This window comes from Botryllus schlosseri, chromosome 4, assembly GCF_051294905.1.
Source record: "Botryllus schlosseri isolate E-star chromosome 4, Bs_hap1, whole genome shotgun sequence".
Lineage (NCBI taxonomy): Eukaryota > Metazoa > Chordata > Ascidiacea > Stolidobranchia > Styelidae > Botryllus > Botryllus schlosseri.
Window position 1 is genome coordinate 24205781 of NC_137239.1, and position 144179 is coordinate 24349959.

At 40.3% G+C, this 144179-nt stretch overlaps 3 protein-coding genes and 1 long non-coding RNA gene across 5 annotated transcripts in view; 2 read left to right on the forward strand and 2 right to left on the reverse strand.

Moving 5' to 3' along the window:
• Window positions 1-266: 266 nt before the first annotated feature.
• Window positions 267-66081, reverse strand: LOC145438296 (uncharacterized). Its single transcript, XM_080315689.1, has 9 exons — window positions 64663-66081; window positions 57439-57740; window positions 38414-38518; window positions 35468-35569; window positions 24890-25045; window positions 21291-21371; window positions 20939-21106; window positions 14425-14476; window positions 267-833 (listed from the first exon to the last, which is right to left on the reverse strand). The coding sequence occupies exons 1-9, from the start codon at window positions 66014-66016 to the stop codon at window positions 709-711; spliced, it is 2445 nt and encodes an 814-aa protein (XP_080171815.1). The 5' UTR covers window positions 66017-66081; the 3' UTR covers window positions 267-708.
• Window positions 66082-111021: 44940 nt separating this feature from the next.
• On the reverse strand, window positions 111022-114002 carry LOC145438339 (uncharacterized). 2 transcript variants are annotated; one of them, XR_013914916.1, is made up of 4 exons: window positions 113877-114002; window positions 112597-112757; window positions 112129-112535; window positions 111022-111842 (listed from the first exon to the last, which is right to left on the reverse strand). It is a non-coding gene; the product is annotated as an uncharacterized LOC145438339 (long non-coding RNA). The 2 variants fall into 2 exon arrangements; XR_013914915.1 differs by having other exon boundaries at window positions 112129-112757.
• Window positions 114003-127639: 13637 nt separating this feature from the next.
• LOC145438329 (lactadherin-like) lies at window positions 127640-131835 on the forward strand. Its single transcript, XM_080315728.1, has 3 exons — window positions 127640-128038; window positions 129674-129840; window positions 131618-131835. Exons 1-3 carry the CDS (start codon window positions 127903-127905, stop codon window positions 131783-131785), a joined length of 471 nt encoding a protein of 156 aa, XP_080171854.1. The 5' UTR covers window positions 127640-127902; the 3' UTR covers window positions 131786-131835.
• A 5206-nt stretch (window positions 131836-137041) lies between these two features.
• The window catches only part of LOC145438328 (lactadherin-like), a 7583-nt gene continuing 445 nt past the window's right edge, over window positions 137042-144179 (forward strand). Inside the window, exons 1-4 of the mRNA XM_080315727.1 lie at window positions 137042-137613; window positions 138857-139027; window positions 142355-142521; window positions 142623-144179. The exon at window positions 142623-144179 is cut by the window's right edge and continues 445 nt beyond it. Of these exons, the coding sequence (XP_080171853.1) occupies window positions 137532-137613; window positions 138857-139027; window positions 142355-142521; window positions 142623-142790 (588 nt within the window). The 5' untranslated portion in view covers window positions 137042-137531 and the 3' untranslated portion in view covers window positions 142791-144179. The remainder of the gene's footprint in view (window positions 137614-138856; window positions 139028-142354; window positions 142522-142622) is intronic.

Here is a 144179-nt window from a genome sequence, read left to right on the forward strand (position 1 = left end):
CTATGGTAAATACTTTCATCACCTCTGACGACGTTACAATGGTTATAGCTATGACGTAACAGCAGGAAATACGCCACAGAACAGGCTGTTTTCCGCACTGAAATGCAAAATTTTAAATATCAGATTGTAAAAAATTTTGACGTGATAGGAAAAAAGCGACTTCAGCGACTCAGTATAGTCATCATTTTGACAAAAACAATCAGGTCGACTAGTGTAGTTAACTAAAATCAGACAAACGATTGTTGATAAAACGATTTCAAGCAAAATCATGCTTCAACATTTTTTTATCGTAATTATTTGGAAACGAAACCAGGTGGCTACTTCGGAATATACAATACGACACGAATCACCATGCAAGACAATGCAATCAATTTTGAAATCCCTCTATTCAATTCTAACTTGCGAACAAATGGTTACATAAGAATGAAATCATGCATCATAACGGCTCCAACTCTATTGAAGCGAAACATCGGTTATTTTTGAATCGGTTAAATTAGTTTACGCAGTAAAATCTTCAACCTAGTTATCAAGTTTCCCGGAATGATAGTTAAACTTTGCGCAAAGATTTGTTACGTATTTCTAATATGCACAAAATTAATAGTATGGTAGGATGAATCACGTGTTCGTGTTCATTTCATCACAGGTGCGCAAAAGACTCAGCTCGAGCTCGGTAATACAACGTATTTCTTCTGTTCGTCGCATCTCAGTTTAGTTGACGGAAAATTGTATGTTCTTATGAGGCATAGGCATCGTCGGTGTGAACGTGAGCATCGTCGGTTTCGGATTCGTCAGTATCGCTGTCGTCGGTTTCGGGTTCCCATTTCTCTTCCCCTCTGAAAATATATCTTTAATAAATAATTTCGTCTGCAAACTATTTGGACGCTTGAGATGATCACGGCCAACTTGCCCCATGCACTCTTAGCGAAGAGCGTGAATTCACACCTAAATATCCAAAAAGAGTGGTACATGAAAAAATAACCTAACTCAGAATTATTCATAAATTCTAAGTGCCTACGTGCATAGGCGCCGACTTTTATTTTTGCATGGGGCGGCGGGTGTGTAGCCAGGGGGCGTCGAAACCCCCTCTTTTTGAAACGCAAAACCCCGTCCTTCTGAAAGGACCCTTCTGATGCTAATTTACAGTTGCAATTCAACAATTCGTATTATCAGTGTTACGCGCGGCCGCGACCAATACGCGAGATTCGTTTGTGCACGCGACGCGATCTCCGCTAAGATCATTACAAGCGCGTGCGGTCAATTAGTAATTATTACTTACCGTCAACACAACGGGTTTTTACTTGGTATTGAGTAGCTCGCATCGCGACAATTGTTTTCCAAATAAAACATCGATTTTTACTGCATTGCCGCATTTCCCGATTTACGTTCGCAAATCATAACTGGATTATTATTATGGGCACACCACTACCAGGCACACACAATAAAAAACTATTCAACTTTGCGCTCAGAGAATATTTATCACAAAAATGGTTCACAAAATATTTTAAACGCGGCTCGCGGCCCTCATCGATGCAAATGTTGCACTTTAAGTTGTAGAAGGTGAACGTATATTTGGTCGTCAAATCGCGATAGAAAATGGTGTTTCTCAGAGCGCGCGAAGAAATCTAAGTTTCTAGCGATGAGGTCGAATTTTTACATCTCATAACGGTCGTTAGTTTGCTGCAATCAGCATCAGTACGTTGTGCGAAATACATAGTAGTGATATATTTTATCGGACTGTACAATCCGCCGGCAAGGTTGCGCTGATACCGAAACTGCAGACTTGCCGCAAACTCGCAATAATTACAATAACAGGGTGCGCTATAGTCATACCTTAATACCCAAATTCGGCAATGGCAACAAGCACAATTTGTTTAGACGCGGGCATAAGTTTTATTCAAAAAGATACATAATCACAAACAATATTACACTCAGAGATTGTTACTGTTTGGCGAAAGTGTTTTCTGCGGACGGTTGCAGGCCTGCATGCAGCCGCGCTAAATCAGATCACCGACGATAGTGCACATGATATATCGATGACCCATTTCGCATGCAAACGATTCTCGCTAATTTGCAGTATACGCAGCATCGATAATACAAATTGGGAATTGACGTTTCAAAAGGACGGGATTTCTAGTTTTTAATATGAAACTCACTGACTAACGCACGTAGTGTTTTAATACTGACAACGCGCTGGTTAATATCAGCCCGGAGCCAGTGGTGGCCCTACGATTGGGGCAGCCTTGGGCGAGATTTCCGAGGGCGGAGGGGGCTATTAGTATGTAATCGCAGCTTCTGGGGGGCTCTGCCCCGCAGATCCTCCTTTAGCCTACCAAGTTAACAGGCATGCAGAGACTATTGTCGTTCCATCGGACTTTAGTAACAAATGCGAAGATTTGAAGATTGACTCATCGGAACGAAATCATCTTCTTGATTGGTACAGGGATTTCCACGGCTATTCGCTACAACCCTTGAATAAAGCGCTAAAACCAAAGAGTGGGGCCTGGACCAGGGGGAGCCCTGGGCGACCGCCCTCCTCGCCTACCCCAAAAGCCACCACTGATTGCAGCAGGAGCAATATGGGCGACTGCCGCAACCTTATTAATGCGAATACAAATCCCGATGGTTTGAAATTCGTTCCGCAACATGGTTGCCTCCGATAGAGTCCGTCAAGCAATGAAGTTTATTGGAACATAGAGGGTTCCCGCTCAGACTAATCGATTAAATTCATAATTTCCGCCGCAGAGAATCTCTTGTTGCATCAATATTTGACAACGTAATTCAACGCCATGCACTGCACAATGCGCAGTATTAATAACAAATTAAACACTGACAAGTGACATCGAGGGAATTCGTATGCATAAAGCATACAAGAATTAGTAGCCTACAGATGATAGCTAACGAGAAACGCAACGCGATCTCCCGCTGAGATTATCGCGAAATTGTCATTGATTGCCGCGCGCTCGGCAATCGTCGCTGGCCTGATTAATCGCGTCTCCAACAAACCTAATTCCGCAAGCTTGAAGAATCGCATCTGCAATAGGCCTGGTGCGAACCATACAATCGCTGGCCTTTACGATTGGGTCGGCAATAGGCCTGGTACGAAATATATCATCGCTGGCCTAACTATCCCGTCTCGGGCCTGCCACGCTTTCTCGGGGTTAATCGGGGTAAATCTACGTAAAAATGGTATAGAGCAAGGATCAGTTAATCAGTTAATTCCTCAACTTGCGTACAGCACAATGAGGTTCCGAGTCTGACATCGCAAAAATCGTCTGCTCATTGCAGCTGCATTGCTGCATTTCCCGATAAAAGTTAGCAAAGCCTTGTCAGAGTAATGAATATGCGCACTTTGCGCAGGAATGACTTTCTATATTCGCAGGCATACACAAACACACTTTCCTATTTCGCGCTCCAATTAAAAAGACTATCACGAAACTAACTCAAGAATTATTTTGTAAACGAATATGCGCGCAAATAGAATTTAATTGGGAGAAACGTGAATTCGTTCGTGTGGTCAAGAGAGGACATGCTGTTTCTTAGCGCAAGTGTGTTGAAATCGACGCGGTCTATACGAGGTCGCTTCGATTGTATGATTTGTGAGTACTTACGGCAAGCTTTTGCAACTTTTGCAACTTTTTTTACAGCTTCCAGCAGCTTCCTATAAATACTCGGAAGATATGTAGAATGCTGATTTAAGCTGTTAGAAGGAATCTTATAGTGTAACGTTTTGCAACTTTTGTCTATTTTTTTTCATGCCACTTTTTGCAACATTTTTCAACTTTTTCGATTTTTTATGAAAGTATTTTCGATTTTGGTGAAATACACGGCCGAATTCGACTGAAACAACGTAAATCAGCACTGAAGTAACTTTCTTACGAGTATTTCGAGAGCTGAGCCGGAAAGTTGACCATTTTTAGTCAATCAATAGAGAATGCGGATGGGAAGCTGTATTTCGGGAGTGACACTGGAAAGTTAACCTTTTTTCAGTCAACCGAGCAAAAGCTGGTCTTTTAGTGCAACTTTTTACTGCAACTTTTGTCAAAAATAAATGCAATTTTCCGCGGATTTAACAGCAAAAAAAGCTTGCCCTAGTGATTACTAATCACGGATTACACTATGCTTGGGCGTTTTAAGCACTAGTTCGTCGCCGCCGACGAGGCTGAGTATTCTATAATTCACACGCGTATTGGTTAATGGTAAATAGTGGGCATTTACGCGATATCACGGAATCGCTAATTGACAGCGCAGACGGCGGGCGTTTAAGCATTTTGCATGGGGTGACCGCCACCCCAAAACTGTGTCATGGGGTGACTGCGCCACCCCGCCACCCCGTAACTAGGCGCCTATGCTATGTGCATATCTTCCTACGTTCATATTTGCATGTATAATTTGGGTTAAGCTGCTGTAGTCGATTGATAGTGCGGTATCGTATAAGTCTGAGTTAGATTGATTTCGTCTACCATGGTGTATCTGCATATACACACACACATATCAAGGGTTGTGCAGTGTGCAATGTACAGTTGTACACGGCTGGAAATAAACACTCTTCTCGCTACGAGTGTGTATGCGATTGTACAGTTCAGATGGAAATTAATTTTCGCAGGGGATCTGCGCTCATACCAGTATCAATTGCTCTGACGTCATCTACAAGTATATTGGACCTTTCCTATGTGATACCAAACTAGATGTAATGTCCTTTTTGAATTGGTTAACGCAATTTTGCATCATAATCCCGTCAAATACCAGAATAGAAAACGATTGTGTCATTGAATACTACATTAGGTCAATTTTGATGTGGAGCCCTCTCCACGATTCACACTTACGCAGAACGGTTCTCAGCTATCTTCGGCACACCATCAATTGATTTGCCAAATGTTTATTCAGTAAAAGCATTTACCAACACATCGTACCTCTGGAAGCGACATTGGCAGGTGGACAGGGGGACTGGTTAGAGGATTTTGTGGACAGTTTACATTTCGTTAAGAGAAATTGCCGTGTAGTTGACAATATCGAGTACCAATGACATTTGGAAAAGTAGCTCAACACTTTCTTCCTTTGAAAGTGTCTTTTTAGTGCAAGAGCATCATCCGTATGAGTGGAATCGCCGTAAAAATAGGACGTGCATTTCATCATCCAGGTAACCATAACTTGGTGATGATAAGCATTCTAGTGTCAGACTTAAACAACTAGATACCGTGATTGTAGTAGTCTAATTTGAGCGAAATGCCGGTAGTGTAATTCTAATCAAATTTGTGAATTGTTTCTATGCTTCCAGTCTAGTTCTTATTTAATTTCTGGTTTCTTGTTAATGCTACTGAGTGAACTGTATAGAACAGAGGTCTCAAACACGTGGCCCGCGGCCCGCAAGAACATTTTGTGCGGCCCGCGACGGCATTTGGGAATTTCCAGTATTCGGCAATATATTCAAGCGCCATATATTTTTTAGATATAAGAGCTTAAAGTTCAATCTAAAACCACTACAAAAATCACTCGACTCTCAACAAACTTCACTATCACATCACTTTTAGAAGCTACCATGCGGTAGAAGATCAGCTATCCCGTTACATTTCTAGTTCATGACGATAGATCATGACCCGTTGATGATTCGTGACTTGAAATAGTGATTTGGTTTGGTGCGACCTCCTCGTCAAATTACTGCGTTTCGGATTGACTGGTGATTATTTAAAAATGACTCGAGTTGAGTCGGATCAAATGTTAAAATCAGACAAGGACTTGCGAATCGAAACGCTGTCTTGTTAATCCTGCAGGCGCAATAATCTATGAAACTGTCATGGAGAATACTAATATTATCAAAAGGTCGTAGCTTGCGCTGCTCAGGGTATATAACTATAATCAGGTCAGGGTATATAATCAAATCAGTATGGCAACCATTGGCATTCTATGACCCCTGTGACGTATAGTTGGTTACATGCTGGGTGATGTTTGTTCTCTTATTGTCCATGTTTTTATCGTAGGCGAGTAGGGTAGCACTGCGCTCTACAGCTGTAACACCAATGAATTATTCGCCGATTAGACATTTCTATTCCAGGGGTTCTTACCAGGGTCCGTAGACCTCATCGGGGATGCGAAGCACCACATCAGGGTCTGCGAGATGCATTGTGGAATTAGGCCTATATGCTGTGGAATATTTTCTTGGCCAATTTATTCAACTGGAAAATAGTCTGGTGTGAATGGGCTTTCTGATTTCAATATAGGTACCCCCAGAAATTGTGTTGAAAATGGACAGGCGCTATGAGAAATCTCACTGGAAGCACAAGGGGTACGATCGCTAAAAAGGCTAAGAAGCAATGCTATTACTGCGGCTCAATAATTAATATATTCAAGTTGTTATTGATATGTTCCAATAATAATCGATGGCAAAATCTAACGCTGATTTAATTTGACTTCGGCAATGACAATAACAATAGCCTATATTTATCACGACTATAACAAAACCATGGTTAGGTTACACCGCTCAAATGCTCTGATATCAGACCAATTTTCATTATATTTTAAAATATACTCAATAAAATTGTGGCACGTCAAAGGTCTACTAGCTTCACTAAAATAACCCGACAGTTTTACTATGTCATGATGCATCCTCTCGTATTATGTCTATAGCTTAACAATTAGAAAAATTATGCCCGAAACAAATAAATTATTTAAATATTTGAAAATGTGATTTTATTTCGTGTCAAGCGTGAATATTGCAATGCTAAATCACATTTCAACGATGCTTGTGAAATGCCTGTCTGCAAGGACCCGTCAAATAAGGCCTAGTTGCAACCTATACATTGAATATCCCGATTATTGATGCTGCGGCCCGCGGCGTCATCAAAAACTATCGGCCCGCGAGCACATTTGAGTTTGAGACCTCGAACGAAACGAGCCAAGATTGCTGTACATATATTTGCTATTCTCATGCTTATAAGACGGAATCAACATATGAACAGAAGTTCATTAAACGATCAATTTCTCGCGAATCCAGTAATTCTAATTCTGATCTACTTTTGAAATAGTTGTGCGGCTATAATATTAATTCCACTATAATTTGGAAAAGTTGATCATCCTATAGTTGCACAAGTCTGACTGATATTAATTGCGGAATTGCGGCAATGGGCAGCTCAATTCTTGACAACACGTTCTTCTATACGGTATTTACGGAACATTTGTCAGTTGTCACTTGCGATTACCTAATAAAAGAATGCGACAACACGTCTCAGTAATCATATTTTGAATTCACTGACTTCAGCAATTTTCAAACCTTTATTTACAATACCTGAACTTGTAACCCGATTAATAAATGGACTCCAACGTCTGTACGAGTCGAATCAATGACTATTTCGATAGATTCTACAAATCATGCAACTATATATTCCGACAGTCAACTCTATTTTTCATTTCCAGTAACTGACCAATGCCGACGGATTGTTTTTCGACTTTTGCCGTGTCAATAATGCGAGCCTCTCGTCAAACTTCAGTTTTTATTACCCGATATTTGTTGGATGCAGAAAGTAACCATGCACTGAAGGGACACATTACTGCCGAAGCTCAACTCTAGTGCTATACATTGACAGAGGTTGTCAGTAACCGAGTACTTCTACTTTTTTTCAATTATAAAAGTACTTTTGCCTAATTTTACTACTTACTGGGATGCATGACATCGCTAATATATTTTTGCAGAATAAACAATTGATGTATCGTGTGACATCGTTATGACGTCACTATCCGACACCACATCAACAATGAATCTAAATAAATTTATTTCATTTACAGCATGGGCCATTCCAAACTTGGACAACAAAAGTGGGAACTGTTATGTTCTTGATCTTGGCTGAACAATAACTCGTACGACGGGGTTGCAATATGAAATTAGTATTTTATCAGCACAATAACTTTAAGCAGCGTCACGATCCAGAGAACAGTTAAACGAAAGACCAGCAAATGACAGAACACAGGGTATAAATACAACGCAAACTCAACGAAATGATGATTGGCGCTAATTACTAGTCCTATACAAAATAGAGTGAAACGATACCAACGTAAATACACGAACATAACAGGAACCACCACATTCCCAAATCTTCTGAAATTTGGTACATGCATAGATGAGTTAATTTCGAACACAATAAACTTTATGTGAGGTACATTGAACTCTGGTGTTAAAAGATACGTCATTTTGAAAATTGACGATTTTCTGCTCATTTCACATCTGCGGGATTCAGGTTCTATCAATGTAATATTTGAAAAGACGTAAACAGATGTTAGATTACAGTTGAGATTTGGCACTCGGTTTTCTGGGTAGCTAGTCTAATGGTCTATATTCCCATGTGGTATTAAATGCCATGCGGTGTAGGGATGGAGGTTAAATTGAGGTGAAACTTGATCGATGGTCTGAAATCGGTCAAGCGGTACAAAAGTTAGAATGCGGCTTGTTCAAAACCCTACTAAAATATTCAAACGAGTAGGGTATCGTATGAAAGCTGGCTTCAAGGACAATTTTGCATAGCTGTTTCATTTTTTTACAGTGAATTGGTATAAATACAGTCTTAAGAGTACACTGAATTTGTACATGGAAATGCGTAGGTTTGGAATATGGTAGACGGCAGTGGCGGCTCGTCCTATAGGGCAACTGGGGCATTGCCCCACCTAAAATTCTGTTCAATAACAATTTAACCATTTATAGACGCACAGCAATCAGTATATACCGAGATCACGGCGAAACCCGCATTATTCTTGTGCTTTCGCTAACAAATGCCCATACATAGCGAAGTCTCTGCGAAAATCGAATTCTCTTCTGTGTTTTCGCTTTGTGAATGCCTAGCCGGGGCTTGCCCCGGTAGCGCTCATAACAAGCTTTCACTATCTATTCTCTCAAAGCCGCGCACAATAAAGAAACGGTGATTTACTCTCTCCTATTCGTAAAATGGCCGAGCAAGTGGGGCAACTATGCCTGTCGCCCTTAAGGTGTGATGTAACAATCGTATCTATATCTGAACTCGGTTACCGTGATATGCGTTGACTCGACCTTTGCTGGTATATGTCGATTTTGACGGTGTTTCGCACCCTGATAATTCTTGAAACTTGGTACGATATGTCGTGAAGGTAGTATTTAGCACTGCTCCAAGTTTCAGGCTTGCTACTCAAAGATAAGGGTGGTAATTTCGTTTCCGAAGTTCAGTGTGTGTTGATCTATCATGTACATTGTACAGCAAACAGATTTTACTCAAAAGCCGGTATTGGTCTCCATTGATTTTGACGATGTTCCATACCGAGATCGGTCATGATATTTGGCACAGTAAGTCTTAATGTTAGTATCGACCGCTGTAATAAGTTTTAAGTTTGTCACTGAACTATGTGGGTGGTAATTTCGTTTCCAAAGTCGAGTGAGAGCTGACTCTTCATTTATCGCTAACAGATTTACGCAAAAGCCGTTATTGGTCTCTATTGATTTTAACGATGTTCCATACCTAGATCTGTCATGAGCTTTTGCACGGTATGTCTTGATTTTAGTATCGAACGCGGTGCCAAGTCTTAAAGTTGACGCTCAATGATTGAGGCAGTTATTTCGTTTTCGAGGTCGAGTATGGTAGAGATGCGCGCTGATCTGATACTTAGCCTACCTACATCATTGCGGATCTCACGGAAAAGCCGGTGTCTGTCTGTGCTAATCTAGTCTGCGTTCCATAACGAGATCGGTGATGATATTTCCAATGGTATATCTCGATGATCGCATGAAACAGCTAACTAAGATTCTCGGTTTGCATTCAAATATTCACATAATTTTATGTTCGCCAATGTGCATTTCACTGTGAAATTGTGGCCTTCAAACCATTTGCTTACAATCCCCTGTCAAATGCGATAGCTATTTCATTTTCGATGTCGGCTAACAGCTGATCATTCGATCAGCCTATTCCTCGATCTATTTTACTCAAAGTTCGGTGTTCGTCTGTTTGTATTGATTTTGACAGTGTACCATGCCGGAATGGGTTATGAGATTGCGAATGCTACTTCTCGATGATTTCATGTAACAGTATGCTAAGTTTACGGCTTTCATACATGTATTTATTGATTAATATATTTTCCAACGGCGATTTGGCAGCAGACAGTAAGCCGTATGTGTTGCGTCACAATCTCCAGTTTCAAGGCCAAAATGTACTATGTTGTTCCGAGACCGAAGTTCCGAGGCTGCTGTCCTTAGTTCTTCAAAGACCATTCAAATTGATGTTCTGGATTCAATATGACAGGCCCAATCTATGAGATAACAATTGCGTATGTGTCCGAAGTCGTTGACCTTTGCAGTTAGGCTTACGCAATCTCTCGAGTTCTAGTCATTGGAATTAGTCTGGTCAAGTCAAGTGCGAACATGAATCGTATTGAATCTTTGCTCCGTACGTAGGCTAGTTTACGCAGTTGCCTTTAGAGCGAAAATTAAAGGTCTAGAAGACTACTCCTTGTCGCTTCGACATATTCCTGTCTTTTCATTGTATCGCATTTTTGTGGTGTATTGAACTGATAAAATTGCTAATAAACCAATGATGATGATGATAGAAATTGTCCAGTCCATTGATCCAATCGTACGCCGGGTACCTCCGCTTTGGTTGCCTATCACCTGGTCGTAACTCGTAACCACCAGCTCAGTGGTCGTAACACACCAGGATCGTGTACGAAACACTTTCGGACGGCCTATCGATTTGCGTAATCTCTAACTCTACCATGAAATCATAACGCATGCTACTAAGGATGACCTGATAATTGATTCGCGGCATAGGGACGATTCTTAGTTCACGTACATTATGTAAAATAATCCTTTGATTAAAAAAAAATGAATAAAACATTTGTTACCACACATCAAGTCACGGCTCACCGGCAAACCTCTCGCGGCACCTACGTCAAAATCACTGTTGTCGGGAAATTCATGTGACCATCATATCAAAGTTACTTTTTTACGTTGGAAAACGCCATCGTGACGTCATGTTGATAAAAGTCGCTCGCAGCCCTTGCCCCACCACCCGATATTGTCACGAGCCGCCACTGGTAGACGGATAGTTTCCATACTTTTTTGACTCGGCACACCGTATTAGGCTCAGCATATAGTCATCACTATCCCTGAAGACAGTATATCATGTTTCAATAACGTATTTGAAACCAAGAGCTCTTTCTTGGGTATTTATTAAAGAGAATAGCTAATCATTGCTCCTGCCGTTTATCCGTTGGTTGTTGAATTTCTCCGCTTTTACATCTAAAGTTATTTTTTTGATAGAGAGCAGACACTCTACCGATAGTGCTCTGAATGTCGAAGAAAAAATATTTCAAACATCGACGCGGGTAAACTGCGGGAGTGCGGGTAGCCTTTCTTATTAATCATCCTCATCATCATTGGTGTATTAGTAGGGCGTGTCACATGTCAAAATTTGTCAAAATTTTGTCAAAATTTTATCATCCGGTCAAAATTTGTTAAAATTGTTCATGAAGTCAAAATTTTTTTGACATCTTCATTTCGTTTTTATCGTAGATTTTGCACTGTCGGTGAACGAATCATTTGATATTTCACAGCTTGTAGCCTACTTTATAGGCCCACTGTTGTAAACGGCTAATTGTCTGCTCATTTTGAATCATAAACGGTCAACTAAAACAAATCGGTAGACATGGTATTATGGTCAACGTACCGCAATATCCTAACTGAAGAAAGACTTCTTGAGCATTGCATCATTCTTATATTGAGAAGCGCATGATGAAAAATTGTGATGTAGACAACATTGTCAGAATGAAGCAACATGGTGTCTCACCAGCAGTGTACGCACAACTTGACGGTTGTCAGCCAACAACTGCTGCAGTTGAAGGCCCTTGGCAAGTTTCTTAGTGAGTACATGCACTTTCTACAAAAGAATGTATGAAAGTATCTCTCGTTGTACTACAAATATTTTTGATTATTTCGACCATAATACGTATTGCAACCACTTGAATTCTTCATAGGGCCAGATTTCGTTAAAATATTGTTTATTTTTTTATGTATAAAATTGCCTGTTTCTATGCCAAACTACTTAGTTAGAACAGCCAGTTCCAACCAGAAATGTAGATAAGTGGTAAAATTTTGACATTATTTGGGAAAACACCTAATTTGCACACGTTAGGTCAAAATTTTGTTGAAATTCAGTTTGTTTAGGTCCAAAAAGTCAGAATTTTGATTTTTTAGGTCAAAATTTTCCTTTTTATAGATATTCAACCGCCAACATCTTTTTTAAATTTGAGAACTTAAAGTTCACTCTTAAGCTACTCCAAAACCTGAAATCTCACCAAACTTCATTATCAAAACACTTCCAATAGCTACCATGTGGTGGAAGATCAGCTATTATGCTACATTTCTAGTTCGTGATGATAAAACATGACCTGTTGATGATTTGTGACTCAAATTTGTGATTTGGACTTGGGTGCGACCGTTCATAAAATTACTAGAATTCGGACTGGCTGCTGGGTGATAAAATGATGATGAGTGACTCCAATTGAGTCGGGTTGAACGCTAAAATCAGAGAGGGACCCGGAATGCCGTGATCGTGTACGACCAACAAATTATCAATCTGTCATGGAGAATAGTAAGATATCGGAAGGTCGTAGCTTGCGTTGCCTAGCGTATATGGTTATCTAATCATGTAAGTATGGAAACATTGGCATTCTGTTGCTCCCATGATGTATAATTAATTACATCGCCGGTGGCGAGAAACGTAGTGATGGTACGCTCCACAGCTGTAATCCCAATGGATTCTCCAATATCGGACATTTCTATTCCAGGGGGTCTTAACCACGGGTCCATCGATGCCTTTGGTGTAGGCAGCAATACATCAGGGGGTACGTACGAGATGCAATGTGCGATTAGGCCTATATGCTATCTAGAGCTTAAAAGTATTTTGCAAACCGAAAAAAAGTGGAATATTTTCAGGGCTTTTTCTTTCAACTAAAATATATTCTTCGCGCTACACGCGGTTTAATGTGAATGGGATTTTTGGTTGGTACCATCATAATTGGTGTTGAAATTCGACAAGGATACGAGAAATCCTATGGAAAGCACAAGCTAAAATGGTTAACAAAAACTGCTATTATTATGAAACAATGAATAATATATTTAAATTGTTATTGATTAGTTCCGATCAAAGGCAAATCAAAGCTTATTTAATTTAGGGTTACCATATTTTGGAATCGGGAAAGGAGGACACTTCTTCAAAATTTTCAAACTTACGGCATCTCAGTTCATTTTGGCTGTAAATTTTACCAAAATTCTAGAAAAAGAGGACAAAATCTTAAAAAGGAGGACAGTCAGGCTAGGGTTGCAATTCGTCTTTTTTAAAAGGATTTGTCCTCTTTTTTGATTTTTTTTTAAAGTGTCCTCGGAGGACGCCCCTTTGTCCTCTTTTTGAGATTTTGCCCACCTTTTTTAAAAATTTAGGTCATATTTATTGCAAAATCCGACTGAGATGCCGTAAAGCAGCACCGAAGTGATGCTCCGGCGGGTTTTTCGGGAGCTGAGCGGGAAGTTGACCTTTTTTTAGTCAACCGACAACGAAGTGGGTAAAATTTACCATTTTTTGAGAATTCTCCTCAGGTTTTGCATGTCTGAAAATTCTGAAAAAGTGTCCTCTTTTTAGATTTCCAAAATCTGGTAACCCCAATTTAGGCGTCCTCGGAGGACATTTTCAAAAACCTAAAGAAGGGCGTGTGGTAACTCTAATTTAAACTGACTCTGGTAATGATAAAAACAATATCCTACAGTTTAGGATATACCATAAACCCAGATTAGGCTACAATGCTGAAATGCTCTGATATCAGAAAAATCTTTGGTAACTGACATTCCACCCATAATTGTGGCACGTCAAATGTCCGCTAGCTGCAATATAATAACGCGACAGCTTTTACGATGTCATGATGCATTTTTCATCTCGCATGGTGTATATAACTCATTATTTTAACAAAATATGCCAAGCACAAAAATAAATTTTATTCCCGTTGAGAACTACTGCTCTACCATATTCCAAACTAACGCATTTTCATGTACAAATGCAGTGTACTCTTGAGAATGCAATTGCACCACCTTAAAGTGAAAAATCCAAAATGAAACAGGTATAAAAAATTGTCTTTGAAGCCAGCTTTCACATGATAACATACTCGCTTGAATGTTTTGATCTGAAATGTGCAGACAATCATGAATTTTAAAAATGTTGTAACATTTGAGCCCTAAAATAAGTTTATTGTGTTCGTTATTAACTCATCTATGCATGTGCCAATTGTCAGAAGATTTGGGAATGTGGTGGTTCCAACGTTTGTTGTCCAGGTTTAGAATGACCCGCATATGAGAATGGATCGAGCACGGAATGGAATGTTAAATCTCAACTCTCGTTCTTGGAACGGTAAAAATTTGCGACATCTACTCACCTGGAATAAAATCCGATGTGGAGTAGCTGCCAGGCATCTGCTTCCCGAGCCACTGAAATGAGAAATAATTTGCAAATATACTAAATACTTGCTAGTAAAAGATGTACGCGCTGGGCTAAAATCCAAATCCCGTTACTAAATATAATTTCAAATCCAAATCGAGATCCATAACTAATTTTACTTCTACCTTGTCAGAGAAGTAAAGAAGTGTTGCCTACTTGCACTGATTAATCAAGTGGCTACAATGTTAGAATACTTCCATTTTCACTTGCTGTAACAGTTGTTAGACAAGACTTCTTACTTTATAATATTTCGATTTCAAAATGCTGCAAGTAGTTCCAGGATGATTTTTCGTAATTTTTGTTCAGTGAAAGTGTTATAGAAGCAGCGTGATATAGCCCATGTATCGCGGTAACTGAAAATATTTTACAATATTTCGCTCACTTGCTGTGTATGGTCATCTTGCATTAGTTGCGATGATATATGAGATCTTGCAATTTAGAAATAAATATTATCTGTTAACCACTAAAAGTAACCGGCCCTCAACTAAATCTACTTCAGACTCTACTCGCTTTAACGCAGTGGCGGCTCGTGACAATATCGGGTGGTGGGGCAAGGGCTGCAAGCGACTTTTTATAAACATGACGTCACAATGGCGTTTTCAAACGTAAACAAGTAACTTAATTATGGTACGGCAACATGAATTTCCCGACAACAGTGATTTTAACGTATGTGCCACGAGAGGTCTACCGGTGAGCTGTGACTTGAAGTGCGGTGACTGCGTAAACGGCGTACGGAACCAAGATTCAACACGGTTCATGTTCGCACTTGACCTGACTAATTATCTGCAGGAATGGAAATGACTGTAACGATAACTCGAGTCTATCTGGAAAGGTCAACGAGTTCGGACACATACGCAATTGTTATCTCATAGATTGGGCCTGTCATATTGAATCCAAAACATCATTCTGAAGAACTAAGAATAGCAGCCTCGGAAATTTTGTCTCGGTACAGCATAGGAGATTTTGGCATTGAAACTGGAGACTGTAACACGACACATACGGCTATATTACTGTCTATAGGTCTGCTGCGAAATCGTCTTTGGAAAATATATTACCGAATAAATACGTGGATGAAAGCCGTAAACTTAGTACACTGTTACATGACATCATTGAGAAGTAGCCTCATGGCTCATGGTATGCTACACTGCCAAAATTAATACGAACTGACCAACACCGAATTTTGCGTAAAATTTACCGAGGAATAGGCTGATCAAGTGATCAGCTGTTAGCCGCCATCGAAAACAAAATAGGTATCGGCCTGTCGCGCTTGACAGAGGGTTGTCAGCAAATGGCTTGTAGGCCACAATTTCACGGTGAAATTGACATTGGAGAATATAATATAAAAGTAAATATTTGAATGCAAACCGAGAATGTTAGTAAACTGTTTCATGATATCCATGATATCATCATCTCATTACCTATCTCAGTATGGAACACAGTTAACGTTAGCACAGATACACCGGCTCTGGCGTGAAATCCGTAATGCGTTGTAGGCTAGGGTTACCATATTTCAGAAACCCAAATTCCGGACACGCTTTAGCGCCCACTAGTGGATTTCAAAATGAGTCATGACGTCACACTAGCAAAGCTTTGCTCAGAGACCAGAGGTGCTGGTCATGATCCGGTTCAGGAATGTGTGTCTGTGTGTTGTGTCACCGGGACCGAAAGCACATGGTTACAGCCTCCTACCGCCCAAATATACAATGATTTTGAGCCCACACTATAGGGTAATCGATGCAGCTTCTGGGGGGGGGGGGGAGGGGTACTTGCTATATGAATCTGGTCGTTAAATTATTTGAATGAATTCTGTAAATAATATTGGTCGTTCCATATATTACTATATAGCTACTGCTCTCCGCCCACATCATCAGAGATAGCGCTAGAGCTGGTGGAGGATGATGAGTTCGAAAATACAGGGAGCGTAATTGCACATGCACATGGTTAAGTCATGTTCATGTCCTACCGATAAGATTGTTTATCAGCCTTACGCCGGTGCGCACCACGGAGCTTTATAAACACCCAACATCCAGTGGTTTCAAAGCTTTTATGGTCGCGACTCCATCTCCAATTTGAAAATGTTCCGTGGCCCTATCAAAATTTGACGAGCTGATTACTAAAAGAAGTCAGCACCTTTGCCCGGACTTACTCACGGGCTATTTTGGCAGCTGATTACATTCAACATATTCGCAAACCCCCGAATAAAGGCAGACGACCCCCCCCCCCCGGTTGGAACCACTATATTTGAATAAAGCATTTAAACGGTTTTAACGATCTCTATGAATATACCGTTCTCCTATAATTGCGATTACAATTAGGCTTATTCCAGTAAATAAAGATTGTTTTTATTTATATTTTATTGCAGTTTTTGCGAGGGTGGTAGTCTCCATATGAAAATCAACAAATGTGATAGTAAATCGCGCGCAGCGCGAAGAAAAATATCATGCATCAGCATAAATATTTCAAAAAAATATTGTTTTTATGGTGATTTACGAAAAAATTATGAGCCTACGACACAAGTCTTCAAAATTCCGGACATTTGGCATATTTTAGAAATTCCTCCCGGACGCTAGTTTGAACAGTGAAATTCCGGACATGTCCGGGAAATTCCGGACGTATGGCAACCCTATTGTAGGCTCAAGTGTCAGATCAGCGCACATCGCTACCATACTCAACCTTGATAACGAAATTACTGTCCTAATCATTGAGTGTCAACCTTCAGACTTGGCACAGCGTTCGATACTAAAATCAAGACATACCGTGCAAAAGCTTATGACGGATCTTGGTAAGGAGCATCGTTAAAATCAATAGAGACCAATACCGGCTTTGCGTAAAATCTGTTAGCGATAAATAACGAGTCAGCTCTCACTCGACTTAGGAAACGAAATTACCAATAACATAGTTCAAGGACAAACTTAAAACTTGGTACAGCGTTCGACACTAACATTAAGACTTACCGTGCTAAATGTCATGACTAGGGCAATTTTTTTTGACATGTCAAAAAAAGTCAAAATTAGGTCAAAATTGTAGCGTTAGTCAAAATTTGTCAAAATTGTTTACAAAGTCAAACATTTTTTGACCTCTGCATTTCGTTTTTATCGTAGATTTTGCGCTGTCGGTGAACTTATCATTTGATATTTTACAGCTTGTAGCCTACTTTATAGGCCTACCGTTGTAAACGGACCATCGTCTGCTCATTGTGAATCATAAATGGTCAAATGAAACAAATAGTGACATGGTTTTATGGTCAACGTACCGCAATATCCTAGCTGAAGCAAGACTGCTTGGACATTGCATGGTTCTTATATCAAGAAGCGCAAGCTGAAAAATTGTGATATAGACAACATTGTCAGAATGAAGCAACACGGTTTGTCACCAGCAGTGTGCACACAACTTGAGTGTTGTCAGCCAACAAATGCTGCTGTTGAACGTTCTTTCTCCGTTCTTGACAAGCTACGTAGTAAGGACAGACACTTTCTACCCGAGAATGTAGGAAAGGATCTTTCGTTGTACTACAACAAATTTTAATTATTTCCACCAGAATACGTAATGTAACTACTGGAATTCTTCATAGGGCCAGATTTCGTTAAAATACTAGTTTTTCATGTAAAAATCTGTCAGTTTTTGAGCCAAAAACGTTTTTTCAGCCCAAACTACTTTGTAAGGACAGACAGTTCCAACCAGAAATGAAGATAAGTAGTATAATTTTAACATTATTTGCGAAAACACCTAATTTGCATACGTGAGGTCAAAATTTGGTCAAATTTCAGTTTTTTTAGGTCAAAAAAGGTCAAAATTTAGATTTTTTAGGTCAAAATCTTCTGTTTTTTAGGTAAAAAAAAATTGCCCTAGTCATGACCGATCTCGGTATGGAACATCGTCAAAATCAATGGATACCAATACCGGCATTTGAGTAAAATCTGTTTGCGATACATGACGGATCAGCATACACTCAACTTCGGAAACGGAATTACTGAAACTTGGGGCAGTGTTAAATACCACCATCACGACATGACATACCAAGTTTCAAGAATTATCATGGTGTGAAACACCATCAAAATCGACCTATACCAGCAAAGGTAGACTAAACGCATATGACGGTGACCGAGTTGAGATATAGATACGATTGTTACACCACACCTTATGGGCACAGACCTATTTTGCCCCGGTTGCTCGGTAATTTTATGAATAGGAGAGAGTAAATCACCGTTTCTTTATTGTGCGCGGCTTTGAGAGAATAGGCAGTAAAAGCTTGTTATGAGCGCTACCGGGGCATGCCCCAGTTAGGCATTCGTAAAGCGAAAGCACAGAAGAGAATTCGATTTTCGCAGAGACTTCGCTATATACGGTATTTACAAGCGAAAGGACAAGAAGAATACGATTTTCGCTGTGATTTCGGTATATATAGATTGCTGTGCGTCTATAAATAGTAAGCAATTGTTATTGAACAGAATTTTAGGTGGGGCAATGCCCCAGTTGCCCTATAGGACGAGCCGTCACTGCTTTAACGCATCTCTGATCATTCAGGAACTCGTGTTAGCGACTTTCAGAACCAATGGGTGTCAGTATGCTCACCAGATGTCGCAAAAGATATAGATAAAGAACTGTATTTTATCCTATCCTATCCTCCAAATTTTTTCGACTCATCACCCCCTCATTAAGCTCTATGTATCTTTATAACAACCCTAAAATCTGGGGCATCATCAGCTGCGAAGTGCTTCTACTTTTCTCTAGTACTCAACTAGTTTATTGCGACTCGTTCACTTATTTGAGTACTTTGAGTTGATTACTACAGCTTTTAATGTTGAAATCATGATTTTGTTGTCAAGTGAAAAGTAGTTTTTGGACGCACTAAAACGACATTTTACTTCGAAAATGATAGAATTCCTAAACAACTTCACAATCAGCAACGCATGGGAAATCATGCGTAAAACAATGATTCGTGTAAAATATAGAATGTCGAACCACACTACTATTCACTATTACCGTTCGTTATCAGGTAACCATGGTAACGACACTATGTTACGCCATAACATGTTATAGCCTAAAGATTTCAAGTTGCGTTGATAACGCATTATTAGGCATGTCACGTGAAATGAGAATTTAACGTAAAATGATGACACATATTATACATACCTAATATAACACCTCTACCTAATGATATACCTAACCAAATGATGACTGACATGGTAAAACTTCCAACTCAGCATAGATATCACTTGCAATCTTCTGGGCTTTCTTCAATTCGTCTCCTTGCAACATATAAGGTTCATCCAAGTATATCAATGTTACTCTCTTCAAATTACAGTTCTTGACGAGAGACGAAACGTCATCGACAGAAGCACCACATCCAATGGAGAATATGCATCGGATATATTCGATCTGCGGCGGGAGAGTATTACTATTGATATTGTGTATTAGAATGATGCTTCCTGCTATTGCTAGCTTTTTCAACAGGAGCTATGATTTGTTACTTTGGATCATGGCTAGTTAACCTTTTTGCTATTCACGGTCACATTGCGATTACTCATGTCGCCTATATACGGCCGCATTCCCGGACATAGTTGTCATGAAGGAACTGGATGCCAAATATCCATGTTAAACCACCCATGTCCATTTCCCGTGAACTCCGGACTAATCGATTTATTCGCATCGGCATACTACACACACTGAAATTGCGAGTGATCATTGTGAGTAATTTCTGGGACCCGTTATGGTCGCGCGAGCCGCGAAAATCGTTTCGTATTCGGGAATGACTTTCGTCAATAATATTAGTAGTTTCACATATTACTATCAAACACTTATTTAGGCTTTCTCGGCCCATGCGATCAGATTCGCCGGTAGAGTTAATGGGTGCGAGTGTTTTAGAAAAACTCGGGAAGATCATAAATGATGATTGATCTTCGGGTGGGATAATTGTTATTAGTCACGTTGCTGCATCCTAGCTATGATTTCTCGACCCCCCATCAAGATTGTCAGTACATAATGGAACTATATTGAAATCGCCCAAACGTACCAGTAAAAAATTTCTTTTGTGAGGAGCACACGATTTCAAGTTGGTTTATCTATAAGAGGCGCATCAATTTCCTATGCTGTTCACTTCTGTACTGCGGTGTCAGATTGCAAAGGACGCTTCTATTTTTCCAAATTTCCATATTAATTCATATTGGAAGTCAATTTGTAAATTGAATATGCATGTCGGCGGCCGCCAACACATAATAATTGAATTACGTTTCGAAAGCCGCACAAATTCCATTCAACGGCCGCCGGTTGGCTAACCCTGCTTTAGATAAACTTGTTGATAAGAAGCAAGAGCGGTGGATAGCTAGGACAAGAAAAATAAGTTAATTCGTGCGAAGGGGATTCGAACTGCACGGCAGAATTCAATAATAAAAGTGCGTCGGTGGGGGAAGTACGTTTAATCTATGCAAATAATACCGGATCATAATTACTACCTTATTTTGCTTGCAAGCTTCAACGATATTTCTGAATTCATCTTTTTTCGCAATGTAGAACATCGCATGGATACTGCCAAAAACGGAAATTGCTCTGCCGCGGTTCAAAATTCTGTTGTAATCGTCGACGGAAATCTGACCATTCACAGCAATTTCCAAGACCTCCATCTCAAATGCGAAAGACGTAACTAGTTAAATCTTGAGATAAGACTCGGTAATTTGATTAAAGACAGTTATTCCCGGAAGTTAAGATAGACGCCTAAAGAATGATCCATTCCGATTTTCGAGATAATATGATAGGGAAATATAAATGCGTGCGAAAACATTATTAAAATCGAATGAGGAATCGTACTTGATACTTTTTCCGAGACGTTTCTATAACGGACCAATCGATATCTTCTTCCTCAGTGCAATCTAGCAATATCTTGCTTATCTGAACACAATATTGGCTTCATGAGGTAAGATGACATTATCGTGACGCGATCATGTATTGAAATCGATATTCATATATTTACAGTATAATAGTGGTTTGTTACAATTATTTCATTGTATACATTGCATACACTGCAATAGGTGTTAGTCGCATTCTTAAGCATGATCTTTCATTAGAGTCTACCCATGAATATCCTTCAGTATTGTATAGACATATGATATAAGTAGTGGTGGTCAAAGTAGTCGTCGTCGATACTTAGGTAGAAGTCGCGATAAGTAAGTAAAAGAGTAACTACTCCAGGCCAAATTTTGCCTAAAAACATGAAAACTGCATAGTAGAAGTAAAACTAGTCCTAATTCATAACGACTTGAGTAATTAGTGAAAGTGGGAAATATTTAATCAAAGTACTTCGACAATTAGAAGTACTTTGGTAATAACCACCATGTTTACGTGAAGGTTGAATCTTAACCGAACCGTAGAACATATTGGAAACTGCGTAAAACTGGGTACGGACACAAGGATATCTTATTTTAAATTTCAAAAAACCTGGTTTCCAAGCCCACGATATAGATCAGGCATTGTTTCCCATCGTGCCCAACTAGGCCAATGCTTGAGCGTACACTACGATATGGAGCGTAGACTTGGACAGCTAGATAATCTTCGGCTTTTCTGGATTATATTAGAATCAGAGTTACAGTTTTTCAAAATTAAATTAGAATTAAAATTAGAGTGCACCGTTTTTTCCAATTAGATTAGTTCTAGAATTAGAGGTACACATTTTTTCAAAAATAAGATTAGAATTAGAGATATGGAGTTTTTTTTCAAAATTAGTTTAGAACTAGAATTAGAGCTACACAGTTTTTCAGAATTGGATTAGAATTAGAATTAGAGTTGAATATTTAAAAAAAAAATAGATTAGGAATAGAATTAGAGCTACACAAATTTTTCAAATTAAATCAGAATGAGAATTATCGAATTTGCAAAAACTTGGAAATTGAATGAAACGGTGAATGAGAAATAATTAAAGCAAAACGTTCACTTCATATCGAATCACACTGCATTTCCATAGCCATGAGAATGGTTAATGTTTGTACACACAAGCTTGGCTCGTTTTGCACTGTACCAGGGGTCATCAACACGCAGCCCGCCAGGTCATTTTTTGCGGCCAGCATTCTGATTTGTGATTTTTAAAGAATGCGGAAGACAGCATTTTGAAATGCTGAAACCGATTTAAGTTTCAAATTATTGTTGTTGTTTCAAGTAAAGCTATTCGTCTGTACTATTCCTCACTAGCTGAAACGGGCTGGGCGATGGAAACAGCATTTCATCAATGGAGAGTCAGCTGCTCTGAATAAGTATAATGCCTTGACGTGCAATGGCTCAGACACTGACAAGACCGAGATGATTAGAAACAGGCCCAGGACGTCCTAAAGCGTTGTCAGGTATCGGACGCAGCTCATATAGTTTAAAATAAAATGAAGTCATGATATTTCTTGTTGTATTTGTACTACTTTGATAAAATATTACTTCTGATGTATAGTAAACATGCCCATCGCCCTTGCTAGTGAGCACAGCGTTGTACTAACATAAAGTTTGAAAACGTGGCTGCTCAACTGTACGGACTATTTTGTCTCGACACCGCATTCTTCCGGCCCGCGGCCTCCACGAATTTCGAAAAGTGGTCAGCGACCCGTTTTGAGTTGATGGCTTCTGCACTATACAGTTCTCCTGAATGACTGTACGGTACAAGCAATGCGATGGCGACTTGGCACAGGATTTCCCTGTACGGGTGACGTTGCTTCTTAACTCGCTACAAAAATGCCGCGGACAAATAGGCCTTTTCAGGAAAACAATAAACTAGACACGAATTAAAATTAGAGTATACGAGCATTTCACAAATTTGATTAGAATTAGAGCATAGAAGCATTACACAAATTAAATTGTAACTAGCATTTCGCTCTAAATTAGTGAAATTAGACAACCAGAATTATCTAATTATCCAAGTCTGATGGTGTGTAACGATGTAGCCTACTTCTACTTCTGAAAAGTACGAGTTTAATATCACAATTTCACACATAAATTCATGATTGAACCAACTTGTGACGTCAATAATCATTTTGCGTTACTCGCAGGGACGCATCTCGTAATTTAAAAGGTAGCCAGCACCGATGAACTGCCGAATATTTTCGAACCGTCGACTAGAAATACTTTGGAAAACTATTTATTTTGAGTACTTATAAGTTGGGCTGGGCACAATCTAAATGAAGTATTAATATTAATGATTCGAGTCGAGTAGTAAAACACGATTTTTTTTCCAGCACTGAAATTATACGCTCAACGCCACTGAAAGTTTATTTATCAACGAGAATTATAGTTTCGATACTAATTTTCACTGTTGAAGCCTTGAAACCGTGATTGGTCGTGTCGTAGCATACGAGACATACAAATCTACGAACCTTACCGGATATAGCACATTTCAGAAATCATCATCATCCCACAACATTGTCATCAAGTGCAATGAAATCGGTATGGTCGGAAAAATATCAAAGTATCTTTCATGTGATGGAGAAAAGACATTATATTCTTTGTGGTCGCCTAAAAGATACACATTTGAACTTTGACATGTTACATTCTGTTATGACGTCACAACGAGTGATGTTCGATTTCTCCACTCGAATCATATTACGTGATTCAGAATCGAATCACTCAGGTATTCGATTTTGCTCAACCCAACTTATAAGATCTTACATTTTCTACTTGGACTTGGAGTAGTTTTAACAAGTCTTAGCTAGTTCTACTTGCAATCGCGTATAAATTCAACTAGCTACTTCTATTTCAGTGGTTCATTGCTTATAAAGGCCTAGTGCAGTATACAGTGATGTGCTAATTCGGTCACAGGCCTCCTAACACACCATGCAAATGCCATTTAGTCCTAAGCATGCGTTATTTGCTTTGTTTCTGCAAAAGCATGGGTAAAGTTAACCCATAATTGGCGTCGGTGCATTCGGGCCTTCGTCGCCCTTTCGGGCAATTCATCGTCTAGATCGCGGTCTTCGAGCATTGCTACATGATTAGCAAGGCTGACTACCTTTACGCAAGAGACGCAAGTTAAGGAGATATTGACGACACAAGTTGTTAATTGAAACATCCGTCTTACTGACCTGCGCATCCTATATCAACAAAAATGTTTTTCATGTTAAATCGTCCAAACTTAAGATTGAAACTTGAAATTACGAAACACCATATCCACTCTACTTAAATTGCAACAAAAAGTCATGTCATGCAGCTCTGAAATGAAATATCGCATATGCATACGAAACAATCCGAATTATGTTTGATTCATGCACGCACAAGAAATCGTCATACTCCTGATATCTGTTATAATTGGACAGTGATTACTTGATTACCTACTTGTGGATAAAGTATGGATAAGAGTTGAAGAAAATAGAATAAAAGAATCGGTTAATCAAGATCCAACGTTCTGTATATTTATGAGAAGAAAAATATCAGTATGTGACCTTTTCCAATTTACGATCTGATAACTGCCGCAAATCGTCCTGTTTGGTCAACAGTTGACGTTGTTCATTCAATTTGATAAATTCTGCATCGAAAAGTATCCCGAGAAACCCCATGATGGCTGCGCTATCAACGCGGTCGAAAGACAGAGTAGATGTCTGTGAAAAGAATGTCAGTTAGATCACAACCAACGAACGATTCATTCTCAGAGATACGATCAATCATGAGAGAATATTGCCACTACATATAGCCAATGCGTGCAAGGCAGTGTGATCTCGTTATCAGAACATGGATTGCCAAAATAGTCGTCTGAAATTGCGCACATGAGCCATGCAACCACAACATTAATTATATAGGCCTATATTGAGACTCTAATAAAAATACATTAGCTTACTCCCTCTCTATCTTGCACGAATTATTACGAAATTCTCGACTCTCCGTGAAACAGTCACTGAATTTCTTCGTCATGACTCATGGTAACTCTCTTTCTTATTGGCAGTACATAATACTTCTGCTTGACAAACTTTAAAAAGCGACAAGTAAGGAAATGAGTCGCATAATATGACAAAGTACAAGTAGAAGTAGAGCGGCGGAAAAGTTGATTAACTTGAGTAGTTACTGCAAGTCAAGATACAATACTAGAGTACTTCGTAAAAGTGGAATTACTAACACTTCTGGATTTGAATTAATAGAATACTTCGATTCGCTTCAACTCCCGACCATCGTTTCATTGTATTGCGCAATTATTTGAATTGAGTAAAGTTGATTAAAGTTTGTTAAAAGGTAATTTGAATTGAATGAAATTAAATAGTCGATTCAAATCGCAACCCTGTATTGGGTATGATCTGATGATGATGATGTCAATTACCGCTTACGCCATAATAACGTCCATAATTACGTCATAAGCCAAAGCCTAGCTATACTACAGCGCAAAGTCATTAGTGTACATGCCTATGGTGTTGTTTTGCTGCTTTGCAGTGAAATCAATGAACTTTGCATTTTAATGGAGTTTGGCAAGTCACAGTAGTATGTTTAAGGGCAATATGGGCGCATTCAAGCTTTTTTTATTAAGAAGAACCTAACTTCTCTAATATAATAAAGAAACAAAGGATAACGGATGTGGTGATCCGCAATTAGGCAATAATGACTTTCATCTGATTAGGTACGTTGTAAAGTACAGTGTCGCCATATCGTTACCGTTACCGTGCTCTTCTGTTCTGCTGTCAGTTGTGTTCTATGTTGCTTAAAGCCACATTGGTTACCTTTGCTTTAATAAAGCTTCAGTCAGTTATTCAACGCAATAGTCAGTTTACGACAATTTAAGCAACATAGAAGTATGGCAGAAAGGATTCTGAAATCAGACAAGCTCGATATCAGTCCGGACTCCGCCTCTGCTGAAAAACAGTATAAGCATTGGAAGAAGACCTTCGATAATTTTCTTTCAACATTTGATCAAGATACACAAATCGACAAGCTGAAGATCTTAAGGAATTTCCAGTGTTGGCATCAAGTCACTACCTTCGAGTCACGATTCATCTCGAGTCATTGCAGATTTTGACTCGAGTCAAGTCAAGTCAATCGATTTTCAAAGGTGACTCGAGTCAAGTCAAGTCACTCGTTTTTTGGAAGTGACTCGAGTCAAGTCGAGTCAAGTCAAGTCAAGTCACGAGTCAAGTCACAATTCAAGTCAAATTGAATTTTCGAAGTATGAGTGATGATTCAAAGCCATAACATTTTGCTAGCTGTGTGAAAACTAGACTAACTGATCATTTATCTTAAATCAAGTAACAAATATCTAGGTAAATGTACATGTAAAAAGACGTTGTCTCCCTCGCGCACAATTAAAACTGCTAATAAAATACGCGAGTAACTGTTCAGCTACAGTCAGTTATTATCAGCCAAAATATAGGACCTAATGCGAAGCTTCGATAAGTTGAAACAAATTGATGTTATACAATAGCCTGCACTGCCCATCTACAGGTCCGTGAGAATATAAACGCACAAACCAAATTTGTTGATTTAAATCATACAAGAGGGTTGGTAAATGTGAGCACAGCGCAACGTAAGCATTGAGCCGTCTAAGAAACAGAGGCACATATTGCTATTTAGATTTATCTTCTACTACTACTTCGATAACGTAAGCTATGATCGTTTCGTTTCGGTCAGTTTATTTGTGATGTAACAATGGAGGATTAGTGTACCGTAGAATCATTGAATGACTGGTTGCTCTCACAAGTGACAACGGCGCATCTGGAACAATCCGAACATACACAAGATACAGCGATTTATTTGACACTGTTTACTTTATGACTTGAAATTGACTCGTAAATTTTACTCCGAGTCACGAGTCAATGCACATTTTCGAAGCTCTGAGTCAAGTCAAGTCAAGTCATTTTCCCAAAGTGACTCGAGTCAAGTCAAGTCATACGAAAAAGTTGACTCGAGTCAAGTCATGACTCGAGTCATCCCAACACTGCGAATTTCGTGTCGTCGTCTGTCTATTCCTATTTTGAAGAAAGTTCGACTGACGATACCGCAATAGAACTTCTCGACAAAATTTATATCAAGCAAAAGAACGAAATCTTCGTCCGCCACATGCTATAGTAATCCGTATTCAGAAGCCCATAGAGACGATCGAGGAATTTTTCCGTGCCTTGGCAGATCTAGCGAAAGATTGCACATTCAAGACTCTCTCGGCGGATGATCATCGCAAGGAGTCCATCCGCGACGCTTTCGTTACTGGTTTCCGATCAAACGTTTTCAATCAGAGATTATTAGAAAGTGACGGTGCTGTAACCCTCGAAATGGCGATCTCAAAAGCCCGCTCATTAGAATTCGCCCAGCGAAGCTCTAGTATCTATTGCAGCACTCCATGTTCATCTGTCGGCGTCGAACCGCTGGAAAAATCTTTGAATCCTGAAGTCGAACTATCATCCGCAGAAACTAACAGTCGACTCAACGCAATGAGCAAAACAATCAAACCTGATCGGAAGTGCTTTTTTTGCGGTCAGTCATTCCACTCCCGATATAAATGTCCAGCGAAACGGGGCGAGTGTGGCTATTGTGGAGTCCTAGGTCATTATGAAGGGGTTTGCATGAGAAAGGCCACTGACAGCAGGAAAACAGTAACTGCAATGATCTCATACTTCAGCGCAATCGGAGTACCCAAATGTCTCATAAAAGCAAGAATCGTGATTGGAGTCACCAACGGAGTTTCGGCATTTCAAAGAATAATAGACAACGTCATAAAAGACAACAAGCTCACGGGCACCTTCGCTTATCTGGATAATATTACTGTTTGCGGTATGGATAAGGACGACCACGATCGAAATCTCGAAGCGTTTCTCAATGCTGCTCAGCGATTCAGCCTCACATTCAATCATTCGAAGTCGATCATCCGTTCAACGGAAATAGACTTGCTCGGTTATCGCGTGTCGCATGGCGTGATCAAACCGGACCCAGAAAGACTAAAGCCGGTAATCGATTTATTGCCGCCACGCAACAACCCAGAACTAGAACGAGTGTGTGGCATGTTTGCCTACTATGCCAAATGGTTGCCCAACTTTTTCGACAAAATCCGTCCTTTGTATTCCGTCGAAAAATTTCCGCTTTCCGAAAATGCATCCATCGCCTTTAACGATTTAAAACGCGAGTTAGTTGACGCGTCTCTCGGTAGGATCGACGAGACAAGTCCGTTCACAATAGAGTGCGATGCTTCTAATGCAGCCATTGCAGCTATCCTTGGTCAAAACGGTCGACCGGTCGGGTTCATGTCTAAATCACTATCCCCAAGTGAAATGCGCTACTCCTCTGTTGAGAAAGAAGCGTCCTCAATTCACTGGCGTAGCAGCATGTGCTGCCGCCCCTGGCTTTCGCTTAAAATGCCGCCCCTTAAGTAGACCACAGCTAATATCAATATAGATTCATGTTCAAACAATCTTGTCAATAAAAATAATTACAAGTAATACGCCGCGTCTCAGCCTCACCGTCTCAACGTTAATAAGGCCAAAAATATTAAGGACAAGAAATAGCGAACGAATGTATTGTGCAATAGGGCTCTTCAAAAATGACTTTTTTTCTCAAATCGTACTGGCTATACTTGATAAAATTGTTAGGTTACCTAATTTAAGCCTACACACAAAATTTGGATCAATTCCACCCAGTAACCGCTTTGATACAGGAGAAGAAAGTTTCTATTTATTATATAAAAATAAATGATAAAAAATTTTAAAATTTTCTGCTCACCCATGAAAGTGTTAGGCTGTCTATAGAAACGATGCTCACCAAATTTAGTTCAATTCCAACCAGTGGAAGCGGAGTTATTGCCGTCGAAAAATTTGGATTTTAATAAAATAGTATTTACGGTGACCGATTCTTGGTTTATTTATTATAGTTGTGCTCACCGTAAATACTATTTTATTCAAATCCGATGAAAAATCAGCGATAATATCCTCAAATTCAAGATTTTGAATGTAGTCTCTTTCTATAGACCAGTGGTCCTCAACCGGGGATCCGCGGATCCCTGGTGGGCCACGAAGCATTTTCAGGGGTCTACAAAGCCTCTGGTCATTGCAAAGTCATTGGTAACCTAATTTACATTTTTTTTATTTAGGAAAAGCATGGGACAGTTTCCGCTTCGCTTCATAATTACTAAAACTTTAGGACTCACGTCATTAAAATGGTCGTCTGAGATGAGATATCCGACTGTGCAAACTCATTTTATTGTCAACTTACCAATGGCATGCCGATGCAAATATATATTGCTGTTTATAAATGTTTTGTTAAGGTTTCTGAAAACTTAAATGTTGAAGATAGCAATTTGGATTTGCAGTTGTCAGTCGCAGCAAATTTGTAAACATTCGTTTGAAATAGAAGTTCCTGAACTTTTTTCCTGATCTGTCCCAATGAGGGAATTGAAACCGCGCCGCCACGAAGTCCATTTTCTTCTGTGATATAACCACTAAATACCTTCAAGATGAGATATGCTAGATAGAAATAACTATATAGGCTGCGTGGACATGATATGTTCATTACAAACACACACCAAAAGCTATCGTCGGAAGCGTTACGCGTTAATATTACATTCGCCACCAATATCTTTGTGGAAATGGACTTTCGGCACTCGTTCATATCCAATCAAAGACGAGAATTTTCAAGACAATAAATACAGGTGAAGAATTCGTTTCGAAATATTAAAAGTCTACCCAATTTCGACATACAGTGTGATGTTATTTTGAATAAAATATATTTTCTGGCTGTTTATTATTACTAACCTAAAATCAATGTTTGCACGAGACAGTTGGCTGTTGCACGATAATTGAGCTAATTCTGAACGAAAACTTGAGGGTGTCCATGGGGGTCTGTGGCGGTCCAAAAGTGGTCCGCGAAGACAAAAAGGTTGAGAACCACTGCTATCGATAGAGCTGATAGCCGATCATCATTCCTGGAAGAACGTAAATAAGACTTAATCAGTTTGAGCTTTGAGAAGCTCCTCGCACAGCCCTTAATTGAAACACCAATGGTCAGATGAAGCTCCAGACACGAGTATAAATAAGGTGTCGAATGCAGTAGCTTTGCATTAACTAATCAACCATTGTTAGGAACACGCGCCCTTGATGGCTATTTCGGAATGGTTCCATTGTCATGTTTACATATTAATTCGTGTTTTCGGAATTAGCGTGACACTAGCTTTCGTTTAAGACCAGTTTGATTAAATTTTAGCTCACGGGACGCCAGCTATAGGACTACCAATTACGCTGCTTTAGCCAGCTGTGTGCACTGTGTTAGCCTCATTTTGCCGCCTCCTTGGAGCCTGCCGCCCCTGGCGCAGAGCCAGAACCGCCAAGTGGCTGCTACGCCACTGCGGCTCAATTATCGCGGCAGTTCGTACATGGGCTCATTTTTTACATGGCAGACATTTCACTCTTGTTACTGACCAGAGATCTGTCGCGTTCATGTTTGACGGCAAATCTAAAGGTAAATTAAAAATACCAAAATCCAGCTGTGGCGTGTCGAACTTGGTCAATTTTCGTATGATATCGTACACAAACCGGGGGCACTGAATGTTGCGGCTGATATGTTTTCGCGGACCACATCTTCGTATTGCGCATCGATTTCACCCTGTGAGTTGGGTTCTAATCTAAATCGCATACACGACACTCTGGGTCATCCAGGAGTCACAAGGCTGCATCATTTCGTTCGTTCGAAAAGTCTCTCGTTCTCCCTTAATGACGTCCGTGAGACCTGCGCTAGTTGCCGCATTTGTGCTCAAATCATCCCAATTTCTACAAATGCAATCCGCAAGTGCTTGTGAAAGCAACAAAACCCAGGGAAAGAATCAACGTAGACTTAAAACGGCCTTTAAAATCCAACAAATCCCCTTTCATGTTCGTTGTCATAGACGAATATAGTCGTTTTCTGTTCGCATTTCCATGTCGCAACACTTCCGCGCTAACCGTCGTTTCGTGTTTGTCGACACTATTCGCTGTTTTTGGACTTCCGCGATACGTTCACAATTACCGAGGCACCGCTTTCGTGTCCAAGGAAGTCAAGGATTATTTACATTCTCGCGGGGTTGCAACTAGCTTCACTACGCCTTACCACCCAACAGGAAATTCGCAGTGCGAACGCCTTAATCAAACATTATGGCGAACTGTCAAACTCATTTTGAAATCAACCGGAGTCTCAGAATCATGTTGGGCTGACGCTCTTTCTCATGCGCTATATTCAGTTCGATCGCTACTTTGCACGTCAACTAATTCAACACCGCATGACCGATTCTTTTCCTTTCCAAGAAAAAGTATGGTGGGGAATAGCGTGCCATCCTGGCTATTGACACCGGGACCAGTTTTCTTACGCAAATTCGTCAGACACAAGGGCGACGAACTATGTTCTGAGGTTGAACTTCTTGAAGCCAACCCGACTTACGCACGTGTTCGTCTTCCTAACGGCCGCGAGTCCAACGTCTCACTCAACGATTTGGCCCGCTTTCCTACTGGAGAAGAAACACCGTCGACTAAACCTGAAACGGAACATGCTGAACCTTGTCCTGTTGATATCGATGGCCACGAGCCAAGTCGCGAAGTTTCTAGCGTTGAATTGAAGTCATCTGATGAAGAGCCTCAAGAATCTAACCATTCAGAGGATGTACCATATGATTCGAGTAGAAATCTAGATGTCGAGCTTTGGCGTTCAACTAGAGCAGTGGTTCTTAACCTTTTTTCCTCCAGCGCCCCCTTTCAAAAATTATCGTGCTCCAGCGCCCCCCCAACTTCATAATGTAAGGAATGTAATAAATACAATGAGTAAGAGGGAGGGCCCTAACAGCACTTCGTCAACCCCCTAAAAACGATTGCCTTGCGCACCCATAACGTGATAAACCGAACTTCTGAGGGCTTCGCCCCCACAAACCCCCTATCGCAGTGGTTCCCAACCTTTTTGTCTTCATTCCCCACTTCAGGTTAATTCCGAGTCTTCATTCCCCACTACCAAAAACTATCGTCGTATTTCCTTTTAACTTTTGTCGTTACGGAGCAGCTATTTACTTGGTTGAGTACACAAGACACACAACACACACCAGTACGCAAGTCAATCGCCTATAATGGCAACATAAAACGTAATGTGAACCGATTACCGAACACCGGTAACCCTCAAAATTTAGCGAAAGCGATATTTCGCGTGGTACTGGTCGTGATGGCAGCGATTGGTTATCTACAGTTAAAAATGAGTTTTTGTGAAGAACACGCAATATAATTTTCGTTACATAAATTAGAGAGCAGTTAACTGGTAACGGTAATCGCGCATGTCTCTCCGTAAATATGTAGACTATTCTGTATAGTGTATATAATGCTTAACAAATGCGTCTATTCCCCACCATAAACCATTGAATTCCCCACCAGTGGGGAATTCCCCACCATTTGGGAACCACTGCCCTATCGTGATTTCGATGGTCAGCAAAGTTTGTGTGGTCTGGTCGCCCTAGGTACCAAAATTTTCTATAATGCATGAATGAATGAATAGGTGGTAATTCCATATATAAGTCGCGATAAACTGAGTGAGCTGTTGTATAGGAAGATAAAGGGCACGTAATTAATAGTTAAACATATTCGGGCGTGCCCGCAGGTACAATTATTCGTTACCAGGGCCGTAACAGCACTCCGTCAAGCCCCCCCAAACAAAAAACGTTGGTCCTGGGCCCCCATCGGGCGATAAACAAAGCTTCTGGGAGAGTTCACCCCCAGACCCCCATTAGCCTGTCCTCTATTTGCTGAAAGCCTGTTAGGTATCTACATTGGGTGTCCATTTACTGAGGCAGCTATTCTCGCCTAGTCGCGCGAAGCGCGAAAAATTTCACTAATTATTGATTGAATTGGTCAATATCATCGGGAATTGCATGTAAATTGAGATTAATTTTTATCCTCACACTGCTCACGTAAACACATTTACCGGTAGAGCTGAGTGAGGTGCAATGTTCCCTCTAAGCTGCGCACGTGCGCAGTGCTGACACGGTCTCTGCGCACAGAAAATCTACGTTGCGCACAACAAATCCGAAGTTATTACCTTTTTTTAGTCGATACGCACTGTTGTCCAGGGGTCAGTACAGTGAGTTGTTGTGTGTGCGCAGACTCATCAAAACTTAAAGCGAACATTGTGAGGTTTCTTGGAAATTGTAGGGCCCGTTACTAATAATTAAACATATTCGGGCGGGCGAACCCGTTGGTATGACTTCGTTGCATGATGTTATTTCGTGACCCCCTGTCTGTAATATCAAAAAATATAGAATCGCCCAACAGGAATATCCCTGTCGCCCAATCGTACTAAACTAAAAGACGCACACGATTTCAGATTGGTATTTCTTCACTGACATATAATTTTCCCCTGCCAGATGGAATTCGTCTTCTGGGGTTCAGATTGCCAAGACAGGAACATTCGGTGTCAGTCATTTAGGCGCCCATGGACAATTAAACCTATATGTATTTTGAAGGCTATATGTAACGAAGTTTTCGGTGTTAATTTGCTCTGAATACTCATTAAGGATGTGTCCTTCACCACATCATCTACTGCGAAGCCATTTTCCTCCAGCGCCCCCTATACCGCCACCCTGAGCCCAGCGCCCCCCATATCGCCCCCTGAGCGTTTCCGCCCCCCTTCAAAATCGCCAGCGCCCCCTGGGGGGCGCTGGGGGCAAGGTTAAGAACCACTGAACTAGAGTTAGGCGCCAGCCGGATCGGTATGGTTATTTTGTTAGTCATTGATGTTTTTGTGTCATTTTTATATGTGAATTTACAAAATGCTAGGGGGGTAGAATGTGGTGATCCGCAATTAGGCAATAATGACTTTCATCTGATTAGTTACGTTGTACAGTACAGTGTCGACTCATCGTTACCGTGTCATTCTATTCTCTTCTGTTCTGCTGTCAGTTGTGTTCTATTTTGCTTAAAGCCACATTGGTTACCTTTGCTTTAATAAAGCTTCAGTCAGTTATTCAACGCAATAGTCAGTTTACGACAACGGACTTACGCATTTTGCAGAAATGCCGAGGGTGCTCCCCCCATGACCGATTGCTGCAGATGCGATGTTCAATATGCAAATGTTCCCTAACCCAATCACATTCAAGAGAAATTGGGTTAACCAACCCACGATTACACGCCGAGTCACATCGGGGGAACTGTTTCCGTTTTGTAGGAGTACACACCATAGAGATCCAAAAAGATTCGATGATCATAAGTGGAAAATTACAGCAAATAATACAATAACCCTGAGAATATTCACCTGATAATAAAACTTTATTCACTGCAAACCAGTTTTGATTACACGCAGATAGCATCCGTACTCAATTGAACCGGAAATCGCGACACGATAGGTCAGTGGAGTTTTGAAATCAACAGACATAAATTGCTAGGAATACACTCATCGTCCAATAGCGAGTCACGCAATATAACAGCCTCGAAAATGACGCCAGAAATACAATTACACCAAACTCATTTAAATTGGATATCAGCCATAACAGTCAGAACATAATTTATCGATCAGACCGATTGCAGCAATCGGTCACGGGAAAAGCACCCTCGGCATTTCTGCAAAATGCGTAAGTCCGTTATCCTTTGTTTCTTTATTATATTAGAGAAGTTAGTTTCTTTATTAGGAAAAGCTTGAATGCGCCAATATCGCCCTAATACATACTACTTGTGACACATCAATGCTGTCTGGCCCTTGCTCCCGAGTTGTAGTTTCGTTTTCCCAGAGAGCATTGCTGCATCACAATGTTAAAGTCCATCCTTATGTAAAATACGAGGCTGATTTTTAAGGATTCTAGGGCCATGGGCAAAACAAAATTTATATTTTTGTAATCGGTTCAGCAGTAGCTTTCTATTGGTACCCGTTTTATCAAATTTTCCACTCGGCAAGCTGATCAAAATTGACCCTAAATTGTGTTTGGCCAATTGTAAAGTATGACGTAACATGTAACCCAAATGCAGTGAGCTGTTCACTCTCATTGTGTCCATCCGACCACACCATATAGGACGCTATGCTCAAATGAGCAAAGATCCGATCATCAGTAAAAATGTCATCATGTCAACCTTGATTTTGAAGCGACCTTCAACCACGTCGCCACTTATCTCGATGACATCGTCTCCGTTCTTCAATTCCAAAATCCAATCTTCTACAGTCAGATTGACAGCCTGAAAATTTTTCAGAAACTTTAATATTCTATCATCAAAATATTATCGTGACTTCATACCAGACAACCAGTGATGACCGCAGTATCAGTAAACGTTACCGACACGGTTGACGGATTTAGCGGAAGAAATCAGGTAACATTCTGCGCATTAAGCCAAAAGTAACACTGTTTAATATAGTTGACTTGCAACTAAACTGTAAGCACTGCAAACGGTATCCCTGCATTTACGCCAATTTACAAGATATTTATGAGGGATTTTCGTCTTTTTAATCGTCGCGCGAAATAGGACAGTTTTTTTGTTGTTGTTAGTATTGTGCATATGGTGTTCGGCTTCTATGGCCTTTTACACCAGGTCTCAAGAGTCTTACGAATCCTTAAGCGTCACAACTGTCTGCCGGTGAGTGCAACGAATTCAGCCACTTGCAGTAAAATCCGTAAATCTGATAACAGTTTTGTGGGCTGAAACGGTATGCCTATATTCGCCACTGTCGTCTTCAAGTGATCACGGTGGGTCGAATAGCGTTCGCAATCAATTAAAAAGTATTCGACAGTTTGTTATTGTGAGCATGAATTACTGAACTGGGGTTGTTCAATAACAACTTTCATGCCTGATCCCTGTGATTAACTGATTAAATTGTTAGGTTGCCTAAAACGCTACACGCTAAATGTGGCTCAATTCCTACTAGCAGAAGCCGTAAAAGTTTTAAAAACTATTATTTATTTTTTTGTGACAAATTCAAAATTTCAATTGGCAATGCGTCGGCTTATACTGGCTGGACTCGAGTGAAATTTGGTGTACAGAGTTACAACTCCGTATTGCTTTTAGCCTCAACTGCGGACCTTATAATACTGCGGAGGGCATAATTCCATGACATTATCTGAAATCTAGATCTGGGGTAAACAAAAGTTAAGAGCCGCTTTTCTGAAGCAAAAATATCATTTGCATCCCACGATAGGGTCTAATTCTTATGTGAAGAAACTTTGTACTGAGCAGCACGAATCAAGCTCTCCGTACCATCGGAAGGGCCCAGTTTCCGGCTTTTAACAGTCAACGACAGCGCAGTTACGACCGCTTTTCACAACTACATACTTAGTTGCGTACTTAAGTAGATTTTAGCGTCGCTACTCCTAATTCTACTTGACTTAGTTTTAGTATGAATAAAATAGGAATATTTCTACTCGTACTCAAGTAATTTTCAGGTTCTCTACTTCTACTCCTACTTGACTAAATTTCTTGACTACTTTGACCGCATCATGCTTGTTACTTGCTCAGTGCATTTCGCGGCGGCACCTATCGTTGGAACACGCAACTGCGACATAATTTGTAAAAAATATTGATGGCCAGATTCTGAATTCATTCGAGTTGCCAATAAACTTGATCGTCGACAAACTGACAGGTTTCGAGTAAGCCAATATCGAAGTCCAATCAATTGTGTATTTAATGGAAAACTGATTTCCGTGTTTAGGTCTCGATATACGCTAAGCGCTCGTATTGCTGCCGCTACTCTACATAACTCACCATTTCACTGAATTCGATTGCATAGCTCGATATTAATGAGACATGCTAATATAGGGTTGCCATACGTCCGGAATTTCCCGGACATGTCCGGAATTTCAGTGAAAAATTTGCGTCCGGGAGGAATTTCTAAAATATGCCTAAATGTCCGGAATTTTGAAGGCTTGAAGTAGGCTCAAAATTTTTTTGTAAATCAGCAGAAACAATAGCATTTTCAAGCAGATTTATGCTATTCGAAATTCTTCTTCTATACAAACGTATATTGACATTAGTATGGGCACCAGGCACCACCCTCGCCAAAAAATGCAACAAAAATAAATATATATAGCTAACATTTACTGAAATAAGTCCAATCGTAATCGAAATTATAAGCTGACGGTATATTCCTAGAGTTGGTTAAGGCCGACTGGATGATTCAGTCACAGACAGTGGTTCCAAATCTTGGGGTCGTTTGCCTTTATCTGGGGATCGCGACGGTGTTGGACGTAATCAGCTTCCTAGGCCGTGAGTAAGTTTGAGCAAGCTGAATTTTTTTAGTAATCAGCTTATTCATATTTTGAGCTGGGCCACGGAACATTTTTAAGTTGGAAATGAGGTCGCGACCATAACAGGTTGGAAATCATCGGATGTGCAACCTGCTGGTGCATTTTATAGTAGCCTAATATAAGGAAGAATCAATATTATTGACAGAATGCATTCATATAATTTAACAGCAAAATGCATATAGTAAGGGCCCATTACCCTATGGTCGGGCGGAAAGGGGCAGAAAAAATGGTGTTTCGGACCTAAAAAAAACACAATCAGATAGCCGAACCAACCTAACAGTATAGCAGGGCTGTCAAACACAATCCCGACAGGCCAGACACGGCCCGCCAGACGATTTCATCCGGCCCGTGGAGAAATCTATTGCAGGTACCCTAGCAAGTAGCAATGACAAAGGCTCACATTACAGATGGCCCAATTCATGACCTATGTTCCACTCCATTCCTGTATAGTGTATACCGTATACAGTCGATTGGCAATGCTTTCCTATTATGACGTCATATTGACATACAATGTCTTTTACCTCATTTTTAAATCCGCTAGTGGGCTCTAAAAAGTGTCCGGAATTTGCTTCACAAAAATATGGTAACCCTATGCTAATATAAACACTTTAAATCAATGGTAAATGTACGTCTTGTGGATGAATGCAGATGTACCAGAATGCCTTCTCAAGCGAATATGACGTCACGGATCATCAGTGATTGTAACGTCACAAGTCGTCACATACCCACATAACATTACGTCTACACTTGTTAGTACGCAATTAAATCTTAGAATCGAACTCACTTTCCAATCCAAATTTCCAGAGAAAGATTCAATCCGACGATGCCCAAGAAAAGAACGTAGTGCTGTTGCTGAGAAATCGTTGCCAATCAAATTCACTTCCTTCACCTGAAACGATAGAAATATTATAAGAAGTGTTGACCAAAGCTAAGTGTGAAAGCCAGTCTGAAATCAAATCATCGGTGCCGAAATACAAAGTAACTGAGCCGTTATCTTTTCGCTTTACCATATCTTCGATATGGCCGACAGTACAAATCGATATCTTGAATGTGCTGATATCAGCGATCGTGAGTGACTAAAATTTTCATTGCGACTAATTCGATGAAGCAATGTCATGCGAACTCATTACCTTTATATGCAGGGTTGCCATATCGTCCTTATTTCTAAGATTTGTCCTTATTTTGAAGGGCCACACCTTAGAAAACTCAACTGTCCTTATTTCTGAGAAATGTCCTTATTTTTGACTTGCGTCCTTATTTTGTCTTATTTTCAACAGAGAACTTCGATCATTTCCCTCTGGTATATGTTTTGCATAATATTCTAAAATTAAGCTTTTGCGTCGACATTTTATGACATCATGACTGAAAGGAACTCCCGCGGCGTACGCACGACTTGATTTGACTTCGAAGTGGTGCAATAGCTTAGGGCAGTGAGTGGTGTAGCAGTTTCGACTGTACCAACCTAACGCAGCGGACGTCAACTTAGCAGTAAAAAGCAGTGCCAGGTTTCTTCTGGTTAGTTTAAAGCAGAATAAGCTGTAGAGAAGGCAGCATTTATTGCGTACTGAAAAAAAGGCGTCGACACTTGGGTTAAAAAGTAAAGCTATAAATCATTGATAAATTCATCTAAATTATATTGTACATATAGTGTTAGCTACTAATGAGGCTAAATTTGGTAGTTGAAATGAGCATGCATAAAAACGTTTTTCGTGACGATTATGAGAGGAATTGAAAGGTATCAAACGAAGCTTGAAGGGCGAGTGCTTCGCACACTGCTATATCTGCAATTGCGACATTAACCTGAAGCTGGAGACCATATGAAAGACCGGTATTTCAACTCATATTGATACCCCCAAACACAAGAAGTGTGTCATATTGATTAATTCGAGCCAGTCGATGAATAATTTTTTCACAAGTCGATCAACACCAACGACTAGAGACTACAAGGCTGCTGCTGCTGAGAGTATCTGGGCCTTCCATACCAGTGGTGCCGCTCCTAGTGATTTAACACTAGATCTAGTGTTTTTTCGGTCGTCCTAGTGTTCTAGTGCTTTTTTTTTCGCAAAATGTTGCTAATCCAGTGTTTTTCTGCAATCGTGCGAACAAGGAATATTCTAACTTTAGACTACTAAATTATACGCTAAATTTATCGCTGATAAGGCGATTTAGTCTCTGGCTGTGTTTGTTTCCAATAATTATGTGTGGTGGTGCAGTAAGAAGCAATTAGTACGTCTACGAGGAAGCGCTGTGAATCCGTACTTATGAGCGAAAGTCTATGAAAAAATGAAGAGTGATTTCGCTCTGATGCTCTGTCGTATTGTTAAACTCAGTATGCAGATTCGGGCAAGATTTTCATTTGCCGAGGACATCATACTTGAGTGTATTGAATCCGTTAACAGCCTATCAACGCACAGAATAGTAAAATCAATCCTTCCTCTAGCTGTGCAATTTCCCTCTGCGATAATATTTGATGAACTTGATGATTTGTCGGAATGATGGGCTGCTTTGGCAAGATCGCAAAATGAGCTGCAGGTTCAGTCAATGCCCTCCACCAGAATTTTTGAAAAAATTGTAATCTGTGCGCAATGGATTCGGTGAATCAAAATTCCGTTTTCTGGGGAAGCTCATGACGAATCTCTTGGCATTGCCGTAGAAATTAAGTATGTTGCACATGGACACCTCCCTATTGTTTGGTTACAGATGTACGGTAGTGAGCAAGATGCAGCACAAAAGATACTAATGTTTGATGGATGGTGTACAATCGAAAGATAATTTTTATGACGCCGTACAATTCGAAAGCGACAATATTTGATTTGTTTTACGCTATTGAATTCTTTTCATTAATTTTCCTTGAATAATTACGCAGTATATCATTTTGTTTCATTCATTTTCGTTGAATAATCATGCAGTATATTATGCATATGTATCGAATTTATGTGTAGAACAACACTTTTTATCTATGGATTTGTACCTTGCTCATCATGATTACTTAGCAACGGCAAATTTTTCCTGCAATTTACTAATCTGGTGTTTTTTCGCTAATCTAGTGTTTTTTCATGACAAAATCTTGTGTTTTTCCGGGAACCTAGAGTGGCAACACTGTTCCATACTGCAAGCACCAGCAATCATTCCGCACCAACGATTGCGCATAGAAATTGTTCAAAGCAATATTCCCTCATTCCAGCATCGCAAAGAAGTTTGCTTCGGCCAGAACTTAGACTACAAGCATTGTTACTGGAGTTCTTGCTCCGCGATTAAAAAATGATTTTATCTAAACTTTATATACAGTCTTTTTCCATCTTGGTTGACGCCTCTAATCACAACGAGGTGAAGACGTTTGGTTTATCCCCCCATGGGGGCAAAACCAACGTGTTTTTAGGGGGGCTGACGAAGTGCTGTTCGGCCCTGAGTAAAGGTAAACCTAGACCTGAGCTGTCGTGAGGTCCATGAAGCATTTGATGCTAACAAGGAATTGCTGGAGCAGGTTGTTTCTGGAATGTGATATGCCACGACTCGTATAAATACAACGTATATGTACATAAACGCTTTTAATGCTAATCTAATCTTTCGACTGTCATTATTTTTGGGTCCATGTCGATGGCAACCCTGTTGATATGGAATAATTTTGAAATTCACATTCAATATATATTTGGATTTCAAGAATATGAGTTGATTCCAGATTTACATAATTGTGCGTGGAAGCCGCAGTCCACAATAGGGCCTATCTTACATATGGAACAATCCGAAAAATTGGTCTTGTTGGAAATAACTAGAGAAAATTTGACCAACATCCATGCGGAAATGATTCGACAAGAGTAATGTATGGTAACCTGGATATTTATTTTTATATATATAAGTAATATCGAGAATTACTTCGCAGGCCATATGTGCCCTGTGGGACAGGGGTCGGCCGTCCCTGCTATAGACGGACCAATAATTATCATCTAGGTAAATCGAGAGGAACAAAAAATATTTTCAGTCCATGTCAAAAATAATAATGTTCAATGGTTACACGTATAGCAGGTAGGCCTATACATTTTAGCGATTTTGGTGTCTAATACCTTCTATTTAACCGCTTGGGCTTGTTTCAAGCGCATACCTGACAATAAGCGAAAAAAAAACATGACGCCGCCACGTTTTAAGCCACTTTGATTTATATCCTAGTTTCTAAGATTCAAAGGGCATGTTAAAATCATGGAATAGGGCAGGAGCCTATAGGGAAATATTTTGTTTCTCCATATAGTTTTTTCTTAATACGCTCTCTGTACAGTGGGGTAAAGTAATTGACCAAATATAACTTTTTTCTTCCAGTTTCACTGGCTAGTTGATAAAATTGTTTGGTTGGCTAAAGTAGCTCTGCACACCAAATTTGGTTTCATTCCGACCAGTAGCCGCATTACTACAAGAGAAGCAAGATTTTAATTTATTACATTAAAATTAAATAAAAACATTTGGAAAATTTTCTGTTCACCCTATAAATTGTTAGATTGTGTACAGAAACGGTACTCACTCATGACTCCATTCCAACCAGAGGAAGCGGAGCTATTACAGTTCAAAAATTTGGATATGAATAAAATAATAATCTGGCAAACGTAACTCCGCTTCCACTGGGTGGAATTGAACCAGATTTGGTGAGCACCTTTTCTGTACACATCCTAACAATATAATGGGGTGAACAGAAAATTAAAAATATTTCTATATATATTTATATATTAAATAAAAAACTTTCTTCTTTTGTAGCAATGCGGCTACTGATTGTAATTGAACCAAATTTTGTGTGAAGCCCCTAATTAGGTAACATAAAATTTTTATCAAATAGCCAATACAATTAGAGAAAAAATCCATTTTTGAAGAGACTTATTGGGTTACAGAACTTTAATATACATTTTTTATTATTATATTAAATTATTATATTAAATTATATTATTAAAATTATATTATTAAAATGTATATTAAAGCCATTTTTGAACACCCATACTGTACAGATGCTTGACAGACAGACAGGCTATAAAAGCAATAGCTAACACCTATAACACACGCATTCACCAGTCACTCCTTACAGAAACATATGCTGATCGGTGGAAGGTCCGGTATCAGTCACAATCCAGCGCCGGTGTATGGGTGCTGTAACGCAACCAAGACATTTATAATCGTAGTATAATTCGGATTATTGACGTTACTTGCAAGTTGCAGCATATATTAAACTCATCCCGTGTTCAAGAAACTTCAAATGTCTCAGGCGGCTTCGCGACCCCAGTTTGAGAGCCAAACCAAAAAAATTGTAATAAAATAACTGTTGAAGTGACCGCCACCGAAGTATAGAAAGTAGGCTGTATCAATGGGGAAATATACGCCACGCCCACAAGATGTAACCTGTTGTGATTTTGACTTCGGTCTTTAAAGAGCTAGTTGAAGGCAGGGCATGGTATGGTATGGTATGGTATGGTATGGAAGTATGGTATGGTATGGATCGATATTTTGGTATGGAATATGAAACGATGCAAGTATGGTATGGAATGGAAGATTTTAATCTATGGTATGGAACGACATTTCCATACTTCCATACTTAGGTGTTTTATACATTTTATCATGATCTGTGAAAGCTTCATGAAGCGTACGTTGATCGCTGTTCACGGAATACGATCGCTTTTGTTATTAGTGAACTATTGAACGCTGTGTAGGAACAAATACACGCTTGTGCTTATGGAACGGTTTTTAGGAGCACCTGGAATGACATGATTTTGTGATGCAATAATGACAACAGTAATGTTGATCCGATATTCTACTGAGTCTACTAGACACTAGAGATGTACGGATCATGGTTTTTTAGGATCCTGATCCAATCCTGTTTCATGATATCATAATCCTGATCCAATCCTGATCCTGTTGCAATCGCATATTTCAGTATCCGAGTCCAAAAATAATCCTGTTTTCGAAAATTGCTTCATGATCCATGTTACTATGAGTAGCGGCAAATATTATATTACGATATGTGATTTCTGAAAAAGAAAACATCAACGCGAAGCTGAAGGCCGGATGAACTTACAAAATAATAGTAGTTTACATACTGCAAACAGACAATCTATAACTTAAATTTTATTCAAGAGCTGCTACATGGTAATCGACGAATCGTTAAGATACAGATTGAAAAAAAAAGAAATCATGACACAATCAGCCAGACCTCACTTGAAAACATCCTCACCAGCACTTTACAAAACAAATAAAGCATCTAAGCCGTCAGCTGAGAGGAAGGACAGTTTTTTGTCAATAGTATTCCCACACAAACTGAACATCCTTTCACTGGATGCACTTGATGCAGGAATACTGATTCTGATTACCCCAAAAGCAAGTCTATAAGTACTGAGTTATGTACTATACATGGCAATTGTACTGGGATTCGTCCAATACTTCAGTAAGGCGATGCCATCTCCAACCTCTGAGTCATTCAAAAGGAAAAGACTCTCAATATAGTATTCGAGCCAATCTCCTAATCAGTTTAACGTTGAGATGATATTGGCAGCACAAAACATACTCAGAATATTTCCCATCTTGCTTGCGTACCAAGTGTCGGAACTGTGTCCAAACATCACTTTTCGTCTTTGTGACGGTATTTTCGTCAGCGGTTACAACGTCATTTCGACCAATCAATTCTGAAATCTCTGACATTACGAATTAGGCAAGAACCCTAAATGATATCAAGATCTGACGAATGAGCAATTGAGCATTGAGCAACTCAAGACGATTCTGCCGTTGAACTTTCCCAAGCGGAAAATACATATTACCCAGTTTTACATGTAAAAAATTGATTTATTAACTCCGACAAGATAAGTTTTACGTTGTCTGAATCTAAACATGTTGGACATGATTCTGATCAGGTTTTCGTCAAAATAAAAATCCTGTCCTGATCCGGATCCGGCAAAACAGAGAAATTTGGAATCCAGATCCAATCCTGTTGCCGAAAAATCACCCGGATTCCTGACCTGTTAGAATCCAAAATCCTGATCCTGTACATCTCTACTAGACACGACGTCTCCAAGCGTAGTCTATCATGTGACGCAATAATTGGTAATGTAGGATACTCCAACTACCTCATTCCTTGAGTGACGACAGCTTACCAGCAATCATGCTGCAATGTACTAATAGCTCAATTTGATTGATAATTACATTTCTTCTGAAACATTGTCCGCAACATTTACACTATTTACATACCGAGATGTCTCATTGGTCCTATTTCGAACGCGCTTGCATTAGGATTATAGATCAGAGAGTGGGGTAGATAAAGTTTGAAATTCTCGCCACGTTAACCTCAACCAAATACGGTACTAATAATCACACAGACCGCTGCAGTATTGATCACCTGCAGCTGGGATATTTTGTGGGTGCGCCTATATTATAAATGATTGTGCGAATATTTACTTCAAACTTGCACGTGCCTCATGCCAATGTATCGGAAATGCGATGATATTCTTATGGAGGGTCCTAGATAACAATCCGCTGACTATCTCATTTTGCTCGCAGAAGCTGTAGACGTACACGGCACCTCACCACCGTGAACTAAACCTCACCAAAACAGACTCCGTAAAACTATTCCCAGAAATCAAATTCGCATCATGGCTGGTTTAAGCAATAACTACACCCGAAATATTAATAATACAGATGCTAGAAAAGATACTTTACCACGGTTGTAACTAAGTCACAAGGCTCCAAGTCACAAGTCAATCTCACTTTAACGTTTTGACCCGAGTCAAGTCGAGTCATTTTCAATTCACTACCGAGTCAAGTCCAAGTCAGCGAGCAGAGGGTCGAGTCCGAGTCATGGTATTATGACTCGATTCCGAGTCCAAGTCATTGTGTTGATTGCTTAAATTCCTGTTAAAGTATTTGTAAACCCGCCTTTTTATTTATTTTATTTATGATATCAAATGGTTCGCATTTATAGTATTCTAATTTTCCTCACCAATAGACGAAATATCAATAGTGTGGTTTTTCTTCGAAATTACAATGAAATGTCATTCTTGGCCGTCTGAGTCTCGAGTCATATGACTTGGTTCGATTCATGCGCAATGACTCGAGTCCAAGTCGAGTCAATGCACAAATTGACTCGAGTCGAGTCGAGTCATTTCGGTATTTTGAGAAAATGACTCGAGTCAAGTCGAGTCATCAGAAAATCGTGACTCCAGTCGGACTCGAGTCATTACAACCCTGTACTTTACTTATGATATTGAAGTATTTGAAAGTATGGAATATGTATCAAGTATGGTATGGAACAATGTTGGTATGGTATGGAAAATTGCAAGTATGGTATGGAGAGAGTAAGGCAAGTATGGAGTATGGAAAATCCTTGTTCCATACCATACCATACCATGCCCTGGTTGGAGGTACAGAACTTAATATGCGATTGAATCTTATTTTCATATTGAAATACACCCGATTATTTTTGACTGACACTCCTTAGAGGTAATTGTCAGCAAGTGGAAGAGAACTTAAATGGACATTTCATATAAACAGTCGTATTGCCAAATGAACCAAAGCGATATTTTCTCAGGATCGGCTACATGTCAAATTTTTCCCGCACATTCCATATCGCTTCTGCATTTGACGAAGGTCAAATCAAAATCCTTTATAATTGCAACGATAGAACCATAGTGTCCTATAATACAACATAATAGTTTTACAAGCCATAGACCAGTGGTGGGCAATTATTTTCCTTCGCGGGCCAAATGAGAAGTTGAGAATATGTTGGTGAGCCGAGTGAAAAATTTTGTCTTTATTCTTCAGCATATTTTAATTTTATTTGTCATGCTTCGAAATAATGTTAAACATGATAAATTTTAACTCTCTTTAAACCCCTATCAACGTTTTCCATTAAGAGACTAAAACAGTGGTTCTCATATTTTTTTAGGCATACCCCAATTTATGATAGTGAACAATTTCCCCCCTCCCTATCATGAAATCACGACATTTTCAAAAGAGCAACATGAACGCTAACAATCCCAGCGGATAGTTTGATGGCATTGATAGTTAGGGTTGTTGGTAAGAGAATTCTGTATTATCAAATTAGGACAATACACAGAGCAATAACTACACTTCGGGCTGAAAGCAAATCGCGTGAAGCGCAAATTTTTTCATTCAAGTTCGACTTTGCGCCCCCCTTCAGATGCTTTCACGCCCGCCAGTTCGAGAACAACTGCACTAAAATGTATATGGGATAGTACAAAGCTTGTCTTGGTTGCTGAATTCCGAGCAGTGATCAGCTCAAATAGCCTTGATGTTAAGGGAAGTTTGCAGTTTTTCTGAAATTTGCCCTCCCTTTACCGAGTGTTTCGTATTTATGTCATAATTAAAATCCTTAATATCGACGACATGCTCGGCAAAAAACTAAACGGATGAGTCTACCCCTAACTCCAGTATACTAATGTTTAGTGGTCTGAACCTTCTTTGAATTTCAGCTTTCGGCTTTCCCTTTTCGACACGCCCGTTCATCCTTTATGGGCGATAGATATGATGATTCATAAAGTAATCAGCACTGATTGACTTGTTTTATGAATTAGGGATTTGGTAACGCCTCACGCAACAAATTGAAATGCGTACCGTATAATGCAGGGCCGGCCAACCCGTGGCCCGCGAGAAGGTTTTGAGTGGCCCGCGAGGTCATTTCGGAAATTTCTAATATCATCAAAAAGGGATTGCACAGACTGTGAACTCGCAAATTTGATTAATCTGGCCGCAACACTTGAGATGTGATGACTAAAATATCAGTTCCGACGCATTGACAAATCCATCAGCCTTTCTCACATTGGTATATCTTCGTACACTACCATAAAGCAGAATAATTTGCGGTAGATTTATCGAAGGTGAAAATTTTCTACAAGCTTGGCGCAACATTTTGTCGCTCGATTTCTTGTTTTTAATATTGTTGCCCTTTTGTGAAAATGGAAGAACACCTAATGTATCAGATTGAGTCTAACTATATTCGCGATTACGAGACAAAGTGTCGTTCAACATATGCGACATTGCGTTTGCGCTCGCAGTAAGACCGTCGACTATGAAACCTAGGCACGAAATGATTGACGAATGTTGGTCGCATCTTTCGATATCGGTATGTCCAAGCGCCGAATAGCCCAGTCATCGCAAAATTAGCCCAGAGATATACAATATAGTCAAATGACAATATTATTGACCTATGAACTTCAAAAAATTTTCGCGCTTTGCGCGGCTAGTGGCCCGCGCAATCATTCGTCGATCGAATGTGGCCCGTTGGCTGAAAAGGTTGGCCAGCCCTGGTATAATGCGTAACGGGACAATGACAACAAAGAAGGTTTGACCTATACCATAATATTATTATTATTATCGTTCACACCAGTGGTGCTTATAGCCTGTTTTTGCTGCCGACTTATAGCTCGGCTCACTCGGACCGGGCTTTTCAAGGCACTGCGACTGCAGTGAGGTCGACGATGAGAAGCCCATAGAACCTCCGACACATAGTAATTAGTCCGAACCGGGATTCGAACCTCCACCATTGGTGTCGTGACGCTAACGCTTAACCAACCGCGCCACTCGCTTCCCTACCTATACCATATGGAAAGAGTGATTTCTTCTGAATTTAATTGTTACTCATACTTTGCCACATTGCCTTTATATTGAATCTGGATTACGCATTCAAACTACGTAGGCAGCGTAATTGTGGCATATTAATGAACAGGCTTCAAAGTAAACGAATTTTCTGTTTAGTTGATACCGCCTATGGTTTTAGTCCACGCATCAACTTCGAAAAAGCAGGTTTAATGTTATGAATTCCAAGCAACCTTTCGCGGGCCGCACAGAATGGCTTCGCGGGCCGCACTTTGCCCGGGTCTGCCATAGACGATAAACCTGGGTATGGTGAGTATGCTGCATCTATCAGACATGGGGTGATTACTTTATGAATGTAATCGATTGCGATTACGATTACTTGTAGATGCTGTAATCGTCGTAATCGATTACGATTACTAATCGCGATTACCCCATGTCTGGCATCTATCCTGTATTTTTAGTAGGCATATGCGGCATACCTACAATGGGGGTGTTCAAATATCACTTCTTTTAATAATTGTACTGTCTACTTGATAAAATTATTTGGTTACCTAATTTAAGGCTCCGCACCAAATATGGATGATTCCAACTACTAGCCGCATTACAAGAGGAGAAAGCTTGACCTAATGGTATAGGAAATAAATGAATGAAAAATTCAAAATTTCTGGTCACCGCACGAAATTGTTAGGTTGTCTAAAGCAGGTCTCTTCAGCCGGGTGTTGCGTACACCCTAGGCCCTAGGGCAGGGGCGGGAAACTTCTCCAGTCGGCGGGCCGGATATAGGAAAAATGAGTACTTGGCGGGCCGGATTGCTGAATCGATACATTATTTGCCCATTTACCCACATTAAAAAGGATTACCTCGTATTTAATGAATGTATTTTAACGACAGCAATGTAACTTCATAACCATTTCTTCCGAATGACGAAGACAATGTGGATTTAAGAACAGCATTGTCATACAGGCACTACCATGGCTGCTTCTCTCTGACCAATCAACCCCCGGCGCAATCCTTAATTAACAACACACGGTGCAATCCTTAATTAAAATTCAAGGCGTACGATAAGCCCAGTACCCCTAATTTAACGGGATATCAATTCATTAGGGTTTAGTACAGTGGTTCTGAACCTTTTTGTCTTCGCGAACCCCCTTTGGACCGCCACGTACCCCCGCAAGTTTTCGTTCAAAATTAAATCGATAATCGCGCAACCGTTATCAGTCTCCTGTCTTGTGTCTAGTGATAAACATCCACACAATGACTTTTCTTGAAAATAACATCACAGTGTACGTAGAAATTGGATGGACTTTTACTATTTTCAAACGAATTTTGGAGCTATATTTATTGTCTTGAATATCCGCGTCTTCGATTGGATATGAACAAGTGCCGAAAATCCATTTCCACAAATGTATATTGGCGGCGAATGTAATATTAACGCGTAACGCTTCCAACGACAGCTTGTTGTACATATCACGTCCAGCCTGGTCATTTCTATCTAGCATCTCATCTTGAAGTTATTTAGTGGTTATATCACAGGAGACAATGGTTTCGTGATGAGGTTTCAATTCCTTCATTAGGAAAAAAATTCAAGAATTCCTAATTCAAACGACTGTTCACTAATTTGCTGAGACTGACAACTCCAAATCCAAAATGCTATCCCCAACATTTCATTTTTCTACAAACCCCACCAAAACATCTCTAAAGAGCAATATGTTTGCATCGGCAGGCTATTGGTAATTTGACAATAAAATGAGTTATCACAGCTGGATATTTGATCCCAGACGAACATTTTAATGATGTGAGTCCAGGGGCGTAGCCAGCCGAAAAAACGGGGCATATTTATTAAAACGGGGGATATTTCTCTAAAAGGCTAACCGCTAACCGATATATTGCGTTAAAAATACACAGTCAGTGACTTGACAGGAATGGCGTGTGTTCTCATTGACGTGACGCGTATGTTCTAGCGCTGATGAAGCGCTGAGCACGGCTGTGAAACGGGGATCATTGATTAGTCAGGTGCCTTGCTGCATTGTTGTTGATGGACTGTGTTTACGATTGAGGTGCAGGACTTATCAGGCGGCGTTTTGACTCATGCTATTAGCGAGTTTAGCGCGTGATTAGTGAACATAGTATTATAGCAGTATACAACTATTTGATATAATAGACCTGATACTCTTTTCCTTTCTACTGGGATAGAAACAAAGCTTGCAAATGTCTATTCCAGTGACTGGGGAAAACCGCCAGTCGGTTGCTCTAAATTTTTTGTTATATCCCAAGATATCAATATATTGGTATGAGTTTTTCCAATTTATGAATAACTATCTTCGATAATCTATAACTGGATCTAATCTGGCTACTCCTGTGCAAGTTATGCAGTATGTGTTCGACCTAAAACTTTAAAAGAACTGAAATGTTCTCCACTATTCTTTGTTGCTTGACTGAGTTTATGTATATCTGTTTTTCTAGGATTAGCTGTAGTGCGAAATGTCTGAAAAAAAAAATCGTCATCTAGTGAAGCAGTACCGAAGAAAACTAGAAGAACACGATCGCAGACACAGCATTTCTTAGTTGGGCCATCTGAGGAAGCCATTACGGGATCGAAGTTGCCCACTCTGAGGCAAGTTATGCAATATGTGCTACACCTGAGAGAGCATTCATTTTTAAAAAATGAACCAGTCAGTCACACATCCAGATCGCAGTAGATGAAGTGATCGGTTTTTGGTTACTTGCTGGCATAAAGACTATCACAAAAGTCAATGCCACTAAAAGATTGGAAACAGTATGGAAACAATGGCTGTCACTAAAGAAAACTGCAGGCCGGCAATATGTATCAAAAAAACAAAGCGACTTTGAAGCCAAACTGAGTAAGCTATGGGATATAGAAGCCCCTGACGCGATAGCGACAATTGAAGCAAGTAGACTTCTTTCTGACGATAAAAAACGTGAAGATAGCATTTTATCAGGATCAAAGGGGTCCGAGATTAGCAACGATCGGTGGCAAAGATAAAGTGTTGAAAGCGAAAATCATGCAACAAAAGAGATGGACCATGAGTGCAAGAGAGTCTGCACCAGCATCAAGTAGCGACGGTGAATTTACAGAGAGCTCATCTATATGTTCACAGGTAGCTGACACTTCTCACAGCACTGATTTTGAACTTGCACAGTCGACATCTGGTCATTCCGCTAAATTTGTGACTCTAAAAGCTCCTGTAAACCTATTCAGCGACGAAGACCTATGCCAGGTTTTTGATCGCTTGAAAGTCAGTGATAATGCCACTACCGTGATAACTGCAGCACTGATTAAAGCTTGCGATGGCAACCCTAATGACTTCCATCTTTCAAGATCTGGGACCTATCGACGACGCATTGCAAATCGTTTGAAAATTTCCGAATCTATCTTTGAAAAAATATCCACCAATCCACCAGAGCACATTGCATTGCACTGGGATGGAAAGCTCACTAAGAATCGTCTAGGATATCAATTTGAGGCCTTGTCCGTGCTCGCATCGTCGGCGTATTCCGGCGCATTTAAGAAAGGGAAACTTTTTGGCATTCAAACTCTGGAAAGTGCTACAGGAAAAGCACAGGCTGATGCATCATTTCAACTGCTGGAACTTTGGAATTTAACAAAATCTGTTAGAGCTCTTGTGTTTGACACAACATCCTCAAACACTGGTAAAAACAAAGGTGCGGTTCCGTTACTTGAAGAATTGATTAACAGGAAAGTTTTCTACAATGCCTGTCGCCATCATATTTATGAACTGGTCATTCGAGAGGTTTGGAAGTGTTTGTTTGGATCGACAACCACAGGCCCTGAAAACACGGATTTTAATACCTTCAAGAAGAAGTGGAAACATATTGATAAATCAATAAGCTATAAAACGCTGAAGTTTATTGAAGGCAGCTGGTTGGCGATGAAAGCTGATGAAGCAAAGCAAGAAATAATTCCACTGATGAAACCCAATGATGGAAAGCAGAAAGAAGTCTTGATAAGAGATGACTACAGAGAATGTGCAACAGGCACCTTGGCGATTTTGGATGACAAATATGTTGATCATCGTTTTCGCAAGCCTGGTGCTACTCATAGCGCTAGATGGATGAGTCAAGTCCTGTACTGTCAAAAAATGTTCATGTGGAGTGAGCAAATGGACTATTCTGAAGAGTTCATTGAAAAGTTGGAACGAATCAATACATTCTGGTATTGCATGTGACGCACCTTGGAATTATCTCAAATTCCTTCATGACATGAAAAACTTTTCATTATGCGATCTCACTGTTGCTGATGTGGCATACAATAAATTGCGAAAACATCATTGGTATCTAACTGAGGAAATGGTGGTATTTACCATGTTCTCGGCTAATCCAAAGATTCCTGACAAACTGAAGGAAGCGATGGCTGCTAAATTGCTGAAAATGCCAATCCCTGAAAAATTTCGCAGAGGTATGCCTCTCAGTCTGATCTCTGACTCTGTCTCTGAGTCAATGAGTATGGTCGATTTGATTGGGCCAGAATCGTGGTTTCTATTTGATGCTATACATGTGGAACATGATTGGTTGAGTCTTCCAGTTTCGGAATGGCATACTGATCCGGATTTCGTGACTGCTCAAGAATTTGTGAATACTGTTGAAGTAGTTAATGATGCAGCAGAGCGTATGGTAAAATTGAATACCGACTATGCTGCGTTCATAACGGATGACGAAAAACAGCGAGCGAGCCTCCTACAAGCTGTGGAAGATCACCGGAACAGATATGCAGATTTCTCGAAAGCAACCATTTCGTCCACCTGATTTATATAATATTTTGCCAAGTTGATCTCTTTCTTTGCCTTATTTTTTCGTTTCCTGTGATGTTTATTATGTGGCTGTGAGTGGATGTGACATTTACAGTTGTATTCTTGCACATGGGGATCCAGGAAATTGATGAACAGTGCCTGGTAGGTTTGAGGGGTGTAGGATATGTGATCCAGCAAAATGACTATCAGTTTTAGGTAGTTTTGAGCAGTTCTAAGGCAGTGTGGGACATGGAAATGATATCCTGAACTAGGAATGCCTTATATAGTGGGGTTTTCTAGCACTCCAAACCGCAACAGCTGCATAAATCCATGTTATATGTCACTTTAACTAGGCTAGGTAAAATCGTGACACTCAGATTTTAGGGGAATCCCCCATTTTCAGCTGCTATTCTTCCAGCTCAATGTGCACACGGATGCAGGGGATGAATTACAAAAAAAAGTTGCCAGAATTTGTTTTTAAGGTATAAGGCATGGGAATCGGACTGAAAACCCCGACTTTTTGAAAGTCGGTCAATTCTGAACAACCCTAATGCGCATGGATCTTGATACAAAGCGCGCTCGAATCATGACTCAACACAGCAGGTGATCGATGATCACCTCGCAAATCAGAATGTATCAGATCAGATGGAAGAAGCAAACAAATTTCGATGACAGCGAGGTATCTTGACCTTAATTACCAAAGCGAGGATGTAATCACGAAAGTGCGCGCAGATCATATTACAGCACAGCGGAAGATCTATCCATTCTGCGCTCAAACACGAACAGTCGAACACTCGACCAGTGAAGACACGCAAATGAGTTATAGTCTGTTGCCGTTTGATACAAACAATCTGGATTAATTTTGTTTTAAATCAATATGATTTTTACTGTCTGCCAAGATGGTGTAGTATTTTTGCTGTGTGGAGATGGTAAAGACTAATTACCGCTCGAGCTTGTGTGATTGCATCACGTGAATAACAGAGGTCTGGCGCAGGCTTAGGCTCGCGATCAAAATGCATTCCTAAACGCGTTTGCGGTGCAGAAGTGACAATTGCGAATTGTCGAGGCCAAGACTATAACTTCTGATCATTACAATAGTACATCGAACATTGATGTAGCACTATCACGCGCAGCGAGTCACCGAGCGGCCTAATTTTCCTAGCCTCGAATGTTTTTACTACTGGTCAATGGTCAAGCGCGTTATAACAGGACAATCAGCAGATGCGCCAGAGGCCTGAGACACGAAACGGCTGGAGATCTGGAAACCCACACACAACAACCGAGCTAAATGATCGCAAATTGGATCAATACATAAAAGATTCAATACAGAACATTTGATTAGTACGATCTGTTTTGGTACTGTAGGGATCTGCTATCTCTAATGATACAAGCCTAGCGCGCACGTTCTAAACGTTTGTTGACACTAGACCAGGGGTTCTCAAAGGGTGGGCCATGGCCCACTGGTGGGCCACAGAGCATTTTGAGGTGGGCCACAGAGTCATTTAGAAAATTTTAGAATTAATGTAAGTTTAGTTATATTTCTTATGTATTCGCTAATATTGGTATTATCTTATTATACTTAGGCTACATAAAGCTTTTCATCCGACTCTGATTAGACGTAGTGGCACGCATGAAGTCAGCATGTACAAATCGAAAACGTTAGGGAGAAACGGTGGCTTTTTCTACTGGCTATGACAACCTACGGCTAACAGCAACTAAATTAATTTCAAGCGTATAATAACTGGAAGATAAAGCTGAAGTAACCAAGTATTCTGGCAGGGTCATATGTCGTATTCCGATGAAAGGGGTATGCAATGAACTCGCAATGAAGTGCAATTGATGTAGGCCTACAGATTTACTGTACTTCGGCAGGCCGTATTATTGCAAGCTAAACATACCCATAATTGCAAATTATTAGCAACTTCTGGCGGAGGTATACTGCACCACCGCCTCAACGAATCTTAATGGATTGAGGATTTATCGGAGCGCATTCATCTTTGAAGTCACTTTAAAATGTCCTGCCTGGAAATCATTCTAGGCTACATACTGAAAGAGTCACAGGAATTGATTGTATCATTGGATTGAATATTCTGACATCGCAACTTCAGTTGTTTTGGTACAAGACATGCAAAGGACATCATGCATATTAAAAAATATTTCTCCACTTCTCTGTAGTACCCCATTCACCAATGAATTGTTCGATGCTGGCCCAGAATGAATATAATATTCCCCACAATAGTATTAGTAAAGTCCCAATCACACAGTGCGGGGATCTGATTATTGTGTTTCGCGATGCGAATGGAGCAGCGGACGAAAATAATCTAGCCTACTTACGAGTTTTAGCTTATGATCTACCAGGGCCGTAACTGCCGCACCCACATCCCCAATTGGGGGAGCTCGAAGGGGCCCAAGATTATTTCGTTGATCGTTTGTTGAACGATATTTATTCAACTTGAATTTTTATTCGCGCTTCACGCGATTTCATATGCCGAGAGATCGAGATTTAAATATCATCAGTTAGAGAAAAATGCGCATATTTCAGAGAAATAAGCATATCGGCGCTGTCCGTGACCACGAATTAAACAGGATTAGGACTCCAAGATATCAGGTGGGCCACAGCACATTTTTAAATCGGAAAATGGGCCACGGCCAAGAAAGGGCTGAGACTGTCAAACACGAAAAACCAACTCGCGCGGTATCGAAATTTCAATGCGAGTGTTATTGTTACTGTGACTTCTGGTTCTGCAACTGGATAATATCGTTCAGATGAGACGGGAGAGCCATGTGAGATGCGTTTTTCGGGCTTCCGTAGACGAGAGAACAATATGAGAAAAAGGCATCACCACACTACATTGTTCGATCGATCGATGGCGCGATGATGCCGCGGCGATTAGGGGATTATCGAATTAGAACAAGAAATATTAGATCAATGAAAACATATTTAAAATGAGGGGATATTTTGAGCTTGGAAACGGGGGTATCGGACACCGATTACCCTCTGTCTACGCCCCTGTGTGAGTCCTAAAGTTTTAGCAATTTTGAACCGAAACTGTCTCATGCTTTTCCTAATTAAAAATAAATATCAGGTTTACAATCACTTTACAAATTTAGAGGTATCGCGGACGCCAGAGGTCCACGGACCCCCGGTTAAAAACCACCGTTCTAGTAGGTGACGAGATAGCGTGGTTGTTCAACTGTATGGCCTATTTTATCTCGATATTGAATTCATGCAAACCACGGTCTCTACAAAATTTGACAGTGGCTCTCGACCCGTTTTGAGTTGGCGACCCCTGGCATAAGCGGTGTCTTACAAAAGCAAAAAAGGGTTCCATGTTACAAGTCGGCGGTTACGGAATCAAAAATAAGAAATATATATCGGCCTGGTGTAAATGACCATTTCCATTCCGGGAGCTTAGCCGGAAAATTGACCTTTTTTTAAGTCAATTTGGGAAGTTGACCATTTTTTTTAGTCAACCGAGCAAAATGTGGTGAAAATGCAACTTCTGCAACTTTTTTTCAAAAATGAATGCAAATATCTACGGATTTAACTGCAACAAAAACTTGTCCTAGTAATAACAAATATTGTGGATCGTGAGATTTATATTTACTGTATCTTTATTTTCGGAAAATAGAGTCATTACTACACTTGCTTTTATGTTTCAACATATATGTTCTGCAGATAAAAGAACTGAAAGTAATTAGAAATCAAAGCATGATGCTCGGAATTGAAAGTGAAATACAAATATCACCTCTAAACAGCGGAAAATATATGTCATGTCTTTTGTCCATAAAGCTTCGAAAGTGACGTTAAAAATGCCAAGTGTAACGTTAAAAAAAAGCCATATTTTCCAGATTAGCAGGACACGTCATTGGCTACTAGAATACGATATGATAGGTAATTGCTAGATTGCGAAACGGTAGTTGCAGACATTATGGTGGGCCATATTTACTGTGATGAAATATTTGATGTGGACGACAATGCGGTGTGAGCAGAACCAAGCAATCCGGTACCTAAATTATGGTCACTGATACTTTAGTGAAAACATAGTCAGTTGTCACTCCATAACTACTGTGCGCGAAGCGCAACAAAATTTCTGGGCTTTACCTGACTTCTATGAATATTAAATGTTGGTAATCCGTGAAAACAGCCCAGAAAGTCTTCAGGCTATCTTTGGTATTGATGGATTAGACTACTTCTACTTGACAAACTGAAAATAGCGTAAAGTTAGTGAGTAGATCACAAAATATCACGAAGTAGAAGTGGAGACAATCAGATCTACTTGGGTAATTACCAGAAGTAGAGGTAAACTACTTGAGTACTTCCAAAAAGTAGAAGTACTTCGTTACTGACCACCTCTGGATTTCACATTGTCGAATACAAGGTTTCGGAAGGCATCAATTCGATTAATCAAGAATACCACTTTTCGTTGTTTTCCTACGAAAGCTATGATTTATTAAAGTGACTCACGTGAATTGTATCCTTGAGACACCTAGTTATGATGCCCAATAGCTCATCGTCGATACCGCTGGCAGATAACTCCAATGAACGAAATCTTTGACTTCTTGCTGCAAGCGATCCAACGATATGAGCTTCATCGCGACTCAATGTGATGCAAAATGCTTTGATGACGTCAAGTGTCATAAGACTGTCGTCGTCTGATTCATAGATCGTTGTGTAAAGTTCCATGCGAATGCGGGGGTCTGTGTTCATTGAGAGTTGAAGGCGAAGCGACCGAGTGAATACTTGTTGCTTCTCCGTTCCATCCGAGACTGTCACGCAACAAGCAATATCGTGGTGATCGTTGTCATTGCCTGCTTACGTAACAATTGGAAGATATGGCTACTGTGGCGACACCGGGTTAGAATGAAGCGATAGAACTCTCGGATCGAGTTCGCATGAGCGTTCCACGCGCAACCAAGGCGATGATCAACGATGAGCTTTATCATTAACGAAGGTCACATTTAACTATAAATAAGTAACCTACGACTAGATGTCTGCTCGGCTGAATAAGATTTACAATCTACAATCTTCCTAAACGTATATAGTCTAACTGGCCGACCGTGCGCAAACTTTAATCAAACCATCCCTGAAGCTACGGTAACACTCCATCCGATTGGAAACGTGCAACCGCATCGGAATCCGTCCAATATCGAATGACTTTTTCATTCATTTGCTTGCTATTGCTACGTCTAACCGTCTTTCAAGGCCGGTAAGCGGAAGTTGAATATCCAATTTTTTTGACGGCAATAACTCCGCTTCTACTGGTTGGAATTAAACCAAATTTGAAGAACATCGTTTTTATAGACAACCTAATACTTTCATGGGGTGAACAGAAAAAATTCACATTTTTCGGTTTTTATTTTTATATTATAAATAGAAACTTTCTTCTTCCGTAGGCAATGGCTGGAATTGAACCAAATTTGGTGTGTAGGCTTAAGCTAGGTAACCTAACAATTTTATCAAGTAGCCAGTGCGATTTGAGGAAAAAATTCATTATTAAAGACCCTAATGAACAGGGGTGTACGAGTTTTGAGCGAACGTTAAAAGGGTGTACCACGTCGAAAAAGGTTGAAGAGCACTGTGTTAGATGACAGAAAACTTCAGTTTAGCAACCAGTATTTCGAACAACAGGAATCTCTCTGATTAATATTGATGTTGAAGTCTAAGTGCGGAATGATTCAATAAATTAAACCGAATTCGATTCAGATTCAAAACAGCCAATAGACTTTAACACAACGTGTTTCAGAATAGATATGTATTCCGAATTGTAGAAGCTGTTTTAAAACTAAAATTTTATTACGACTTCCTAACCAGAAACCGATGTGGTCATTCCTGTGTTGCAGTAATCTCAAAACCAATTGTACTGATTCCCGGAACGATTATCGGGCCCATTAATGACAAGTATTTATGCTCAGATTACAATACGGTCGACATATCATTTCGAGACCATCTTATTGAACATAATTTCTCGCATTTCATTTACGCGCTTTTTAACGACATTAACAGTACTTACAAAAAGACTCATGATATTGTATGATTCAAACTGAGGCCATTGTTCCTTAGGCTGATCCAACCATTCTCCAGCAGACTGACATTCGGCGCACAAATGCCATGAATGAAGGCCCACTTAATCAGCCAAAGTGGTGATCACCGCTATAGTCCTCTCTGGTGATAAAACAGGTTACCCCCGCAGATAAGTTTGGAGTTTTTCATCTTCCACTAGGTGGCTGCTTGCAATACTTTTTCTGGTATGATAACTTTACTTTTCCATGGATAAAGCATACACCACAGTGTCTCCAACAATGTACCAATTATGCTTCTTCAACATAGACACACTTAAATAGCAAGAGGTGGGATTATGTATAGTGCTTAGCAACTATGACTTTTTGCACCCAACTTAAGTTTTGGAAGTCTATGCATTTTATAGATCTACATATAAATTTGCCTCTCGGCCAGAATACATATTAAATGAAGGGTAAAATTAGGGTTACCATACACCCTCTTTCAAGAGAATTATTATATTTTTCACTAAATTGAAAATGTCCTCGGAGGACGCCTAAATGTTCATTTTCGAATTCGTCCGCTTATTTTAGAAAACGTATCGACACGTCACAAAAAAGTTCACTCATAGGCATAATTGGTAAGCAACCATTTGCTGGACAACAACAAAAAATTCATTATGGTAGGTGAGAACGATTTTAGGATAGATCGGGGGCGCTGAGCTCGAAAATGGCATTGGTTTCTGAAGATTAGGTTTATTTTTCAAGATATCACTGAATTCGGATATTTTTTTATTTCTTTTTATTTTATTCAAACTAGGTTACATTTTATACTTATAGCCTATATTAAATGTTTTAGTAGGTCCGTATGTACTGAAGCCACTAGAATGTGAGAAATTAGATCGGCGAACGAAGCTGTGCTGCATAAATCTATTTTACCGCATATCGAACACAAAAATACCCAATTTATTCGTATTTTTATAGAATTCCCCTAATATATTGTAATTTGTGCCTGACAATACGATTCCTATGGCGATCAAAGTGAGTGAAGTGAACAAAGAATAGTAGAAATTCTGTAATAACAAACCAAGTATGCCTGAACCTACATAAGGACGACAATTTGTGAACACAGACGAAATAAACAAACAAGCAATATTTTTATTCACTAATGAGTATTCAAATCTTCTCGTAGAAGTAAAGCAATATCTGGATGTGCAATAGTGAAGTTCTTAGATGCAACTCCTGTTAATAATTTAAATTAGCTTTAAGTCATCAGCAGGAAAGTCCTCTTGTACGATTTTGATGGGGACAGATTGGCAATACGCAGCTGGCAGTAATCAGTCATAATGTATGCTTCCCAACTACCATGATATTTCTCTTCCATTTATTTGCTTTATAGGAGAAACCTTCCACCCTCACTCGTATTTCCAGTTTTTGAAGGGGAAGTGATGATACTGAACTTTAAGGCTCATTTTTATCCTCGATCCAAGAACGTTCGTGAACATCATCTCCACGTTATCCACATAGTGTCTTTTCGTCGTCTCAACACAAGTCAAGACCTTCGTTGTTTAGCTGATCTCGAGTAAAATGCGTTGGATCACTCTGTATTCGTAATAATTTTGAGGAGTCGGTGTTATTAGATTTTCTACAGCATATACTATTGCCGTCTACATCTTCCACTACATCCTCTGTCGTAGCATCATTCGAAATCAGATCTGACATGAACGTAAAGCTGCAACTAGAATTTCACGGGAGTGGGTAATTGGCTGTAAAGCAGAGTCAATGTTGAGGAAGTGCAATGACTTCTTGTTTTTGTTCAAACCTTATATCTCATTCATGTAAAAATATCAATCATCATGGTGACTCTTTGGCTCGCACAAAACTACCTGGATTACAAATTGCATCATTTAAACTTTACCTTGAGTCCACAAGCGCGAAGTTTCAACCTAATGCTGACGGACCGTTTGCGGTGGCAAGCGTTTATCTTGGTCTCTCAACGCCATACCAAAGTTCTCCTTGTAAGTGTACTTGATGACTTTTGACGTATTGAAACGCTTCATGTCCAACGTATTCTCGTAACATATGTAGCAAAACAAATCTAGGTCATTACGACACTTCCTCTGTCTAGCCACCACTCAATTTTTAATATACTCATTATAATACCCATTATTGAAATTTTGGAAAATGATAGCAAGGGACATTATCTAATAATAAAAAGCGTCGGAAAGCGTGTTGAATTTGAGCCCACTAATAATCGGTGATGAGATATGTGTCATTTGACTTTTTCCGTAGCTTAAATGAGAGGGGGTGTTATTTGACGTATATTCCGTCGGAAAAATAGTCTCTAAATGATAATATTCAGGACAAAACTAACTATTGCTTCATCAGTGAACTGCAACGCACATGTTAGTGCTCCATGGGAGATGATATAAACTAATCTAAGCACATATTCACCTCCTGAAGCGCGAGTTACCCTATACTACCGAAAAACATGCTACTTTTCATGGCATATGTGGGAAGAGGAAATATCTCAAAAATAGAGCCTAATCGGAAAAAGTTATGCCATTTCCGGACTGAACACCTCTGATACACCCCTAAATCGATCTCACATATCATGATTTTTGAAAAAAAAATTGTTGCTCGGTGTAATTGAAGATAAGTGTGTAGTGTGGATCGATCATAATGACGATCTTTCTTATTTCAAATCGCGTAATTGGTTTTTCTATGGAAGCAAAATGTGCTAAGCCGTCCTCGTCGGTTGCTGTTATACCTCGGGTCCCTTTGACGATGAAATGAATATGGTCTTTTCCTATAGCAATCCACAATTTAAATTATCTGTGGTGTTTCTGACACTAATAAAAAATATCCATATTTAAGCGGCTAGGTAACATATAGAAGAGAACGCCGCAATATTTGCGATCATCAAAAAGACCGAAATGGTATGCATCATATATGTTGTTTTAGTTATAGGAACCACAAAGCAAAATTTTGTAAATGTTGTTGACATACGGGACAGCAATGGCTCGCTTCAGTGTAAGGTAGCTGTATTCTGTTACGAAATAATGCAGGCCGGCAAGCAGCGATTCTGGTAGAGTAGGCCTGCCCATTACCGGTACATACACAGAGACTAACTAGTAAATGCGTGTAGCCTAGGTTTGCCATACGTCCGGAATTTCCCGGACATGTCCGGAATTTCACTGTTCAAACTAGCGTCCGGGAGGAATTTCTAAAATATGTAAAATGTCCGGAATTTTGAAAACTTGACGTAGGCTCATAATTTTTTCGTAAATCAACATAAAACATTATTTTTGGGAATATTTATGCTGATGCATGATATTTTTCTTCGCGCTACGCGCGATTTATTATCACATTTATTGGTTTTAATATGGGGACTACCACCCTCGCAAAAACTGCAACAAAATATAAATAAAAACACCGTTCATTTACTGGAATAAGCCTATAATTGTAATCGCAATTATAGGAGTACGGTATACTCCTAGAGATCGTTAAGGCCGTTTAAACGCTTTATTCAAAGATGGTGGTTTCAAACGTAGGGGTCGTTTGTCTTTATTCTGGGGTTCGCGAATATGTTGAACGTAATCAGCCCGTGAGTAAGTCTGGGCAAAGGTGCTGACTTCTTTTAGCAATCAGCTCGTCAAATTTTGATCTGGGCCACGAAACATTTTAAAATTGGAGATGGACTCGCGACCATAAAAGGTTGGAAACCTGGATGTGGGGTGTTTATAAAGCTCCGTGGTGCGCACCGGCATAAGGCTGATAAACATGAACATGACTTAACGATGTACAATTACGCTCCCTTTATTTTCGAACTCATCATCCTCCACCAGCTCTACGGCTAACTCTGATCATCTGGGCGGAGGGTAGTAACTATATAGCAACATATGGAACAACCAATACTCTTGACAGACTTCAGTAAAAAAATTGAACGACCAGATGCATATAGAAACCAGATTCATATAGCAAGCCCCCCCCCCCCCCCAGACGTTGCATCGATTACCCTGTGGTGGGCTCAAAATCATTGTTTATTTGGGCGGAAAGGGGCTGAAAAATGTGGTTTCGGTCCCGGTTACACAACACACAGCCACATACTCCTGAACCGGATCGTGACCACCTCTGGTCTATGATGAGCAAAGCTTTGCTACTGTGACGTCATAACTCATTTTGATATCCACTAGTGGACGCCAAAGAGTGTCCGGAATTTGGGTCACAGAAATATGGTAACCCTAGTGTAGCCGTGCCATTGGTTTTTGATCTAGCCTATGGTGCACGTGCACGTGATTATGTGTAACAAAATAATTTGATGGAAAGTTATCGCGCTCCGCACCACTTTCTACCAGCTCGAATTTATTGCTCATCTGTTCTTTCGCGTATCTGACGTCCCAGTAACGTTCTGACAAGTGCGAAACTGTACTGTGATAGTGCAATTCAACTTTCTACCCGAGAAGTCAGTGGACTATATTCGGTACTTAGCAACCGACAACCTCGCAGTTCATGTATTATTCGAATCCGCCATAGCCTATTACGGTTAGGGTTCTGGTAAAATTTATTTAGCCTCTGCGCAAAATCGCTTTTAATCGGAGCAATAATTGAAATCATGATTTTTACTCAAAATAAAAACATTAAAAGAACATGGGATTAATGAGGACCATGCCAATTAATGTTATGAAGCATATCGAATCAACTCAATAATCCGCATCTTGAAGTCGATATCCCCTAGTTCCAATAGTTCAACCTCATCGGCGATATTGGGTTACCAGAATCGCCATACCCTGTTCCTAGCTATATGTCGAGTAGGGCTGGTACAGGGTTACAGGTCAGAAGGTTCTGAGTCACAAGTCAATCTCAATTTCACAGTTTTGACTCGAGTCAGGTCGAGGCATATTGAAGTCACCACAGAGTCAAGTCCTAGTCGAAGTCTGGATATACAACTGGCATTATATTTTGTGGTTGCAAAAAGTGTACATCTTTCAATTTTATATATACATTTGTTATTCCAATAATGTGTTATACTACAGAGACGAGAAGTCAAACACTCGATTCAGAATCGAATCTCTCCGGTAATCCATTTCGATCCGCCCTAATTATGTGTCATATCAGAATTATCAATAACACTAGCATATTTATCATGGACATCTTTGACGGTATCTGGTTCGGTTTCTAGATGTGAAAAACTATGTCTGGTTTATGCACAATGTACATGCTTGTTAATAAACCACATTCACGTATCCCCCCAGAAAGTAAAACACCCGCAAAAAATAAACTCAACGAGAAGGAATTAAAATAAAATATCAAGGGTAAAAACCTGATAAAAATTACACAGATTTAAATCAGCCTTATAATCTTTATATCGGAGTGAACGTGGAAATATTGAATATTTTCCGAATCCCAAATATTTCTCATAGTGTAACACTCAGTAGATTTTTCGATGGCCATGTCAGTACATTGCAGATCAACGATATCACGATGAGCCATTGTTTACTATAGGGTGGAGTGAAAACAACTTTTTTTGAAAAGAATTAAGATGGTTTTTAAATCCCAAAAAATGACCTAAGTCTGCAATAAAAATGGACTTTGAGGATGACCTCCATTTTCCAGCCGGTGGACCCTCATTTTCCGCACGCAAGGGGGTAAAAGCTTATTAAATAAATAAATTGAATACAGTATATCTGACCTTCGTAAAGATCGTTATGTGATTTGGAGAAGACAACGCCTGCCAAGAATCGCCGCACAACGGACCATCGTTCTTCATGGAGATGTGCTTCATTGAAGCGAGAAAAGTCGTTGATCTCCATTTCTGCTATAAAGATCGCTGCCAGATATTCTTGAAGGCTTTGGTGGCAGAAGAAGAATGTGAAATTTCCTTGCATCAAATGTCGGCTCAGTAGGTTGTTCCCCGGAACTTTTGTCATTAAATCTTGGACTTCCTCTGCGCAAACTCCAAATTCCTTGAAGTCCGTCTCTTTGAACACGACCTTTCCTTCTTTCATGCCTCGAAATGCCAATGCCTTCAGTTTGTTGACGATCGATAAAATTTGTTCCCGATTTCGAATGTTTTCGACGCTTTGTAGAGCTGATATGATTCTGTTGTATAGTTTTGTCACTGTTGTTGGAGGAGGTTTAGTTGGATCCCTTCCCATCACAACTGCCGTTAGAATCAGAAAAACGGGTACTGAGACTAAATTGATCAATCTTGGTGACATAGTTTCAATTTTCTGCCAGAGTTCCTCACCATTCTTATTGAGTAGAAATGCAAATAACCTATGCGCGTCTTCAAAAGTAAAACCATTTAGGGTGATGATGGTTTCGGGTCGCGCCATTGCCGGTAACTCCGAAACCTTGAACTCGCGCGAAGCTATGTACACATTAACGTGACGGAGGATATTTCGGGACAAAATGTTGTACATGACTGACCAGCAGCTTGCTTTTTCGTGCTTTCTTATTTTGCGCAGATTTTTTGTGTCAAAATCCCACCTTGCTTGATCAAGGCCGTCGAATATGAGGACTGCCTGGGATTGATGTTCATCCAGCCATTTGAATGCCTGATACTCTTCGAATTCATTTTCGAACAGTCCCCCAAATAAAAATTTTGATGGTTTAATTTCGTCCTTCACGTCAACCTCCTTCAATTCCATATAGTGTACCATTTTTTTACCGTAAGAAGGCAGATCTTCTGCATACCTAATATTCGGGAATGTACGGAGAGCTTGTCTAGCTAATCGGCGAGTAAGTGTGGATTTCCCCGATCCAGCAGATGCCACAATAGCGGTTATACCAACTGAATTTGATGATGATAGTTTTTGCTTCCGCCATATGGAGGTCATTACGTCATCGATTCCAATATTTTCCGCTGTGATTCTGTTTTGCTGCAGAAATCCTATTTCTTTAGTCAGCTGATTTCTGTTATAGCGACCCTTGTAATAACCGTGCACGTCAATTTTTTGCATCTGCGGGTAAACTTCAAAGTCGGGTAGCTGAAGCTCTTCATCTTTGAAGTCATTCAGGATATCAACAGTCGTCATATCCATAGTATTTTCGTTGCAAATCTGTATTAACTTTTCGTTACTGATATCTGAAAAATAAGATATGGAAAATATAGATATGAAAGAAATGGAAAAGTTCAAATCCACAAATAGATGCGGTTAGACGAGCAATCGTTTTTATACGGTTATTTGACTTCGGATGAACGCATGCGATAAGACTTTTTTATAGCGAGGACTTACTATAGCTGAGAGTGAACCCCCACCCCACACCCTTCAGAAATGATATTGTATTCCAGCGCTAGGAAAACCAATTATTGTGGCAAACATCCATATTTTACTCCGCAAACGTGAATACTAGGTTGGGATAACTATTGTCGTATTCAGACATGTAGTCGTGATTAGCCTTCGTAATCGATTACGACGATTACAGCATTTTCAAGTAATGTTAAGCGCAATCGATTATATTCGAAAAATCGTAATTGTAATAGTAATCGATTATTTCACATATCTAATCGATTTCTTCGTCAGACAACGCTTACTTTGACTTAAAGAAAGAATATAACAGACACTGAACAGTGAACATTCATCAACAAGGTACAGTGCGATATTATATAGGGTTACCATATTTTGGAAACCTGTTAAGAGGACAACTCGGTCAACACCTGAAATACAGTTTTTCTTTCTCATTATCCATTGGTTGACTAAAAAGAGGTTAGCTCTACGGCTCACCTCTTGAAATAGCCGCCGGAGCGTTACTTCAGTGCTGATTTATGTATCTCACTCGAATTTCACGTCATATTTAAACAAAATTCCCAAAAAAGAGGACAAAATCTCATAAAAGAGCACATTTGGGCGTCCTCCGAGGCAACTCCCAAAAAATTCAAAAAAGATGACAATTCCTTATAAATTTGGGTTACCATACGACCTCCTTCAGGAAGATTTATTCTCTTTTTTCTGGTTTTTGAAAATGTCCTCCTTTTTGGCAATTCGTCCTACTTTATAGCTTTTAGAACTAAGACAGTGGGTAGATTCGAGAGAAAATGGGCATAAATGACGCTAAATAGCAATTTCGTGGTTCGGACGAAAGTGACGACCTTTTTTTAGTGTGAAAGAAAAACTGTATTTTTGGAGTTGAGCCTGAAAGTTGACCATATTTTTCAAACAACCAACCACAATGTCAAGGAAAATTTATCATTTTTCCGAATTTTATTCCAGTACTCAAAGTCTGAAAATTTTGAAACGTGTTCTGTCCCGATTCCAAAATATGGTAACCCTGTTTTTAAAGATGACGTATGGGAAACGTATATTATACCACGGTATTGATCGTAGAAACGTCGGATTTTCGGACGCACTGGTCAGTATATCGTCACGAGTGTTAGCCTTTCTTATAATCGTGTAACGAATCATCCACACAGTAAATATATATTCGATGTACAATGTGGGGCTGGGCAAAATCAAGTACCTGACTGATTCGATTCTGAATCACGTATTACGCTTCGAGTCTAGTCGAGTATTCGAGTATCACTCATTATGACGTGCCAGCAGAATATACAATGTAAAAGTTCAAATATGTAGCTTTTATGTCACCACCAAGAACACGTCTGTTATCCATCACATTAAAGATACCTTGGTATTTTTTTCGACAATGCCGATTTCATTGCACCTCTTAGCCATGTTGTGGGATGATCGTGACTTCGCAAATGTGTTATTTCCAGGTACGTTCGTAGATTTGTAGGCTACTATTTCTCATATGCTGTGACACGCCCAATCCAGGTTTCATGGCTGCATCAGTGAAAAATAGTATCAAAACCACAATTCCCGTTACTAAATTAGCTTTCAGTTGCGACGAGCGTATAATTTCAGTACTCGAAAAAATCGTCTTTTTGCTACTCGTCTCGAATCATTGAAATTAATACTCGATTCAGATTTCAATACTCGAATTATTGTCCCCGGACCTAGCACTATGTACATATAGTAGTGTGATTGTAAGATCCACCGGCATGTCGTATGAAAGGTTATATATGCACCCCTGACGCCACTACCTCGCCGCACTCTGCTCAGTTTCAAATATGAATATTTGTATTGATCTTTGGTTTTGCTTACTTAAACTCCGTTTGAACGTTGCTGCTTGGCGTGGAGTAGGCCGAGGTCCCGCGCACCGGACAAAGATTGGAAATTTTATGGTCAAATGAAACATGAATTTCACATCGAAGCATTACAATTCAACGGCTGCTGACATAAATTGAAACCGAGCTGCTCTTTGCCGTTACATGATGTCTGGTGGTGTTCTGACATCATGTATAGGGTGTGCTTAGAAAATCATGTCTGGGGTGTCTCCGGACTGCGTTGACACCCGGACATCGTGTCTGGGGCATGAGGTGCTCGGACATCATTTCCGTGGAGTTTTCGGACATCGTGTCTAGGGGGTGTTCGGACATCATGTCCGAGATGTGTTCGGACTGTGTTGCCAAGCAGAACTCGTGTTTGGGGCGTGTTCGGACATCATGTCCTGGGTGTGTTCGGACTGTGTTGCCAATCATAACTCGTGTTTGGGGCGTGTTCGGACATCATGTCTGGGAGTGTTCGGACTGCGTTGGCACTCGGACATCGTGTCTGAGGGTGTTCAGACATCATGTTTGGTGTGCGTTCGGTCCGTGATTCCAATCGGAAATAGTGTTTGAGGCGTGTTCGGACATCATGTCCGGGATGTGTTCGGACTGTGTTGCCAATCGGAAACCGTGTATGGGGCGTTTTCGGAAATCATTGTTGAGGTGCGTTCGTACTGCGTTGGCATTCGGACATGGTGTCTGGGGGTGTTCGGACATCATGTCGGTGGTCTGTTTGGACTATTTTGGCACTCGGACATCGTTTCTGAGGGATATGTTGGTGCTGCGATTGACGTTATTGTGAATATAACGACTGTTCTTATTGTGCACATATGACCGTTCTCAGTTTGAACAAAACTGTTCTTATTGTGAACATAATCGAACCAGCCCTCCTCCTAGACTTAACTCAGATGATTTCGGTATTATGTTATGCCTCCAAAAGCCTTCGAATCATATTGAGGTTACGTGAGGATTGGGTCAACGGTTACATTCGGGGTTAGTTTGGGGTTATAACTTCCCATGCCCAGGTTCCCAATGCTGAGTTTTTCTTACTAAACATTTCATTTTCATTGTACCGCATGCATAAGTGTCGGTCACATTTTTCAGAGTTCGTCCAGCCTACACAGGGGGTCTCATCACGCATAATTCATGTATCAACATATTGTACCCCCGATCACTAATAAAACTATCACGACTAGCAGGCCTTGAAGTATTTTAAAACACATTTTCCTCGTCATCGAAAACGTGCCTGGAAGTAGATCATTCTCCCCAATTGGGACACCGTATTAAATAATTAAAGAAAAAACAGCGCACTCACGTTGACTCGCGGGACTTGTTCCTCCTTTACTAATGGTCATGTTGTAGACGACCTTGTTGGTCTGATTTCCGGCCACGACGTTAAGGGAGCAATTTTCGAACTTCTGATGGACATTTTCACCTCCAGCCAAAGTTGCAGACCCTAAGACATACGTGATTATTGTACTGCGTGCCAGGTTCTACATCATATTTATGGAACGAGAGTGATGGACTGTATTTAAATAACTTTGTGACTATTTTATGTCGCTAATATTATTTTGAATTTCAAGTAGGCCTACTCTGCGCTCCAATACATCAGGCATCACTTACCGCTTGTTCCAGGTGATAATGATGTGGGCGTGACATCAGCGACATCAGAATTGTGATCTCGACCTCCTTCCGCCATTGGTATTGATCACGTGGTACTTATTAGATAGCGTGTACGAAAATACTGAAAATACATAAAATTACACTTTATGATGCATCTTTTCTCAACAACAGGCAGAGACTACCAGTTCTCAGTATTTAACTACGGTATATCTGGGATTCGAGCATATACCTGACAGCGGTCACATGTAGGCTTGCACAAAGACGTAATTCTCTATGTTATTAGCAAACGACGTGTAAAATAACAAATGGTATGAATTATACACCACGCACAAAGTTCGTACTTAATCATTATCTTGGAATAAAATTCAATATCCTTCTAATTCAGCTGCCCACAAGTCAAAACCTTCATAAATATACTGCAATTTATAAATCATACTACGAAGTCAGTCAACAAAAGATAAGCTTGCGTTAGTCACCGAAAGATATGGTTTGCTAAATGGTGTGATTGTTTACGTTGATATAGGAAGATTATACCTAGAAGATGGCGAGTTGTGAGTGTTCCACATTATCTATGCGGCAACTCCAAAGTTTGCAGCGTACAATGTTCAGTGATTCGGAAACTGTATTACGCAACAGCGAAGTTGAACCTGTGAATACGGTCTGAGAATGTGTCAAAGTATGTGAATACTTGACCAAGCATTATCTGGTTGTGCGGGGTGAGGCCACCTCCTAGTTTCTGGGAATAAGGAAGCATTCAGTGATAAAATCAAATCATCAACCCAATTGGTAATGAGTTTTTCTAGAATAAAATTGGATGTTTCGCAGTATTTGAAATGCTCATTGCTCAGTCCCTTTGCGCACATTTCGCATCCCACTAGAATGTATTAGCGACTCGTTTCAGATAACAAACACTCACCTAATATCACTAGAACTTGTAGGCCTATTTGTCAAGTAACGCGACTGATGTTTTGCAATCGGGATTTGTATGCAATGTAGGTAGTGTAGTATCAAGAGAATTACGTATTTCTCCCTGGAACTAATTGCCACCAATTATGCCCTACAGCGGTTTCGTCGTCGGGTACGATAGAAATATTTTGAGAAAGTTGCAATAATGAGCGATTACTTACGAGCATTGAATGTAATCAAACATTTCAGTATTTTTCTCATTTTATTAGCGACTGTTATTATTGAGTTGAATCATGAGGTACGAAAAGACAATGGCTCCATATCGTTAGTTTGAGTACCGGGTTTCTGTGGGATACGTGATACTGAATCACACACTCGACTGATGAGAACCTTCTACGAAAGCTAGCTAAACACCAAGACTCTTTGCCAAAACACGCGGAGCTAGTGATGACGCAGCCAATATTATTACATCCACTTCGCAACACGCGTTCACAGAGTAATTCACTTCTTTCAATTTGAAAATATAGCTGCACGCGGCCAAGTATAGTCTCAACTTTTGTCTGGATCCGCCAAATGTATTTTCGGCTGCACATTTGGCCCGCCGGTAAATATAATACTCGATCATGTGCTAAATTGTGGTAAGTACTATCAGCAAAGAAAGTGCCTTCGACATCATGGATAATGATGCAGCAAATATAGCTAGCTGGTCATCTTACCGGTCAGCAAATATTGCAATATGTTGTGAAATTATAGGGTTATCATTAGGGATGGTTCGAACCTCTAAAAGGGTCAGGTTCGTCGAACAGCGAAAATCTATTTATATGGAAAGGAGCATTTTGCAATAGTACGGTTGCACACATTGTTGCATGAATATGCATGATATTTGTTTAGATTTTCCTACGAGTTTTGAAGTGCCCGCTAATTATTTTTGAGTGTTCGCAAATCAAGCAAACATTAAAAATACGCGGTGAACTTTTGCGATACGATGACTCACGTACATATTTACCAGCAACTATATCAACTGCGATTTGAATTTATAACTTTGATGGTAACTTGCTTATATATCCATTGGAAATATATATTTATTATGATTATATAATCCTTTTACTTGGCTATCTTCACATATGATTCAATCAGAAGCAAGTTACACCTGATTAAACGATGCCACATACATTGATCTCAGTCAGCGAGATATATATGTTGGCACCAGTCACCGAGCGGTATCATTACTTTGTTTCCGTTGATTTCGCAACATTACGTGGACTTTGGCGGATTGACATTGCTACATATTTATGATGTGGCAACTTCAAATTTTGTAGCGTCGAGTTCATGGCGATTCAGAGTTCCTAACATAAAAAAGTTGCCATCACAGAATGAAAAGTTCTCAAATTATTTAAATGTCGAACTGATAATCACTGTTTGTGGTCGCAGGGTGGTTGCCTTCATAAATCCGCAAATTATTCCAATACTAGAACCGAATAACCCGCCGCCTTTGAGGTCTCTTCGATATCATTAGGGATTGAAAAACAATCACTGGAAATCAAATGGGGTATCATATTGGTAATACGTTTCTCTGTAAATCGTATATGATATTTCGCTGTATTAAAAATTCTCTGTGTATTCAAGCACATTTCTGATTCCAGCAGCGTTTGTTAACACGTTTCAGATAGCGGAATCCACTCGATATCACCGGTAGTTGCAATCTTGCTCACTATGCAGACAAAGCGTTGGAATATTATAGAAAGAGTTAGTTTGCCTACGGTAGCAAAGTATACAATTATAAGATATTGTCTGTAAATTAGTGGCTATTAACCTGGGTTTTACCGGACCTTGTACATTTAATTAATTTCAGTTCCTAAGATTTCATCTCATGGCATGCCAGTACAACATGATGGGTTCATTTCTTACTATATACAGCTTACCTGTAGCATTTGCAGGAAAACCAGAATGAGATTAGAATTAAAATATAGCATCGAAACAATATGCCAAACATAAATGAATACACCAATGACTTACTTTGTACGTGAATGTTTCACACGTAAGAAATCGTTAGGCTGGATTTATTTTGTGGATAGCGGTATTTTCCTAGAGCAATTGAGAATTATTATGCGTGTTTCGATATAAAATTGTAGCGATAAGCGTCTGCATCAACGCTACCAGTTTTTTATGACATGATTGGACTGGGCATGCAAATATACTGAAAAGTCTACATGCATCAGCACTCTAACCGCGATTAGAACTCTCGACCGTTTGTCAAGATATCAATCAATCAATCAATCAATCAATCAATCAATCAATCAATCAATCAGGTTTAGTAATATTTTCATCGTTTCAAAACATCACAAGACTGCGATAAATGAAAAGATAGAAAGGTGTTGAAACAACCTGGAGTAGCCTTTAAGATCAGATATCCACCTTGGCCGAGATAAAATTCTATTCCTGGTTATTAAACTCCGCAATAATGACAATTTAATGCGCAGACCCTGCACATTGTGCGCAATCATGGAAATCGACTTATCCTTCGTTCAATATTGTGCCGAAATGCTTTCTTAAAAGTTGACAACTGCCCATTTTCTTGCTGAGATAAATCTGATAACCGACTGGCCGTGAGGTATCTTCTCAATACTAGCAATCGTATTTGCTTCTATATACCGATACCTTGTAAAGGCGCAAGTATACATTACGGCTGTTCAAAAATAACTTTTTTTCCCGATTCAAGCCGGTCACCTCTTAAATCGTCAGGTTACCCTAAAAAACGCTGCACACCAAATTTGGTTCAATTCTAACAAGTTTAGGGCTCCGCAGATCCAATTGAATTTTTTAATTTAAACAGGCAAATTAAAAAAAAAATTTCCAAATTTTTCTGTGAACCCCATGAAATAGTTGAGCTGTCTTCAGAGACCATGCAAAACAAATTTGACTCAATTGCAACTAGTAGAAGCGGAGTTATTGGAGATTTTTGTTGATATTTCTCGGATTATCCTTGATTGGTGGATAATCCGCGATTTATCAACGAAAAACTCGCATAACTCCGCTTCTACTGGTCGGAATTGACTCAAATTTGTTTTGCAACGTCTTTGAAGACAACTCAACAATTTCATGGGGTTGGCAGAAAAATTTGGAAATTTTTTTTTCAAATTTTTCTGTTTAAATTAAAAAATTCAATTGGATCTTCGGAGCCCTATACCTGTTAGAATTGAACCAAATTTGGCGTGCAGCGTTTTTTTAGGGTAACCTGACGATTTAAGTGGTGACCGGCTTGAATCGCGAAAAAAAGTTATTTTTGAACAGCCCTAGTATACATACGCTCTGCAATAATAGGTTTTAACGCAATCAGAAATACCGTAATGTAATAGTCTAGTTCTAGTAATTCATCGGCTACCTTTCCTATCGCTAGCGGACTGTTGTTTATTTATAATTAGCAAACATTCCTAACTCTAATAAACCATAGGAGAGCGACCAAGCATTTTTTCGTATCAACTGCAATTTGATACATAATGCGGACCTCGTCATTGAGCTATCCAAGGCTTTGCAATTTAGCTCAATTTCTGTTGTTTTTGAAAATCTCATCAAGACGTTCATCATTCGAAATTCGAAATTCTACATTTGAGTATAAGCTCCGAACACTTTTTTCACTTTATTTGTAAAGCAATCTGTTTGTTCATTTGATGACAAATTAGCGATGAATAACCAAGAATGATGCTGTCACTTTAAGATCATAAAACTAGCTCATCCCTTAAAATAAATGATTGACATCGAGTGATACATGGTTTCTTTTTTTCAGTTAACATTCCAAGAAACCATGGACTTGCACTGTGCACTGATTGTCACAATGTACATTGCATCACAATAAATAACTTTTGCAACGTCTTAGGCCAAGTGATGTGGAACTACGAACGTACAGCATGGAATTCGCGCTTATGATTACGGTATTAAAAGGTTTCAGCTCACATCAGGGCTTTGGAGCAGTCGTAAATTTTGAACTCCTCCTATTCCAGCTCTGGAGCTCTCTTCTATCATGAATTAGCTCTGGCTCCGGCTTCGGAGCTCATTGATACCACTGCTCTGGCTCCAGCTCTAGCTCCAAAAACTATAGAATAGATCGGTTCTATAGTTGGGGTTGCATTTAAAACATGTTTTAAACAATGTTAAAGAAAAACTGTGAAAATGTACTTTTTAAGCTGTAAAATAATGCCATAATTGTGTCACTACTTTACAAAAAACATGTTGTTTGCGCCTAGGGGCAAATACCACCCGATGTAGCTGTCGTACATCGACATGGGACCGTTGAAACCCTAAAAATAGTCGGTTCAACAGCAATAGTACATATATTTCGCCAAAGGAGCCATTTCTACCCTATACTTTCAATTGTGTCAGTGTCAATCCACTATGACGTGACAATTGAATATTTGGGACGTCTTGGCTTTAAAAAAAAACCATAAAAAAAACAATAAAAAACATGTTTTAAATGCTTTGTTTTAAACATGTTTGTTTTAAATAGATTTTTGTTTTAAATGCAGCCCTAGTTCTGGCCGTCGCAAGGCACCGTCAATTTGGATATTCGAAGTCCTGTGACGTTTAAATTACTTCGTGTCGTCTGTCGATGACGTCATCGCCGCACGAGAATGCACTTTACTTCATGCCATTGCAATGTACGTAGGCTACACATTGTATAGCATTATAATAGTGAAGTCTCGTTTTCACACCTGCTCTGCGCTCGTTACTATCAAGCCATACAGTCTTATTCAATTTTAAAAGGGTGCGATTTTTCCAAGTGTAGCTGCAAAATTTGGAGCATGTCGCGACATTATGAGCAGAAATGGTTTGAGATTCGATATTGGTACGCTCGTCACCAACCCTTCCGTCGTTGATCAAGTTAGTGGAGTATAGAAGGATCCCCTTCAAACGAATCGAATAAACTCAGAATTGGTGCCACTGAGAATCAGGTGTTCAGTCAATATTTACCAACTTAATTCAACGTCGTGCACTGAACAAGTTAGCTCACAAATAACATTGCGCGAAAATTCAAGAATACGAGTGTATCTAGCAGACAAGAATGAACACGCAAAATTGATGATTACAATTCGAAAAGCGTGCATCCAATCACTAATTGCCCTCTTATATCAAAAACCCGGGATAGGGGGCACCAGCTCTCATGTGGCGTGATAGTGCAGTGGTATTAACCATGGCTGCAACACCAATGGGTTACGGGTTCGAGTGCGACCAAGGCCGACTTCAGAATTCCTAAACCCAAGTGTTGGAGGTTTATCTAGGCCATGGGTTCTCAACTTCCCTTGTATAACTGGCCGCATTTTAACTGCAAAAGACGCTGCGGGCCGCAGAAAATTATTACTATGTATTTGTGGTCCAATATTAAATTTAGGCTTCTGTAGCCTATTTGCCAGTCGTATACGGGCATTTAGTACATTTTTATGCTTTCTAAAACATTAATGGGCAACGTTCGTAAGTTTGCAGTGGCTGTTTGTTGTGAGAATATGCATATTTCAGCGGTGCAAGAAAATTCATTCATGGAGAGTGCATTGCATTCGTTGTCAAGTCGGTATATCAGAGAGAGAGAAATATTTATTGATTTGTCCAACCGTAAAGAAAATAATAGGGATGGTGTGAACCTCTGAAAGGTTCAGGTTCGTGTGAACGCGAACCTTTCTGAAAGGTTCTGTGTGAACACGAACGTGAACCTCGTGACGTCACGTGACGTCATATTGATAATTCCAACCCTATCTTCCAATAAAGTGATAGCCTATATTAATGTACACGATACCTAGCGAAGACTCGGTCCACATAATGCCAAAATGCTGAAGTACATATCGGCGTTTTAAACGTCGCTAAATGTATCAACAGCGGTAATCAAAGGATATAATAATTGTGTAAAATCAATACATTCCGTCGCTTTGCCAACAATTTCGACGGGGACTTACCAAGGAATATAAGCTTACGCCTTAACGGTCTTAGCCAGACCGGACAATGTGTTCGGAGTCTGAGTATTGCTACATTGATATTGAGCAGAGTGTACAACGGGTTTCAATACTCGCTACCGATACCACAAACAACAGCAAGTTATGCAGCAGTAGCAAGCACCTTAATCGCATGGATCTGGTTTTAATGATAAGATTGAACCCGTACGCCCGTTCGATTTTTTACATCAGAAGATGATACCAATGTCATTGATTGGTTGAATAAGCATCATTCGCCGACTACGTATATCGCTCGTGATGTTGTGTGATTGCGGGTCAAGCTCACAGCAGAGAGTCACTAAATATTCACAAACGGACAGCTGGTTATTCCGAGAAAATTTTTGCAACAAAGCAACTAAAACTTTTAAGGTTGTCGAGGTGCATGGTGCATGCTCGTCAAGCGTTGATTTCTTTATGCTGCCAGCACCATGCATGGAGTGGCCCGCAGTTGAAATGCAATAAATTTGAGCCAAAGATCTTAAACTGGAGTGAAAATTACAATTTACCAAAAGGTTCACAGTGCAGAACCTACCAAGGTTCTGTCGTGAACACGAACCTCTAAATTTCCGAGGTTCACACACAGAACGCGAACGTGAACCTCACGTTCACACCATCCCTAGAAAATAACATTACCGCATGAGATCATAACATGTATCTTAACCCTAGACTGCTCAGGTGGAATATCGTTACACGATGGCTCTGGTGGGGTCGATTAGATCAGTTAATATGCTTTTTGTCTTACCAATTTCGCTATACAGCTGTCTAATAACCTCTTGCATGACGTTATAACGATGCATTTTCCCTTTTTGAACCCTACTGTCTAGCCATTTAAAAGTTCCCGCTGAGGCGTAACACCAATACGCAAATGGCGATATGGGGTCAAACACCCCCCACCAATTAATTATAATAACAAAGAAATAACAACAAGACAATACAACAATGCAACAGAGTAACAACGACAACGACAAAGTAGATTCAATCCGAATCCTCCGGCTCCAAGCACGCTTGACATGTCACTATTTTCACAGAGTGTGCTTGGCAGACAAATTCCCCACATTTTCCACATTTCTCGGTTGTTTTCCGGTCTTGTGCTCTACCGCAAAGACAGCATCTGCCACGTGCAGCTTTGGAGAGCTTTGCTGGTGGCATTTTACTGCCTTCTCCCGGAAAAAAATCTTTTAGACGCGAGTCTTGCGCGGACGCGCAAGTGAGTATTTGATTGCCTGGACACTGCATTTTTCTTTGTTAGGGCCAGTGCAATTTCCATTACAAATCCTCTATGTGTTTGTTTCTTCGCGCGGTTACCTTTAGCCAACAAAGATAATATATAACCGTTGCATGCAGACAAGTTCATCAATCCAAAAAAGATCGTCAGAGGCCAGCGCTTACTATTGCGAGAACAGGAATAGTTTGCCACCATTCTGTCTGCCACGTCGACGTCACCTTTTGTCTGATTATAAAATGTTATTATATCTGATTTCCGAGCGTCACCAGAGCTTTCATCAATTTTATCATCGTGATGCTGGCTGCTCACCATGGTAAGAATTTTCTTTGAGCCTTTGCCCTTTGGAAGATACGACAGCAGTGTCATATCTTTTTGAAATCCAAAAATGCTTCTGTACACCTCCCTCCCCCGCAGAGAGATGAACGCAGGAGGTATCTCTCTCTCAGTGTTGGGATCAAGTCACTACCTTCGAGTCACGAGTAATCTCGAGTCATTGCACATTTTGACTCGAGTCAAGTCAAGTCAATCGATTTTCGAAGGTGACTCGAGTCAAGTCAATCACCCGTTTTTTGGAGGTGACTCGAGTCAAGTCGAGTCAGGTCAAGTCAAGTCACAAATCAAGTCACAATTCAAGTCAAATTGAATTTCGAAGTATGAGTGATGATTCAAAGTCATTTCATTTTGCTAGGTGTGTGAAAGACTGATTATTTGACCATTTATCTTGAGTCAAAAACGAATATAAAGTTGAATAAACATGCAAAAAGACGCTGCATCGCCCACGCAAACGTAGAACTGCTATTAGAATACGTGAGTAGCTGTACAGTTACATACTGCAGTCAGTTATTATCAGCCAAAATATAGGACCGAATACGAAGCCCCGAGAAGTTGAAACAAATGGATTTGGTACAATGGCCTACACTAACCATCTACACATCCGTAAGTATATAAACGCACACACTATACTTGTTCGATTTAAATCATACAAGAGGGTTGGCAAAACTGAGCAATGCGCAACGTAAGCAATGAGCCGTCTAAGAAACAGAGACACGTTGCTATTAGATTAATCTACTACTGGTACGACAACGTAAACTGTGATCGTTTCGTTTGCGGTCAATTTATTTGTGATGTAACAATGAAGGTTCAGTGTAACGTACAATCAGTGAATGACTGGTTGCTCTCCCAAGTTACACCGGCGTATCTTGAACAATCCTAACACTGTTTACTTAATGACTTGAAATCAGTGACGTGCGGTGAGGTTCATGGCTGGTGAGGCACGCCCCCCCCCACATACACACACACACACAAACACGCACGCACGTAACAAGACCAGCGGGTATAGAAAGCATGTTCTTTGCACACTGATAGCCGTTGCAATTCCATATTCTGCAATACATGTAGGACTGGTCGCTATTGTGTTTAGACGGATAATAATTACTATCTTTTCAAGTACCGGTATAAATTCTTCGAAGCGCATGAAAATAGCATCCTCAGTTATAAATTTCAGTAAAAAAACACCAGATTTGCCGAATTTCGAAAGAAAATACACTGGGACAAGTCAAAATACAATAGATCTAGTGTTAAAAACACTAGGAGTGGCACCACTGACCCCAAAAACGACAACGCAGGCATGTAAGTATAGCCATCCAGCACCGTAACTGCCGCACCCCAAACCCCCCAGGGGGGGGCCGAGCTCGAAGGGGGCCCAAAATTATTTCGTGAATTAGCATAAATCATAGAGTATTTTTTTGAAAATTTAGGCAATTTTTTTAAAAATTTTTCGCGAATTCAAGTAATCATTTGTCTTTATTATTGGGTATTGGGCCATTACCGCGCCACGACCTACCAAGACATACAATCCAGTTTTGGCCATATAACACGCTACTCCAAGAAGTGTGCCAGAACGATCGGCAGCGAGAAAAGCTTGGCCGAAAAGGTCTATGCCTTTATGCTGACCGAAGACTTCGTTATATATACAAAATACATATAGGCTTAATTGTCCATAGGCGCCTAAATGACTGGCGCCGAATGTTGCTGTCTTTGCAATTTGAACCTCACAAGACAAATACCATCCCGCTGGTAAACATTTTATGCCAGTGAAAAAATACCAATTTGAAATCGTGTGCGGCTCTTAGTTTAGAAGCTCACGTTATGGGCGATTCTATATTTTTTGTTATAGCAGACAGGAAGTCACGAAATAGCATGTAACGAAGTCCAACGGGTCCGCCCGCCGAAGATGTTTAATTATTATTTACGGGCCCTCCCGTTTTCAAGACACTTCACTCGGCTCTACCGGTGAATCTAATTACGTGAGTAGCGAGGACAATAAATTGATAGCATAATATATATGCAATCGCCGATCTGATTGACCGATTTTATCATAAATTATCGAAAATTTTCGCGCCTCGCGCTGCCTCACAATAAAGTACAGATGATTTCGTGACAAAAGCGAACAACGTGATGGGGGGGGGGTCGTTTTACACCCTATGGGAGCCCAAGACCCACGTTTTTTGGGGTCTGACGAGGTACTGTTTCGTTCCTGCCAATGGGTATACGCCCGAAGATGTTTAATTGTTATTGAGTCGTCCGACCTTTCAAACACACCTCACTCAGCTCTACCGGCAAATCTGATTACGTGAGTAGAGAGAAGATAAAAATTGATTACAATATATATGCAATTCCCGATCATACTGACCGATTCAATCATGAATTCTAGAAATTTTCCGCGCTTCGCGCGCTTAGGCGACAAAAGGTCATTGACTAAACAAACTCCCAACAATCTGATAAATAGCGGTAAACAGGGTATCGCGGGAGGGGGGTCTGGGGGGCGTCGCCCCCCAGAAGTTCGGCCTATAACCCTATGGGGGGCCCAAGACCAAGGTTTTTTTTTTTGGGGGGGGGGGCCTGACGAAGTGCTGTTACGGCCCTGTAGCCATCACATACCACAATTAGGGATTATAGGTATTGCAGTCGAACACAGCATAAAGGACACAAACAACGACAATAATGCAGCTATCACATACCACAATTTAACGTAGCGATATGGATGGAAAATACATAACAGCTACATAAGTAAGGGAATGTATTGGCTCTGCATTACGTATTGGCTACTACATAATTCCTACAAGATTGCTGGATTCCGAAATCGATAGCGCGTATCACGGCGCTTCCATTGTCCAATTGTTAGCGAATAGTGCATGACACAAATTCGTTTGTGCCTCACCTGGCCATTGTTTCTCTGCAATGGCATTGTCTGTAATAAAGCCGAATGTCACCTTCATTGGCGATTTTGGGGGTTTCTAGTGCTCTGACACGGTTAATATTTGAATTTTCGGAATCAGTATGACGATAGCATTTGATTGATAGCAGTTATTACGAATTCCGAGCTATTTATGATGAATTGCATTGCCGCAGGTGAGGCACGGGCTGGTCGTGCCTCACCTGTGCCTCACCTCTCCTTTCGCGCTGTATTTTTGAATAATAATTATGCAAATTGATTATGTTGGGTGAAAAAATGTTAAAATTTAGTTATTTATGTACATCGATGTAAAACATCAATAATAATCATCGACGTATCGAGAGTTTTCACGATTTTCACTTACTCACCCAGAAGACAGGTGAGGCACTGCCTCACCTGCCTCATTGGACCGCACGTCACTGCTTGAAATTGACTCGTAAATTTTGCTCCGAGTCACGAGTCAATGCAGATTTCTGAAGCTCCGAGTCAAGTCAAGTCATTTTTGCAAAGTGACTCGAGTCAAGTCAAGTCATACGAAAAAGTTGACTCGAGTCATCCCAACACTGCTCTCTCTTGTTTTTTCGAAGGGTGCCAACTGCTGTCAGTTTATGGTCGTGAAGCAATGACGTCACAAATGGTATACTAGTGTACCAGTTATCGAATGTGATGTTTCGGCCAGATCCTGATATATCAGACACCAGCCGTGTCACTACTTCTTTGGCCGAGTTGTCGTCATTGTACGGCCCGTCCAGTTGCGTCCCGCAATAAATTTCAAAATTGTGGGTGTAGTAAGTCTTTGCATCACACAAGGCATGTAGTTTGATGCCATATTTTGCCGGCTTGTTTCGAATATACTGTCGGAAAGAACAACGTCCTCTAAAAAAACCCAAAGCATTTCGTCAATTGTCACAAATTCAGACAACACGTAATTTTTCTTGATGGTGTTCAATATCATATCCGGTATTGTTCGACTTTTCGCCAATTTGTGATTTTTTCTAACTTCGCGTGTGGTAATGTCATCAAACCGAAGACATCGCAAAATGAATCGGAATCTTTCACATGACATTGTTACCTTGAAGGTATCGAGTCCTGTGCCGTCATCTGCCCAAAACTCATCAAGTGGCAATCTTGAGCTTTTATGAACCCCAGCCAGAAGAAGAAGACCAATGACAGCTTCCATCTCCACCGAATTAGTTGGCCCTACCCTGTACTTCTCTTTGTAGTTTTGGGCAGACAGAAACAATGCCAACTGACAGAAACAATGCCAAGCAACAACAAAAAGTCGAAATCCATCCGATCACAATAAGGAGATAATTACTTAGTCTGCCCACTATACCTGCAAAACCAGACCCATGCGCAATCAATAGCTCATTGCGACGAGGTATTAGCGATAATCAGCTAATGCTTTATTCCGAATAATAGTGTATAACACCATTTAGGATTACATGTCTGGCAAGAACAATCCGACCGCACATAAAAATATGGCTCACATTTTTGTTCGCCTGGGGTAACCTGAGCACTGAGCAGTCTATGGTTAACTGTGTAGGACAGGGTGTGTGTGATCGATATGACTCTGGGTAGGGTCGACTGGTCTGATCACACCTTCAAACCCTTCCAACAGAGAACCGTACTCTGTTTCATTGCGCGAGCGAGCAAGTATAATATTACGGTAAATTTTTTGTTAGGGGCCATTATCACTTGAAACTCTCAGTGATATGAGAAGAAGTCAGTCGATCATTTATGAGCAAACCAATCAACCCTTCTCCGTCCATGGCTGTAGCCCTGCACCAATAGTTACAGAAGTCAGCTTTGTCAAGTTGATGATTTACGCTGGCCCCTCTCCACGTCTGCCCTGCCAGCATTTCCTCTGCAAATATGTCCACTCTGAAGAAATGTACCCAGATAATTAGCTATGCAGTGTCTCTTGAGTCGGTGGATTTGTCCAATGCTAGGCGACTAAAGGGAGTCTATCTCTATACGCGGCAACATGTTTCAGAACATGCAGTAAAAGATTGACTGACATTGCTGTTACTCTTCTGGTCACGGTTGTAATCAGATGTAGCTTCGAAATTTGCCAGGTGATGTTGTCCTTGCTGCTAAGCTTCGGAATCAGCGCATATTCGCACATTATGTTAAAGTTTTATTGAAATAACACCTCCTTTAGCATATTTCTGGGTTTAGCCAGTGGCGGCTCGTGACAATATCGGGTGGTGGGGCAAGGGCTGCAAGCGACTTTTTATTAAGATGACGTCACAATGGCGTTTTCCAACGTAAACAATAGTAACTTAATGATGGTACGGTAACATGAATTTGCCGGCAACAGTGATTTTAACGTATGTGCCACTATAGATAACTAACCTACGGAGGTAGGTTAGCTTAGTTATATATATTGCCACGAGAGGTCCGCCGGTGAGCTGTGACTTGAAGCCACTGGCGTAGCCACTGGCGTAGCCAGGGGGGGCGAAAGGGGCGGTCGCCCCCCCCCCCCCCTAAATTTTTCTTCGCGCTTCGCGCGATTTAGTGTCTGTTCATGTCTCGATTTTGTTATCGGGATCACGAAAAAAATTTATTCCGCAAATACCCATTATTGAATTTAGCTGAATTCTCAATTATGAGAATACAACAGTACCAGTAGATACACTAGAGTAGCCCGAGGTCGTTGGGTTAATTGAGTCTGTAGGAGTGTCAGTTCAGTATGGGGGTTGGGGACTGTTAGCCCCGGCAACTTCCGTTCTGGGACACACGAAGATATATAAAGTATGCTACTCCGCAAAGTGCGCTCCCGAAATGATTGACCACCATAAAACCGACCCATGTATTCCGAAACCTTCGATATAGATTTTCGGGTGCTTAAATGACTGGCGCCGAATGATACTGTCCCTGCAATCAGACCCTTCCAACATAAACGCAACTGGGACAGGAAAATATCACCACCTCCCGTTAAAAATTTGAAATTGAACGAGTTGATCAAAGGAGTTTTTTTAATTGGTGTGGTATGTATCAGCGATTTCAATCTTTAAAGTAGCGTCAATCTCTACCAGAGGTTACGGACAAACCGTCCTTCAACGAAGTAATAAGAATGGACACCACTTGCTCATATAGACGTATCAATATTATTGATCAAATTCTTTCATTTATTCAAAAAGAATTTTCGCTCCGCACGACTTGGGCCGAAATTCGCATTGATTGTTCATCACTTTATGTCAGCGATTTGGGCTCATCCGTACAACGACCGCCTAATAAGCTATAGTCGGCAACTGGAAGCTTTCATAGGGTATGACTCAGTGTTGGGATGACTCGAGTCATGACTTGACTCGAGTCAGACTCGAGTCAACATTTTCGTATGACTTGACTTGACTCGAGTCACTTTGCAAAAATGACTTGACTTGACTTGACTCGGCGCTTCAAAAATGTCAATTGACTCGTGACTCGGAGCAAAATTTACGAGTCAATTTCAAGTCATCAACTTAACGGTGTCGAATAAATCATCCTTTTTTTATGTATGTTCGGATTGTTCGCGATACGCCGATGTCACTGGTGAGGGCAACCAGTCATTTACTGATTGCAAATTAACCGCAAACGAAACGATCACAACTTCCGTTGTCGTAGCAGTAGTATTTTAATCCAATAGCAACGTATCTTTGTTTCTCAGTGCTCAGTACGCAGTGCTCCCCTTTACCAACACTCTGGTATAATTTAAATCGAACGAACATCGTTTATGTGTTTATATTCTCGCAGGTGTGTAGATGGGTAGTGAAGGCTACTGTATCATATCAATTTGTTACGACTTCTCAAGGCTTCGTACCAGAGGTGGTCAGTAACGAAGTACTTCTACTTTTTCGAAGTACTCAAGTAGTTTTCCTCTACTTCTGGTACTTACTCAAGTAGATCTGATTTTCGCTACTTTTACTTCTACTTCGTAATATTTTGTGATCTACTTACTTACTTTTCGCTATTTTCAGTTTGTCAAGTAGAAGTAGTTCAATCCCCCAATCAGGAAGATGGCCTGAGGAATTTCGGGGCTGTTTTCACGGAGTATTAACATTTAATTTTCATAAAAGTTGAGTAAAGCCCTGAATTTTCGTCGCGCTTCGCGCGCAGTGGATACGTATTAACCAGTATGATTTCACGAAAGTATCGGTGAATATAATTTAGGTAACAGGTTGGCGTGGTTCCGTTCGCATCACATTGTCGCCCTTCGCCCAGATGAAATATTTCATCACCGTATATATGGCTCAATAAAACGTTTGAAATTGATGTTTTGTTATCTAGCATTTACTTATCATATCGCAATCTAGCATGTCCATTGTCCATGGCGTGCCCTAATCAGGAAAAGTGGTCTCTAACTTTTTTAGTTTTAGAGTTGTTTTAGCATACCACCTTTGAATTTGAAACTTTCTGGACCACAGACATCGAATACATTTTCATTTCGGGAAATAAAGCAACACAATATGGCATTTTTACGGTCCACCATATTTTTTATTACCATTTACTAATCGCGCAAAGTGTTTACACCGTATCCTATGCACTTTCTTCGTGTTGCTCTTCGACTAAACTACGGGCCTTATAATATAGGAGAGGGCACAATACCATGATACTCACTAAAACGTGCTGTTCGAGAAAACAGGATTAGTATCGCATTTCCATATCAATACTATCATTTTCCTCCCGTGGACGAATGCTTATGCTATCGAAAATTGGATACCTCATGGTATGCATCAATATGAATCGAGCTCGGCACCTTTCGCATAGCTCAATTTGCACCTTTTGACAATCGATGTGAACGAATTAGGATCGTTTTCAAAACTACTTACTTACTTGAGTAGATTTAAAGTCAGTCAATTCTACTTCTACTTCAAGTAGTTTTAGGTTGCTTATGGAAAAAGTACTTCTACTCGTACTTGAGTAGATTTTTTCGTCGCTACTTCTACTTCTACTTGAGTAGCTTTCTTGGCTACTTTGACCACCTCTGCTTCGTACTCGATTCTCTATTTTGGTTGTTAATAACAGACTGTAACATGTATCTATACGCAGCAGTTACTCAAGTATTTTATTAGCAGCTCCTAGTGTGCGTGAGCGATACAACGCCTTTTCGCATGTATATTGAACGTCAACGTCCAATTAATCTGTCTTTCACTCAGCTAGCAAAATTTAATGACTTTGCATCATCACTCATACTTCGAAAATCCAATTTGACTTGAATCGTGACTTGACTCGTGACTTGACTTGACTTGACTCGACTTGACTCGAGTCACCTTCGAAAATCGATTAACTTGACTTGACTCGAGTCAAAATGTGCAATGACTCGAGAAGACTCGTGACTCGAAGGTAGTGACTTGATCCCAACACTGGGGTATGTGTGTGTGTGCGTCTAAGAATCGTTTGTATAAAGGGTAGTGATGAAAATGCCTATGGCAGGATGTATGGTTCTGCGAGATGTTCCTACGGGAGAGCTTCCCTAAAGTCATAATTCCCCCTCCCCGAACAAAATAAAAATAAAAATAAATTGTTTTTCTGGCTACGACCTTGCGTGTGCTCGATCTCTTGAGTGGTGACAGCTTTCTACGCAAGTCATGAAGTAACAGCAATAAATGACAACTGTCCCGCCCGGCGTCCACCCTCTAGAACAGGGGCGGTCAACCCGTGGCCCGCGAGAAGGTTTAGAGATGCCCGCGGGTTAATTCTCGAAATTACTAGTATTATCAAAAAATAAATTACCAAAACCGAATAACTAAAATTTGATTAGCCTGACCGCGAAATTTGGGATTTTGCCGACTAAAATATCAGTTCTGAGTGCCGACGCATTGGCGTAGCCAGGGGCCAGCCACATTTTTCGCAGATCGTCGTATATAACTATATAATGTACAATATTTCGCGCGGCTAGGTTGGGGATCGACACCAAGTCTTCATGTCATAATTGTCATTGATTTTGATGCGTATTAATATAAGTATTGTTTTCAACGTTACCTATTATCCGGTACGCTCCTATCGGAAGACTAAAAAATGTCATCAACATTCAAGTGGCCCGCGCAATGGTTCGAGAGTCTCATGTGGCCCTTTGGCCACCCTGCTCTAGAAACTCTAAATAGTCTTGCTGTGTGGTATGAACATATAGCTCAAGATATATAATTAATTGCCCCCTGAATGTTTGATGAGACCACTTCTATCAGCTCTGCCGGCAAATCTGATATTGAAAACGTATTTACGATATGCAAAGACCAATATAATGAACGTAAGTGTTGTCGTCCTGGTTTTCCACAATCATCATTTGATCACATCCGTCTGTGAGTGGAATATATACAACGATCGCCCCAGATGTTGTGTTAATCATCCAATAAGCGCCCAAATCCATCGATTTTACCTATTTTTTTCCTCATCTTCTAAGGGGGGGGGGGGGGTTATTTACGTCATCGAATTTTTCACCCCCCCCCCCAAATATTTTTTTTGGCTACGCCCTTGCTTGAAGCGTGGTATCTGCGTAAACGGCGTACGGAACAAAGATTCAACACGGTTCATGTTCGCACTAGACCTGGAAATGACTAACTCGAGAGATAGCGTAAGCCTAACTGGAAGGGTCAACGAGTTCGAACAGATACGCAATTGTTATCTCATAGATTGGGCCTATCATATTGAATCCAAAACATCATTCTGAAGAGCTAAGAATAACAGCCTCTGAAATTCGGTCTCGGTACAGCATAGGCGATTTTGGCCTTGAAACTGGAGACTGTAACACGACACATACGGCTTTATTACTGTCTTTAGGTCTGCTGCGAAATCGGCTTTGGAAAATATATTACCGAATAAATACGTGGATGAAAGCTTTAAACTTAGTACACTGTTACATGACATCATCGACAAGTGGTCTCATGGCCCTTTTCGGTATGGTACACTGTCAAAATTAATGCGAACAGACCAACACCGAATTTTGTGCAAAATTTACTGAGGAATAGGTTGATCAAGTGATCAGCTGTTAGCCGCCATCGAAAACGAAATAGCTATCGCGCTTGACAGCAGGGGGTTGTGAGCAAATGGCTTGAAGGCCACAATTTCACGGTGAAATTGACATTGGAGAATATAATATCAAAGTAAATATTTGAATGCAAACTGAGAATGATATCATCATCTCAGTTAACGTTTCCGCAGATACACCGGCTTTTGCGTGAAATCCGCGATGCGTTGTATGCTAAAGTGTCAGATCGGAGCACATCTACTAAACGAGTATCAACCTTGATACTTGGCACAGCGTTCGATACTAAAACCAAGACATACCATGCAAAAGCTTATGACGGATCTAGGTAAGGAGCATCGTTAAAATCAATAGATACCAATACCGGCTTTGCGTATAATCTGTTAGCGATAAATGACGAGTCAGCTCTCACTCGAATTAGGAAACGAAATTACCACTAACGCAGTTCAGTGACAAACTTAAAACTTCGTACAGCGTTCGATATTAACATTAAGACTTACCGTGCCTAATTTCATAACCGATCTCAGTATTGAACATCGTCAAAATCAATGGATACCAATACCGGCTTTTGAGTAAAATCTGTTTGCGATACATGACGGATCAGCACACACTCAACTTTGGAAACGGAATTACTACCCTAAACTTTAAGTAGAAACCCTGAAACTTGGGGCAGTGTTAAATACCACCATCACGACATGACATACCAAGTTTCAAGAGTTTTCATGGTGTGAAACACCAACAAAATCGACCTATACCAGCAAAGGTCGACTAAACGCGTATTACGGTAATCGAGTTCAGATATAGATACGATTGTTACATCACACCTTAGGGGCGACCAGGCATATTTGCCCCGCTTGCTCGGCCATTTTACGAATAGGAGAGAGTAAATCACCGTTTCTTTATTGTGCGCGGCTTTGAGAGAATAGACAGTGAAAGCTTGTTATGAGCGCTACCGGGGCATGCCCCGGCTAGGCATTCGCAAAGCGAAAACACGAAGAGAATTCGATTTTCGCAGAGACTTCGCTATATATGGGCATTTACAAGCGAAAGGACAAGAAGAATACGATTTTCACTGTGATTTCGGTATATATAGATTGGTGTGTGTCTATAAATGGTAAAGAATTGTTATTGAACAGAATATTAGGTGGGGCAATGCCCCAGTTGCCCTATAGGACGTGCCGCCACTGGGTTTAGCTATATACCAAGCAATTTTACACGATGCCTCTGTAACGTCGTCTCGTCGGCATAATTTTGACAATGCCTCTAAATATGAAATTCCGGCTTGACACTGAGCTGGTAACGTTTTCTGAGATCAGGCGATGTGTATAACTACACAAAAGAAACTGTTGTGGCACAATTTTAAGCTTCTACGGTTCGTTACGACAACTTTTCTTCGACAAATGTGACACATCGGTTTTCAATATGTATCTGGATGAGAGAACAAATACATTTTTCCACGCACAGTTACAAACCCAGATTTCGCTGTTTAATTTCCCGTTCCTTGTTCTTGTTTCTGTGCAAACCATTAGCGCCGGGTGAAACACTCTTTAAAAGTGTAGCCTACTACACAGCGTTCCGATTCAGAACAATAACAATCAACTCAAGCATATATCAAGAAACTAGAACCCAATAATGAGTAGTCAATTACAATTACAAATACAATTAATATGTTACAATAATGTGCCAGTATAGTAATTGCGTTTATAATGAAAGCCGTCGCGGGCCGCATGCGGCCCGCGGGTTGAGAACCCTTGACTAGGCCCTTCTTCACCAGCTCATCCGCGTTAGCGGTGTCTTACAAACAGCCTACTATCACAGGATACGGATGCAGTTACGGAATAAAAATGAAGAATATTGGCCTGGTGATGTGAATTCAATGACCATTGTTGTCAACAAAAACCATGCATTGCACAAAACATAGAAACAAACCAGCTCGCATCGCGACGATATGCGGGCGATAATAGCGTTTTGGACTGCTTCGATGCATTTCTCTATTCACGTTCGCAAATCGTTACTGGAACAAACGATCATGCGTTGAAAGGAATTTCAAATTGTAGGCATACACGATAGCACATTTTGAATAAAATACCATCAACAAAGAACGTACATTTGATCATCCAATTCAGAAAAATGAAGTTGTTTCTCTGGCGTCGCTTATATATACTATTCGTCTTATAATTAGTTATGCTCAACTCGGAGAAGCACCAATCTTGTTTTGTGACATACATGGTGGTCATGGTGATTTATCGAGCCACGCAATGGGCCATCTGATTTGTGCCGACAATGAAATTGCAGGTAAGGCGAACAGTGAACACCCATAGTACACGGAGCAAGCGCGGCATATCTAGCATATTCAGGTTTGGCGTCTATGTATGAACATGACCATTGAACACCACATACTATTTGAGATTTACCTTTTGCATATGATTTTGTTTCATATATTATATACATATATACTGCTCATTTGGTCACCATGCTTTTTTAGTATTTTAGATTCCCGCTAATATCACACAACAGACGGTGACGATTACCTCATTGTCCAAAACCTGCACGCCGGGACGATTGATATTGTGGTGTCGAAGTTAGGTGCACAATTTTCCACGCAGCGAAACCCAATTTTCTGTTTAAGCACCATTTAGCTAAGCTGACTAACGTTAAGTTTCACCATACCCCACTTTTATTGAGAAGAGTCGACTAGAGTCTATGGAAAAAGACCCCTCTCCGCGTTTTAACTTAATAGCATTTCTACAAAAGGTTTCCCATCCGTGGTTGTTACACCCTGTCAAACTCTAGTTATCATGTACATTGTACGTGTACAATACCTGCTCAATCTAAGAATTATAGCCAATGGAGTTGTGCGTAAAAATACTGGAAAGGGATTGCGACATGTAGGCCTGTGTATATTTTGCATATCTTTCACGAAATCAACGACAACGGCAAGGTCATATTATACGATTGAAATCTTATAAGCAACGATACGTGACTTATCTTCTCAACGCGCCTTTACCATAAGCTACCGTGTTTGCTGATAAAATACTGTCCCCCTACAAACGCTTAACCTCAACGTATAGCAAACGTCTAAAAAACATTTCCTACTATATAATAAGGATACGGGAACGAATAAGCAATTCTTTTTGCCAGAAAGTCCGATAACAGAGAAATAACGCGCCCCTGAACCAATGTTCCCTCTAAGCTGCGCACGTGCGCAAATGCGCAGTGCTGAACCGGTCTCTGCGCACAGAAAATCATAGCTGCGCACAAAAAATCCGTAGGGTGACTTTTTTTATTTTTTTATTTAATGTTCTCCAAGGGACCGCGCAAGCGCGCAGACTCGTGAAAAATCAGAGGGAACATTGCCAGGGGCCAATAGTATTATCAGTGAAGTCTGAAACCAAGGTACAAGTGCGGCCAGTAAAGGTAAATATTGCGCTCTGTGAAGAAATGATAATTTGCAATGACGTGCGTCTCACGAAAGAGATTTTTCTATTAGTATGGTCTCGTACGCGTGAGCGATACTGATATAATTTCAGTAGCACAATCTTTTCTGGGAATGGCGAAATAACTAAATAAAAATGGGCTACCGCGAAGTTAATCTGCGAGAAACTAACTAATAGTCTTCTCCGTGTAGCATGAACATTGCGTAAGATTTACTGTACAATTACATGCCGTGAATTTTCGAAGTCATCACTTTCATCAGGCAAATCTGATCACGTATGGTGAGATAGGATAATATGCAGAATATGCAAGTACAAGCACCAACATTGTTGAAAAATCCACCCCCTCGCAAACGTTGATCGGGAAACGCTGCAACTGTGCACTGTAGGGCGTTGAATTACATCAGCTTCTCATGAGCAAATATTTTGGTATTATTCAATTCGTTTGAACGGGAGTTTTCTGTCGATAAGGTAATACCTAGGATACCACATTTTGAAAATCTGAAAAGAGGACACTTTTGCAATACCGGAGGAAAATACTGAAAAATGGTGAATTGTTCCCACTTCGTAGTCGCAGGGCCGTAACTGCCTCACCCCAAACCAAATACCAATCCAAAATCGTGTGATCTTTCAGTTTAGTACGTTTGGGCGATTCTATATTTTTGATAAAACAGACAGGAGGTCACGAAATAACATCATGTAACGAAGTCATATCAACGGGTCTGCCCGCCCGAATATGTCCAATTATTATTTACGGACTCTGCAGTTTCAAAAACACCTCACTCAGCTCTACCGGTAAATCTGATTATACGTGAACAGAGAGGACAAGGAATTGATAGCAAAAAATATGCATTTCCCGATCTTATTGACCGATTTTATCATGAATTATCGTAAATTTTCGCGCTTAGCGCTGGCTCACTAAACAGTACGACTATAATTTCGTGGCCAGAGCGAACAATGTAATGGGGGGGGGGGCAGTTTATCACCGTATGGGAGCCCAAGAATCAGGTTTTGTTAGGATGGGGGGAGCTAACGAAGTTCTGTTTCGTTCCTGCCAACGGGTATATACACCGGGAGATGTTAATTTATTATGGAGGGGTCCTACCTTTTCAAACACACCTCCCTCAGCTCTACTGGTAAATCAGATTACGTGAGCAGAAAGAGGATAAAAATTGAAAGCAATATATACGCAATTCCCAATCATATTGACCGATTCAGTCATGAATTATGAAAATTTCTCGCGCTTCGCGCGTTTAGGCGAGAAAAGGTGACTCAGTCAACACTGACCCAATGAAGCAGATAAGTAGCGGTAAACAGTGTTTAGCGTGAGGGAGTCTGGGGGGCGAAGCCCCCCAGAAGTTCGACTTATCACTATATGGGGGGCCTGGTTGCGCAGTGTTGTCCAAGTGCCTGCGCAGTGAGTTGGCATGTTTGCGCAGACTCACGAAAAATTAGAGGGAACATTGCCCCGAACAGATAGTTATTTTGCTTGGCTTTGGTATAATTTACAAAATCTCTTGAATTACACGAATATTTAAAAATATTGGACAATATTTCTCTCTTAGCTGTTGCTCCAATTGAAGCATTTGGTGTTGACAAACGTTTCGCTTCTTTTCGAGTGCCACGGTCGGTTTGCCATCATTTGTAATCAATGTCGACATAAAACTTTATAACACTAATAGTAAACGAATTTCTTTTCAGAGCCTATGCCAAGCTAGTTGTCAGTCAAATATCGGTAATTATTTAATATACATGCTCATATAATCGACCAAATTTTTTGCAGGAGACCTCAATCACGGCCGACAAACATAGCTCACGTTTTAGGGAAATTATCACTAACAGCCTGGTAGTGCGGTATGCCACGTAGCTTATTCATTTAAGCAACAAACTCATGTTTTCTAATGTTTCTGCTTGACACTGAGCAAAGGATCGTGGTGCGTTATTAAAAAATACTTAACAGTGCAGTACAGCGGTTGCGACAACAGGCAAGACAAAGACCGAGTTATCTTTATTATGTTAGACTGCAATTTAGTTGAATAAGCAGAAACAATGCATCAACACAATGTTCTGCGCTTGCCTTATAGTTATTCTTGTCATATTCCATACTTTGGCAACCTCTTCAACAGCTCGAATAACACAGACCTGCGTTGTGGTAGTCTTGGGACAATTTCCATTCAGATATAGAAAAATACTGTAGAACCAGATAGAGATAGTCGGTAACTAGGAGTGACAAATACACTCAGATGAATATCCTGACGAATAGTGACCAGAATATCAGACCAAATAGTGAGTGGACTTGAATCTTGTTCATAGCGGTACCAGCAAAACCCCTCTCCGCTTTGTTTCAGACATTTTTCTTCAATCAAATTGCAGTCTACCGTGAAATGAGATAACTCGGTCTTTTACAGATGATTTAAAGTTCAGAAAAGTATTACTGACATTACATACCTTTAAATAATATCGTCTGGCTGAAAACTAGGATGGATGAAACAGACATATCTGCATTTGTTCTCGACTTGCAACTCAACGGCTCTTCTTCAATGTACGAGCCAAAATAAGCCGATGTCAAACGTGCAACCAACACATTATTCCCATAAACATGATAAACACGCTGTGTTGAGCAAAACGGAGATGCTTGTGACCTTTATAGGACTGCATTTGAGTACATTTTAAAAACATGACTATTTCATTGCCGCATCTCGTCTATACACGGCCGTTTTCAACTGATAACGTTACAAAATATATAAACTGGTGACATGATCAACATTACAGATCTAGTAGTAAGGAGAATTGCCCCGTGGATCTTTAGGGCCTTTTCGGGGATAGAAGATCACGATGAAGATGACCAAAATTGCCCATAAAAGTGTTTTGATGTACTAAACCAGTGGTTCTTAACCCTTTTTCCTCCAGCGCCCCCTTTCAAAAATTATCGTGCTCCAGCGACCCCCAACCTCATATTGTAAGGAATGTAATAAAGACAATGAGGGCAAGAGGGAGGGGCGTAACAGCACTTCGTCAACCCCTTAAAAACGATTGCCTTGCGCACCCATAGCGTGATAAACCAAACTTCTAAGGGCTTCGCCCCCAGACCCCCCTTCCGCGATCCGCTCTTTGCTGATACTAGTCATCTACATTGGGTGTTCATTTACTGAGGCAACTATTTTCGCTTAGACGCGCGAAGCGCGAAAAATTTCACTAATTAATGACCGAGTTGGTCAATATGATCGGGAATTGCATCTATATTGAGATCAATTTTTATCCTCTCTCTGCTCACGTAAACAGATTTACCGGTAGAGCTGAGTGATGTGTGATTGAAAAGGTAGGACCCCTCAATAATAATTTTACATCTTCAGGCGTATATCCGTTGGCAGGAACGAAACGGCACTTCATCAGGCCCCCCGGAAAAACTTGGGTCTTGGGCTCCTATAGGGTGATAAACCGACCGCCCCCATCACGTTGTTCGCTTTTGCCACTGAATCAGCTGTACTGTTTAGCGAGCCAGTGCAAACCGCGAAAACTTTCGATAATTCATGATAAAATCAGTCAGTATGATCGGGAATCGCATATATATTGCTATCAATTTCTTGTCTTCTCTGCTCACGTTACCAGATTTACCGGTAGAGCTGAGTGAGGTGCAATGTTCCGTCTAAGCTGCGCACGTGCGCATTGCTGACACGGTCTCTACGCACTGAAAATCTACGTTGCGCACAACAAATCCGAAGTTATGACCTTTTTTTAGTCGTTACGCACTGTTGTCAAAGGGTCAGTGTTATTTCGTGACCTCCTGTCTCCTATTTCAAAAAATATAGAATCGCCCAACAGGGATATCACCCAACAGGAATATCTAGTTTTACATATCCCTGTCGCCCAATCGTACTAGACTAAAAGACGCACACGATTTCAAATTGGTATTTCTTCTGGGGTTCAGATTGCCTAGACAGGAACATTCGGCGCCAATGGACAATTAAACCTATATGTCTTTTGTAGGCTATTTATAACGAAGTTTACGGTGTTAATTTGCTCTGAATACTCATTAAGGATATGTCCTACCATCACATCATCTACTGCGAAGCCATTTTTCTCCAGCGCCCCCCATACCGCCCCCTGAGCCCAGCGCCCCCCCCCATATCGCCCCCTGAGCGTTTCCGCCCCCTTCAAAATTGCCAGCGTCCCTTGGGGGACGCTGGAGGCAAGGTTAAGAACCACTGTACTAAACCATTATTTGTATCACAAACATCGATGTTTCTTGACAATTTTCAAGTCTGAACTTCCCTAATATAGGGGTGATGTGGTACCGATGGATCAAAAATTGCAAATTGATCTCTGGCCCTCAAATCTTCAGCCGAGAATAGCAGATCTTTTGCTGTCTCAACACTTCGATACAAGCTCTATACCTGTCGTGGACATTTACATGAATATCCGCATTTTCAAAAAATATTTATAGACGTTTAAAGTTTCTTGCTCGAACGTGTCATCGGTCCCCACCTGGTGGGTCCAAAGGCACACGACCATGGGACCTATGAGACATACGCTTAAAAACTCAAATATGTTAACTTGTTTTGTTATGCACTATAAGCTAAGCTACAGCAAGCCAATGAAGAATGTTTCGTCGCGACGTTCAAGAATAAAATGGATTATATCAACTCAAATGTTGGCATAAAATCATGTTTTGATTTACGCCTAAACTTACAAAATTAATGCCACATACATATTACCCGCAAATCGACATTTTGACTTTCAAATACCTCGTAATAGCGATAAAACACCACAGGTAACTATGATCAAAGAGAATAGCAGAAATGGCGATGCTTGTAGGACAATGCAGTTTTCAAATACACATTGCTTTTCTGATCTACGCCGAGAAATAAAACTGCCCTGGAAGTGACATTCACAAATTCAAATTAAAAACAAAGGGATAGCTATCAACGTCCTTGATTGGAAAGTAGCTTTGTAGCATCTTCATAAAAATTTAGGTATGTATAGAGCAGCATTACATTACGCCGAATACTTCAGCAGTCGATCAATATACTTGATTTTCGGAATCAGTGCGAGACTTGATTATGATTAATATGAGTGATCATAAATTTTAAGCTATTTACGGTGAGTTGCGCTATCACAGGTGAGGGTTGCCCCGTCTGTTCCACTTCTGTGCCTTTTACCTCTCCTTTTGCGCTTTATTTCCGAACAATGAATATGAAAATTCCGTAAATTTGTGAATAAAAATGTTCAAACTCACGTCATTCATAAACATCAATACGAAGTAGCCTACCTATAACCATTGAAGGTTTCATCATTTATCCTTCACTCATCCCAGACGACATCTGAGGCACTGCCTCACTTGCCTCCCCTAACCCCACGTCACTTACGTATCACACCCTACAGTGGGTATATAGGCCCTACTTCTGCTGTGGATTTTCAATCGTGACGTGACACTTTATTCAACTATATGGCTCTTTGGGAGTTACAATTTGAAAATATTGGGCCTATATGGCTTTTCGGTCGAAAAATCTTCCCGACCCCTGGTCTACAATAACAATGGTGATAGGATCGAAATTAAAATTGTTTTATCTATATGTCAATAAACATCTCTATGTTTCGATGGGTTTCCGCGAATCTGTTGCAAAGGATAAGCGATATCACTGACTCTCGGTTACGGTTAGGGTAAATCCAATCTTGTCTATTCAATAAATTTACAAGACATCGTTTAGCGACCACTTTGAGTGATTTCGACCATCCTACATCGCACTCCTTCCGCTCCCTTAATGTTAAAACAGAACACAGGTCAGGGGAACGAGCTAATCTGAGGAACGCGTGAGTGATCTTATATATGCGTCGCACTGCAGTTAGCTTCTAGTCGCAAATAATGCTCAAGATCCTACTATGATTCCTAAACATATTGCCACGATGCCATATCGATCTGAACACTGCATTTTATTGATCGTCTGAGACTGCAGATCGGTGATTGTAAAGCTTCGCCTATGCAAACAAACTTACGTTCTCGGCTGTTACATCGAACTATTTAAAAAGACAAAAATGTTAGCAATATGTTTTGACATCTTCCCCTGAATCTCTTGCGATAGTAACTTGGAAGTGTAATTAGCACCGTTTCTGCATCGCGAAACATATACATAGCGAGTCCAAAATCCATTGATGCTTGCCCTCATTTTTATTAGAAACTCTATTACAAAGTTTGAAAATTATTTTTCTTTGTTTATCACTCGTTATCGACATGGAAGGAAAATTGAACGCGCCATATCTGAGATAACGGTGTTTATTATTATTTCCGAGGACAGCACAAAAACACCAAAATCACAATGGATTCGACTAACACTTTCTTTACATATCAATGTTTCGGAAATACAATAAATTGTTCAGTGTGAATTTATTCCGCGAAATAACCTCCGGGCATTAAGAATTGGTGTTTGCAGTCCTATATACAATTTTGTTGAGAAGTGCCACCATCACCGCTACAAAGTTTTGTTATAAGATAATTGGACTTCTAACTAATCTAGAAATTCTACCTGCAGCCCGTGGTGTCTTGGCGATTTAAACTCACAATATATTGTACAGCTCTTGCGCAGTCATAGAAATTTGAAAAAGGTATTATGGTTTCTAGCACACAGGAAATCGGATAATTGGCCAGCCGTCACATATCTTCTGGTTGACATCCCAACGATGCTAGCTACCGTTGTCTGATACATATTGCCAGCTTGCTAAAGCGCAACTTAGCTTATGCTCTACAGATGCCATGCAATATTAGGTTTCAGCGTCATAAGCAATATGGCAATGTTATAGTCAGGCGGTTCATCAGTCACATTTTAAATCGCCAGTTGACCGTTATTTTTTTACTATCTAGCAAACATTTCATACTCTAATAAACTATAGGAGACTAACATTCCGCTCTTATGGTTTGCCATAAAAACCAATCCTGCGTAGGCCATCTCATAACTATCAAAGGTTTGGCGATATCGCTGTATTTCTCCTAAAGTTTGTAGACTATGTGTCTGTCTATTTTTCATGTATTACCTTCAACATCAATTGCAGCTACGATTACGACAACGTGTCAGCTAGCTATTGGCTACTTTCATTTCATTTCACGATATTTCAAAATATATCCATTGCCCAACTATAGACTTGACGAATTATCGTCCTCGCGGATTTCATTCCAGTTACATCCCCACAGCCCGTGTTGATATTTCGTTTAAGATAATGGCTATGGCGATGTCGTAGTATTAAGTCTTCTCTGGTTTATATATCGGCATTGTCCATTTTCTGTGACGCATACGCTCTCGGTAGTGTCCATTCTCAGTGGTGTCCATTCTCGGCGATGTCCATATTCGATAGCCTAGTGTCAATTCTCGGCTGTGTCCGTTCTCGGTGGTGTCCATTCTCGTCGGTGTCAATTCTCGGCGTGCCATTCACTGTGGTCTCCATTATCGGTAACGGCCATTCTCGGTAACGTTTATTCTCGGTGGTGCCCATTCTCGGTGATGGCATTCTCGGTATTGGTATTGAACTGCCTGTGATTTTTATTGCTTTGATATGGAAATCAACATGTTTTATTTGATGAGCACAAAATTTCCAGTCTGGAATACAAAATGTACAATGTACAATGTAAGCCAGTGCTTCCCAACCTATCTCCGTTCGCGACCCACCGCGCATCCGAATTTCATTGCGCGACGCACCAGACGCCCTTTGGCGACTAACGTTTAAGCCACTGCTCGTGGGCGCCAGTTTTGTATTGTCAATGTCACTGCGTTACAATTACCTGGTCGCGCCAAGCGTGACTATTTTCCCGAATTCATGATGGCATTCGGTCAATGATATTGGCAATTGCATGCATATAAAACGATGAATGTTTGGCGACAGCAATATTTCAAAACTGCCATTTATGTGCTTATAGTCAATGGACAATTCGGCGTATATATACCGACAGTGTTTATTCTTATCGGCAGAAGTTTTCTTATTGTGGATCTTTTTGGCAACACATTTCGCGGAGTCGCATGTTGGCCGAAACTTCATATGTCTTGGTATGTCGTGGCGTGGTAATGGCCGACACCGAAATGCATATCTCTATAAATTATGTCCAATTATAGAAATGTCCAACAATCACCGAAGAATCCATCGGAGTTACTTCCATTTTATATTCATGTCAGTCCGAATTCGATTAATTTTACGAAAGGTTGCGACCAAGTCCGAATCAGAAATTTCAGTCACGAATCATCAACGGGTCGTGTTTTATCATCATGAACTAGAAATGTGACATAAAATAACTGATCTTCTACCGCACAATAGCTTTCGAGAGTGATGTGCTAGTGAAGCATGATGTGATTCCCGGTTTCTGTAGTAGTTTTAGAGTGAACTTAAAGTTCTCAAATCGATCAAAGATATGTGTCAGTTTGGATAAATTGTCGAATACTTAAAAATCCAAAATGCCGTCGCGGGCTGGACAGGCTGTTCTCGAGAGCCGCGTGTTTGAGACCTCTGCTGTACAGTAAATGTACGCACGAATCCTTAAAAGGGCACTGCGCTCTAAAAATGATGTGGTCTCAAATTGAAGGGCAAAACGAAAGAAAAATTTTGGCCGCAGCCGTTTTCTTCAGAACATCACCGTAATGGAGCTGTAATGTATTGAAATTTCCAGAGTTGCAGCACGCTCCAGCAGTCACGCAGAGATGGAGCTTTATATAGTTGTCAGCAGAGATGGGCGGATTCCCAAATTTCGGGATCCGAATCTATCCGGATCCGGCTGGCAAGTGGAAATTCAGAGTCCGAAAAAATCCGGCTGGTGAAGGTCCAGTTCGGAATCCGAAAAAATCCTGCCAGAACAATGCTAATTAATCATATTGCATCAAAAAATCCGGCTAAAATCCGACCGCCACCGCAAATTCAGAATTCGGATCCAGTCCGGCCATGTAGAAAATCAATGAAATCCTGCTATGGCTCCGGCTCCTGAACCGGACTGTGGCCATCTCTGGTTGTCAGCCGATGTTATGAAGGAAATAGAATACACTAGGCCCGATTTGGACATAAATCTCCTGACTGGACATCTTCCGTTGAACGCGGTATCTAAACCACCTTGGCGTGTACGACATATTTCCTTCATAACATCGGCTGACAACTATATAAAGTTCGATCTCTGCGTGACTGCTAGAGCGTGCTGCAACTCTGGAAATTTTAATAGATTACAGCTCCATTTCGGTGGCGTTCTGAAGAGACAGTCCTCTGGTTTTATGGCCCTGGAACTCCCACAATCAGCCTCGAATTTTTCATTGTTATGGAGATTGGCATTGGGACGCAACAATGCTGTCTGGCTCTTTTTCTCTTGAGCTACTCTCTCGTTTCGCCAGACAGCATTGTTGCGCCCCAATGCCAATCTCCATAACAATGAAAAATTCGATGCTGATTGTGGGAGTTCCAGGGCCACGAGCGTAATATAATTTATATTTTCGTAATCAGTGCCGAGTCAGCTTTCGATTGATACCCGTTTTACCAAATTTAATGCTCGGCAAGCCGGTCAAAAATGACTGTCAAATTGCCTGTAGCCAAATGGAAATTGTGACGTCATACAATTTCACTGAGACGTGAGATTTGCCTGTGTCGACACTAGGGATGGTGGGAACGTGAGGTTCACGAATCACGTTGGCGTTCTGTGTGTGAACGTCAGAAATTTGGAGGTTCACGTTCACAAACGAACCTTGTTAGGTTCTGCACTGTGAACCTTTTTCATATATCAAAATGTTCACTTCATATAACATCTCTGATTAAAATTTATTGCATTTAAACTGCGGGCCACTCTGGGCATGGCGCTGGCAGCATAACAATATCAACACTAAACTAGGGTTGCCATACGTCCGGAATTTCTCGGACATGTCCAGAATTTGTCTGTTAAAACTGCGTCCAGGAGGAATTTCTAAAATATGCATAAATGTCCTGAATTTTGAAGTAAGCTCATAATTTTTTCCTAAATCAAGATAAACAATATTATTTTGGGGCAGACCTATGCTACATGAAGTTTTTCGTCCTGCTGGGCGCGATTTAGTGTAACATATATATTGGTCTTAATATGGGGACTACCACCCTCGCAAAACTGCGATCAAAAATAAATAAAAATAACATTCAGTTACAGAAATGAGTCTAATTGTTATCGCAATTACAAGATAACGGTAGCTTCATAGAGTCGGTTTAGGCCGTTTGGACATGACTTAACGAAGTACAATTACGCTCCTTGCATTTTCGAAGTCATCATCCTCCACCAGCTCTACCGCAAACTCTGATCATGTGGGCGGAGAGAGGATCAAATTATATAGTAATATATGGAAGAACCAATATTATTGACATAATTCATTCAAATCATTTAACGACCAGATGCATATAGTAAGCCCCAGAAGTTACATCGACTACGATGGGCTCAAGATCAGTGCTTATTTGGGCGTCGTGGGGCTTAAAAAATGTGGTTTCGGTCCTGGTTATAACCTTCAACACATAACCACATACTCCTGAACCGGATCGTGACCACCTCTAGTCGATAGACAAAGCTTTGCAGGTGTGACGTCATATTGATCCACAATGTGCTCATACCTCATTTTGAAATCCGCTAGTCGGCGCTGAAGAGCGTCCGGAATTTGGATTACAAAAATATGGTAACCCTACACTAAACGAGCATGCACCTTGACAATCTCAAATATTTTACTTGCTTTGTTACAAAAGTTTGCTCGAAATATCCAGCTTTCCGTTAGCGAATATTTAGTGACTCTCTGCCGTGAGCTTGGCGCGCAATCACACAACATCAAGAGCGAAATACACTACATGTAGACAGCGAATGATGCTCATTCAACTAATCCAGTGGTTCTCAACCTTTTTGACCTCGCGGCACACTTTAAAAATGAAGAATAGCATGCGGCACACTAGCACAGTGGTTCTGAACTCTTTTGGCTTACGGCACAGGCAAACTAACAGAATGCGTATAGCAGTAACCACAGTCTTACAGAGGTTGTCACTGACGAAGTACTTCCACCTTTTCGGAGCACTCAAGTAGGCTTTTCTCTGCTTCAAATAAGATATTAAGATTTCTTCTATCTCTGCGGACATGTCACATATACGTCTACGAATGGTAGCCTATAATTTGACAAGGAAATCGTTTTCCATTCTTCCCAAACATGTTTTTACAATTTTATTGCAGGCCGTAAGAAGAACTTTCTCCGCTTCCTTGTGAGACTTTGAATTATCAGATATTACCTCTGTTACCACGTAACTGGCCTGCTGAGATCTCGTTTAAACTTCAGGCTGAGCTTAATTTCCTAAGATTGGCTTGGCAATAAAGTCTGCCGTCGCATCGACGAGTCCAATCACGATCGCCACTAACAAATACAGAGGCGTAGGGGTGTAATATACATGAATGCCAAACGCATTTCCTCGCAGATCGTGTAATTGCGCTGGTGAGGATAGCAATACCTCAATAGTGTTACTGGCAGTCACCCGCATTTCAATTGCAGTTTCAACAAACCGAGATAATAAACCTTTGCTGCGGGGAAATTTGTTACCTGATATAATTTGATCATCTTTATTTCTCAATTCTCAAATTTGCCGCCTGCAACAAAACGTTGCACCCTGAGCCTACATTTTACCTGCAGTGCTGGCACGCTACCTAACAATCGCAATGTGAATGGTTATGTTTGCAATTCTAATTTGCAAACGTGAACATCACTTCCAAATGAGTTCATTTCTCGATGGTGTAAATGCCTTCCTAGGTGTTGGAGGTTTATATAGGCTCCTACTCGTCTTCCGATCTGCGAAAGCAGTGCCTTACAAAACGTGAGCCGTGCTATTAGTTGGCATCTCATGAATCAAAATAAGTTTAATCGGTATGGTGTAAAATGATCAATTGATCATCGATGACGAAGACATGGCAAGAATACTACTACAAATAGAAACAGAAAAAGGTCATCAACCTGCGTCATGTCCCTGTTCTGTCTCCAGTTCTGATGAGGGTGACAAGTAAAAACTGAACACCTTCGGCCACACCTCAATATCACGGTGCAATTGTCCGAGTTCAGGTATCATCGTACTGAATGCTACTATATGTGGGCAAACTGGCGCATCACACCCATTGACGGTGGAGGCCCCAGTTTGATTCATGGCAATGCAGCAGCAAGTTACGAAGCGTCGCAGATTTATGAGATTCTCCGCCCCTAAACGTTGCTGTGCTCAGAGCGTCTTTACAATAAAAAGCCCAGAGAAAGACTCAATCCATGACCTAATGGGGGCGCCAGATTGAGATACCGTAACTATGGTCGTCTCGACATCCTTATATCTGTTCACTGCATCGGATTGTACATTGAGTGTCTTGATCGGGTAAATTCAATAGAAAAACCAACAATGACATACTCAAAATTTGGATTTATGTTATACTTCGACATAGTTCACCACATCTGCTCGCGGCACACCTGAGCAGTCCAATTGGCACACTAGTGTGCCGCGGCACACCGGTTGAGAACCACTGAACTAATCAATGGGATTGATATCGGTATTTGATTTAGAAAAATCTAGCCGGCATACGGGGCCAGGGTAAATATTGACTTCGTATGTTTATTGTATCATAGAAACCAAGAGACGGAAGATATTGATTTTATGGGATTATTATATCATTTGATTGTCCCAGTTGATACATTTGGCGACATTTAAAACGTCAGCATTGTGGCATTATGTGGCCCGAGTGGTGGCTAGCCATCGTGCGCATTAATATAGGCCATCACGTTACTGAAATGTAGGGCTCGAATTAGCAATATGAAGTCACGTGACGTCATGAGGTTCACGTTCGCGTTCACACAGAACCTTTCAAAAAGGTTCGCGTTCACACGAACCTGAACCTTTCAGAGGTTCACACCATCCCTAGTCGACACCATATATAGGACGCTATGATCTGACATAATGTCGGGTACTGCTTCCGATTCCAGAAACAGCAGCACTGATGTTTTGCAGAGAGCGCACAGAACCGAGTTGAGAGCCTGCAAAAGCAAGACTCTCAGACTGGAAAGAAAACAGACTATTCCTCGAGAACATAACATTCCAGATGAAGCAGGTATGACCGAATATATCTAATATATACATTTGAGACATTATTCACAACAGGAACAGCTTTCGTCGTGGGTAGGAAAGTATACTAGACCAGTGGTTCTCAACCTTTTTCACCTCGCGGACCGGTAAAATTTCAAATAATATTTGGCGGACCGGTGGACTTTCAAAAATCGATTTCAACCCAAAATGTAAAGTATGAAGACGTTTTCTACAAGTATATGGTGCTAGAGAGTGACATTTTTAGGGTTTTGATCGTAATTAATTATGTTCATGATAGCAACCATGTGATTTTACGGTAGTGAGTCTGCTGAGTCGAGGTAAAAATGCCTTTCACAGATAAACGTGCTACCGGCGAGAGTCGTTTACAGCCTTTCGCTCAGTATGCCGCGATATTAACCGACCACGCGCCAATTCGAATAATAGTCTTCTTTACGACAATATCGAGAGAAAAAGTGTTTTGGAGTCGAACCAAGCACCTCGTCGTGCTACCTTGCTGAATGTTCATTGCCCACTGACACCAGGCGTATAGGCTACTCTGGCTTCTACGAATACAATGCGCGGCACGTAAACACCTGGCAACAGTAATACCTGGCCAATGGCCATATACAAATCCAGTGTCGAAAAGGCACGTAGTCAGCCATCCCCTCGAAAAGCGTTGGTCTTGGCCCCCACAGTTGGATGGATGCTTTCATCAGTACTTGTGAGCACATCCATTCTACTTAGAGCAGGCAGAGTGTTTACGTAGCCTAATCGCGATAAGCGCAGAAATTTTCTATAATTTATGACCGAATCAGTCAATAATATTGGCAATTGCGCACATATTGCTATAATTTTTTTATCCCCTCAGAATTATCAGATTCTCCGTTAGAGCTGAGTGAGGTGTCGTATTGGAAAATTTAGGGCATGTAATCAAATTAAACATATTCGGGCTGGACTTTAGCAATAAGTACTTCGTTGCATGCCATTAATTCATGACCTACTGTGTGTTATATAGTGAATAGATAGTGAAATCGCCCAAGCGTAGTAAGCTAAAAGACGCACACGATTCCAAATTGCTATTTCTTCACTAGAAAATAACTGCTGCCAGGATAACGAAATTCCGCTCCAATCACTACAAAGGGAAGTCGTTTTCGGCCAAGGTTTCAACGCAGTCCTATGTTAGCTTAAACTTCATCATGTGCTGGTGCGTCGTGGCGCGGAAATGACTGACGCCGAAAATGCCTAATTTTATAAATCATGCGTATTTCATGGTGGAAGGGTACCCAATAATCAGGGTTATTTAGTGACACTGAATCCGACAAAGCATGAAAACAAAATGAAAAAAGTTGGATGAAGTTTCAACTAAAACACTCTATAATTTATGTTCATACAGAAAATAACTTTGGGCTCCCTGCAGGCTCGCCTCTTCAATTGGGGGTTTGTGGTGCGGCAGTTACGATAGGGCCTAGGCTACTTCACAAAATGTATGAATAGAAAACAAATTATCGTGCAAAGTGCGCAGTTAGCGAGTCATCTCGTACTTGTCGTTCGCATGTAGTCAAATGACACGGCCTGAACTTCAATTCAAACGTTTTCAGACCTAATGTGGCCTCACGAAGTTCTCAATCAGTTTAAATTCTGATGTTTTATTTATTTTATCAATGGACAAGCCTTCAACATATTGCATCTTGAAATTAAGGTATAAAATTGTAAAATGCCTGGCGGACCGGCGGTTGAGAACCACTGTACTAGACCCTGATAATGATCATAACATCTACTTTCAATTGATATTTCATGATGCCACTGCATCTGGTAAAGGGATTAATATTGCAGGATATACAAGTACAAATTTTGTAATGAATCTTGGTGAAATCTTCCAAACTCGTAGCAGAATGATTCTATTTTGTTGCTAAATTCACTCGATGTGATGTTAATTATCATATCGAGCTTGTCAGGCCATATGTAACACCATTTGTTGAATTCAGATGAATGTTCCATATCCCTTATTGACCGATGTTTAGAATTTAGTGCCGGTATTTTTTGACTATATGATATGATACTGCAGGGATTCTCAAATAATGGGCTTTGATCCAAAGTTCAGTCGTGTTGGAACTTTCAGTTTAAGTCGCAAAATAGTGTGTATTTACTGTAAATGTAAGCAGCGGATCTGTGTCATGATGCATTCTTCTAATCTAAAATTCATAGCGCACTAGTATAGATTACCAGTATTTTTGTGACATTGTGAGATTTTAACAACTACAGAATATTTTTTCATGCTTCATGTGATTGTCATGGGTCCAAAATTCGTGTCGTATCACTATGATATGATACTCAAGGTATTCTCAAATAGTTATTGTATTGTATTAATTGGCACAACACAGTGAAGCTTATCGCCTTTCTGGGCCTTGTGCTCCACGACATGAATTTCATAAAGTTCATTGGTCTTTGCTTTTTTTCTTGTTGGGAACGTCTTTCTCATACTCTCTCTCAGTCATCTTCATTTTCTCTCGCTTCCATGCGTCCCCATCGTGGTCTCCGCTGCCAACTTACAGCACGGCCCACTTTCAGTCTGGACTTTTCAATGCACTACAGTAGTAGTGAGGTCGGCGATGAGGAGCCCAGATAAACCTCGGACACGTAGACGTTGGTCAGAACCGGGATTCGAACCAGCGTCCATTGGTGTCGTGACGGCAGTGTTTAACTAACTGCGCCATTCGCTTCACCTTCTCAAATAGTTGGCGTTTTTCCAAATTTGAGTTCTGTTGAACCTCCATTTAAAGTCATTACTGGGGCAAGTTTTTGCAACTTTTGCAACTTTTTCAATTTTTTATGAAAGTATTTTCGATTTTGGTGAAATATGCGGCCAAATTTGACTGAAACACCGTAAATCAGCACCACCGAAGTAACGCTTTTACGGGTATTTCGGGAGCTGAGCCGGAAAATTGACCTTTTTTTAGTCAACTGAGCAAAATGTGGTCAAAATGCAACTTCTGCAACTTTTTTCAAAAATAAATGCAACTTTCCACGGATTTAACTGCAACAAAAACTTGCCCTAGACTCATTACGTATTTTGTATTTACTGTAAATGTAAGCATCGGCTCGATGATATGATTAAATTTACGAACCTCCGATTGATAGCGCACTGGTGTAGATTCAGCATTTTTGTGAGACTTAAGCAACTGCAGACTGTTTTTTATTGCTTCGCATGATAGTCGTAGGCCTATGCTCAAAATTTATTTTTATAGGCTGATAACAATGTGCGTGTCAGAGAAACGTTCTAGTGTAGGCCTATTCACATGTCTCGCAGCGTTCGCTACATAATTGTCAATTGCGATGCAAACTGTTTGCTTGCATTTGTAAAGCCATCCAACTTTGAATAGCAAAATGTTAGGAGTCTTGAAATCAAATTTAGGAAAGGTGCACTTTGAGAAGATTTCCTAATCTGTCAAATTATACAAAATTTTTGAGCAAATTCTTAGACATATTTCATCTATTGGGACTCGATCAACGTAAAAGAATTGGTAATGGATTTTACACAAAATGATGTATTTTATACAATATATTGTATTTGTAGTTGAAGTATAATAATAATTCTTATGTTTACCGCACTTGTAACGATTCACAGGCCATAACTGGAATAATTAAAATGATGTAACTTTCAAATTGTCATGCATTTTGCAACAACATTGCTCTCAATTTTCAAGGTGCTGACAATTGGAGGAATAATCACCCTTAAGCCGGGAATTCACGATACGTAAACGCGTCCGACTGTTTCTCTCCTCAAGCCGACGCGACAGAGAAGAGGAACGAAGAGAAATAACGAGCAGAAATAGCAAGATTGTGACAAGTCGCGTCCGTTCGCTTTAATGCGTGTTTTCATCCGCGAAGCGCGAAGTAGTAGATGGGAAAACTAATGGGGCGTTTGGTTAGCGCTTATATAAGGTTGTACTGGTTGACTCCAGCGCTGTATTTGCCAAATGTTGCAGTGAAATAGGGGTGGTGCCATTTGGTATCAATATTTACGATTAAAAGACCATTTGTTTGTGGTCATGGATTCGTTCGGCCAGTATGCAGTACTTTCTGATGGTAACTTCCCAGGCTTCTGTTCTCTAACCCAGGGGTTCTCAACCCGCGGCCCGCGACATCTTTCATTATAAACGCAATTGCTACTGGCACGACGTTACATATTAGTTTAGCTACTTGGCTCTCTTATCGCGCCGTCTATGTCTCGTTTTATTACTCGTTCTTTGATGTGTTCTGGTTTCTTGATATATGCTCGACTGTATATTGTTATTGTTTTGAATCGGTATTCCGCTGGACTCTGGTTCAAGAGAATTCCGTTGTGTAGTACACTTTTAAAGAGTGATAAACTCAGATAAAAGAACAAGGATCGGGAAGTTAAACGGCCGGTTTGTACTGTACTGGGTTTGTAACTCTTTGCGGAACAATCAATTTGCTTTCTCAGATATAAATGGAAAACCGATATAACATATTTGTCGAATAACAGTTTTCGTAACGAAGCGTAGAAGCTTCAAATTATGCCACGACACTTTCTTCTGAAGTTATACGTATCGCCTAATGTTAGAAAAACATTGCTAGCTAGGTGTCGAGCCCACCAATCTATATTTCGCGGCATTGTTAAATTGTCGACGATGTTACAGACGCATGGTTCAAAATTACTTGGAATATCGCTAAACCCATGACATTTGCCAGAGAAAGTGTTATTTCGATAAAACTTTAACAGACTGTGTGAATATTCGCTGCTTCCGGAACTTAACAGCAAGAACAACATCACCTGACAAATCTTGAAGCTACAGTTGTCTGATTCAACCGTGAACAGAAAAGTAACAGCAATTTCAGTCGATCTTTCATCGCATATTCTGAAATACGTTGACGCTTAGACTACTTTAGCCTAGCATCGAACGAATCCTCTGACTCCACAGACATTACCTAGCTAATTAATTATCTGGATGCTTTTCATCAGAGTAGAAATGCTGGCAGGGCAAACGCGGGTAGGGACCAGCGAAAAACATCAACTTAACAAAGCTCAATTCTATCTGTATTGGCGCAGGGCTCCTTCCATGGCAGGAGAGGAGTAGGGTTGGTTGGTTTGTTCCGAAATGACCCGAACGCCAGACTTCTTCTCATATCACTGGGAGCTCAAAGTGATAATGGCCTTTGTAGCAAAAAAGTGACCGTAATTTTATACTTGCTCGCCCACACATTGAAACAGAGACTTCAGTTCTCTGTTGAAAGGGTTTGAAGGTGCATATACCGACTAGGCAACTAATCCAATGCACGCTCTCGCTCAATGATGGGGTATACTTGCGCCGCTGGAAGATAATATTCTCACAAAAAAAACTGCAAACATACGAACTCTGTCCATTAATGCTTTAGAATGCATAAAATGTACTAAATGCCCTCATACGACTGGTAAATAGGCTACAGTAGCCTAAATTTGTTAGTAGCCCACGAATACATGGAAATAATGTTCTGCGGCCCGCAGCGTCTTTTGTTGAAATGCGGCCCGCTATACAAGTGAAGTTGAGAACCCCTTCTCTAACCCCTCATGATAGTTATTCTGCTTTTAGTAAGACTGTCGATTCTAATGTTTTATTGTATTATTTGTCGGAGGTTTTGCTCGCTTTATTTACAACGTTTTGCTCTCTGCTATGTCAATTAATTCCCTGGCTGAGTATCACTACAGTCTAAGAAACTGCACTAATTCTCATTCTAATGTCGCGCATTTTTTCTGGGTTTCCCACAAGAGTTGAGCTTCAACATTTTAACAAATGAATGAATGAAGAAAATTTGACAGACATACTGGTGAAGACATTGTTTGGTAACAATATAGTTCACAAATTTGCGAAATATTCTTTAAAACGCCCTTACTAATCGCAATATGACCTCAGTGACGTCATAGGTTCACGTTCACACAGAACTAGGGATGGTGTGAACCTCTGAAAGGTTCAATTTCATGCGAACGCGAACCTTTTTGAAAGGTTCTGTGTGATGTCACGTGACGTCATATCGCTAATTCCTACACTGCATTTCAGTGAAGTGATAGCCTGTATTAATGTACACGATACCTTGCAACGACTCGGGCCACATAGTGTAGAGTTGCTATACGTCCGGAATTTCCCGGACATCTCCGGAATTTCACTGAAAAATCTGCGTCCGGGAGGAATTTCTAAAATATGCCTGAATGTCCGGAAATTTGAAGGCTTAAAGTATATAGGCTCAAATTTTTTTTGTAAATCAACATAATAGCTTCTTGGAGGTACAGAACTTCAATATACAATTGAATAGTATATTCATATTGAAATGAACCCGAATATTTTCGGCTGACACTCGTCAGGGGTAATCGTCAGCAACTAATAGAGAATTCAAAAGAACAGCGTATATCAACAATCGTAACACAAAATATGACGTCACCAGCACGGAATGTCGAATACGAGAGCGTTTAATGTACTATTTTTAGATGATCCTTATCATCCATTACACCGCTTACGCGGATAAGATGGCGACGTAGAAACCAGACTTGTACAAACTACTGAATTTTCAAAATCCGCAACGAGAACTACAACTACTGAATTTTCAAAATCAGTAACTAGAACTACAACTACTGAATTTTCAAAATCAGTAACTAGAACTACAACTACTGAATTTACAATATCAGCAACTAACTACAACTACTGAATTTTCAAAATCAGCAACTAGAACTACAACTACTGAATTTTCAAAATCAGTGAATAGAACTACAACTACTGAATTTTCAATATCAGCAACTAACTACAACTACTGAATTTTCAAAATCCGCAACTAGAACTACAACTACCGGTACTGAATTTTCAAAATCAGCAACTAGAACTACAACTACTGAATTTTCAAAATCAGCAACTAGAACTACAACTACTGAATTTTCAAAATCAGTAACTAGAACTACAACTACTGAATTTTCAATATCAGCAACTAACTACAACTACTGAATTTTCAAAATCAGCAACTAGAACTACAACTACTGAATTTTCAAAATCAGTAACTAGAACTACAACTACTGAATTTTCAATATCAGCAACTAACTACAACTACTGAATTTTCAAAATCCGCAACTAGAACTACAACTACTGAATTTTCAAAATCAGCAATTAGAACTACAACTAATCAAAAAAACGTTAGCTAGTTGACCATCAACTAACTAACTGTTTAGTTTTAACAATGTATATTATACACCATCTATCTTACCAATACCACCAGCTTACCTCTCCAATATGAAGAAAATTGTCGTATCCTTCTCCAAACATGGTTGGTATACCAGCACGCCAATCCACCACTCCATCACCTAGAAAGCAGACACAGGTTATTAGAACCATCGATGATCACTTCTAGCATTCCGATATTTATTTTGAACGCGTGTAATTTTCAGAAATGAATCCAACTGTAACTGGCTGGTACGAGACTATGTTATTGTGAAAGCCACGATTATTGGTGCGGCGCAAGTCAAACAAGTTTCTACAATTGCATCGCAACGGCAGAAGTTAGAGAGCCACTGCACTTGAATTCATTCGTAAAAAGTTGTTAGCGGAAAATTTGCAATGCCACACAATTTCATGAAGTAATACTCTCACCTAGTAATCCTTGAATAGTCTCGGGAACTTTAGGCCACTTTATCTTGGCCTGAGCTATATTGTTGCGGCTCTGTGTTGTGCGCTTCAAAATATCAAACCCAATCAAGGTTTCAGCCTCTTTCAACATCTTAATATACATAAGATATGATACACCTGTGGCAATGACAATTTATACTATAGACTATTGTACCTACCCATTGAGCATAGCATAGTGCTGGATAAATCAGGAGTATATCCGATAACTGAGCCCCTTCTAAAATCTGATTTCTGCGGTGTTGATGGGTCCTCTTCATTCGGTCTAGGAGCGTTACTTGGTTTGGTTCCCTCTTTTTTACTTCTTGTTGCATATCTTTTATGTGATTATCAATGCTGTGATGATCTTCAACAAAATCCGGACAGAAATTATCCTGAAAAATTAAAGTTTAACTAGCTCATCTCAAAACCAAGATAAAAATTAACTGGACTTACAACCCTGGCTCTTTTGCATCTTGAGCTGCTGGCTTCTTCTTCTTCCTCAACAACATTCTTTCGTTTTGAACATACGTCTGCTTCATCTGATTCACCAATTCAGCTTCCAAATGTCTTCGATAGTCCTTGAACTTCTGCCTCAAGGCAATATGCCACGAGCCCTGAAGAAATTGCAAACATTGTTGGACTCAACTCTGCAGAGAGTACTAATACTAAAAGCAAGGAAAAACCCCTAAACAGCCCGCAAAGTCTAAAAATCGGCATTGTTTCAACAATGGCAGCGCCACGACACAATGAACATAACAATGGAACGGAACAATGGCGATTTTCAGACTTTGAGGGCTGTTTTGAGGTGGTTCCATTGCATAGACTCGAGTAGCGATTTTTGGGTGACTCAACTTGACTCAAGTCTTTTTTTTTCAAATACGTTAAATGACTCCACTCGAATCAATTTTTCATTGCAACTTTGAAGAATAGTTATTTCGAGTATTAGTCCTGATACTTGGCAAAATGGAGCCATATTTGCGAGGTGGTGGCCACCTCGTACAAAATGCTCAAACGCCCAAGTGATTTGTGACCAGTAATTAGTAATTAGGCGAATCGAAGCGACTTCGTTAGAGACGTCTTCGTTTTCCATAGCCTGCACGTGTGTGCCAGGCGCGTAACCATGGGGTTTTCTGGGTTCGAATTCCCCGGTCGGAAACGTCATTTGAAATGACCATTTCAACTCTCATATTCAGTTGCAATTCCATAACTGTGTTCGCAGTGTTCCGCACGAGTGTTATTTTCGTTATTAACGCGCAGTATGCCATGCCATTGTCAAATACTGATGCATCACGAGATTATGGGTGACACAAACTCTGAAATTATTCGATTCGTTTGAACAGGGAACCTTCCACATTCCGATAATCTTGATGGCTGGACGTACTCGTATCGAGGACAACATTATCGAATTTCAAACTATTGGGCATTTGGTAGACAGTCGATTTCTATTGATAAGATTGCGGCAGGCGCCCGGAGCTGGAAATAATTCTAGCCCAGGGGTGGCCAACCTGCGGCCGTAGAAGGAAATGTGTGCTGCCGTCAACATGTAATTCAATTAGTATGTGTTGGCAGCCGTCGATTCTGGTGCGTATAATACGCTGATATGAAAACATATATTTGTCCGGAATTCACCGGTAATGGGCCAGGACAGTTTACTATGGATATTTGGCGTCCACTTAGTGTATTATGCCCATTGCCCACTTGCCCAGGACTACAGGTACATGCAGCTGACTTACATAGCTGGAATTTTCTTCGTTATTGTCTTTCAAAACCGGATAGTTTCTTAATAATGCCACGCATACTTCTCGATATTGATGCGCAGTGGGGTACCTGTTAGATAGATCGTCATATAGTTACCTGCATACATATCCTTTAACTTCACGTCTTGGAGCGCCATGGTGCCGTAATGGCCGACGCCCTAGCGCCTATTTCTATAAATCATGCGCATTTTCTGTTGGGAAAGGGTACCCAATAATCAAAATATCGTACAATATTAAAACGCGCATAGCGCGAAAAAAAATCCGGAAAATTCCAAAAAAATACACCCTGATTTATGTTATTCCCATAAAAGAATGCGCTATTGAAATGATATCTATATCGCTCACGCGAACGTAACCATAATAAAAAAATCTCTTCCGTGAGGCGCACGTGATTGTAAATTCTCATTTCTTCACGGAACGCGATATTTACCTTTGCGAGCCGCACTTGTGCCTCGGTTTCAGACTTAAGTGATAACACTATTTGGCCCTGACAATGTTCCATCAAATTTTTCACGAGTCTGCGCGCCTGCGTGGCAATGTGACTGTGAAATTGTCTAGAAAAGAAAGGCGAAATGAGTCATTGTCTTCTACTATCGGTACTACTGTCTCTGCATTGGATGGCATAGAGCTTTCACTGTGTTTCCTCGAAAGGTGCATTCTATAAGCATGATAAGAAGCAGCAACATATTTGCATGGAGTGATTTTACACTTGAAGTTAGTACACATATAGTGGCAGCGCCGAACATGAGCCAATAGAGACTTTCAAGTACTGGTTCATGCATGCAAGGATAGGACATTTCAACACATTCATAGTAATATCTCTAATGATGTGCTGTTAAGTCATACATTTCAGTGTTGGGATCAAGTCACTACCTTCGAGTCACGAGTCATTTCGAGTCATTGCACATTTTGACTCGAGTCAAGTCAAGTCAATCGATTTTCGAAGGTGACTCGAGTCAAGTCAAGTCAGTCGATTTTTGGAGGTGACTCGAGTCAAGTCAAGTCAAGTCACGAGTCAAGTCAAAATTCAAGTCAAGTTGCCTTTTAGAAGTATGAAGCATGATTACGTCATTGTATTTCGCTAGGTGGCTGAATAACAGATTGATTGGTCATTGATTCTTAACCGATGAACGAATATAGAGTTGAATATACATGCAATAAGGGGCTTTATCGCTCACATAAACGTAGAACTGTTGAACTACGCAAGTAATTGCATAGCCTCATTTTATAGTTACCAGCCAAGATAGAGAATCGCAAAACGAATTGAGAAGATGTAATACAGTACCCATTTATACATATTGATATGATACAATTGGAGTCTGCGCCAATGGTTGAGTTGAGAAGTATATAAACTATATTTGATTACAATTTCAATAAAACAAGAGGTTCGGTTAAGGTAAGAACAGAGAACACAAATATATATTTTGCTATTAAATTACTTAACTACTAGTTTACGACAACGTAAGCAGTAGCTTCGATCACTTCGTTTGTGGTCAATATATTTGTGAGATAATATTGGGGGCTCAGTAAAACGCACGATCATTTAATGATCGGTCGCTCTCATGGGTTACACAAAAGTTTGGCGAACAATCCGAACAAGATGCAAAATATATAAAGTGATTTTTACTTGATGACTTGAAATTGACTCGTGAATTTTGCTCCGAGTCACGAGTCAATCCACATTTTTGATACGCCGAGTCAAGTCAAGTCAAGTCATTTTGGCAAAGTGACTCGAGTCAAATCAAGTCATACGAAAAAGGTGACTCGAGTCATCCCAACACTGATACATTTTAGATTTTACCGTTCAATTCGCAACTAAAACGCACTGGTATCAGTTATTGTGCTGAATGACAGTCTAACACTATAAAGCATTAACCGCAGATATTGTAATACTAAACGTCGGACTAAGCGGGACTGAAGACAAGTTATGCATCGTCCGAGACCGTGACCCGTCGTTTAGTATTGGCAGAATTATACTGAATAAAATATTCATAGTAAATTCTCACATTTACAAAAATTTTGACGCCAGAAAGATATACGAAGAGTTCCTTTCATTCAAACAATGAAAATCCAAATTATAAATATGCAGCTACTGCATAATGGTAAAACTAAATACAGAACCAGTTTGAATACCGGTACCCAATAGCTCTATGCATGAATATGAAAATGTACTCTTCCTACCTAATTCCTTGCATTATAATCACCAGTTGGCTTACTTGAATTACCTTCCCACCAAGCAAGATATCAGCAGAAAAACAGTATCGGGTCATCAGATGCATCATTCTCAACTCTCATAGGTAGCCTACTGGTAACTGCTTATGACAAGTTCATTGTACTTTTAGTCACGAGCGATACCGGTACTTAATATGAAATCGATTAAGCAAATGACATTACTTATGAACTAAAATCAACAATAATCATATTGTGATCAACGCACAATCAATGAATATAAATATCTTTCTCTGTCGACTGACTAACTCAGATTGACTGACGACGGAGAGCGCGTATCCCCGATTCCCCGTGCATTCGAAATTGCCAGAGTCCCAGATGCTGAATTACCGCCGGTCACGGTTCATTGGTGAGGATATTGGCAATAAGAATATACGTTAAAGGTTTTGGATATGCCACGGTCGTGCAGGATCTCGAAATAATTATCACAATCCATTAATAGTATTCAGATATTTTCAAATTTACTAATCCCTCAACTGGCTTAACCACTTGTAAATGAAATATTTATTATTTTATCAATGTTCCAAAATGTATGCGGCTATGACTTTATATTGAGTGAAAAAACAACACTCGACTCGAAATTCATGTCTGATGACGTTATTAACAATAAGCCAGTATCGACTGTCATGTTTTAATTGGGCAATACGACAGTTTGCGAAGAGTCATTTCTGATTTCCACCATGTCAATAATTGTTTTCCACCAAATATGGTAGACTATTGATTCCTCCCTCTTTCTACCCTCTAAATTCCTCCATATCTGGTGGATATACGGTGGATAAATGGAGGGAAAGTATCTTTCTCCATTTTCCTACCATTTTTTCCACCTTCTAGATTTACAGTGTACCACATGGCCTACTAAAAACGCGGCCTTAAAGTCTGCCTATTGACCTGAAAATTAAGAGGCCTAAAGTTCTATTTTCCAGCCCTTACCAGCTGTGCACTCAATTGGTCAGAAAATGCGATATTGTCATAATGCTACCTGTCTTTGGTACTCTACTAACACGCCGGTGCACAATGTATGTAAAAAATAGTATATTGCAGCAATATATAACGAAAAAATTAGGAACCAAATTTGTATAATCAATGAAAAATGGGTGCAGAAACTGTTAAATTAGAGCCTTAGGAAACAAATATCACAGCCTTACAGGACAATCACTACTTTTGCCTTTGCCTCTCTTTAAATTGGCGAAATTCCCTTAGTGAGGAATTCGCAAATTTTTGCTGACTATTGTAAAAAATGTTCACAAATTTTTTGAATGCGACATTTGTACTATTTCCACTATGTGCATTACAACCAATTCGGGATTCAACACACACAATACTGCACGGAGCAGAGGAACAGTGCCACGGTTAGATATGAGCTGATTAGCCGAATCTACAACTGCGAAAGAATCAAATACAAAATGGGCCACTTGAACGGCAGGTACAGTCAACCGTCCCCTAGGCCTATCCATCATATTCATCATATTCCTCTTCGGTTTCATCAGTCGTGAGGGATAAGCTACACTCGGTGCAGTCCGTAGAATGACAGCATTACCAAGACTATTAGGGAAGTACCTCTGCTTGCTGTTTCCAACACTCCACCACATATGTATGACTTTGAGGAAGCAATAGGTATCCGCCTTATTTGGAAGGTATTTGGAGCAAGCTGCTATGGTTTTTTCATCGAAGATAGCCATGAGTGCCAGGTTGACGTTCTGCTTGTTGTGGCCAGTATATAGTGCTTTTTGTCAGCTTTGGAGCCATTCGCAAATTACACTCCGATTGCAATGTAATATAACCAGCAGGGCTAATTACGGATATATCGCCACCTTTGATATATAATGATGGAAAGGAAAATCTCCTAGCATTCAGTAGATTGTTGCGAAGGTTCTGTACCAAATGAACGTTGTCATAAAATAGATAGATTATTGTCTTGCAACTTGGATGACTGATTAACAACTCGGAGTTTGATCCTAACTGTGATGGCAGTATATTGAAAGCACGAACGTTGGTGCTGTGGTTGTCAGAAGCAATACTTGTGTTTCTGGTTAAATTTGTAGGACTAAAGGAAGCGATTTTTCAAGTCCCTTGATCATTATCACTATAACGCCTTGGCCAATATTTCCGTCTTCATCAGCACCATAACATTTGCCACCATGATATTGCACAATTTTTTGCAGATACATTTCATCCACCATCACAATGACATCCTCAGAAATGCCCATGGCCTTTGAAAAATCAACAGTCCCTTTAGTCTTGTTCGCAAACAGCTCAAAGATGGCATAGGGAACATTTCCAAAAGTGTCTTGTACGCTTGGCAATAAATAGAACGTAAAAGCAAGCAGTACCGGATCATAGTGCTAGATGATGCCAGAGTATTTCCAGCCTTGTGGTATCTTAGATTACGCAGCTCCTCTAAAATATCTACTTCGGGATCCGGATCAGTTAGACTACCGGTATCCAAATAGCTTGGGAAGTTTAGTAGCTCGCATTTCCTTTTGAGCAGAGTATTCTTGCTTGTGCGGAAGCGGAACCATGTTGGTAAAGGCACAGGTATCCCATTATGTTGCATCTGCACCCACAATTGACGTCAATTTTCATGGCATTCTTGATTTTTGGAAAGCCTTCCAAACATAGCTCATAGTACATAACATGCTGATCCCCTGCATGAGACTTTGGCAGATTTGACAGTAGTATATCCAAAAGTACACCCAACCACGCAGCACTTAAGAACCATCGCCTATTAACTACACTAGAAAATGAATATTAACAAATTAGCCTATATATCACTGAAGTAAAATAGTATTCCGACACAGCACCATATCCAAGCCTTGCAACAATTAATGAAATTCGATAGAAACAGTTACAATGAACATGCCTTCGTCATCATAAATGTCTTAGAACCAAAGCTACCAGTTATACAATTCGTCAAATAGACTACCGTATCCAAGACTATGTTTGCGAAAAAGCAGATTATGATACTACAATGGAGCCGTTTGAACACGACGTTCTCCGCGTCAACTTGAACCGCTGGCACTGTCGAGGAACCGTAACCTGATTGCTAACTAACCTACCAAATGATAATACAGACCCTTAGCTTGTGAATATACTCTAGATAGCGAAAGAAACAAGTGCAATGCGACGAACAGCAACCCACGGCGCAACCGGCACAACTGCAAATGTCTTGACTTCTTCAATAACAACAACTACAACTGTATTCATCCGCACGAGTTTTTGCAGTGATATCAGTGGGTTATCCGCCTGACTAGCATCTCTTTTTCGACCAAAATGATTGTTTCCGTGTTAAAACGATATTCCATAATCTTAACACGATAAATCCCGGTCAGAATCCAATTGTGGTTTTGACTAGCGCGCTACTTACCATCTGCGTAGGTATAACCGTGAGATTTACACTTTTTCAGAACTGGCCTCTTAATTTTCAGGTCAATAGGCAGACTGTAAGGCCGTATTTTTAGTAGGCCATGTGTACCAGCACTATACATTTGTAACTGTGATATACTAAATTTAATTACTGAATTTCCACCCGCTTTTCCGACATTCGTTCTGCACAAAATAAATTCTTAATACTCAGTACCCGGTTCAATGTGGACGCCAAAACCATTGCCAGAAAATTTCAAATGGGCCCATTTGAAATGCGATGCAGTTGAATTGAATGACAAATTTCATACAAAGAGAATATCGCTGTATGACTTTGACAAAGAGTAGCCTACGTTCTTAAAATGGGTCTTCATCCCAGCTTGACCAACAATGCAAAAGAAATGGCATCTACTTTTGTTTTCAACAATGAAATTCACGAAGAGCAAGCTAAGATCACGTATTCCAACGCCCATTTAGAAAATGGTCTGATTCTTGTTTCATCTGACTTCTTACCAGAAGTTGAAAACCTTTTGCGCCAAGTGTCACATTTATCTTGCGTTGTTGAAGTGTAAATACATGTGTTTTGCTCTTTTTGTGATTTGTATGATTGAGATTGCAGCATTGTAGGGTCATATACCGACGTGAGAGATAAATATAGTATTAGGAAAAATTCCGGCCCGCCAAAATGTTGTGCACTCGAAATTTGGCCCGTGACTAGCAAAAGGTTGACGACCTCTGCCCTAGAAAGTAGCAATCACCTGAGCTGACATTACAGATGGCCAAATTCATGACCTATGTTCCACTCCCTTCCTGTATACCAGACCAGGGCAAAGTGCGGCCCGCGAAGCTATTCTGTGCGGCCCGCGAAAGGATTTTGGAATTTAAAACATAAAAGTTGCTTTTTGAATGACTAACACCATAGGCTGTATCAAGTGAGCAGAAAATTCGTTTACTTTGATGCCTATTCATTGTTATACTACAATTACGCTGCCTCCGTACCTTGTATGCGTAATCCAGATTCAAAATATGGCCAATGCGGCAAAGTATGAGTAGCAAATAAATTCACAAAAAATCACTCTTTCCATATTGTTGAGTTCAAACGTTCTTTGTTGCCATTGTCACATTATGCATGGTGGGTGTTTTAAATTGTTACGTGATACATTTCCAAATCTCTAGTTCGTAAAACAAGTCAATCAGTGCTCGCAATTACTATATAACTCATCATATCTATCTTCCATGAAGGATGAACGGTCATGTCACAAAAGAAGGCCTGAAACTAAAATTCGAAGAAGGTTTAGAGCACTGAATATTTGTATACTGGAGTCAGGGGTAAACCATCCCTTTTCTTTTTTGCCTCGGGCGTAGCCGAGATTAGGAATTATAATTTAACTGGGTTTTATGACAGAAACGCGAAAGAAACACTCAGTCAAGGGAATGCGAATTTCTGAAAACTGCAAGCTTCGCTCAACATCAAGGCTGTTTAAGCTTCACACTGCTCGGAAAGCGACCAAGAAAATAAGCTTTGTATTATTGCATAATGCATATACATTTCAGTGCAGTAGTTCTCAAATTGGGGGCGTGAAAGCACCTGAAGGGGGCGCGAAGCCGCAGTTTATTGATTTTTTGTTTCGCGCTTCGCGCGATCTACCCTTGCTTATACTTGGTGCTCTGTGTTTTGTCCGATTTTAACATTTCATAATTCTCTCATCAACAGCCATAACCTTCCATGCCATCAAACTATCCGTTGGGATCGCTAGCATTCGGGTCGTACTTTTTAATATTTTTTGATATCATGATAAGAGGCGCGAAATTTTCCACTATCATAAAGGGAGGCGTGCCTAAAACAGTTACAGAAACACTATTTTAGAGTCTTAATAGAAGAACATGAATAGGGCTTTAAAGAGACTTAATATTGTATCATGTTTACTATTGTTTCGAATGCTGTCGGCAAATATATATTTTTCCAATTAACCGCCCCTTTCTCAATACCTAACATCAACACTTTCACTGAGCAGCATTTATTAACAATATAATTTAGAAAGAAAATGAAAACACGCTGGAGAATGTAGTTAAATTTTTTCACTCTGCCCGCCAACTTATTTTTAACTTCTCGTTTGACCCGCGGAGGAAAATAATTGCCCATCCCTGCTGTATACAGTCGATTGGCAATGCTTTGCTAGTGTGACGTCATATTGACAGACGATGTGTCATACCTCATTTTTTTAAATCCACTAGTGGGCGCTAAAGAGTGTCCGGAATTTGATTCACAAAAATATGGCAACCCTAACATAGTGTAGGGTTGCAATATTTCTGCAACCTAAATTCCGGACACTCTTTAGTGCCCACTAGTGGATTTCAAAATGAGTTTATGACGTCACACTAGCAAAGCTGTGCTCATACACCAGAGGTGGTCACGATCCGGTTCAAGAATATGTTGCTGTGTGTTGTGTAACCGGGACCGAAAGCACATGTTTTCAGCCCCTTCCCGCCCAAATAAACAATAATTTTGAGCAACTTATGGCGGGGGGGGGGGGGGCGGGGGGTTGCTTGCAATATAAATCTGGTTTCTATATGCATCTGGTCGTTAAATTATTTGAATGAACTCTGTCAATAATATTGGTTGTTCCATATAATAATATATGGTTACTGCTCTTCGCCCACATGATCAGATTTAGCGGTAGAGCTGGTGGAGGATGAGGACTTCGAAAATACAGGGAACGTAATTGCACATCTTCAAGTCATGTTCATAACCTACCGATAACATTGTTTATCAGCAGGTGCGCACCACGGAGCTTTATATAAAAACATGCAGTGGTCTCCAACATTTTATGGTCGCGACTCCATCTCCAATTTGAAAATGTTCCGTGGCCCAGATCAAAATTTAACGAGTTGATTACCAGAGGAAGTCAGCACCTTTGCCTGGACTTACTCACGGGCTATGTTGGAAGCTGATTACGTTCAACATATTCGCAAACTCAAGAATAAAGGCAAACGACCCCCACACCCCCATCCTCCCAGCTTGGAACCACTATCTTTGAATAAAGCATTTAAACGGCCTTAACGATCTCTAGGAATATACCGTTCTCCAATAATTGCGATTACAATTAGGCGTATTCCAGTATTGTTTTTATGCTGATTTACGAATAAATTATGAGCCTACGTCATGTCTTCAAAATTCCGGACATTTGGCATATTTTAGAAATTCCTCCCGGACGCTAGTTTGAACAGTGAAATTCCGGACATGTCCGGAAACTTCCGGACTTATGGCAACCCTAACATAGTGCCGCAATGCTGAAGTACATATTGAAGTTTTAAACGGCCCCAAATGTATCAAGTGGGGCAATCAAATGATATAAAAATCCCATAAACTGCCAGCAATTTCGACGAGAACTTGCAAGGGAATATAAGCGCTTACGCCTTAACGGTCTAGGCCAGACCGGACAATGAACTCGGCGTCTGAGTATTCTACGTTGAAATTGATCAGAGTGTAAAACGGGTTTCTATACTTGCTACCGATATTACCCCTTAAAAAAGTTATACAGCATTAGCCAACACCCCAAACGCACGGATTTGGTTTTATGATACAATAAACACATGAAATCAAGATTGAACCTGTTTTTTTACATCAGACAACGATAACAATTTCATTGATTGGTTGAAAAAGCATCATTCGCTAACTACCTACACGTAGCGTATTTCGCTCGTGATGTTGTGTGATTGCGAATCAAGCTCACAGCAGAGAGTCAGTCACTAATGCCCGTATCAAAAACAGACAGCTGGATATTTCGAGTAAAATTTTTGAGATTGTTAACGTGCATGCTCGTTTAGTGTTGATTTTTATGCTGCCAGCGCGGCCGGAGTTGAAATGCAATACATTTCGACAAAAACATGCTATAATGAAGCGAAAATTGTAATATATGAAAAGGTTCACAGTGCAGACCTACCAAGGTTCGTTTGTGAACGTGAACCTCAAAAGTTCTGAGGTTCACGCACAGAATGGGAACGTGAAAGTCACGTTCACACCATCCCTACGCAGAACCTTACAAAAAGGTTCGCGTTCAAACGAACGTGAACCTTTCAGGGGTTCGCACCATCCCTAGTACGATTCTATTGCAGCCCAATTTTGCCTCAAGCGCTTCGTCGGGGGCAAGTGGATTATGAAAGGGAATTGTGAGGTATGTCACGGATATGAGTTTCATTCGTGGACACATATTGAGTTACGTGAACTGCTATCTGAAGGGTTGCAAAACTGTTGCACGTGTGGCTCGCCCGTTGGGAAGTTCAAAATCGTTCAAAGGTATTGAATCAATTCTAATGGTTACCAATTTACTTGGCGCAAATCTTATAGGCATGGTGTCAGTTTTGACTCGGCATGGGACCCACTCATATATAATACCATCTGAAGTTATGTGATGATGCTACTTATGCTATCTCTCCCGCTCTTTCTCTCCCTCTCTCTCCCTCCCTCACTTTATCGCCTCTCTCCCTCCCTCTCTCTTCCCCACACACTATCTCTCTCTGACAATTGCAAGTGTATATATGTATGGAATATATATGCGAATATAGCACCTCAACCCGGTATTTTGTAAAACTTCTGCGAAGCCCAGGAACATAGAGGAAGCACATAGAGTCTTTGATCTAGCATAAGGCATAGCTTGAACTCAGCCACTGTCAAGTTATACTCGTGAAATCATCCCAGCTGTTTTATCAAGTCAAGCACCTATCGAGTCAATGTATTATTGGCATCCGTAATATTGGGATATATTTGCAGCAAAACTCTACGAATTTAGCGCGTGAGCTTTGACGGAGGATGGTTTGTATAACTTTGTGCTGTTAAATTTGATTCTCCATGCATCAAGATGTTGTGGAGCACATAGAAAGTTGAACTATAGAGTATGACTGGAGTGACGACTCGATTGTTCTCCCATTGTTAGCCGGCAGAATGGTCACGGTCAGATGGATGCACCCAAAACAAGATCGCTCAGTGCTTGTTTCAATGGCGTTCAAGGCGATTCGTCGTGTATTTCTTGAAATTGCGTCGGAATTAGTTAGACAGTTCAACATTTAGGTAGCGGTGGCGAGTCGTTATGACTAGTGAATAATACTGTGTAGCCTATGTTACATTTCTCACGAGATTGATGTGATATTGTGGCTTCGATCCTTTGTAGAGTTTGCTATATATATGAATATAATGACGGAAGATATAGAATATCTGGTTCGTGTGCATTGGCTATTGTGAGATGAATTCATGGAAAGAAAGACTGAAGAATACTACAAAGTGAACAAGTGGAAAGATCTTGAACTATACCGATATGCAATTCACAATATCGTTGATTGAAAATATGTCCTATATTAACTGCAGAAACTCGAGTATGAATATAACAAATAATATTGCAACTGTTTTGTAGTCTTATATAATGCCTGTCCGATAACCGCAGAAACTTGAGTATGACTAGCAGGACCGTAACTGCCGCACCCCAAACCCCCGAATTGCGCAGGGCCCGAGCTCGAAGGGGGCCCAAAATTATTTCGCCAATTAGCATAAATTATGGAGTATTTTTCAAAAATTTTTCGCGCTGCGTGCGATTTCAAGTTGCCAACTTTCTTAGGTATTTGGTAGCCTACTCTTCCCCAAGACAAAATACGCAGGATTTATCGAAATGGACATATCGGCGAGACATTTAAAGTTTTAGAACATGTAACATGCGACTCCAAGAAGTGTTCCAGAACGATCGGCAGCGAGAAAACCTCGGCCAAAAAGGACTGCCCGCTTACGCTGGCCGAAAAGTTCGTTATATATGCAAAATGCATATAGGTTTAATTGTCCATAGGCGCCTAAATGACTGGCGCCGAATGTTCCTGTCTTGACAATCTGAACCTCAGAAGACAAATACCATTCCGCAGGGAAAAATTGTATGCCCGTAAAGAAATACCAATTCGAAATCGTGTGCGTCGTTAGATTTTTTTGATGTAACAGACAGGAGATCACGAAATGACATCATGAAACGATGTCATACCAACGGGGCCGCCCGCCCGAATATGTTTAATTATTATTTACGGGCCCTGCAGTTTCCAAGTCACCTCATTCAGCTCTACCAGTAAATCTGACAACGTGAACAGAGAGAACAAGAAATTGATAGCAATATAGGCCTATATGCAATTCCCAATATTATGGACCGATTTTATCATGAATTATCGAATATTTTCGCGCTTCGCGTTGACTCACCAAACTGTGGCCCTTATTTCGTGACAAAAGCGAACAACGTGATGGGGGGAGGGCGGTTTTTTTTGGGGGGGGGCTGACGAAGTGCTGTTACGGCCCTGATGACTAGAACAAGAGCCTTGTGTAATGTTAATGTTCTGCTTGAGCTCGACTCACAATAGCCAGAGCTTACTCCTTGAAAGTGTGCAAAATCGCTCTTGAAGGGAACTCGTTGTCATTGCCAAGAACACAGGAAGACGTCTGCCGGTCGACATTAGTAGTAAGCCAATGCACCACGTCAAGGTTTCGACCAACGCATTGGTTTCCTTTTTTAGGTAGAGAACCTCAATGTGGATAGGCAGACGTCTTCCTGTGTTCTTGGCAATGACAACGAGTTCCCTTCAAGAGCGATTTTGCACACTTTCAAGGAGTAAGCTCTGGCTATTGTGAGTCGAGCTCAAGCAGAACATTAACATTACACAAGGCTCTTGTTCTAGTCATCAGGGCCGTAACAGCACTTCGTCAGCCCCCCCCCCAAAAAAACCGCCCTCCCCCCATCACGTTGTTCGCTTTTGTCACGAAATACGGGCCACAGTTTGGTGAGTCAACGCGAAGCGCGAAAATATTCGATAATTCATGATAAAATCGGTCCATAATATTGGGAATTGCATATAGGCCTATATTGCTATCAATTTCTTGTTCTCTCTGTTCACGTTGTCAGATTTACTGGTAGAGCTGAATGAGGTGACTTGGAAACTGCAGGGCCCGTAAATAATAATTAAACATATTCGGGCGGGCGGCCCCGTTGGTATGACATCGTTTCATGATGTTATTTCGTGATCTCCTGTCTATTACATCAAAAAAATCTAACGACGCACACGATTTCGAATTGGTATTTCTTTACGGGCATACAATTTTTCCCTGCGGAATGGTATTTGTCTTCTGAGGTTCAGATTGTCAAGACAGGAACATTCGGCGCCAGTCATTTAGGCGCCTATATGGACAATTAAACCTATATGCATTTTGCATATATAACGAACTTTTCGGCCAGCGTAAGCGGGCAGTCCTTTTTGGCCGAGGTTTTCTCGCTGCCGATCGTTCTGGAACACTTCTTGGAGTCGCATGTTACATGTTCTAAAACTTTAAATGTCTCGCCGATATGTCCATTTCGATAAATCCTGCGTATTTTGTCTTGGGGAAGAGTAGGCTACCAAATACCTAAGAAAGTTGGCAACTTGAAATCGCACGCAGCGCGAAAAATTTTTGAAAAATACTCCATAATTTATGCTAATTGGCGAAATAATTTTGGGCCCCCTTCGAGCTCGGGCCCTGCGCAATTCGGGGGTTTGGGGTGCGGCAGTTACGGTCCTGCTAGTCATACTCAAGTTTCTGCGGTTATCGGACAGGCATTATATAAGACTACAAGACAGTTGCAATATTATTTGTTATATTCATACTCGAGTTTCTGCAGTTAATATAGGACATATTTTCAATCAACGATGTTGTGAATTGCATATCGGTATAGTTCAAGATCTTTCCACTTGTTCACTTTGTAGTATTCTTCAGTCTTTCTTTCCATGAATTCATCTCACAATAGCCATAATGCACACAAACCAGATATTCTATATCTTCCGTCATTATATTCATATATATAGCAAACTCTACAAAGGATCGAAGCCACAATATCACATCAATCTCGTGAGAAATGTAACATAGGCTACACAGTATTATTCACTAGTCATAACGACTCGCCACCGCTACCTAAATGTTGAACTGTCTAACTAATTCCGACGCAATTTCAAGAAATACACGACGAATCGCCTTGAACGCCATTGAAACAAGCACTGAGCGATCTTGTTTTGGGTGCATCCATCTGACCGTGACCATTCTGCCGGCTAACAATGGGAGAACAATCGAGTCGTCACTCCAGTCATACTCTATAGTTGAACTACGAGTGATTAAGATCTATTATGCTAAAGTTACCGATCAATTCTATTATTTTACACATTATTTTCACAGTAGTTAACATGAAAAAGATGACATGTAGATTATCAAGGTTCACATACCGAGCGTGAAAGAGAACCAAGATTTTGCAATTATGGTCACGATTTAAATCTGACGGGGAGTATATCCTGTTCGCGTTTACATTTTGAGCAGGTATCTGCCTTATTTTCAGTGCCCGAGTCAGATAAGCTCCTGCAAGAGCGCCACATGGGGATGAAGTCACGCCTGATTCCCGATACTTCCATAACTGCGTCATCCATGTTCGATGTTCTACATTCACCTCAGCTTTCACGACTGGACACCAAGGTTAACTCCGTCGCTGGATCATGGGCTGCACGAACAAGTAGGGAAACAAGCTCCCGTTTTCGATTTGCCATGTTTTAGGTGGGAGCTTAAGATGTGGTCAAGTCGAACATGACATTGCTAGAAATTATTCCCGAAAATATATTAATTAGAGAATTAATGTAGGCCAAAGGGAGTAAAGTAAGAATCACACAAAGGCATATTGTAGGTATATAATAAAACGCAACCACTTTCGTGGCTCGCAGAAGAGATTAAGGAATGGGGTAACACAGTGGTACTTAAGGCACCAAGGTAATGCTGAACTCACTAAATTTCTCGGTACAAACGACACCCTGTAGACTAAGATATCATTTAGATTGCTTGGTCAAGTGATTTATTAATACAGTTTCTACCCATACGATGGTTACTGTGCACTAAATTTCGATTTCTTTCTTTTGTTCGATAACATATTGTGCTAGATTAGTGGTTCCCAACCATTTTGTCTTCATTCCCCACTTCAAATTTATTTCGAGCCTTCATTATCCACTACCCAATACTTGTGTCATTACGGAGCTGCTATTTCCTTGTTTGAGTACACAAGACGACACACTGCAACACCAGTACGCAAAACAATTGGCTATAACTACAACATAAAGCGTACTGTGAACCGATACCGGCAACCCGCTAAATTTAGCGTTATTTCATGTCATACTGGCCGTGCTGGATCGCCCACTCTACAGCAGCTACTTTCAAACGCATTTAGACGAATCTTAACGACTTTCCTGTGAGCTTATCGCAGGCTCATTGACGTTATTTTTTATCAATAATCTGTAGAAAGAGACATTGATAGTTGGATACCCATCGTATTTGAGATTTTCCGAATTTTTGACAACCCTAACGTCCAATAATGACGTAATTTTTATATTTGCCTACATTTGCCGAAGTCTTCAAGGCCGGAGTCACACTAGCATATCGTCAGTGTTCATCGTCAATTTTTTCTCAGTCGAATAGCAGAGGAACGTGTAAGGAAATAAATCAAAAGTAAACAAAAGAGAGCATCACTAGTCAAGGACGGTTTTCATTGTTGACAGTACGATCAGAAAATAACAATTTGACAAAGTACACAGTGGTAATATCATAGTAACATAGAAAATGAGACAAAACAACAGTTTTTATTTCTTCAAAATGGATGACTGAGATATATTCCTAATGCTTGGATACAACAAATTTTTTATAGCGAGCTTTAAACTTATGGTAAGGAAGAGTAGGCTACGTTAGATTGCTGGTATACGTTGTTTCAAAATTTCAAACCTATATGAGACACGAAATTAACACTGATTACAATGACACAAATAGGGACTGATTTTGTGAGAATCCAGTGTTATAATGGTGAGTTGAATTGGGCATCGGAAAAAAATTGTCAAAATAGTCAGGTAATGTTCTTTCGTTATATTGTTTCATGATTTTTCAAATTGATGCAAATACGAGACCTTGACAATGCCCAATTTTCTAAATTCAGGACTCGATTCTCATTATTGATATCAGACATTTTCACTCTGTATTCATATGCAAGCGACCCTTTCATTGTTATGGCACGTTGACAGTACCCGTAACTTTGATCCTCGATGAATTGCAGAATCTGCATCCCCGCATCAGTTTTCAGCCAATACGCCCAAAAGAGTTCACATTCTTTCAGATAATACAGGCGAATGGCTACAAATTGATTTGGGTGCGAAAAGGGCACTTGGTGGAATAGTTACTCAAGGAAGACCTAAGCATACGCAGTGGGTTGTATCGTACACGGTGTCATGCGGCAGTGACGAAAATGATCTGGACGAGATAGCAAAAGACGGAAAAACCTTGGTGGAACTCAAAATATCACTAGGATTAGTTTTGTCTCGATGAAATTAGAAGATGTATCGTTGTTTTCTAAACTGACCCAAATCATAACTATCTCAATGACTGGTAGAAGCACTTGAACTTATTGTCTTGAACAGGGGTGGGCAATTATTTTCCTCGGCGGGCCAAATGAGAAGAAGAAAATACGTTGGCGGGCCGAGTGAAAATTGTTTGCTATATTCTCCATCGTATTTCAATTTTATTTCCAAATTACATTGTTAGTAAATGCTGCTCAGTGAATGTGTTGATATTATTCGGTAATGAGAAATTGACGGTTAATTAAAAAACTATATGATACATTTGTAACTCTCTTTAAACCCCTATCCACGTTCCTTTATTAGGACTTTCAAACAGTGGTTCTCAAGCTTTTTTAGGCCCGCCTCCCTTCATAAGAGTGAAAAATTTGGCGCCCCCCTTATCATGATATTACTAAATATTAAGTGCAACCAGAATGCTTGTAATCCCAACGGATAATTTGATGGCATGTAAGGTTCTGGCTGTTGATGAGAGAATTCTGAAATATCAAAGTCGGAGAATACACAGAGCAAAAACGATGTGGTGGAGGTAAATCGCGCAGAGCGCGAAAATCTTTTTCATCAAACTTCGGCTTCGCGCCACCCTTTTGATGTTTCACGCCCCAGTTCGAGAACCACTGCACTAAAATGTATATGCAATCGTAAATGCTTATTTTCGTGGTCGCTGCCTTCCGAGCAGTGTGCAGCTTAAATAGCCTTTACGTTGAGCGAAGCTTGCAGTTTTTCTGAACTTTGCCCTCCCTTGACCGAGTGTTTCGTGCTTTTGTCGTAAGATCGACTTTAATTAAAATCTTTAATCTCGGCTACATGCTTGGCAAAAACTAAAGGAACGGGGTTGCCTCCGACTCCAGTATAGAAAGGTTTTGTGCTCTAATGTCTAAACCTCAAACATCTTTGAATCTCAGCTTTCGGCTTTCTTTTTTGGCATGCCCGTTAATACTTTATGGGTGATAGATGTGGTGAGTCATATAGTAATCGCGGGCACTGATTGACTTGTTTTACAAATTAGGGATTTGGAAACGTATCACGTAACAATTTGAAACGCATACCGTATGATGCGTAATGTGACAATCGCAACAAAGAAGGTTTGAACTAAACTATATGGAAAGAGTGATTTCTTGTGACTTCAATTGCTACTCATACTTTGCCACATTGCCTTTATTTCGAATCTGGATTACGCAAGCGAGGTAAGTAGGCAGCGTAATCGTGGCATATTAATGAACAGGTTTCAAAGTAAACGAATTTCCTGTTCATTTGATACAGCCTATGATTTTAGTCATTCAAAAAGCAAGTTTTATGTTTTGAATTCCAAGCAACCTTTCGCGGGCCGCAGAGAATAGCTTCGCGGGCCGCACTTTGCCCAGGTCTGGTCTTGAATATAGGCCTTCGGCCTATAGGCCTACCTAGGCCTATTGCGGAGGTAAATTAATTTCATATATCCACTTTAGGACGATATGATATCGTCACCTTGCAAGTATAACAATGTACAATTTCTTTTACCAACATAAGGGCTAATAGCAATCATGTGAAGCTTTTCATCCACCCACGTGAGTACCGAATTTTCTCTATTCCTAATATGCATTCAATTTTCCTCGGCTATAAAAGGCTGAACATGCTCACCAGGCAAGTTCTACATCCAAGAGAGTTCATAAAATTCATACCGTAACGAAGTGACAGTAGTTTTCATCGGGTTTATAACTTTACAGGTATTCGACGGTAACAGGGACATGAACACAAAGGTGTACAACAGGTTTCCAACGGTTATGTCGCGCAGATACGTTCGGATATATCCGCAAGCAACCCATGACTGGATGTCTATGAGAGTTGAGCTTGTGTCTACGGAATGCTTTTACTCCGCCAACCCGTTCATATGATGATCGGGATATCCATTTGCGTTTACGATTATTATTATAACGATGGCATTTTTTCAACCCCTTGAATGAATTTCGTTGATAACACTGGTAGATTCACATATATTACTGCCATATATATATATCTAGGGTTGCATTCAAAACAAAAATCAATTAAAAACAACCATGTTTAAAACCAGGCCCGAATTTACAACGTGTCTTTTATTTCTTAAGAGCGATGACGTCATAAATATTCAATTGTGACGTCATAATGGATTGGCATTGACAATTGAAAATATGGGGTAAATATAGCTCCTTTGACCAAATATTTGTACTATAACTGTTGAATCGGCTATTTTGAGGGTTCCAACCATCCCATATCGATATACGTCGGCTAAATCGGGTGGTAATTGTCCGTAGGATTATACAACATGTTTTTTGGAAAGTATTCACACAATTATGGCATAATTTTACGACTTAGAAGAACACTATTTTTTTAAAAGCCTTTGTTTAAAACATGTTTTAAAAGAAGTGTTTTAAATCACCGTTTGTTATAAATGCAGCCCTATATATGCCCATCCACAGCCCACGTGATTTGATTAACCGGTAGAGTTGACGGAGAGGATGTGTACGAAATTTTTTTTCACCAAGTTAATGATGATTCATCTTCCGGTTTTTATTATTCACTTTGTTGCATATTGTTATTTCTTAACCTCCCATCAGGATTGTCGCTATATAACCAAAATATATTGGAATCCACAAAACGCACTATAAAAACCGTCATTCGTGAGACGCACACCATTCCCACTTTGTATTTGTTTACGAAGCGCATCATAATCCTATGATTTTTGCATTTACACGGTGGGGATCAGATTGCAAAGACACTATTACAATAAAAACGAAAAATCCAAGTCACCCTGAATTGCACCAAACGTGAAGAAATATTTAGGTCGAATGAAAATCTCAGATATTTGGGAACCAATTCCAATTGCATATCGACGGCCGCCAACATTTTTCGCAAAAGTCGGTGTTGGTATATGTTGATTTTGAAAGTGTTCAATACCGAGATGGATGACGTATTTTTGTATGGTAAATCTATGTTGTGTTATCTAATATAGCGGTAATTTTAGGGATTGTCATCCGATGATTAGCGTGGTAATTCCGTTATCGAAGTCGGCAATGTATCGTTGCGCTTTGATCAACTGGATACACGACTTTGACAACGAAATTACCAGCCTAATCATTGAGTCACAGCCTTGAAACTTGGTACAGTGTTAAAATGGCACATCAAAATACACCCTCCCTTATCCGGTCACCCATCGCGATAGGGAACACAGTCAAAATCAACAAATACCAATAGCGACTTTGCCTTTAATTACTACTGCAGACGGATCGACGATAAGAAAGTAATGAGAATCACCTGAGCGTGACGGTTACGTGATTTTTTTCGAATGTCCATACCACACCACCTTTCAGTACACGCTGGTGTAAAGCAACAAACAAGATATGAGCTTCTATATGAAAACGGATACTGATACTGTAATCGTTACGGCGTGATTTGCTATATTGGAGGTATTTTAACCTGGATTACTCGCACGACATACGTATACTGCATAGTAAAGGATACATAATCATTGTTCTTAATAAACCGGAGGTGGGCAATTATTTTTTCTCCACGGGCCAAATGAGAAGCGAATAATACGTTGGCGGGCCGAGTCCAGAATTTTAGTTGTATTCTACAGCGTGATAATTTTAATTCTAAATTGAAAGCAGTGAATTACACTGTTGATAAATGCTGCTTAGTGGATATGTTGGGAATGAGAATGAGACGGTTAATTACCGAAAAAATAATTCATTTGCTGTCATGTTTCGAAACAATGTTCTACATTTATTTAGTTTGAACCGTCTTTAAACCCCTATGCGCGTTTTTTTTTATGGAGACGTTATAATGTATTGGGGACACGACAAAGATTATTGTCTTGGTCGCTACCTTCCGAGCAGAGTGCAGCTTGGCAAAATAGCCTTGTTGTTGAGCGAAGCTTGCAGTTTTTCTGAAATTCGTACTCCCTTTACCGAGTGTATGTCTTCGTGTTTTTGTCAGAAGACCGATTTAAATTATGCTCCTTAAACTGGCCGACCTGCTCGACATCAACTACTAAAAATACGGGTTTACCCGTGACTCCAGTAAACAACTATTTAGTGCTCCAAACCTTTTGTAAATTACATCTTTCGACTTTCATTTTTCGGCATGCCCGTTCATCCTTTATGGGTGGTGGTGATGATGACTTATTTTACGAATTAAGGATTTGCAAACCTATCACGTAACAATTTGGAGCACGGATCGTGTAATGCGTGACAATGGCAGCAAAGAAGGTCTGGTGACTTCTTGTGACTTTAATTGTTACGGCATAATTTGCTACATTGACTTTATTTTGAATCTGGATTACTCATGCAATGTACGTATAGACTGGGTAATTACGGCATATTCATGAACACATGAACAGTCTTGAGAGTATACAAATATTTGGTTCAGTTTATACAGAATAAGGTTTTAGTCCACGCGGAAACATCAAAATGTAGGTTTTATGTTGTTTGAGTGGAACTGCATGGGGGGCCTCATAAGAATGCATATTAATACTGTACAGGCACTGATACGCTTGATCGTCGAATATGGCATCGAGGCTTATTTCGCTTCGCCGAAATCTGTCTCCAAATGACTTCAGACGCTACAAAATAAAGCGTCGAGACTCTGCAGCGGAGCAATGAGGAGCACTCCGATACATGCGCTGCAATTTCTCTGCAACGAGCCGCCGGTGGAAATGCGTTACAAACAGGCGTGTGCAAATTACCGGTGTATCGTAAGATCACAAAGAGATCACCCCAGTACTTCGGCCGTTCAGGACTCTTGGCACGACATATTTCAAGACTCTATCCGATTTCAAACCTTGAATATAGTTTCAAACGTTGGGTGCTTAGAGGAAATAGCAATAGAATGTATACAATATTCATAGATTCCTCCTTGGACATCGGTAAATAGCACTTGTGACCCTGATCTAGAAATGAAAATCCGCGAACTCAATCAATCATCACTAATCTATGAATATCGAATGCAGGTGTAGCGATACAAAAATTATTTTGCTATTTATACAGACGGCTCGAAAATTGGTGCATGATAGGGATCAGCATTCTATGTACTCAGTTTTGAATTTACTTATAAAAAAATCATTGAACAGACTTGTGAGTATATTTACGGCGGAGCTGACGGTTATCCGATACCTGGGCTGATACCTGAAGCAATCGAAAACCGATCCAAAGACGATAACTTAATTAGGGATATTCACTTACAAACCATCCATTTATCAGCAAGTGGATTAACAGTAGAAGTCGACCGATATCGGTTTTTGCAGGCCGATACCGATACCGATTTATCGCCGCACTCACAAGGCAGATAACCGATATCATGGGCCGATATTAATATGGAAGGAGCAGAGAACCATTTCGCCAAAAAATATTATGTATTTGGCAAGATGGCACTTCTACATGCCACAGAAAGCTAAACAACAAATGACAAAACTGAAATTAAAAAGAATTACTGCTTAATTGTGCACATTCATTGACATTCGGGATAACCCAATAAGCAAACCGTGATACAGAATTTCAGATCAGTCCTGTAGAGGTAGATTGCAATGCAGGAAGCATAGTTTCTCTGCATGCTCACCAGTTAAACTCGTGCTTCAAGGGTAGATCTGTCACATATCGCCCTTTGCGTCGCCGATTTCTCAAAATTAAAAACACGGTCATTGAATTTCCAATATTTTTGCATTTTTTTTATATGTAAAATAGGCCGATATCGATAATCGGGAAAGTTCCAAATATCGGCTTCGATAATCGGCCAGGTTTTGATACCAGCTCACAAAGGACTTGCATATAACGACACCGCCGATAAATTGGCAAAGGAAGCATCCATGGAACCCGTCGAGCATCCAAACATGGATCCACTTACAGTAAAAGAATGCTAGGCGATCGTGGCAGAATATTACAGGGATATACGGCGTATTGCCACTAAGCAAATGAACGAACTTGGCAATCAGGAGATGGAGTCACTCCAAGCAACTTTTCATAAGCACACTCATTGGAGCCGAAGAGAGAAATCGAACTTGACCCGATTGTCCACCGGTCATTGCCGGCTAAACAAACACTTGCACAAACTCGGCTTACACGAAAGTGGAGTCTGTGCGGAATGCGGTGTGCCGGAAACGCTGGACCATTTCGTGCTGTTCTGTAATAAATATTCCGTAGAACGAACCCATCCGAGCAAAGCCGCCCAGAAGTATCGAACACCTTACGCAGTGTTTCTCTAATGGTAAATCAGGGAACGATTCAATCGTTAATTGACTTTGTTTTATTAACCGGAAGAGACATATGACAATTGATTTCAGCCGCAGTAAACACGGCTCTGGTGCACAAAGCCTTAGCAGCTAAGCACCAGTCATCACAAATACCCACCCACCCACTGCTTTAGCGTAAGGCAAGGGTCCATCCACAATTAAACGAGGCAGCATGTGGAGTCACGTAGGAGCATATTTAACTATATGCTCTCAAATGACGAGATGAAGATATATCATAAGTAAGTACGCGCCAGTTTTGTTCACCCTCTGATCCGCACGCACGACACCTTTATATTTTACATACACCGTATGCGTAAATTTATTGGCGGCATACAGCCTACGTGAACCCAGAATCCGCCTTTTTGTACGTTTCTGCCCCCACATGGCTGATATAACGCAGAGCGAGTGTTTGTAGTTGTATAATTGTATAATTGACTCCAGAAGGCTGCGTTTATAATTCGCTGCGTGTTTCTTCTTTTGACGGACCGGCGTAACCGCGCCGTACGGCCTTGTAGGCTGACGTACCACGAAGCCTGTCTATTGCACACGTATTCGATGGATCACACTGACGAATATATTTTGTTTCCGTCTCCACGACTTGTAACTTTATTGAATTACGTTCGACAAAGTAGCGGACTTCCGAATCAGCCAAATATCATGAATGAATGACCGTCTCTCATAGCCACGAGAGAGTACATGCCAAATTGTTATCTACGTTCACACAACAAAATATACGACTCACAAAGGTCTTATCGGGTTTTCACTTCAGGAAATTAAGTAAGTCCACAACACTCCCTATCGAATATTATTAAAATGGCGTTATACCAATATACTCCGTTAAAGCTGATCATCACGTTCTGTTAAATCTAATGGCATTATTAAGACTTCTATTGGAAAGAATACGGGACATCGCTAACTCCAAGTCCAACCTGCAAAGATTCGCACTATCCCCACTTCCAACATTTGCCTTTAACTGAATACAAAGTGTTTCCTCTATTGTGGTTGAAGATGCGTTCGAATTTGATCAGCTCGAAGATACGAATGACATTTTGTGAATTTTGCATGGCAAGGGGAATGTCGACCGGATTGGATTGAACCTCCAGAATATTTGTGATACGGTAACTGGAGGATGTGACGTAATACCCGTACTGGCCTATTGGCTCACTATAGTAATGTGTATCTCATCAACTATACTGCTGGATGAATTATCTCCAAATTGCTAAACTAAAATAAGGTCGTTCGTCGTCATTTCCTTCCGCATATCTCACATGTGATCTCCTAACGCGACGTAGATTAACGATATTGCAAACTCCGCGCATTTTTAGTAATAAAGGGTAACCATTTTTGTTCGCGGATGGTTCGATTTTGACAATTTCAACAATATGACAGAATCGTTTGGTGTTAACGTCAAATGGATTACATTCATCTTGATTTATCAACTCTTGACGTATAGGACTCTTTCGGGTTTGTTCATTGCGATTATATATTCAACTTTTATTTAAAACATTATTGTATGGATCAAAAGGTAGTAGCAAAATGCTCGCATATATAAAACTAAATGTGAATCTCCCTTGCAGCTCAATTTTGTCTCAAGCGCTTCGTCGGAGGCAAGTGGATTACGAATGGGAATTGCAAGGTTAGTCAGTCACGGATATGATTTTCGTTGGCGGAGAAATAGGGATTTACGCATATCTTTATCAGATGAGTTCGAAAACAATTAAAGATGTGGCTCAGTTGTTGGAGGGCTCCGAATCGGACACAGGTACGGCAACAATTTCAGATATTAACTGCATGGCTTCCATTGACTTTGTATAGGGATATTTTAAAATCACATTGGTATTTCACAGATTTGCGCATCGGTTTCATTCGATATCTGTTTATATGCTTGACATTTTGTCGTAAACTCGAGAACTCCGAGTTGACTAAATCATTTAGCAATGAATTTAGTACTGAAAGCAATGAAACATTCATCTAATTCTCTTTTTTTTATTTCAAGATTTTTGGATTTAAAATTGTTCGTGCCTCGTCAGGTTTGAAACATTACCTGGGACCCTCTAATTATATTGCCAATAAATAGCATTGGTTGGGTGCCCTGTCAGCAACTAGTATTTTGTACTAGAGTCACGATATTAGAGACTGCAAAATCCCAGAATACAACTATTTCCACAAATGTCTACTTAGAGGTAAAGTGAATTTCTCCTACTTAGGGTAGGTAAAATCGGAAAGGATTAATAAATATTCAAAGTACTTACGGGAAAAAGGCGGAAAGCTCTAGTGCTGATGAATTGCATGGGACACTTGTTTTGAGTAAAACAATCGCTTAATTTTGTCTGCATGTAAACAGAGCCTATTCGGATACTGCAACACAGTATAAATTCTTGAAACTTCCCACCAATCATTAGGCCAGTGAAGGCCCCATCTAAATTTCTCAGATGTGAATGGATTTTGAATTTTGGATAGCAAATTGGGTTGTAAATTTTATTTCAAACCTGAAAAAATTATCGAAATATCGCACAAGTTCTCGTTCGCATAAAGTACTTTCCAATTATAAAGACTTGAATGTGATGGAGAGATAGTCCACGAGCATCTGGTTGCAATATCACATGGCACTTGGCGATATGACCCTTGACCACTTGGCCGTGATTTGATTCGGTTTAGAAGTTATCTCTGCCTACGTTTACATTGTAAACGTCTGTTTCTCTTCCAGCGTCGGTAGAAAATAAACCCCTGCAGGAGTGCTACATGGGGATGAAGTCAGGCGAGATTCCCGATAACTCAATAACTGCGACATCCATGTACAACCCCTATCACGCACCGCAGTTTGCTCGGCTGGATGCCCCGGGTACCAGCAATCACGGAGCATGGTCATCGCTAACAAGTACGCTTATAACCATTGTTTGCCATATTTTTGACGTTACGGCACTTGCAGAAAGAGATAAATATTTCGCGGCACTCTACCACTCTGAGTGGCACGGTGGGAATCTGGTGGCTATATATAAAGTCCTAAAACCGTACTTGTTAGGTTAGTTATCCGTAGCCATCAGCTTCTCCAATGCTATAATTGGCATTATCTTATATTCTTGCAGCACCCCCTTAGCAGTCCAGCCTTCGATTACCATATCTTCGTGACTCAAATTCCGGACACTCTTTAGCGCCTACTAGCGGAGTGGTATGAATACAATGTCTGTCAATATGACGTCACACCAGCAAAGCTTTGCCTATTGACCAGAGGTGGCCACGATCCGGTTCAAGAGCCGGAGTATGTGGTTTTGAGTTGTAACCAGGACCGAAACAACTTTTTCCACCACTTCCGCCCAAATAAACACCGGTATTGGGCCCACCATAAGGTGATCGATGCAAATTCTGGGGGAGGGGGGCTTACTGTATGCATCTGGTTTCTGTATGCATCTGGTCGTTAAATTGTGTGAACGAATTCTGTAAATAATATTGTTTCTTCCATATAGTACTCTAAAATTTCGATCCTCGCTGTACCCACATGACCAGTGTCAGCGGTGGAGCTGGTCTGGGATGATGACTTCGAAAATGTAGGGAGCGTTCATGTCACACGGAAAAGGCTATTCGTGAGCCTAAATGCCGTTCTGCACTAGCAGGTTGCACACCCCGCGGTATCCAACCTTTCATGGTCGTGACTCAACTTCCAATTTGAAAACGTTAGTGGCCCAGTTGAAAATTCGACAAGCTTAGCACTTCTGCCCAGACTTACTCACGGCCTATTTTGGATGCTGATTATGTTCGACATCTTTTCGATTCCCAGAATAAAAGCAAACGACCCAAGGTTTAGAACCACAGTCCTTGACTAAAGCATCGAAACGGCCAAAACCGACTTCGGGATACACCTCTTTCAATTCTCTTATAATAGCGATCACAATAAGACTTATTTCAGTAAATGATGGGTATTTTTATTCATTTAGATTGCATATTTTGCGAGGGCGGCGGTCCTCATATGAAAATCAAAACACTTGACACTAAATTGCGCGTAGCGCCAAGAGAAATTTCAAGTAGCATAAATCTACCAAAAAATACTATTGTTTATGCAGGACCGTAACTGCCGCACCACAAACCCCCCAATTGGGAGGGAGCTCGAAGGGGACTTAGAATTATTTCGTGAATTAGCATAAATTATAAAGTATTTTTTGAAAATTTATGCAAACTTTTCAAAAATTTTTCGTGCTGCGCGCGATTTCAAGTTGCCAATTATTTTGATTTTTGGGTACTCTTCCCCCAAGAAAAAATATGCAAGATTTATAGAAATGGGCATTTAGGTGTTGGCCATTACAGCGCCGCGCCAAAAAGTGTGCCAGAACGATAGGCAGCGAGAAAACTACTATGACCGAAAAGGACTACCATGCTGACCGAAAACTTCGTTATATATACAAAAGACATAGAGGTTTAATTGTCCAGGCGCCTAAATGACTTACGCCGAATGTTTCTGTCTTGGAAATCTGAACCTCACCAGCCGAATACAATCACGCAGGGAAAATTATATGCCAGTGAAGAGATATTAATTTGAAATCGTGTTCGTCTTTTAGTTCAGCAGCCTACGTTTGGGCGATTCCATATTTTTTGATATAGCTGACAGGAGGTCACGACTTAACATCATGTTACGGAGTCATACCAACGGGCCCTACAGTTTCCAAGACACCTCACTCAGCGCTACTGGCAAATCTGATTACGTTAGCAGAAAGAGGATAAAAATTGATAGCAATATATATGCAATTCCCGATCATATTGACCGATTCAATCATGAATTGATGAATTTTTTCGCGCTTGGTGCGTTTCGGCGAGAAAAGCTGACTGAGTAAATTCCCCGAACGTAGATGATAAGTAGTGGTAAACAGCGCATAACCGTAGGGGGTTCGGGGGGTGAAGCCCCCCAGAGTTTCGGTATATCATCATGTGGGGGCCCAAGACCAACGTTTTGGGGGGATGCTTACGAAGTGCTGTCGTTACGGCCCAGTGTTTATGTTAATTTACGGAAAAAAATTGAGCCGCCTTCAAGCCTTCAAAATTCCGGACATTTGGGCATATTTTAGAATTTCCTCCAGGACGCAGTTTGAACAGTCAAATTCCGGACATGTCCCGGAAATTCCGGGCGTATGGCAACCGTTGTCCAGACCCAATGATAATGAACAATATCTGATATTCTTGCAGCACCCCAAACAGTACAATCGTCACCCCGGTCGAGAACTACTGTGGATTGTATTTTGGTTCTGGGCGGTTAAGTCGTACATGCCGTACGTGTTCTGGGAATTAACAACGTATTTCCAAAAAACAGATTATACTCGGGGAATTTGAGAGAGAAGTGGACAAAATAAAAATCGTACAAAGGGTTACTACGAATTAATGAACAGCCTCTTGTATGGCTCACAGGACGTATGGAGAAATGGGTTAACATTGAGGTATTTAAAAGTTCACAATTTTAGATATAAAAAAGATTGTTGGCCGGTAACCGAGGGTAGCGGCATCAATAATACCAATAGTATTCGATGTCTTTTCAAGTTAGGTCATATTTGGCAGGACCTTGCAGAGTGGCATTCCGCGCCCATCGGGAAAATATGATTTACTAATAGTAGCTCACGCCTGGGCGAAACAATCACATTCATAAATAATGGAATGAAGTTGTTTTTGCACTTGCTTTCGACGCGGGTCGCGTGTTTGAGACACCTGCTGTAGATTATATTACTGATTTGTTTGTTTCAGGTATTCGTGGGGTTCGTCGATTACTATGGTCATTATGGTCATTTATACCAGGCCGACATTCTTCATTCTCATTCCGTATAGCTGCCGACTTGTAGCATGGCCCACTTCTAGGTTTTTATTAGACACCGTCTCATGATTAGTTGAATCCTGTAATTAAAGCGTGTGATTGGTTGACAGGTTGATTTGTGGTACGTTGCCGGTAAAGATTGTGTCCTCTTGCGTTGCATTGCTTTTCCACCATTTCTGTTGGTAGAAGTAATTTCCATTGTTAATGTTGTCACCGAAAGTTATAATGCAACATAACAACCATCTTTCAGAATTCAGACGTTTCTTTTGATCCTATATTGGATTGTAGAATCCAATATGATGAGGCACTTTCACCGTAGGGAAATGCCATGGCGAGTCGGCGTATTATATAAAAAAAAAACATACCTAACTAAAACAACAATAGGAACAACGCTAGAAAAGGTGAATATCTTTTCAGATAACACAAGCGAATGGCTGCAAATTGATTTGGGATCGAATAAAGCACTTGCCGGATTAGTCACTCAAGGAAGACCGACGCATCCGCAATGGGTTGTATCGTACACGGTATCATGCGGGAATACCGTGACTGATCTTGTCTCTTTGGCGAAAGATGGAAAACCATTGGTGGGGACTCTCATTATTCCTAGTTATTATTTTTGGGTGGTCGATAAAATCTGTATTGTCAAGTTGTGTCGGAAGTTCGAATCGCATCTGTAATGTCACAGGTTTTCAAAGGCAATTGGGACAGGAACACGAAAGTATACAACAGGTTTCCGGCTGTCATGTTTTGCAGATACATTCGGATCCATCCGAAGACGTCCTATGACTGGATATCTCTGAGAGTTGAGCTTGTGTCTGCCGATTGCTTTGCCTCCGTTAACCCGTTCATATGATGATCGGGATGTCCATAATCATGATAATTTCTGCAGCGTTTGCTTCTTCTTAGGGTTGTATGCAATAGTCCGTGAAATGAATTATGGTCAAACATTGAATTAAATGATGACGAAATGAATAATTAAATGCAGCGCTTGTCGATCCTCAAATCAATATTGATAACAGTTCAATCCTTGCAATTAAATATTATTGCCACGCGAATATGGCGGTTCCGCCACTGTTTCCAATTATGTGCGTCAGTGAGACGGCGTAGTGGACGTTTGACTTTTTACTAGGGATGGTGTGAACGTGAGGTTCACGTTCGCGTTCTGTGTGTGGACCTCGGAAATTCAAAGGTTCACGTATACAAACGAACCTCGGTAGGTTCTTTACTGTGAACCTTTTTCATATATTACAATTTTCACGCCATTATAACATCTTTGGTTGAAATTTATTGCATTTCAACGACCACTCTATGCATGGCGCTGGCAGCATAAAAAAATCAACACTAAACGAGCATGCACCTTGACAATCTCACACATTGTACTTGCTTTGTTACAAAAGTTTGCTCGAAATATCCAGCTTTCCGTTTGTGAATATTTAGTGACTCTCTGCTGTGAGCATGACCCGCCATAACACAGCATCAAGCGCAAAAGACACTGCGTGCAGGTAGTCAGCAAATGATGCTTATTCAACTAATCAATGAAATTGATATCGTTGTCTGATGTAAAAAATCTAGCAGGCGTACGGGGACAATCTTGATTTTATATTTATATTGTATCATAAAAAAAAAATCCGTGCGATTGTGGTGTTGGCTTGGCTACTGCTGTATAACTTGTTAATGGGGTAATTGGTAATATCGGTAGCAAATATCGAAACCCGTTTTACACTCTGTTCAATATCAACGTAACAAATCAGACGCCGTCCGTCTGGCCTAGACCGTTAATGCGTAAGCTTTTATATTCCCCTGCCAGTCCTCGTCGAAATTGTTGGCAAAGCGACGGAAGATATTGATTTTAAGGTAATACTATATCATTTGATTGCCCCAGTTTATGCATTTAGCGACGTTTAAAACGTCAATATGTACTTCAGCATAATGGCCTTATGTGGCCCGAGTCGTCGCTAGGTATCGTGTACAATAATATAAGCTATCACTTCACTGAAATGCAGGGTTAGAATTAGTAATGTGACGTCACGTGACGTCATGACGTTCACGATCGCGTTCACACAGAACCTTTCAAAAAGGTTCGCGTTCACCTGAACCATTCATAGGTTCACACCATCCCTACTTTTTACCGATATATTATTAACTGTAAAAGGACTAAAGTGATATAGTTCTGCATTAAAGTGATTACATATAAGCTGTTTAGTGGTGGTACACGTCCTAACCCTGATGCAAATCCTACTCA

Bases quoted from the DNA above. Each gene is read 5' to 3' on its own strand.
- LOC145438329 (XM_080315728.1), top strand. From the start codon at position 127,903: ATGGGGATGAAGTCACGCCTGATTCCCGATACTTCCATAACTGCGTCA. The intron at 128,039-129,673 runs GTAGGGAAACAA...ACATTCTTTCAG, and splicing joins ATCATGGGCTGCACGAACAA to ATAATACAGGCGAATGGCTA. The intron at 129,841-131,617 runs GTGGAACTCAAA...ATAACTTTACAG, and splicing joins CAAAAGACGGAAAAACCTTG to GTATTCGACGGTAACAGGGA.
- LOC145438296 (XM_080315689.1), bottom strand. From the start codon at position 66,016: ATGGATATGACGACTGTTGATATCCTGAATGACTTCAAAGATGAAGAG. The intron at 35,570-38,413 runs GTGAGTTCGATT...AAAAATTTTCAG, and splicing joins CTGGAAATTTGGATTGGAAA to GCTGTCAATCTGACTGTAGA. The intron at 25,046-35,467 runs GTTGACATGATG...TTCTTTTCACAG, and splicing joins AAGGTCGCTTCAAAATCAAG to ACATCTACTCTGTCTTTCGA.